At 39.7% G+C, this 139,972-nt stretch overlaps 2 protein-coding genes across 16 annotated transcripts; one reads left to right on the top strand and one right to left on the bottom strand.

Moving 5' to 3' along the window:
- Positions 1–1,598: 1,598 nt before the first annotated feature.
- Positions 1,599–24,906, top strand: LYSMD4 (LysM domain containing 4). Of its 5 annotated transcripts, XM_042803723.1 has the most exons (7): positions 1,599–3,625; positions 4,287–4,446; positions 4,516–4,689; positions 5,269–5,375; positions 6,345–6,544; positions 18,199–18,486; positions 22,474–24,906. In XM_042803723.1, exons 6-7 carry the CDS (start codon positions 18,214–18,216, stop codon positions 23,023–23,025), a joined length of 825 nt encoding a protein of 274 aa, XP_042659657.1. In that variant the 5' UTR covers positions 1,599–3,625; positions 4,287–4,446; positions 4,516–4,689; positions 5,269–5,375; positions 6,345–6,544; positions 18,199–18,213; the 3' UTR covers positions 23,026–24,906. The 5 variants fall into 5 exon arrangements, with proteins under 5 accessions (XP_042659657.1, XP_042659653.1, XP_042659656.1 ...); XM_042803719.1 differs by lacking the exons at positions 1,599–3,625; positions 4,287–4,446; positions 4,516–4,689; positions 5,269–5,375; positions 6,345–6,544 and adding exons at positions 16,501–16,558; positions 21,793–21,873; XM_042803722.1 differs by lacking the exons at positions 1,599–3,625; positions 4,287–4,446; positions 4,516–4,689; positions 5,269–5,375; positions 6,345–6,544 and adding exons at positions 16,503–16,527; positions 21,793–21,873.
- Positions 24,907–25,379: 473 nt separating this feature from the next.
- On the bottom strand, positions 25,380–82,220 carry MEF2A (myocyte enhancer factor 2A). Of its 11 annotated transcripts, none has more exons than XM_032994376.2 (11): positions 82,030–82,220; positions 75,998–76,201; positions 55,053–55,184; positions 54,850–54,987; positions 51,637–51,856; positions 51,375–51,434; positions 40,919–41,109; positions 39,234–39,257; positions 35,411–35,537; positions 29,800–29,926; positions 25,380–29,303 (listed from the first exon to the last, which is right to left on the bottom strand). In XM_032994376.2, exons 1-11 carry the CDS (start codon positions 82,081–82,083, stop codon positions 28,955–28,957), a joined length of 1,626 nt encoding a protein of 541 aa, XP_032850267.1. In that variant the 5' UTR covers positions 82,084–82,220; the 3' UTR covers positions 25,380–28,954. The 11 variants fall into 11 exon arrangements, with proteins under 11 accessions (XP_032850267.1, XP_032850266.1, XP_032850270.1 ...); XM_032994375.2 differs by having other exon boundaries at positions 54,838–54,987; XM_032994379.2 differs by lacking the exon at positions 55,053–55,184.
- Positions 82,221–139,972: the final 57,752 nt, after the last annotated feature.

The following is a 139,972-nucleotide window of genomic DNA, read 5'->3' on the forward strand; positions in this document are numbered from 1 at the left end:
GCCCTAAGCCTTGGATACTGCTCAAAATGTGGGCTGGCAGAGAGGGAAATGCTCATTTGTTCAGCAGGAGGAGATTGCTGGTAGCACTCCAGTCTGGGCGGCTGGCTCCGCTACCCCAAAAAGCATCAGCTGTTGAAAGATCACTGACAGTTTTCTGTAAGGTCACTGCCTACTACAACATCATTGTGCAGCCATCCTGGAGACAGGCAGTGAAACTATTCAGACTGTTGATGAATTGATGAAAAAGGGGTATCCTCTAACAGGATCTTTAGGTTGCACAAAGATCAGTGCAACCACGGCCTAGCCAGCAAAGCCAGACAAGCCATTCTGGGGTGGGTTTGTTTTTTTTTTTATTTTCTTGGAAAATACATTATTTGAACATTTTTCAGCTTCCATTTATTTTCCCAGCTCTGTATTTTTCCCCTTGATTTTGTCTCTAATGGCAAAAAGACCCAACCAGACTGCAGCTTTGTTTGGCACCAAACTTTCCTCCTGAGATGATCGCACAAGAAGTCTTTTATCACTTCGGCGGCTCCGAGCCAGAGCTGCTTGTGGTGGAAGTTGCTGGGACTGTAACCCGGGGCTGTCGTGGGACAAGAGTCAAGCTCTGGCTGTCAGCAAGGCGAGTTGCAGCGGTCGGAGCCCCTGCCAGGACACGTCAGTACTTCTGAGCGTGCTTCCCCCGGTGTCGTTCTCATTAAGGAAAAGGTATGAAATCCACATCTAGATTGAATTAATCCTTTAAAAAAATTAAGTGTTGTTTAAAATACAAATCCTGTCCAGAATCATGGTCTAATTCCTCAGGAAATCACTATAAATCGAACCTCCCCTGCTCCCCACTGCCTAATAACAACATGTCACATCTTGCTTTTCTCACAGAGCTGATTCACCTTCAGTGCCGCTTGCTCTGTGTTGGCTCCAGCGCCATCACCTCTGCTTTATGCCCAGGTTTGTGTTGAGGAAGGAGGGTCCTGCTGAACTACCAGTCTGCTTGTCTCTTCAGCCGCTCTTGCTCACAGCTTCTTCCCCCACCGTTTCACAACACCAGCCAACAATACCTTGAGGAGGGGGCTGTGACACTGAGCCCAAGAAATACTGTTAGTCACATTTCCCAGAGGGTAAAGAAGATTTCAGCTGTTTTTTTTTTTTTCCCAACCATGTTTTGCTGAAGAAACAATTTTAAAGGGGAAAAAGAAAAACCACATTATTGTGTAAGCAAGATGGAAAACAGCTTTCTGTGGGTTCCCAGGTATTTATACGCCATTCTCTCTGCAATGCTTTTAGCAACAACATTGCCTGTGGCTGGCTGGCTATTAAGTACGGATGGTTTTGCAACAGCTGTATGCACAGTACCTTTCTTCGCAAGCAGTGCCTTTTCCCTGGCTGTCCCCATGGCTTGGTTTATTTGTACGCAAGGCAACTGTGAGGTTATCGAGGCTTTCCATCAGCTGTACAAACTCACAGCAGAATCAGCTGTGTGTGTGTCCCTTTCTGAGAATTACAGCTTTCGGGTAGTAGGCTTTTAGGCAGCTCCTATGAGAGATCTCATCTTTCTTATGTATCTCTCTAGAGGAATTGCTGACTATGCTGATGCTACAAGCCGTGGAGTATCTATAGCCATATGTATAAGAAAGAAAAAGCGTATTTGCTTGTTTGTTTTCCAGCCTTCCCATAGAATAGTTCTAAAAGCAGAAGTATCTTTCACAATGGAAAAAAAAATGACAAAAACATCCTCATATTTATCAAAATTTTCTTAGATGTTTTTCAGGGTATCGTTAAGGCCTGCCAGGCTCCTCCCCTTTCTCCCCCTGTCTTACCCCAAATGCTTCCATTTTTGGCTAAAAAATCTCAAGTTTAGGATTTTTTTGACCAACAACGTCAGCCAAAACCCAAGCTCTTTTCTCTAATTTTTCCACTTAATTTTTAAACTGTCTTCTGGCAAAACAGAAATATTGTTTTGATGGAAAATTTTCAACCAGCTCTGCTTATTACTTTCTGCCAACAGTCATACAGGCAAAACAGTGCATCTTCCAAGAGACGAGACTGTCCGAAGGGCCGAACGCAAGGCAGGTGATGACTAACGCTTCTCTCCCCAGTATGTGTCCCAGCCAGCACTGTGCTCTTTTGCAGGCTTCAGCCCTTAATGAGAGCCATCTTTCTAGAGATGTTTCCAGCCTAAATGTCTCTTGGCAAGTCAGCTCAGTAATTCAGGTACTTTGCCAGGTTAAAGGAAGATGTGGGTGGCACAGAAGGATCTCTGACCGAAGAACCGTGAGACTCAGAGGAGCCATGTTGTGCATCTCTTATCAGCGTTGACTAATACTTGGAGCCCTCCAGGCAAGGACCAGTTGGCAGGGAAGGATGGGGAGATGGGGCTAGTCCAGCTCACTTCCAAAGCAAGCTTCAGTGTGCTGTTGTTTAGTGGAGATGTTTAGATATGCCAGCAGCTGAGCCCTGCACAGCCATGAGTAGTCTCCATGTAACCCTGAGGACCTCCAGGGACAAGATCTTAAAGCGGCTGACAGTCTGAAATGAGACCGGTCACATCACTGCTGTGTATCTCTTACCCATCCGTCCATGGGGAAGGGGCTTCTCACACTGAATCTGGAGTGCGAATTCAAGGGGAGCCCAACTCCTCTCGCTTCCTGGTTTCCTGTGAAGAATGGGGAGACAAAGAAGGACTATGTTCTTGCAGAGCAGGGCAGAAGCCGAATTTCAGTTTTTGGCCGCTGCAGCCAAAGGAGCATCTGCCTGTTGGCTACATGGGCGGTGTCCTCAGGGGATAGCCATCCCTCAGCAGTCCCTAATATTTGCAGAGTGCTCCGAGATCTTTCAGTGAAAGACCTTTTAGATGTGCAAAAGTTTATAGCCCTTCTCTGACCATTGCTGATTTTAGAAGGTTAAGTTAGGAACAGGAAATACAGTGACTAAAGGAAAGCCATTAATATTAAATTCTACCCTTTGCCAGATAGTCCTGTGTTATCTTTGCTCTTTCATGAAATATTTTCTAGTTTTCCTTGCAGGGCATTCTTCATGGGGGTAGCAACTGAGGAGCTGTAACTTGGCACATCTCCACCTGCTTTTCTGTAGCAGTCCACATTTGTGCTCTGGGATTTGAAGAATTTCCTTTGCCTCTAGAATTGATATGCAAACAGTCAGCTGTACAGACATCAATCTGTCCAGTAGACATGCTGTGTGACCCAAGAAATAATACAGGTGGTCAGCACCATGCTGGTGACTCCTGAATTTCTGGAGCAAACAGACTCATTTTACTATGTCTAGAAGACAGGAGGTCCTGTATACACCCTCCAGTAATGTAATCTACTGTGCTTGACTGATCACAAAACACCCACCAAGACATCCCTAACAAAATTCTTTATTTTTGCCAAGAAAAGCAAAGATTTGCAGGAAATGAGAGCCGTGACCTTGCCACCTCACAAATAGCTTGGAGATCTCAAGATGCTCATCTCAGCAGAGAGATGCTCATGCCAGAGCAAACGCAGAGCCCTGTGTGGTCACTGCACAGCTCTTCCAGCGTCCCTTTCTTTATCTCCTCGTCAACTGTGTTGTGAAAAAAGCAGAAATGGGCCAACTCAGTCTTCTTCTGCCTGTTTGCTGTGTTGCTGTAAGTCACACTATGTATAAGTACTGCTATATGGGCAGGTATGGAATGAGGGATGTTAAAACTGGGCGAGATGAGTGTTGCGGGCTGCATAACCCAGATCATACCATTTCTCCCACTAGTGTTCTCATCACACCCAAAAGCTGTGTGCTCGAGCTGCTGTGCAACCTGTGGGCAGCTAAAGCCTGAGGGGAAAATTTCAGAGAGAAAGAAATGGGGTTCCAGAGACCCCCATAACTCTAAGCAAGTTGTTGTCTAGGACAATCGGCGTTTCTGTTAAAAAGGTCTTTCATTTCCCATTGATACTTCCCAGGTTGCAAGGAGAACCATTCTTCTGTTCCTGAAGGCCCTAGCTGCAGACACAGCTTTGGAAGGGAAGCTTGCTCTCATGGCTACGGCAAAGGAATGGGAAGCACGAGATCTGGCATGAAGTCCTGCTCCCACTGAAGCCAGTGGGATGTTTGCCATTGGCTTCAGGGGAAGCCAAGATTTCAGTCTGCAGCCAGATTTGCTGGTGTGTTGAGCTATGCTGAGAGCAGGACCAGAAACGGTTCTTGGTTTCCTGATAAAGCTGTTGCTGCCTCAGCTCCTCTGCTGCAGATAGCTGAGTTCTCACCCCACATTGCCCCCTGTTTGCTTTCATGTTTTCAAATCTTATTCTCAGGCCAGAAACACTTTGAGGAAAAGACTGGCTGCATGGTTTATGCCTGCCATATTGTTCCATCACTGGAGCTCCTGGACATCTGCACTCACAAAATCATCCCCTCTATTGTGGATCCTGGACAGTGCAAGCAAATGGCATAAAGAAATAGCACAGGGCTGGGGTAAGTGGCTTAAATGAAGTAAAACATATGGGATTTGCTCCAGGTAAATAACTGTGCTTTTTCCTTCAGACAGTGGTTTGAATCAGCTCTGAAATTAACTCTGAGTGGTACAAGAGTGCCTGAAGAAATTGTAAAGATGGTCCAGGGATGGGCTTCCCTGCTTCACACCTTCACACCAACATGAACTATTGGGAATCTTGATATTTTAAGCACCCCTTTTTCTCTCATCTCCTCTCTTTCAAGGTTAGTTGGAAGCCAAAGTTTGTTAGTGATGAGCTGTGGTGTAGGTATTCATGAACCTGATAGTAAACCTTTCCCAAATTATTATTGTTCCCCCTTCTAATAAGCCAACTCAAAGCTTGCTATGCTGCTATAGTGACATAAGCGTTAAGTAGTGCATTATATAGTGCTCCCCACTATAAGAGCTACACAGCTCTTGCAACCCACACAGCATCTGCATTTGGGCAGGGTTAGTGCCCTCCTCTGAAAAGGAGGTGAAGGAAGTGATCTCAGGGTGGATTGGGATCATTGGGTTATACCAAGCAGCCCCATTTTGGCCTACACAGGTCCTGTTTTTTTTATTTGAATGGACACATGGTGGAGCCTCTGTATGCCAAGGGAAAGAAATACTGTAAATATTTCTCGTTCTTCATTTATATTTCTCCCCGATCAGGACACTTCTTTCTATTCGTTGCGTGGGTTTGGTCTCTACTGCCCCTTTCTGGGAACATCTGTAAATGCATCACATCTGTTAAAAAAGGCATGAAGGTTTATCTCCTGGACCAAGAAGCTGCCCTGATTTTCCTCGCCTCTCTTTAACAGCACTTTCTCCTCCTGGCTAGCCATAGCTTGTGTTCTCTGGCCACCTGGGACTTCATCTTGCTCCTTATACATTTCCACAAAGAGTACCTGGTGGGAGCGGCTTTCTGGTAAGTTGAAACCGTTGTGATATATTTTTTCCCCACAAGCAAGGAGTTTGAAAGTGTAGATGCTTAAAGTCAAGATAACATTGATCATGTGGAGAACCACAGCTAATAGCTTTACTATGATTTTCTGCAGCAACTTGAAGCAAAGCTACCCAGAAGTTCAGTGCTGGTGCAGGAGCGCACCCCAGTGTTACCTCTTTAAGCACAGAGATTTTTACAGGCAAAAATACTTTTTCTTCTAGTAATAAATGGGGAAGAATGGGGAGGAAAGCAAAGAAAAAACCCAAATGATGCACTATTCTCTCCTGATTGCTTAGCTTATCTCTGCAGCACCATTTCCCATCTGTATTTCACATCATTCTGAGATTGTTCCCCAAGAGTATCTTATCAATAGATCCTTTCTCAACTTAGTGACTGCCTCTGAGCCAACTTTTTTTTTCTGGTTCAGTGACTGGCACAATGTTTTCATGAACTCTAAACTATCAACTTGTTGCTCTTCTATTTTCTTTGCTAATATGATCTCCACCAGCTCTCATGTTTCCTAGGGCAAGCACAATCAAACAAAATGAATCAGAACAAGCAGAGAGAATTAGCGCTCATTCTTTCTTAACAGCATGCTTGTGAATTTTTTTCTCCATTAGCAAAGTCAGTCCAGCTGCTTTTGCTCATGTTAATTCAGTGTAGCTGCTATCCGCAGGCTCTGAGTTACACGTAACAATGAGATGAGGGGACGGTGCTTTGCTTTCAGCAAGACCTCAGTATTTGTGTGGTTTTAATTTTAAGGAATGAGGTGATGGGGATTTTAAGGAATAATCTGATCCACTGCCACCTGGTTCTCTGTGGTATTCATTCTGTTGCTGGTAAAGTCTCATCTGAGACACTTTGTACTGTTCATCTGCTCATTTGTCTCTTTACTTCTAAAAGTTCCTCTTCCCCCTTCTTTTCTTTCCCTTGTACTTGCTCTGATTTTAGCACTCCAGGAGGCAGCACAGGGTCCTGGCACGGCTTCCCCAGGATCCTGGTAAAGACCAAGCATCATGGCCAACATTCTCCTGTGCACCCACGTGCCATGCTGACAATCTCCTCACAGGCATGAGGAGCCAACTTCTCATGGAGGAGACCCTGGTGAATCTCCCTTCTTGCATCCAGGCCTTCAAAGTTTTCCCTGCAAGGTTAGTGTCTACATGGTGAGACTGAACTGTGACCCTGGCCCCCACCTTGTGTCTTTTTTTGTGTCTTTTTTTTCTCCTATCATCTGAGAAGGTCCCTGGCCCTATGATAGAAGCCCCCACTGCCCACTGGGACCCCTCTCCTCATGGTGAACATGGTCCAGAGGGAAGGCAAAGGTTTCCCCAGAAGCACATACCCATTCCACAGCTCCAATTCGGGAAGATTTGTCTGTGTTTATTGCTAACAATGTTCTTCCTTGCATTCAGCTCAGCTGGGAACCCAATTAGTGACTTCACAGTGGCCTTGAAGCCTAAGACCACGTTTCTTTAATTTTGTCCAATCTGTTGGATACTTAGGGAAACGGTTGGGAATATTGTAAAGTAGCTTCTGGCAGTGAAAAGTCCCAGCAAAAGATTGCATAGACTCCTGGTAATTATTCTCAGCCTGTCCATCTAAGGCCTGGCTGTGGAGGGAGCTGCAGCGTTAACCAGCAGGGACACAGCCCACATAGTAAAAGACATTGTTCTGCTCTTCTTCCTTTTCGTTACATGAAACCAATTTGGCTAGTTGTGCTTGCTTTGGTACCTGGTGATCATGCTGCTAGTGTCTGTGTCACTTTGCTACCGTTCACAGTTTGCAATTGCAGCTTTTCTAAGTCTTTCTCGACAGCCAGACACATCATTCATTCCTTAATGCATGCTCACCCCAGCTTCCCAGAAAGCTGGGATCTGGGCTGTGCTGACACGCCAACATGTTGTGCAGCCTTGGGTGAATCAGTTCGCTTCTCCGTAACTCAGGGGACTGCTGTGCAAGAGCAGAGGAACCACTATAGCATTGCTTGGCTGCGGCTTTGGAAAGCATTTCGAGCTTCTTGGAAGAACAAGAGTAAGGGCAAACCTGTGCTGTTACTCCGTGGTTAAATGTTGCTTGAGATCATGGTTTGAAGTGACTAGAAAACAACAGCCAGTAGAGCGGCTCATGTGTCCTCAGGGGGTCTGTTAGTGGTTTGGGGCATTTTCAGGGGCTGCTTCACAGCCCAGTTACTGAAAGGGCAGAGCCAGCTTGGGGATGGGACCCTTCTGTTGCGCTGTGTGCAGGACACAGGAGTTGTCTCAGGGCCATGCTTAGCCTTAGCTTTTGCTGTAACAATTACAAGTGATAAAATGTCAGTTTTCTCAATTTTCCTCCCCACAAGTTGGTTTAAAGGGAATGAAGGCAGATCCTGCTATAGCTTAGTACATTACTAGCCAACTCAAATGACTCCCCACTGTCTTTTCATCTACATGAGACTCTTAATGCCCTAAGTCTTTGCATGTCCTGGCACATAGCCCAATTGAAGCATGAGCTCCAACAGAAGTTTTAAATTTAAAGCTGTTCTTTTGGCTTCAGAAATTTGCAGATTGAAGCTGAGAGATGCAATTCAGCTGTTTACTTGCAGATTTGCAACAGCCCTGCTGTGCTATTGCACTCGCCTCAGTCAGGCAGTTGTGTTAACAGCACTTTCCAATTAAAGTAGCAGCCTCAGTTACAGAAAATGCTTTTCCTATCTGGTCATTTATCTGACTTTTTTTTTTTTTTAATTACTCATGGAGCACAGGACTGTTCTGTTTCCCATCCCTTTTTATAATTAATCCATCATTATTTCTGGTAACTGAGATGGCTCTTGCTGGCTTTTTTATTTCTCGCCTTTTCCAGCTTCAACCTGGGCCAATACCACTCAGATGCCACATTACTCCCACAATGGGGAGCACTGATGTGAGTGATCAGGCAAATATCAGGTGCAGAAGCAACTCCTGAACTTCTCACCCAGAGCAGGGAAAGACACCCTGTTCTGGAAATAGCCCTGCCAGAAAATCCCAGAGCCTTGCTATGTAAATTATGGCCACTTCCCTGACTAAAATGTTCCTACCCTGAAAACGTGGCTTTTAAAACCTTCAGAGTCAAGATCAAGGCTTTTTCCCATTACCTGAACATTCAGAGTGTCCGAGAGAATAAATGATGTCAGGTGAGACCTGTGTCTTTCTTCAGGGTGCAGTCAGATAAGAACATCTTTTTTTAATTTCACCTTACTGAAAGGGACATGCTGGGATCCATCCTGCCCGTAGTGCAACAAGCTCAGCAAGGCTTGTCTGATGGGATGCAGAGGGATCTGATCTGAGACCTGGGATTTTCACTCCAGCCATATTTGCCATCGCAGACAATGCTGTAACTGTCTGCCACTTCAGTGTGCTTTGTAACATGAGCACAGAACTGCTTAGGCTGGGACTGCAGGAACTGGAGAAGGACCAGATGCAGTGACAAAAGCACAGGTTTCAGTGCTGACATCCTGTCCCATGAGGCTACAAAGCCCCTCTCTCCTACAACATGCTTTTCTCATAGTTTGATCAGCTGTAGCTGTCACTCTGGACTTGTGCCCAGCACAGTGACCCTCAAATTTTGAAGCACCTCAGTTCTGCAAGACCCTTGCAAGGATGCTACAAGCACAGACTCAAGGACTGACAAGAAAGCAAAGCCTGCTGCTGCCCCCATGTGTTACTTGTTCATTATTGTTGCCGCACACCAGTAAAGACGTGGGAACCCTATTGGGAAGCATGAAGGAGAGCCAGGCTAAGCACAGCCTCTCACCTACTGAGGGCAAAGATACTGCTTTGGAAGACTCTTCTGTTTCTCCTATTCCGCCCAGAAGCTCAGGGCCTTCCCTGGGGCACCTTCTATTCAAAAAATTGCAAAATCAGATGGGACATGTTTGGAAGTGAGACGAGCCAGCATGGAGGCACACGGTGCGCAGCAAAGCACAGAGGTGTCATCGTCCCGTTCTGAAAGGATGCATGTGCAATGCTCAGAGACTGCCATGCAATGCCGAACGATATCAGATATCAGCACAGCATGTTCAGGCTTGTTGGCTCAGACCACGAGGAGCACAGAATGAGAGACAGCTCTTGGCTGGCTCAGCTCACATGATAAGGTCATTGGAAAGACAAGTGATGTTTTCATCAACCTGCCTTCCCCCAGTATCAGCATCAGCTTTGAGCAAGGACTCACTTTCTGCTCCTGTAATGTACTGTGCTCCGCATGGTGCCAAGGACAAAAGCTTCCTCACAAATCCATTGAAGATGTGTTTTTCCAACCAGTGTCTCAGCCCCCAACTCCCATCCTTCTTGGCCCTGTGAGGTTCCAGTTTTGAACCATTAAATGGCACCTCTTGGAAGAGCTGCATTCCCTCTGGAGCAGTGGCACCTCTCAAGCAGGAGGGAGAGCAGGCTGTAGTTACTGGCTGTCTATCTGCTGCTTCCCAACAGTTATAATTTACCTTTTGGACATCCATTAGGGATCTCATCGCTTTGTCCTTCTCTGTTGAGCATTACCTTGTCAGGGCGGCACATGCTAATTATTCTGGAGAGCATCAGTCCCAGAAGCTGCCCGAAGCCTGGGGTGATAGGGTGGTAGCAGCAGCCAAACTCTCACGGGTCCAAATGGGACCAGTTTGTGGCTCAGGCAGGTCATACAGACCAATGGTTCTGACTCTCACTAACACAGCTTCTTGGAAAGGTAGGGTTGGCTCTTTGCCATCCTTTTGCCAAGAGCCTTTTTGGCCCTGGCACCATTAGCAGACAGACCAAGAAGCAATGCTTCAGCTAAATACTGTCCACAGACTGCCCTGGACACTGCCTAGAGCTCTCTGAGAACATCTGAAGGGAACAACATGCGCTGGCAGGGCTTACTTGCTCCAGCAATTGGGGATTGCAAACACATGCTTCAGCTATGCAAGAAATCTTTGACTTGTTCTGAATGCGATTCTGCCTGGGTTTCTTCCCAGGAACATTCCTGTTCTTCACAATTTACCAGTTGCAGGAAGGGAGAAGGGAGGGGGGGGAGGGAGTTTAAGAGTAAGGGAGAGGAAAGGGAACAAATCTTACAGTGCTTTCCCTAGCCAAATTTCTCCAGAAGGACAGGGTGTGGAGTACGGACTCCAGAATTTGGCACAATCCCAAGAAAATATGAACTGCAAAATGAAAACCATTTTTAATTAGTCATTTGTTTTTATATAAAGAATATGTCTCTGTTTTTCTGAAGTAATTCAGTGTCTGCTATCGCATAAACCAGGCAGCCCCTGCCAAATGGTGCTGCGTGATAGAAGGCAAGCACAGAACTAGGTCTTTGAGCAAAGACAAGTTATCTCCTCCAGGAGACGGCAGTGCTGTTTAGATCCGCATTCTGGTTCCCAAAATAAAAGTCTCATTCCTAAGAGTCACGGCATACATGAGAGAGTTGCAAATACAGTCCTTGTAGGTGGGAATAATCTGATGCCTGAGCTGGAGATGAATGATTAAGCTAGGGCTTTATTATAACACCTGCTATGTTACAAACAGGAGAAAAAGCTTGTGAGGGTGGAGGCAAGAGCTGTGCTTCTGCCCTGGAAGAAGTCAGAGGTACAGGGAACCCAGCACCTCACACCCTGAGTCAGAGGGATGACAAAATGACAAACCCCTCCTCTTGTTGCCAGCAACAGCGGGGCCCTACCTGGGGAGAGCCACAGGCCAGGGCATCCGCCCCACGGGCTGGGTGGGGGCTGTGGGGCTGGGTGTTGCTGTGCTGCTGGGTGCACCCTAGAGTAAGGAAGGCGTAGGGTGTAACCAGGCTGGGTGGCCTCCGAGCCAGAGATGCCCCCGTGGATAAGGTGTGAAGCTGGCACAGACACGGGCTTTGTGCTTCTTTCCAGATGCGACCACCCAAACCGTCAGCTTGTTCCTGAGTGTTGTTTCAGCCCCAAGACCCTTCCAGGGCAGCCAACAACAGGCGTAGCGCTCCTATGCGGAGTTGCCCGTGGCCAAGTTTGGCACCTGCTGAGCTAGACAAGCGCTTCCAACAGGAGAAACCCTTAAAAGAGGCAAGGTATAACCCAATGCTACCAAACGTGCACTCAGAGTAACCTCCATAGCTCAATTATCAATATTAAATATATACCTATAATTAATTTAATTTAACTGAGGTTTTCTTCCCTGTGTTGTATGCCTACTGTATCAATCTCTACAATTATTGCTGTGTATATAATTCAATCAAATGTACATACAGTACCCACATAAGCTTAGTCACTCCAGACACCAGGGAGAGTATTACTTTGTTGTATTTGGCTCATGCTTCTGCCTTAACACAGGGGGTAACTTCACTGAAACTGGTTATGCTACATTACTTCAAAACCAGAGCAAAGCCCAGCATTTATAAATTATTTGCAATAGAGGCATCATAATTTCTGTAATGCCATGTCCTGAACATGAATGTGGTTTGCTACAGCTGCCTTCCCTGTCTCCCCCTAGGAAACAGCAAAATAAAGATAGAAAGGAATCCTCATATTTTACTCTTTTTTTTTTTTTTTAATAATTCAGTAATATCAGAAATATCAGCAGATTCCTGTTGCCTCACAGTGCTGTACAGGAGCCTTCCCCTGTACATACTAAACTAAACAAGAATAACTGGTTGATAATAACAAGCAGATTCTCAAGAAGTATTTCTTTAACTTGTGCTGTACGTAGTGTCAGGATAGTAGTTCGCTACTTGTGAGGGTCCCCTCCTTCATCTTTTATTGACTGTACATTCTGCATTTTTATTGTTAATAGCCCATATGGTGAAGGAAACGGGTGAATTATTTCACTCTGTCTTGCTTTTATTAATCCCAAGTTATGGATCAAGTCACAATTAACAATGGCCCTGGTGATTTCTGAATTGCAATTTTTACTCCTACTAGTCCTGGACAGTTGGAAACCGTCAGATGCCAGCCTGAGCAACTGTAGCCTGTGCATCAGGTAGCACCGATGAGCAACGTGTGCATGGGTGTGTGAAATGACACATCTCTGGGCAGGCCAGTTAATTAAATGCCAGTGCAAGAGAGACTGGAGCTGCTTTCTGCAAGTTGCACATTGTTTGTTTCCCAAGGGTGGAAAGCAGACTGTCACTGAGTGATCTGAAATCCAAATAATAGATTTTATTGCAGAGCTTAGAAGGCTGCTTACAGAGAAGCAAAGAAAGATACAAGGAAGATGTGTCTACACTTCCGACACTTCTGAAGTGACCCTGAAAAAAGAAGGACAAAACCAAAGTGATGAAGAGAACAGCAATTCTGGAGCAAGAGATTACAGGAATCACAGGGACAAAAGAGGAGAGCCCTATTCTAGATTACTTGGAAAGCCTCAACCAAAACCTTAATTAAAGTTTTGATTCTTTATCACAAAGTGATTAACCCTGATGTTCCCTGGGAAGGAGCTTGCATCATTGTGAATGCTGGCTGGTACCCAGCACCATGGACACACTGCTGCTTTGGATTAAGCAAAAATGAGCAGACTTTCTCAGTTCTGTTGCCCTCTGCATTGACATAAATTGGGGGTAGGAGGATTTCTTCCTGATATTTAGGAGATGTATGACCCTTATGTTGGTTGAATGCGTATAATGACTGAACCATTCAGCTCTCATACAGACTTCACTTGTTTGTGGCTTTGCAGCTCTCACAATCTAGCTGCTACCAACAGAAATATTCCAATTATTTGGAATGGTGACATCATCCACGCAGTTGGCCCAGAGCCAACATCAGCACTCCTACAAATCAGACAGTTATTTCTTGTTAAGAATTATCATATTCTTCATATTGACCACAGTTTGCATCAGTGGAGCTTCAGCACGGAAGGGCCGCGGGGAAGCAGTGACGTCTGCAGTAACAAAGCCGCTGAGCAGATGCACCCCTCCTCTCCCTACTTTGGTTTGAACAAACCTGGCTTACACAAAACACAGTGGGGAACAGTCAAGCTTGGAGGACCAGGAAGGATAAGCTGTTCTGAGGTGCAGAGTTGAAGTCTTCTGCTGTGAACCAAACTGGCTCAGGAAAGGCTAGGGGGTCGACAAAAGCTGCTGGGAAATGTCACAAGGCTGAACTTCAGCTGTCGCAAACGGCAGGATCAGCGGAGGATGCTCATGCTGAAAAAGCCTGGAATAAGCAGATAGGTATCTAAAACATTTTGAAAAACCTCCAGTTGTGGTGCTTTTTTCAGTGTGATAAATCCTTGTTGGATTAATTACCTAATAATGAAATTATCCCACTCTGCTAGAGGCAGATTTCTTGCTGAAGTGAGGTAAAATGTGATAGTTTGAAGGTCCCAGAGGGCAAAAGGGGCAGGGTTGCACTCAGCCAATGGACACCAATTCCCTGTCATTTCCCTAGTCAGGCCTGGCGAAGCATATCACATCTGCTGCTTGAATTTTAGGCCAAGATAAAGGGAATCTTGTAAAGCCCTATAGCTCAAGAACACTACATATTTAAAGCAGTAAATTCTTGCAGGGACCGTGATCCTTTTGCAACTTAGATGAAAGCAGACAGACTGCTGGGAGGGGGAGCAGAGTCATTTCATGGAACCACAACAGCAGCAGGTACCTGGGGTCCAGCTGCGACGGGCGAACAGTGCTGCTGTAGTGCTGGGGTAGTTTATGTCCCTGTAACGCCTGTAGGTCTAGAAACCACTGGAAAATGGACTGGGAGCTTTTCCATGTCCTGCTTGATGTAAATTTGTCAAGATCCATCCAGGTCTTATTTAGCCACCACTAGAGTTGTATGTCAGGTTCCTGGAAGTAAGAAAGGTGAAGGACCTTTCCAAGAACTAGTGCAGAGTTGGTCCCAGCAGAATCTTCCATAGACAGTTAGAAAAAAAAAAATATCCTGAGCTGTTTTAATTTCCCATAAAAGGCAGGAAGCAAATTAGCAGTGTAATTGCCTATAAAGGCAAAAAAGAACTAAAACGGTCCTTTCTTCTGTCCTTTCCACTTGATAATGAAGGCCTGAAAGGCTATAAATTGATGTGGCTTGTTCTAAGGCTTTAATTCTTTCTCCATTAGGACTGCTGGAAGGCATAGTGGACAGGCAGAAAAGAGGTCAGTATGTATCAGAGACAGTAGAGAAACCTGCAGATTTGTCTGTGCAGGGATGTTTAAATCTCCATGATAGATGGACCCATTGCATTGCACATGGTAGTCTGGACACTGCACACGTTTCTTCCAGGACAGGACTGCAAACAAATGTCCAGCTCAGCCTGTACAAATGAGCTTGAATTATTTGCAATCAATTGACGCCAGCCACGTACTCCTATGTTTCCATGTTTATGATTTGTATAGACAAATCCAAGAAAGGAAGTGATTTTGAGTTCGAGTATTAAAAGCTTTTTTGCTTGATTTTCTTAACAGCTGTTTTATCCCAACAGTTGGGAGAAAACCACCTTTTCATAAGGAGTCTGTGAGGAACTTTCAGCTGGAGGATGAAGCAATTTCCCATCTACATTTCCGGGTGTCTTTCCATGAGCTCAATGAATAATTCTTCCTGATATTTTAAAAGTTAGAAAAAATAATAAACAGTAAATGACAGTTAAGGAGAAGTAAGCCAACACAGATTTAGCTCCGTCAGCGAAGTTTAGTTGTTTCCCCTGCATTTCCAGATCTCCTTAGCAGTTGTATTTTCCAGGTTTGAGTAGGTTACCCTGAGTAACTTGTATTTGTTTGACGAAGCCTGATTATTAGCCATAATTTTTGAACCACAGTAGTCACCGAGAGATTATAAGGGGCTCAGGGAAGGCATTTTGGCATGTCTCATCTAGTCCCCACACTTGTAGAGCCCTCTCCAGCACACTAAATCCATTGTCTGTTGGGTCAGAGAAGTATGTAAGCTGGTTGAGCCTCAAGATCATCTGCTCATGAGACAAGCTGGCCTGGAGATGGAGGGAAGGAAATCCTAATACCTGCTCGGAGGTGGCATGCTGGCTCACTGCTCAGAGGAGCCGGGCTCAGCTGCAGTCCTGCCTGCCTCTCTCCCACTTCCCTTCCAGCCCTGCCGAAATCAGCCCCACAAAGATGTGTGGGCAAGCGAGAGCCGTGAGGAAGCAACGGCTGTTGGTTAAAAAAAAAAAATAACATCGATGCTTGGGGAGCCTTCCTTCCTCCCCAGTGTGTGACATTTGCCAACTGACGTTGCATCTAGCCTAGCGGTAGCAAGAGCCAGAGAGGAAATACTCTCCCCTCTTGCCTTCCCTGACGCCAGCACGCGGATTGCACAAGAGAAGGCAAAGGGACGTCTGGCAGCTGTGCTCAGCTTTAAGGTAAAAGAAAGTTTGGTCATCTCCTTTAGGGCAAATAGTATCCAGTAGCCCTTCAGGCTTCTGAGCAAAGCCCCATGGCTGTTCCTCGAAAGAGATCTTCATGCTAGCCCTCGGGGCGAGCAGTGCCTGGTGAATTCCTGCAGCTACCGGGGAATATTTGTCCTCTCCCCTCCCTACCCCAGAAAAGCTTTACATGTGGAACTTGTTAAAGATTTGCCCTGAGCTTGTTTTTTTAAACATAAGCCACGAGTCCGGATGGGCCAAGGAAAACATACCACTGCAGAATACACCTCATCAGCTGCTCAGACGGCACCAGCTTCGCCGCAGCTGCGGCCAAGCGCCTGCGGTGAGCCCGTGGGGTGGCTCGGCTGGGAGGGGACGGCACCCACACGGCCTCGCCAGCCTCGCCGAGCAGGGAAGGGCAGTGTGAGGCCCCGACTGACCAGTGCACCCTCCCAGCAACGCCTCGCCAGTCCCCAGCTGGGGCCGAGTTTACTATAGGTGGGCTATACGTGTGTGTGATCGATACGGTGACAGTGTAATAACCGAAAATTTATTATAGCTGTATGTATAGTCAGCATAATGGATGTTATTACAGCGATGCCATCCGCAGGGCTGTACAGATGTTTATTGCGGCCCCTTTCTTAAGAGCGCTTCGAGCGTGCGTCCCGCCCGGGCTGGGGCGAGGCGCGCGGGCCCTTTAAGAGAAGCCCGCCCTCCCGACAACAGCGCTGACCGCTCAACCAACCTCTCTCCACCGCTCTTCCCCACCAGCCATTGGCCAGTCGGCGCTGAGAGTCCCGCCTTCCGGCACTGCTAGCCAATGGGAGGAGAGCTGGGCCAGAGGCTGGGTTAAGTCGGTGCGTGTGGCCGATGGCCGGCGAGCGGCGGGTCAGTGCAGGGGGCTAGGGACGGGGTTCGCCATGGGGGACGGGCCCGGCCGCCCCTCGGTGCGCGGGGGCTGAGGGGAGAGGGGCAGCGGCCGGCGTGAGGCGGGGACCCGGGCCCCGCCGGCGCTGAGGGGAGCGGGGCCCTGCGGGGATCGGTCCTCCCTGAGGCGCTGAGGGGATCGGCACGCGCTGAGGGGATCGGTCCTCCCTGAGGCGCTGAGGGGATCGGCACGCGCTGAGGGGATCGGCACGCGCTGAGGCGCTGAGGGGAGAGGGGCCCCATGGGGCGCTGAGGGGAGGGGGATCCCCCGAGGCGCTGAGGGGATCGGGTCCCTCCGTGAGGTGATCGGGGTCCCCCCCGAGGCGCTGAGGGATCGGCGCGGGGCCGGGGCGAGCGTCGCGCCGCGCCGGCGAGGGCTGAGGGAGGGCTCGGGGCCGCCTCGCTGTGCCCCGGGCAGGCGGTGCCGGCAGCGGAGCGCCGATCCCGGGGCGAGGGTGCCCCTCTGCCGCAGCGGGAGCGGGAGCGGGGAGGTGGGCTTCTCCCGCCCCGGTGTTGCCGGCAGCCGGTTCGCCGTGTGTGTTGGGTGCGGGGCGGGAGCCAGGCCGGCCCCCGGGGGCTCGGGCGGACGGAGCCCGATTAAAGAAGCGCTTCGGCCCTCCCGGGGTGGGGAAACGAGACGTGAAGTGCGACGGGAGAGCACCCTCTGAGGAGGGCGCTTGCCTTGCAGCTTCTCGAAAGGCAGAGGTGTCCCACAGGAGCGTCCAGGGAGACAGATCGTGGTGTTGGATCTTCAGCTCTTCTAGCAGAGCTGTGACCCAGCCTGCAGCCTGTGGGTGCCATGCTGCGTGCTAATGAAATGCCATAAAACGGTAGGGGTTTCACCATGAGAATCCCTTATGGGTAGATTAAGAGAACGTGGGGTTTTCTTACCTATACCTGACCCTGCTAACAAATTGTGGAACCAAGGACTGAAGGAAAAAAAAAAGTAGCTTCCTAATAACTTGCTGCTGTAGGCCTAGCAGTAATTAAAGTGCTCAGGCAGGTTCTTGTCCTTATACAACAAACTAACCTTGTCATTCAGGTTGCAGTTAAGTGTAGCTTGAGCTGTCCATATTTAAAAAAAAAAAAAAAAGTGCACTTCCATGAAATTAAAATGTGGATTCTTAAAGTGTAGAGAAGTAAGGACTTCTGGAAAGGTGACATGAAGGATAATTTTGATTAGTGTTTAATGTGATTTGGTAGGAGATGTATTGTTATTCCATGGAATTTTTTAAATCATAATTAAAAACTCAAGTGACTCTGCTTTTGTTATGAAATTATAGAAAGTAGTATTTGAGACGTGTAGCAAAGTAGTGTTATGCACTGGTTTGTCCACTGGTAGACAAAAAATGGTTTGAGAATAATCTACCCATTGTTGAAGTTTGTGTACATAACCTTTCTAGTATTTCTGTCAGTGCTGTTAGAATGACATCTTTGGGTTTGCCCCTGAGAAGATCCATGTAGAAGGAAAGCTTTGTCTTTGTGTTCGTGTATGTGCGTGGGTGCAACTACTGTGCTTTTTGTCCATTCTCCCAACTCTTACACGCTAAGAAATAAACACTGGTATTAAGGAAATTCAAAATGTCTGGGTTTTGTTCCAGGTGCTGGTATAAAAGATGAGGCTGAATGAGAACCAGACAAGATCCTTCCAGGCTCCTGTCACCATCCATAACTACCCGGGCAGGCAGGTGTACGTGTTTCCCAACGGCCGATCTGATTCAGAAGAGTCATCAGAGGAGGAGCTCAACGTTACCGAATTGCGACCGAGGGGCAAGGAGCAGCAGCGATGCAGCACTTCTCGGGACAGAGTTGGAGATGTGGTACTTCTGGAACGAGAGATTACAAAGGATGATAATCTTAACAAGCTAGCCCTGCAGTATGGATGTAAAGTAAGAGCTATCTCTGGTTGGTTGGTTTTAATTACTTCAGAGGTATTCCACATGTGGCTTAGTTTCCAGAATTACAGGAAGGTGTGCTGTTGTCTAATAGTTTTGACACTGAAAAGTGTTTGCCCTGTGTATTTCATGAATGGTCAATATCTGGGTAAAACTGATCTGGAGAAAGGCAAAAAAAACCCTAAAACAAACAAAAAAAAAAGAGTTCTTCAGATAACAGCCTAAGAAGATCTTGTCAACCCCATGCACTGTGTGACCTGCTTTCCTGTTTAATTTGGGTGACCTAAGTGCAACATAGCAGTCAAGAGTTGTAAGCAAGGGTAAAAAGTAGGAATCTGAGTACACAAATGAGGGTCAGAGCCCTGCTGTCCAGGTGCATACAGGTTTTGAAGCAAACTGAACAATACAAAGAAATGCTACTCCGATGGTGTCTGGTTTGGGGTGGGGGCGTTTGTTTATTTTTTGAAAGGTATTAGCTGACACATTGCAAGGAAGGTCTAAGTCTAACAGGGGTGGACTTGGAGGAGGCATGCTAAAGTTCAGGTCGCAGAGTCCAGGTGCTGCCTGTGCACATGGGTTTTCATCATTTGCCATCGTGCCCAGAAGCGTGTGCGTTTCAGCGTCTGCAGGGAGCGTGTGTGCACGGTGAATTGCCTCTGGAGTTGGAACATGCTACAAAATAATGTTTTCTTTGTTCCAAAGCAGAGTGCTTTATAGGAAAACTGTTGAAAAGTTCAATTACCTGATCTGAACGTTAGAAGTATTCCATTGTTTAGCAGTTAAAGCTGTATTTTTAGAGCCTCCTTTATCTGCAAGCTAGACTGATTAAAAAGTTCCATGATGCAAACAACTGGACAGTGACCTGGATGGGGATAATGATACAGTACTGGCTCAACTGCTGCAATACTACTGCAGTCTGTCTTGCTTAACCACACAACAGCTGTGTGGTACAGCTGAAGCAAGAGGGCTTAAGAGGAATTGCAACAATTCCTCCCCTCCCATTCCCTTAGAAACAAAAACAAAACAAAAAAGAAACCCTTCTAGGTTCTGATGAGCCTGACACGTGTGAAGAAGGGAGTCTGGTAGGACTTGAATAGGCCTTGATTGGCTCCGGTAGAGCCTGAGAACTGGGAGCTGCAGAGACTTTGTAGTTGTGACTCTGTGCTCCTCTCAAAGCAGTAGCATTTGCGTCGCTCTTGTCACTTACTCAGGATCACAGCAGTTGGGTGAACTCGAAGGAGGAAGATTCTGAACAATTCTTTTGGTTTCTGCCTGCTGTGCTCCCTGTCCTGTAACTCGGGAGGACTCAGTCCTGTCCCTGCCGTGACCGTTCCTCTGCCGCCCCACTCCCGGAGCCTTTCAGCCCCAGCAGCATTGGGTAGATTTACTCTGTGTGCCCTGCTGAAGGCTGCTGGGCTTGTCCAGGGGCGAAAGCAGGCTGATGGGGAGGGACCAGGTAGTCAGTGTTCTCCTCCCACGGGAAAAAAAATTGTCCTGCCTGCCTCCCTTCCAGAAAGGGCACATCTGACTTGTTCCAGTTAAATTGAAGAGGTACAGAAATCCTTATTACTGGAGATTTGTGTATTTGTCTGTTTGCAGACTGGCACTGGTCAGTTTTCATGTATTGCACTTTACTTGCTCAATAAAGCAGCTCCTGAAAGGCTACCAGGACATCAGCAAGGAAGATTTGTAGCCACAAATATATGTGACTGTTTTAAAAAAATCCAGGATGAACTTCTCCTTGAAATTAGTGAGAACTTGTCATTGGTCTCAGAATCGTCAGGGTCTACTTGAGGCTGGGGGTGTTAAGACAGTGTAACAAATAGCTTCGTGTGTGCTACAGATAACAGGGCTGAGATGCAAAACCCTTCAAAATTCTCATTTTTACTCTTGACCATTTATAGCCCTGTCCTGCTTTTGGCATTGTTCTTAGCTGGGACAAGAGGAGCTCACTGCAGCCAAAGAAATGAGTACAGAAAATAAGCCCAAATGGCTTGTGCAGTGAATGCTCTTGCGTGCTTCCCAGCAGCTTTGTTTGTTGTTCTTCCATGAGCACCGCTCCACTTTCTGTTTCTAGAGCCTTAGCACAACACTGCAGTGTTTGATTGCAGACACTGCTGGGGGTATTTACTGTGCCAATAATTTGTTTTCACTGGAACATTGAAGCACCACCTCAGTTAGGAGGCTTGGGGTGAGACTGTTATTTCACAACTAAATAATTTTGCGGGGTTTAAATCCTCATGTTACACTGGGGTAAGATGTGAGGAGTCTGAACCAGCAATTGAGGATTCCTCTTGCCTCAAGGGCACCAGATTAGGATCAGGATTAAACGCCCCCTCTTCAGATTTCTCAAATTTTGCAGAATAAGGTGAGATTCAGGCATGCATCTCATCTCTCCCTTTCAGCAGAGTCTTGCTTTCTGGCCGTGCCATAGCAGACTTGCCACCTTCCAGGGTCCCCAAGAGCCTGTGCGGGCTGGAGGGGAGATGCAGGGTGGAGGCAGAGCCAGTGCAGCTCCTCTCCTGTGGCTCCACGCGTGTCTCCGGCCGTGGGCGTGGCCTGCAGGGAGGGAGGGCTGCTCCTCGGGGGAGCCACCTCCCCGGTCCTGGCGGCAGCACAGCCTGCAAGCAGCCCCCGACGTTTGTTGAAACGGCAAAGGAGATGTTCAGGCTCCCTGCTGGTGTGTTTGTGTATTGTCTTTTAAAAGGAGACCGTTGCCCTGAACTATCAGTGACTTTGGCGCTGCTGGCACTTGCACGTTCGCTTAGGCAGTAAAGTGCTTTCTTGGTTTTCATTCCCCAGATTCATTGGTAGCCTGAAGCTTATGAGGGTGCAGTGAATGCAGTTTGTACAGTTCATTTATGAGATTTCTAAAAGAGCAAATCAACCTTTCTCTGAAAGTGCAGTCCTTGTGCTGTGTCTATTCCACATATCAGAAGTGGTTAACCTGTTCGTGTTGCCTTTCTCTGTGGTTTGGGGTCCTGCTGTTTTCTTTCTTTTGCATCCTTCGGCCTTTCCCTCGAGGTTCTTTCATGTCTCCTTGGCTGTTTTGGAGAGCACCTTATACATGTTGACAGTCCTGTTTGTTTTCTTTGACAGGTTTTAGAGCAACAAGTTCATGTACTTACTTACTAGGTGGTTGTGAGTGGACACTGTATTAAGCTGTCTCCTTTATTTAACATTAAATAAAGAAATGCCTCCTTGCCATTGTCTTTTGTTTAATACCAGCTGTCCTTGTGACTTTGCTGTACGTATGGTTTGTTCTTTCTTGCTCTTCTTACTGCTGTTTGCATCACCGAGCTGGATGGGAAAACTGCTCACAGATGGGAACCCTGCACAGGAACCACCAGAGATGGGCACAGATGCACGGAGACGATTGCTGTAAGCGCTCCTTCGCGGAAGCATCTACCAGCTGTGGAGGAATGAGCTGGGTGGAGCTGCGGTCGGGCAGAGGAGGGGTGCTGCTCGGGAGCACGAGCAAAGGATGGGGGCGAGACCCCGGCCTGCTCTGCCTGGCTGGGGTCTTGCTTTTCAAACAGCCACACGCTCCAAAGGTGGAGCTCCGCTCACTCTGAAACCACCTGCTGAGCAGGGGCAGGGGTTTGCCTGCTCAGACTGGTCGTGCCCTCACCTTCCCCACTTGCGCGTTGTTTAAGGGATGACAACTCTTTTAAGAAGGATCTGTTTATAAAGACTCTTCTTGCCTTGGATTAGAAAGCGAGAGAAGTGTTAAGGAAGCAGAAGGAAGGAAAAAACGCATTAAGCAAAATATAGCTTATGAGAGCTACAGGAGCACTAGAGGAGGTTACAGGCTGGTTTGAGGGGACTCTCTGTGTCCAGCTGGTGCAAAACACTGAGCCACTTGCAGCCAGGGGTTGCTTTTCTTTTCCGACTGCTGCTTACACACTAGCTTTGAGCTGCTTCCTGCTTCACTACTGGGTTGTCCTACACTGATGTTTCTGTCCTTTTTGGCTTCTGTAGGTTGCAGATATCAAACGCGTCAACAACTTCATCCGGGAGCAGGACTTGTACGCCCTGAAGTCCATCAAGATCCCCGTGAAGCCCCACGGGCTGTTAACGGAGAACGGCAGGGAACTAAAGCTGCTCCCGCCTGCGCCCTCCCAGACCGGCCTGACGCTCGTGGACTTACCGGAACCCGAGGAGGGGGCGAGCAGCCCTGCCGACGGCAGGCACCTCAGCGACTACTTCAGGGGGATAGACAAGAACATCCAGGACGCGGTGCAGGCAGAGGTCCAGCTCGACGCGGAGTATTGCCTGGAGGCGCTGGAGAGGCCGCTGCCCGAGTCAGGGAAGCAGGAGACCAGCAACGGTGCGGACTGTGGAATCCAGTGGTGGAACGCCGTTTTTATTATGCTCCTGATAGGAATTGTCCTGCCGGTATTTTATATCATCTATTTTAAAACACAAGGCCTGGTGGCCCATACCTCCAATGCAACGCTCACCTCAAATATTTCAACAGATGGATTGGAAGGGAAATTACCACAAAGCTCAGTTGTAGAAAAAAAGTCCTAAGGGGGTAAAGCCGCCAAATGCAGCCTCTCCTCCCAGCACTGAAGCCCATACGCCAGTGACTGACTCAAGTGTGTTCAGGGGGATAACAATATAGATTATTTTTATTTTTTTAAGTAGCTGCTGTTGTAATCCTGAACTTGACAAAGTGAGGTGATACGATTTTTATGGAAAAATAAGGATGCTTTGTTGCTTACCAGGATTGTCAGGCAGCTGGCTTAACATTTGTGAACGCTGTTGAGGGAGAATATTTTGTAGCAATTTACCCATCTTGGTTCCTTCAGGTATTTCTTAATGCCTTGTAAGAAGGGAATCCTTTGCTGCTGAGATAGAGTACAGTATTAATGTGATCGGAAAGTTGGGGGTTGTTTGCATTTTAAGAAAACACTTTGGCTTAGAATGGAAGCAGGGACTCCTCTTTTTCTCTGAACTGTCATTTTTATCTCTCAGAGACCATGGCACTTTTGGCATACTTAGCCCTAAAGCGATGACTTTGAGTGTGTTAGGTTAGGTGCGCCGCGGCACGAGCCCGCTGACAGCACCTCACCAGTTCAGCTTTCTGAGCACAGGTTTAAGCTGTGTTGCTTAGGCTGCTTCAAGCCCACCACAGGGAAGGGTGAGCCCAGGCCTTCTGGCCCGGGTGAATCCTTTGGAGACTTCCCTCGGCAGCTGGTGTCTCTGCAGGCGCAGCTCCGTGCGCTCGCGGTCAGCGTGGCCCCGGAGCACTGGAGGAGGACACGAGGGTGGCGTTAGGCCTGTGGTACGTGGTGTGCGCTCAGTGCTTGGGGAGAGAGGTCTAGCCAGTATTACTTTAAAAACAAACAGAAAAAAAAAAAAAATCCATAATGGGGCAACTCAAACACCCAGTTTTAGTCATGGACTTGAGTTTCCTTGGGTGTAGTCGCCAAGTGAGAGCATTCATTCCCAAGTTGCATTTAATTTGCAAGGTCCAGGAAAGCCGCCCTGCGTTACCTTGGGCACGTGAAGAAGGCTAAAGCCTTTAAAGGATGGCGACTTGGAAGCTGCTGAGCGTTAAACGTGTCTGTGAGCTGCTGACGCTGGTATTTAAAAGCTTTTGTGTAGGCAAGACCAGCAAAGCTTCGGGGGCTGGTGGTGGCCCGAGCTGCGGGTGAGCCCGAGGTCAGAGCTGTGCGGGACGCGTCAGTACCAGCTGCGTGCTGGACGTGAGCGTAAGATGAGGCATGGGGGAGCTTTGCTGCAGAGAAGGCCATGCCTCAAAAATATAATTCAGCGGCTTCAGACGCTGCGGGCAGAGAGGAAAACGCGCCTCTAGAACTAAACACTAAGGTATTTTGCAGCACCGGTACGTGAAACCCACCGGGGCTGGGGTAGCGTGGGAGAGCAGGAGCAGCCAGGGGCGCGGGGCCGGCTGCGGCCCCGTGAGGGTCCTGCGGGGCTGAAGCCGCTGCCCGGCCTCCCCCTCCGGCTGGGCACGGGCGCAGGGCCGAGCCGCGGTGGCGGGGCAGGGGCCGGGCAGCCCCCCAGCACCCCCGAGGTGGGTGATGCTGGCCCTGCCGCGCATCGACGGGCGAGTTGCTGCTTTGGGTTTTTTTGGAAAGCTGCGGCGGCCCAGCGCTGCAGGCGGGGTGGGGGAGCGGGACCGCGGCCCCCGCCAGGTGAGCGGCACCCTGTGGTGGTGCACCAACCTGTGGTTCCTGCAAGCGTCAGAAAACGTGCTCAGGAAAGCATGAGAGAACCTGGTTTTGTAACAGAGGACTCTAAAGTATCTTATATTGAAAAAAAAACCCCAACCTTGTATTTTCCTTCTGTGAAGGAAATGTATCTCTTTGTTCTATGGGAGGGGGGTTTTAGTACATTTTTAAATAAAGCAAAATGAAATAAAAGCACAAGGGGCACCACCCACCCTGACAGCTTGTGCATTTTTTAATTTTTTTTTGTCTGTCCCCCCAGGGAGCAGATGCTGTGGCACAGCTGAGCACACCTGCCTTGCTGTGGCTCCCCTGACCCGGGAGCGAGCAGGAGCTCTGACCACCTTTCCCTGCCAGGGTTTCTCTCCTGCAGCAGCTGTGTCAGAGCCCCTCCTGCTGCAGCCAGCTTGGGGCAGCTGTTTCCCCCCAGCTGGTGCCCTGCACCTGCCTCAACCCCCCACCAGGGACTTCTGCAAATTTCTGTAAGTGCCATAGAATGGGGTTCTGCGAGAGCGTCCCTTCTTCCTTTGAATGTAGTAACAAAAGTAGGTGTAGCCCGAATAATCCATCTCGATGAAAAGAATCCTCACTGCAGTTTAAAACCAAACTTCAAAACTGCATCTGGAGAGTATTTCGGATGTTGGGGGGCGGGGGGGCAAAGCTCTGCAAATAAGAGAGAGGCCGGAGTACACAGTAAAAGCCAGTATCTTTACTTTAGTGAATGCAGGATACAAATATTTTACAACAACCTCTAGCATTTTCTTAACCATTTGATAAAAAGTTCACTAGAATATTTATTGTATATTGAAGAAAAAACAACACATTCAGGGAAAAAAATTGAGATTAACTTATTTTTTTCTTAAAAGATTCGTCTCAAGGATGGCAACAAAGTCCAGCTTGTGCCGCCAAACGGCTTATCATCATTAAACCGTGAACAGCTTCTTTGTGAACTGTTGACTACAAACATTTACCAAATACATAAATCTCTTTTAAAAAAGCCATTTTAAATATAGCAAAGCAGTGTTCTCTTGCACAGCAAAGTGAAGAAAGTTTCTACTAAGATTTAAACGTTTACATTTGTTAAGTCTTTCTTTCACATTCTAATTTAACTTCTTCCCATGATCAATTGTTAGGAGTTATTTTGTTCCTTATTTACTATGTATTTCTTGTGCGCACAGTAATTCACAAGTTTCTGATGCATTAGTGTCCTTTAAGGGAAAGGAAAGGCTAAAGCATTGTTCTCTGAGGAATCCCTGATAACTTGTATTTTTAAATACTATAGTGAGAGCTCGAAGATGGAGAGAGGTGATTGGTCACAATAGAGATAAAAATCGTGAATCGTTCAGACTCGAATGGGTCCAGGCTGGGATCGGATCCGCTTGCAACTTCATTCAGTCTGGTTAATTAAAAAAAGTATTTTTTTACCTGTTGAAATATCTGTGCTATGTCATCATTTTTTTTTTTTTTATAAAACATTTTTACAATTCCTAAAAAAGTATGTTCCAAAGTCAGTTACTTGTTATTAAAAATCAGGATTCCTGTTTCTGCGCGGGCAGGAGATTCTCCCCTGCCAGGGGCTGGCTGGGGCCACTTGTTCTGCTGAGCTGGGGGAGGGGGCAACATGGAACAGGCCCCTCGGCAGCTCTTAAGAACAGATTTTTTATTTTTTTTTTAATTCATTGGTGCAATTTCAATACAAACTCTAACCCTTATGTAGCTTTTTTCTTTAAGAAAACAGTAATTGTACTGTTTAAAAACCTGCATAGAAATAAAGACTATTGAGATACAGTCAGCAAAGCCATCTTATAAGGCACACAAGAAAATAGACAGTAAATGTGAATGCAGAACTCCCACTCAGATGTACAGCAAAGTTCATATATGTGCATAAATAATGAAAAAAATCACATAACTTTCCAGAGCATTAAAAGGTTCTCTGAAGTGGTAAGTGAATTCAGTCGCTTTGGAAAAAGACTTGCCATTAGAATGAGTCTCGTTTTCCTCTACGCTGCCGTCAACCGGTAACTAACTACAGTAAATGGAGAGTAATTTCCAAAGGTAAGTGGCTGAAACGAATTGAAACCTGTATGTTTTTTACAAGTTACCATGACGACAGGAGATGGGTTTTTGGAAGCTGTAGGTACTGGCTTTGTTCTTCAGTCACACGTTAAAGCAGAGGACATGCTGTCCCCCTTGGGTTTCCATTTCTCACACTTCTTAGTTCCAGCATCAGGTGATTTTTTTTTTTAAATTACAAAGAAGAAAAAAATTAAAGAGTTTTGATAGATTATTTAACAGCTATCAGGGATAGCTTTAGAGGAGTTGAGATAATCAACCAGCACTGTAGTTTCTTCCCCAGGAGCAGCAGGAGCGGGGCCAGGTTTAGGGGCAGGTCCTGGCTGTGGTTCCCCGCCCAGGGGGGCGCAGGGAAGGGCCGAGCCCCCGGCCCCGGCAGCTCCCAGCCCCCAGCCCCAGGTTTTGGCTCCTGAGACTTCAGCGGCTTCAGCCCGGCTCTCCCCGGCCACAGGCCGGGGCTCGGCCACGATGGGCCTCGGGCTTCCTCGCTCTGTTCCGTGGAAGCAGCAAAGAGGAACAGCAAATTTATTTCGAAGGCTGAGACTTTATCCCAAACCACTTACCGACTCAAAAAACCTTTTGTGCTCATCTGATATGTGTTATCTCCCTATCATGAGAAATTAGGTCAAGTTTTTCCACTGTTTTTTTTTTTCTCCTCAGAAGAGGCAGCTTTAAAATGATGCCTTAAAATGTGTTGTAACAGATTTTTTATATTTATGCAGGATGAACTTAACACCAGAATTTTTTTTTGCCACTTTGCTATTTATATACATATATATAAAATGTATAATGAAGCTTAACCATACAGCACAGAGATTACAATTTAACGGCACACATTCACCACCAGTGAGGGGGACAACCCCTTTATACACCCTCTGAAAAATCTGGATAATAATATTAATAATAATTAAAATCCAAAGAAAGTACAGTATATTTAACAAAATAGTAAATATTAAACAGTGAATACTCTACTTAATAAGGACCTCGCCTTTTTTCAAGTTGGCGTCAATCCACAAAAATATACTTTTTAATCTGGTGAACGTACAATACATAGGTACTTACACCAAAGGTGATAATATATTTAGGATGCTATATACACAAAGAGTTTGGCTCAAATTTAAATTTACATATAAGTGTTCATGGCTTATTTTTCCCCCAAGGTTCCGCCTGCAAGTTTTTCCTTTTCATCTTTGAAAGCAAAAACTAGAAAGTCAAAATAAGATAAAACTATACTCTACAAAAAAGCTACAACATACAGCTTTGGCTTATATAAATAATTCATAGCAGAATGTGTTCAAAAGTACTGTATATAACTTTATATATAGTCTTCAATTCATTAGGGTATTGTTTTCTTTAATATAAAATATACATGAGCTAAAATCCGTTTCTATATTTTTCAAAGGTATGAACGTAAAAACAAATTTGTCAAACATATTCCAATTATAACTTAATATATTAATTTTATTTTGTTAATGTTCTATTTTCTAGGCTAGTATTTTCTGAATATTTCATGCGAGTTCTCTATGTCTCTCTTTCACTCATTAAAAAAATCACTTCTTTGACCCAATACACTATTTTTTTTTTTTTTCGCACGTGCAAAACAGGGTTTTTGTTTATTTATTTATTTATTATAGCATCAGCCCTTCTCCATGCACCCTCTGCAATAGAGACCCATGCCAGGTTGGGTAATATAAAGGTCATTTTATGTACAGTATTGCTTTCTTCTTCCTGCTTTTCTACTGCTCTGCTGCTACAAAGCATTATTTCTTAACTACAAGTAACCATACAGCTTGAATAAAACACACAGGGACATTACTACAGGCGAGCCCTCTTGGTTTCTGCAATCTAGTGTGGTAGGATTATAATGCGGGTACAATGTTTCCTTGCAAAACAGGTTATATTATTAAAACAACAAGTCCAGGTAAGTGCCAGACTAGATCAATACCTACAGGATTGTTCTGTTACGTTTTACCATGGGACATCTGCAGCTATACAAGAAGTTTGTCGTAAGTGCCTGATGATTTTGTGTATGCTACACACACTAGCACATATATATGCATGTGAAGATATATATATGCATGTATGTATATACATATAAATATACTCATTTCACGTCCTTATTTATAAATTTAGATATGTCAGGACAGTTCATTTTGAGAACACAAAACTGAAGAGGCAACACTGCACGTTTATGTCACCCACGTGTCCATCCTCATTCGTTTTACCGATGGACTCTCTCTATCTTCTGAATTCGGTGGCCGCCCCAGCACGACGGGCGAATGGAAATCGCTCCTCGGGTCCTCCCGGTCGCTGCCGTCGTAGGAGCTGCTGGAGCTGCTGAGGCTGTCGACGGGAGAGCGACCCAGTTCCTGTCGCGACGGCGGCGGCGGCGGCTGCTGCTGGGGCTGCTGGGGCTGCTGCGGGAACCCAGAGGGAGTTACGCGGTCCCGGGGAGGTGAAATTGGTTCGGATTTTATGTTGATGTTTTGGTTGGTATTAATGGATAAATTTGAACCCTGAGATAGCTGGCTGCCAGTACTGGGGAGAAGAAAACCAAAAGGCAGAAATAAGAAAAACACGAAAAAGGAAAAGGAAGTGACAATTCATGTGTGACGGTGTGACAGTCTTGCGGTTCAACACCCTCAACAAATGCAACTTACTGAAGCGAAGCGGCAAAGCTGAAAAAAGCATTACCGGAAGGTCTGAACGCATTTATAGAAGTTAAAACCAAACAGAAAACTATTCCCTATTTCAAACATTGAAGTTGCTCACGCAGGTGACTCTGCGGTAAGCAGCTGCGCCAGCAGGGACACAGCCTGGCACCTCGAGCCCCGAACTGACAGAAGGGACAAACGACATGAAACGCGAATGCTTCTGCAGCCAAGGAGCAAACTCGACTGGCAACGCCCCGTCACCAGCAGACCAGGAATTCAAATGGCCTGGTGCTAAATATTCCCCAGCGAGGGTTACTCAGCTTGAGGGGGCAGAAGTCCCCGACGGGGCGCAGCTCGGTAACGTCGTCGGACGTACTTACACGAGAGAGCTGAGGGCTGCCGGACCGAGGTGGTGCTGCTGCCAGGCAGAGACCTGCCCCAAGGACAGCATTCCCGGGGAGTTAAACCCCTGCAAGGCAGACAGGTCTGCACTAGTCAAGGAGTAATCTAAGAGGGAAAAACAAATAAACAAGAAAGTAGTTTATTGATTTTATACACATACGTATATATATATATATACATATACATATATATATATATATAAAAACACAGGAAAATATATGTGATATGTACACACACGCATGCATGCACACACACACAAATATAAAGGCTTTCTGCCCAAAACAAATGAGGGCAAGTGACCCAAAGGAGTCCAAACATGGAAACTTGGGGGGCTGGAGCAGTCCTCCTACATTCGCAAAGAGCTTAACAGGACACAAGCATCCGAATGACAAGGGTTTTTTTTCCATTCTGCTTTCAATTCCTACATGTTGCTGTCTCATATAGCTTCTAAATACACAGGTACAACATATTTATGCTTTTCTTTTTATATGTGTGTATGTATGTATATATATATATATGCATCTTATACTAAGACAAGTATTTGCATTTGTGAAGACTTTTGTCTGCATGGAAATTTCAAAATTAAACAAAAAGGGAAGAATTCCTACAAGTCATTAGAGAGGACTGGTGTTCCTTGCACTGGATTTACTAAAGACATCCCGCTGTGGTTCGGTTCCCAGGCAAGAGGCAGCAGACAAGACACAGAGGCCGTGTGGCCGGCTCACGTCACCCTGCAGCTCAGAGTCCTTGAGCCTCTGTCCAAAACCGCGCCGGGGAGCAGCGCCGGCCGCTGCTGAGGCAGGCACAGGGGCTGCTGCGGGCAGCGGGGCGGGCAGGGCAGGGGGTAGGGGCAGGGGGAGTGGGCAGGGGGAAGGGGCAGGGGGAGCGGGCAGGGGCAGGGCAGGGGCAGGAGCAGGGGGAGCGGGCAGGGGCAGGGCAGGGGGAAGGGGCAGGGGGAGCGGGTAGGGGCAGGGCAGGGGGAAGGGGCAGGGCAGGGGCAGGGGCCGGGTGCCCGAGGGGTGGCACCACCCGAGTCACTGCAGCCTCAGCGCCCCTCTGTTCCCTCCGGTTGTGTCTACCGTGAGGCATCATATTCTCCCTCTCCCTACAACAGTTTCACTCGTTACTTTGTGTCTGATTAAACTGTCACTTCTGGATCAAATAAACAAAAGAAACCTCCTTATTTAGAACAAAACTAGAATTATTTAGAAATACAACTTAAATGGATAATAGAAAATACAATATATTCTGAATCAGCAGTCAGCGACCAGCTGTTAGCTTTGGCTATAATGCAGACAGTTCTCACTCCATTCACAGAGGTGGTTATTTTCACTTTATCACTCATGCTTTTCTTTCAGGTTTTAAAACAAAGCCACAAACAACACTTCTCTGCTTTTAATTATTTTGCAATATAGCTTCCTTAGAATAATTTCTAGTCTCTTGAGAATGCTACAAAATGCTAGCAGCCAAACTTACTTTATACCGCCAGCAGATGGACCAAAAATTCTGCTTAAGTAGGGTTTGTCTTTTGCTTTGGTTTGTGTTTAGGTGTTTTGGTGGGGTGGGTTTGCTTTTTTGGGGTGTTTGGTTTGTGGTTTTATTTTTTAGTATTGTCCTAAAATGACACCACCAATATGCTTTATCTCTCTTGAGATAAGCTTTCTTGAACAATTTCCCTATCCCCATCCACCAGCTTGTTTGCTGGGGACACCTTCTAGGTTTCCCTCTTACCAGCCCGCCGTGCAGGCGAGCCCGGGGCCACGGGGCACTGTGCTTTTCAGAGATGCACCGCAGCATGTGGAGCTACTTAAACTGCCTTTTTGTTTCTTCTCAGTTGAATTTTCTTGGAACTCTGAAAAACCTTCCCGAGTATTTCTAAACAGATTCAGAAAGATTTTTACCAAGCTGATTGATCCAAAGCTCTTTTGCAAAATAAAACTAAGAGGGGAGAAAAAAAATACACAGCCCTTCAATGACTGGGACATGCACTCAACCTTCAAAGCAGCCAGACCTATGACAACCTGCAAGCATAGGAAATGTAAACACGAGATGGATGTGCTATCCTGTGCCAGTGGGATTTCTGTAAGAGCAAATCTGGAGAAAATGTTTATAGGAATGCAGTTACCATGTATTTTTTTCTTTGCAATTATAGCTTTTATGATAATGGACAATTCACTTCTGGTACTTTAGAGAGTACATGTCTGGTGATGGGGGTTTGAGGAGATACTTTTCCAAAGAATACATACACCACCACACAATTAGCTGCGCTGTCATTTCCCCAAATAATCATATATCTGCTGGCAGTAAAAGCTGGACACCCAATTTCACCGACGAGTGACTCGATGGAAGATGGAAAAGTCGTATAGACAAGAGTGCCTTCTGTATGATGGAAACCATCGCTGCTGTGACCCTAACAACAAGACAGCTTTGAAGTCTGTGCCTCTGCAAAATAACTGACCTAAAGCAGTAGTATAATTTATGGCTAGATACGCTCTGCTCAAGTGTAAGTTACTATTTAACTGATCTCTGTGGTTTCTGAATATTTTTTTAAAATGCCTCGACTGTTTTAGAACAAGTAACTCGGTTTGTTCTGGCACTTTCTCCAGTAATCTGTAGGAAGAATGCTTCTCCAGCAAAACAAATTACATAAAACAGTGTATTTGTGAAAAACTGATATCCGACATTTTAATTAAGGATCTAAGAGCTGAATCTATCCCTTCCAGCCCTGAAAAAAACCCTATCAATCCAGAAAAACAATTTAGGTATCTAAATTTTATTTTAGTCCTTGAACTGCAAAACTGAAATAGCTACCTAAGTGGTGACTACCTTGAGAAAACCCAGATGACAATTTGGTTTCATCATCAAATTTCTTTTTGCAAATCCCCTGAAAGGCTTAATCTAATAGAAACAATTTTGAAGTGTCTGAAAAACACTAAAGGCTAAAAGCTTTTCACAAATTATTGCATTACCAAAGGAAATGAGCTGTTTTTTAAAATTATATCCCAGTGATAACAGCACGTGTCCACTGCGTAGGACACCAGTTGCAATTGTCTTTGCTGCTTCCTGAGATTCAGACTGCGGCCCATCGCGTCTTTTTGATTTTTTTAGCCTGTTTTAGCCATCAGCTTACAGGTTATTCTGGATGAGGGATACACGCTACACTGCTTCCTGAAACAACGTCAGGCTGCATGAGAGAATGAAGGGATTGGTTAGGTGACAGGTAAAACTCAATGTGGGTCTTCTGAGCAGGGCCCAGAACTACTTATTTATTTGCAACAGTCATTAAATGCAATATATAAATAATCTTAGTGGCAAGTATCAAACCAAGATCTGTATGTCCAGCAAATTCGTGCTTAAGCTTCTAATCCAAAGCAAGTCACCAGGCACAACTCTTCACTCTGCTCATTCTACTGTTACTGCAACCCCAACTTCTTCATTCATTTCTTTAGACTTTAACCCCCCCCCTCAGGGTGGCGATTACTTGCATAAATGTTCAACAATTTAGTTGGGTGCTACCGCAGAATAAGTATTTACTGTTGCTGATGACTAAACAGTCCCTCTCAAAATGCAAGTCTGATGCTGCCAGTGCCAGCCTGGGGCAGCACCTCTGAGGGAAACCAATGCAGAAAGTGGCTGAAGGGCAGTAAATACTCGTTAATGAGCACAGTAATACAAAGATACAAATGCAAAAAGGTGTGAGCTGATTGGTTGGGAGATGGCTACAAGTCTACACTAAAAACTGTAGTGAAGATTTTCAAAGCAAAAAAGAAGTAGAAGAAAATGTATAAAATCCCATCTTTAGGGGGGGGAAATGATCATGACTGGGTGGCTGCTCTATCTGTTCCATCTTCCAACATCACCGACACCTGACGGTGCCACTCCTTGCAGAAAATGAAGAAGATTGCAAAACCTCTGTATCATTCAGATTCTGTTTTCTACAAACCTTGAAGGTTTTTTTCGATTTGTCCTGACCTTTGCACAAGAGCAAGAGCACTGGGTCACTGACAATAGACCAGTGCAGCTTTTTTTTCCCTTCCTTAAATACATTACAGCAGAGGCACCACCAGCGTCGCTGTCGGCTCCAGGCAGCAGCAGGTACCTTTTGAAGGCGGCTGATGACTGCTGTCTGACACGGGGGCAGCTCCTGACCTGCTCTCCAGGAAGCCACCCCCGCAGCACACGTGTGTCCCCTTCTCCCCCGCCACTACCAAAACTTTGCCCCATAAACCCAACATGGTGGCTCCTTAAGGAAAAGAGATTTATTCCTTCCTAGTACAGCCCCCGCTGCCTCCCGGGTTCCCGAGCATCTCACGCCTGCCAGCTGCTCATGTACACAGACACCACAGGTCGAGGGGAGAGACGCTACTGGGGAACCTCTACTGGAGGTGTGGATCTTCCTGGATTCACAGAAAGAAAAGAATAATCCTCTCAGGCCCTTCTGCCTAGCCAGAGTTGATTGCTGTACATGGAAGCTGTCTAGCGTAGCTCTGTTCCTAAGAGCTATGACTGCAGAAGAGAAGGACGATTTTTCCTTTTAATTTTTTTAGAATTTGAAAGCCTACCAAAGAAGACTTAAACATTGCCAATACAGTGGTCCCCAGTTCAGAAATTCATGTTTTAACAAATTATAGCACTTACATTTGAATGTCTTAACTAGACTTCATCTAAAAAGAACAGTGAGCTGGGGAATTATTTCGTTTGTTTTCCTTTTTAGTTTTGACCAGCAGCTATTTTAACTGTACTTGCAAAATTTATTGACACTTATCTGCAATGTAGTTTCTCTGCAGGTGCGTTTGAAAATTAAACTATGCATCACAGATCACTGGTAATCAACCTGACACCATCAAAGCTGCAGCCTTTCAAGGAAGTGATTACAAAAATTCCTTCACTGATTACACGCAGGGTCTGTAACAAATAAAGAACCTTGAGATTCAAGTCAAAACTATCTCTATGGGTATGGAGGTACCACATCATGAACTACTTTCCAAACTGGCACACCAATTATCACTTGTATTACTGAATTCCTTTCATCACACTCATCTTGGATAAAAAGTAGTTTTAAGGTCCTTCAGATAATAGAGACTTGCAGTGGAGAAATGCTGACCCTGCCTTCCCGTGTGTCCCCACCTCAGTCTCGATAAAACTACTGAAGAGGAGGAGGCCCTATCCGGGCTTTTTTGAAAGTCGAAAGCCCCGGTAGAATTCGATTCCCTCCTGCTGCTGGAACTGAGCAGAGCAGAACAAAAGGGACAGCATGCTCTGAAGTATCAACTATCGCTTAAACGTGCGGCATTTCGGTTCTCAGATGGATAGCCTGAGGACTGCTGCTAGAAGCAATGCATTTCATTGTCTGTCTCTCTGCACTCAGCTGTGTGCAACCTGACTGACTGAAAGCTTCTTCCTTATCTCAGTCTCAACATTTACACATTTCACAAGCTAAAGGCTCATTTTTGATGAATAAGAGCCTTCATTTGAACTGAATAGGAAAATAAAGTGAAGTGTCACAGATATGCAGATTTATTGGGCCTATGAATCACAAAAGCCTTGTACATCTGACAAATCAAGCCACTGATTAAAAACAGTGCTTACCAGTGTTGTAGGCAGTAGGCATGGCCGAATACACCAATCCCTGCGGAGGCAAGCTTGGAGTTGTCACAGACACCACAGGGGTAGCAAGAGGCTGTGTAGACTGAGAACTACTTATCCTTTGGGTATTCTACAAATGATTAAAAATAACGTGTCTTGTGATATCAGCTAGAACAATGGAAAATTAAGTGCTAATATAAAAATAGCATTCGATTCAAATGTGTTTCTCTGTTTTGCTTTTTACTTACAAATACATACTTTTTGTCAGGACAGATTTTCTAAACAAGCCAAAACATTTCAAGACCACCAAAATGATCTTGGCAAACTGAAATGACAAATTAATTAAGACTCACTGGTTCGCTTCCCGTGCATGCAGATTTCAATAGTGTTAGAGTTGTAGGACATAAAAACATATGCAATTTCTCAGGGATATGCACAACAATTCTCAGAAGTTCTTAAGTGATTTAAGAGTTTTTCATCTTATTTTTTAAAGGAGTTTTAGTGCAGATGGTGAGGTGCAGTTCCACCAGAAAAGTCTCCCACTTCCCAGTTGTTTATCCAATTTTCAAAATTTTAGCTGCCAGTTTTGACACTCTGCTGACTACACCTGTCCTGAAAGGAACACAGAGATCTTCTAAATTTGTGTTGATAAGACTTCAGTGATAAAATAATCTTGCTGTTCCCATGGTTCCTGAGAAACTGAGAGAGTACTTGTTATAATGCAGATATGTTTCAAAGCAAATGACATTTGAGTTCACACAGAGCAACTGTGCTTTTTGACAAGAAAAATAGCTGAACTAGATTGTCTCAGATTATCTAACTGTAGGCACAATGTGGCTTTTTAATAACAGTCTTTCTTTCCCATATACCACAATGAACATCTGCAGCAAACATATCACTCACATTAAACTCTTTAACCAAATTTGCTGTTTAGAAAACCTTGTATTAAACACTGTGGTGAATACCACCAGACAGCAAAGCTGCTCTGTCACAGAACATACTACTCTTCATGGAGGCAACTTTAAATCTGTCTTCAAAATATGCAGTTCAGCACCATTTAGCCATGACAGATACTGTCAAAAACAGGAAATGCTACATTTTTTTTTATTTATTTTTAAACAACAGGTACTTAGTTTTACCTACAGAAGTCTTAGAAATACTAAAAGTAGTAGAAGTCTCCACACCCGATATTTCTACATTCTTACAGAACCACTCCCCATTAAGGGAGCTAGATTTCAAACCTACGAAAATATGTTTTTAAAGCAAGTCTGTATCTCTGAAATAAATACTTGCTACAAACGTAGCAGTTCCTCATCTCCCTAGTAGAGTTCCAATTCCTACCTTTAAAAAATTGAAACTACTACTACTTTTTTTCTTATTTTGGACAGGTATTACAAGTATTTCAGTATCTGCAGCACTACTCTGACCTTGAGAGAGAGAGCAGTATTAAAAATGCATGATTCCCTTTATAATAGCGGAATGAACAGGTACAGAAACAGGGCTGTGTTCAATTTTAAGCTAAACTTGCAAAGATGAATGGAGGGTTATCAATCCTTGGCTTGTATCTTTCCAATTTAAAGAAAAAAGTATATCACAGCCACTTCATTAAAATTAGCTACAACCTTCTCCTGGCTACCAGCTTCTGGCCCCTCTTCTGTGGGGCTGCTGTTGAAAGCCCACCTCTGAGCCTCCCAAGAATTTGGAGGCTCGTTGGCATTTGTTCTGCAGATGTACCCATACTGCTTCAGAGCTCCCAGATTTCAAAGCTTTAAGTCACAGAGAAATTCCCATTGATTTTCTATGTAATTTATTACTTTAAATCACTTATGTACTTCTGAAAATCTCTGCTGGACCAAGTTTATCTGCCATAAAGATATGTTATTAGAGCAGATTTTTGTGTCTGTCAGGAATTGACCTTTTTCCAAAGCTTTCTTGGATGGCAGCCTATAAAGTTGGGATTACTGTATAATGGAAAAGTTAAGAGAAGTATACTGGGAAACAATCCAGACCAAAGGATTTCCCCATGGGATTTTTTTTTTTTTTTCCGAGTGGCTAATAAAGGTGGCTTTTTGAGGTAATTTCTGCCTATAATTCCTGAACACTCAGTCATACAAAGACACCAAGAAATATTTAGGTGTGTCTAATATTTGTTGTACTTGGAGATTCAAAGATTCAGGAAAAATTTCAGGAATCTTTAAATTATTTTTTAAACCGGTGCAAACGATAGCAGTAACAGGAAGAATTCCGTATCTTTCTTTCATGCTACACTATCGTTTGTATCTAGTTTTCATGTTCAGTGCTGAGATCCAACCATACAGACTGAATGTTCAGAGAGATGGTTTGGAACAGCCTTCCAGCACTGGAATTAGCGTAATAAGAGACATAACACTGCAGGTGTACCTCATGTTTCTTTACCACCTCTGAGGAAGACACTACTACATTTTCTTTGTGTGAGCTTTCTTCCCCCAGCAGCTGAGCCCGGTTTTTAACACCACTAGAGGGCCCCCGCTCCATACAGTACCCATACAGACCCCATATAGACCCCATACCGTACCCATACCCCAACCCACCTTCCGCAAGCCGCGCTATTTCACACTGCAAAGAGCACAGCAATTTTTCAGCAGGTAGGAATACCTTAATTCAGGGGCTTTTGCATTAATTCCAATTGCAATGACATTTTGATTAAGTGTTTTTAAGTTGAATTAGAGCTTTATTTCTTGCACTGGGAACCAGTCCCTTCTCTATAAAGGTGAGAAGAACATGCATGATAGCTGTTGAACTGCTCAATTAGCAAGTCATTCCAATAAACCTTAAAAACTTCAATGCTGACTCAAAAATCATTTCCCCTTCCTTCTGTAAATCTGTTGCTCATGTTTAAGGTAAAAATCAACCAACAGCATGCAGTCATCAAGAAATTTATCTAAATCACTACATTTTCCATGCTTTCATGCAATTAGAGCCTCATATTAGCAACAGGTCCATGTTCAAAACCAAATCAAGGTATGCAATAGGCAGACTTCTTTGTGCATCTTTACAATTGTACTCGGATGCAGCATCTTCTGCATGGTTTGTGCTACAGCAGCTCACCAATTTGCAAATTGCTCTAAAAATAAGTTACAAGTTATTTTAGCCTTACGTTATTTTCCAGACAGAATGCCAAATGTTAAAATCTTCTGGCAAAAATAGAAAGAAAAAAAAAAAAAAAAAAACAAATCCCAAGAGTTCCCCTTCAAAAGCAGAGTATCTTTCCACTGGAAAAAGGTAGAATTATTCATTTGCAATTCTCTATTCCTTTTGGTAAACAGGGAACACCCCTGTGGTTTGATAATCTCACGCAGGATGAAATAATTCTAAACTCCAAAAAGGTGACCTCACCAGCAATGATGTAATCTCCTTGAAAATAAGAGAAGTAATACAGGGCTTGTGTTACAATCTGAAGAACTTCATGAGTGAAGCCACTTGCTAAAAATATTCCAGTAATTTAGGAGATGATAAGTGGTTATTTATATTTTACATAGAAGACAAAGTATCCTATACACATGGACAGTTACTCTGTAAGGCTCTTTTCCAATGTTCCCTCCAAGAAAAACAGATATATTTTCAGGAAGAAAAATAGAAGTTTACAAATGGAAAGCTCTAGACTTTGGATGCATTTTAAACTTGAATTGGTCAGGTTTTGAGTTTGATAAAACAAATGTATTTTTGTCTGCTACCAAGGGAACACTGGAATTATTTAAAATATGTAATGAAACTACAGTTAGAAAGCTGTAGTAAAAGACATTTTCAGCATCTCGCTATCTCTCATCAAACAGTAGCCCAAACTCACCAACTCCAATTCATCCTCCTCCGACTGTACTCGGCAAACAAGAGGGATAACACAGTTACTAAAAATAGCATTGCTTTCAAAAATGAAAGAAAAAGTCACATTTGTGCTTCAGGATTTTTACTTATTTTAATTAATAATGTGAATTTGCCACCTGATTCTGTAAATAATACTACTAGAAAGTATACTTACAAGTCATTCGGGATGATTAAAAAAATACTGTACTGAAAGAACACATGCTTTGGCAAAATTAGTGTGGAAAGAGCTTAGTAGAAACAAGGACACAGCTACACATTGCCGACACGTGTAGATACAGAGCACAGCAGTTTCTGGCTGGACTGATCCAATACATATCCAGCTCAGTAACAAAGTATTTTTCACATACAACCATCCTACCATCCCAGTATCTTTACTCTGAAATCTCCTTCCAGCTTAATCGAAAAGACAAATACAACCTAAATTGAATATTCTGTTGTTCTTAACACCACAACAGTAAATCGGTACCGTACACTACTAACATTAGAACAACCTCATTAACAAGATCATCTTCTTCTATCTATTCCTAATTACATTTAAAGTATAATTTTCACTTTAATAGTCAACCATCATATTTACTGTGTCTTCTACACTTCAGTATTCCTAGAAAAAACTAAAACTTCAAGAATCATGACTCTGAGGATAATTATAGCTTTTGTTACTTAGATTAATTTTGTATCATTCATCATGAATACCAGTAACAAATGTAAGCACTTATCTTAAAAATAAAATAATTATATAGAGAATACTTGTATTCTTTATATCCTGCTTCTCTTGGTTATGGTTCATTCTTTCATATACAGAAAACAGAAAATGTACACATAGATGTTTAAAACTTCTACATAACAGTGAAAGACTAAGACCAAAGGATCTGGCCAACCAAATTAAAGGAAAACCAGAGTAACTCTTCCTGAAAGACCTGTTCTGGTCTCAGTGCTGTGGTTGCCTCATGTCTGACACGAAACTTGTATGCTATTTGAAATCTAGGCTGAACAAACATTACTACCAGCATGCCAAACTGCACAGTAGTATTGAAAAGTACACAAATAGGGACTGAGCCTGATCCTCATTACTCTTTTATGCCTTCATTGAAGGCATGACATCCACCAAAGGACACACAAGGTTGCATTCCAGCACACCACATTAAACAAGAGTTTCTCTCAAACCATCATTACCGCTGAAGCTACATTTTACATCCCACAACCATTCTGACTGAGGAAAAACAAGTACAAAGTGTGCTTTAGGGTATGTTAATACACTTCACATCACCAATAAGATCAGCCATTCTTCCACAGAATAATGCATAACCCTTTTTAAAACCCACATCCCCCAAACCAACAAAGTTCTCAGTACCAAGTCAGTGAGACGTCAAATCAAAACAACAAAATGCCAATCTATGTCTCTAGGATTGCACTCTAACCAGACTTAGGTCAGAATGCTACTTTACCCTTCTTAAAAAAAATTCCTTACAAATTGAACTTCTCCCAAGGCAACAACTTATAACTTAGATTTTCATTAGTGAAATTTCAGAATATAAAGACCTTTCTGTTACTGTAACCTATGGTAAGCAGATGAGATAGCTTCTCCCTGTGCATGTGGACAGAACACTTTATGTTTACAAAGCCAGTCATAGAACAAATGTTTTAACTTACCAATGGTGGCATCATACCCTTGCTGGAGGGTGGGATGACAACACGGAGGTCAGGTTTACGATTGTTCATTCCAAGATTACCTCCTCCAGGTGGAGGTGGAGACTTTGTAGGCATGACTTTGCCTAAGCCATTCCCACCACCAGTAGTTCCAAGTAGACTTGGTGAAGCTCGAGAATTCACAAACCCATTTCCTGAAAGAGGAAAAACAAATGTACTGGAAGACTAAAGAGAAGTAGCAACACAAAAATTTGGTGCACATGTACAAATTACAAAATATTTCTTTTGTAAAACTTGCAATAACAAACTTCTCACAAGAGGTGCAGTATTGAATAATCGAACAAACAAAAACCACTTTCACCAGAAGATCAATATGTAAAGGTAATATCACCTCAAGGGCACACTGTGGCAGCTTAAATGCTGAGAAGAGCATATTGCCAAAGAACTATTTCTAATAACATCTGTTGTTTCTATTTTGTCCTTTGAAGTTCCTCCAGGCTGAGCTTGCAAAAAAGTGTGAGCTTTTGTACAACCCCACTTCATCCCCACCCCCACAGAACATGAGCTATACCGAATTGTTGCTTGTGAGAATACAGAAAAACAGCTCTTAAAGTCTCCATTTCTAAAATGTATTCTTGAAATATCTTCAAGATCTGCAGGATTCCAGTATCTATTCTCTAATTAAATTAATTTCAGTCTCAAAACTATATACTGCCTGATTAGTATATTTAGCAACAATGATACCTTCCCTTCAAATTCATTCCAAGGTCTGGACACAGTTATACACCTCATTTACGCCCATCGACTTTCCACAGGTCTTTCTCTACTTTACTCATGATACTCATTCTAAGTAGAATCAGACAAGCCAAAGCCTACAGGTCCTGGCTTAAGCACCGAAATCCCCAAAAGCTGAATACCCTCAAGATGCAGGCCTTTGCTTACACTCAAAACAGATCAGAAAAAAATAACAAGAAAGTAAAATACTTAAGTGCCTAGTATTCTGTTTTCCTGTGCTGACAAAAGCACCAATCACATTAATCAAAATACACTTGTCAGAAAAAAATCTGAAGGCACATTCCAACTATTTTGTCATTTATAGCAATAATTCCCAATACACACACCTTATTCAGCTGCAAATGAAAAAAAAGAGTTGTTAAGCGAGTGGAATTTCACAACAGGGAACCCTATAGTTCGCACTACAGAACTTGTGTATGTGTGTGTATAAATAAATACAATTCATAGTAAGATTATGTTTATACTAACATTGCAGTTCTGAAAGCAGCCTTTATAGTCACAATTCAGGGAAAAGTCTATTACACAAAGTTCACTGTGTGGGAAATTCTCTTCTAATAGCCTGTAGCGCCATACTGGCATGAATTTTGTATTATTATTCTAATTTGAATAGGCCCCTATGCCCAATCCAATTTTATTACATTAAATACATATTAATCTAAAAGCAATTAAAATAAGAAAGTTGTCAGTGTCACATTCTACCTTCTTTAGAGAACTTTTTAATGCCTTTAAAATCTTAGGAAGAATGAAGAACAGTAACACATATCAGTAACAGCACAACACTTCATGAAGGTGACTGATACTGCTGAGATACTCAGCTAGTGTATGTTGAGAAGCCAGACGTGAATTCACCAGGATACTAATGAGGGATCCTCATTACTCCTCCATTACTACTGATCCTTGTTACATGCTGGAGGAACTGCCAGATGCAATCCTCAGCTCTTTCCTGTCCATTGTAAATGGAACCCTATATATTGTTTTATCAATCTAGAAATGGAAAAGGCAAAGATTAATGTAAAAATTCTTACACAGCTCTTGTGTCAATCTGAAGATATTCTACTGAGCTTTACAAAGGTCTTTTGGAAATAAAGTAATTCCTGGAATTTGCAACCACAGTATTCTTGTTCAGATATGGATGAGAAGTAAATTCTGAACTTTAAAACCAGGATTTCAAATTCTGGATTTACTTTCTTTGTGGATTTTCTACTGTGCCAAAAGCCTGACCATACATGGATGATCTGATATGTCCCTTAAGTTTTTCAAGGTTAACAGAGTAAGGAGGAGTTATTCTAATTTAGTACTTTCCTGAAGCATTTGTATGGGAGGTATGGGAATACGTTTTCTGAGAATTCTACCATTTAACTTGGAAGTTATGGGGGAAAGAAGGAACAGAGACAATAGGGGCGGGGGGGGGGGAAGGTTTTTATGTCAGCATTCTTCCTTCTGTATTAAAAAACAAAGCAAAAACTCATTTCATGATTAAAGCATCTACATTCCTCAGCAGAAAACAGCAGAATTTACTGGGATGCTTCTAGGTTAGTGGCAAAATTTAGTTGAAGTGGCTGAAAAGTTGGGCTGGAGCTGAGAATACATACTGGAGCTAAATATACTCTCGACTGCTAGGAGAAAACTGGCCACAGCTAGGTCACACAGAAAAACCTACTAGTCAAAGAAGAGAAATTAAGTTCTGTGCTACCCGTAAGGTTCCTGAAACTGTGAGACAGTTTTCACAGAATCATCCTTTTGTTAAACACAGTTATTCATCAATACCTATACATTATAAATGAGTGTAAAGATTAGTTATAGACAGTCTATATAGCATCAGATGGAAAGAGTTATCCTGAACAATGGACAAAGTAAAAATTAAGTGGATTTGGAAACAGCGGGAGGAAAAATTATTAGAAAATAGCATATTTTCCATCAAATTATATCTAATATATTGTTACAGTATCTTCTATTTTCAGCAAAAATGTCAGAACTTTTAAAGAACTTACTGTTATAAAAAAGTAAAATCTGGAGTTTAATCTAATAATAAATAGCATTTTATTACTCACTAGACTGTCAGTGCTACCTTTTATATGCCAAAGCTGAGGTGTTCTGAGTTGAATTTAAACTTCAGAACAATAACACTTTGTATAAACAATGGGAGTTCTGTACAGCATTTTAGTCTATCCTATGATACCATTTCCTGTCCTGTTTTCAAGTATTTCGGTAGCTTGTGTGTTAAATCTGAACAGTGTCTTTCTTCCACACCCAATACAGTCATTTCCTGCAGCCCTTATTACAAGGCTCTGCCAATCTTCAGAAACATTTCATGCTTTTAGTGGTGCTGTCAAAAACAACAAACTCCTTGCCATTCCCTTCTCTGCTCAATATCATTCAGCAGCAGGGCAGAGTCAAAGCATTTTTTCTGACAAAAGGCTGAGCATTGCTTAAAATGAGTATTTTAAAAAATGTATTAAGAATGGGAGAAACAAAAATGTTGTAAGTGTGCGATACTATGGGTATTACTCCAATAGCAGCCCTTTGTTATAAATAGTAAGCACTGAACATTTAGCAAACACTGGAGTATCTATATTGACTATTTGAAAAACCATATGCGGGGGCTGCAGTAAGACTGTAGAATATTAATTTTTAATAGGAAATTTAAAGCTTTTTTTCCTGTTAATAATCAAATAAGAAAATCACATTACAAGCTAAGAGTGAAGGGATAACTAAAAGCATGGTATTTCTTAGAGTAAGGTCAGGAGCCAGAAAAAGATAATGATTACAGGATGATGCAACTATACGGCAGCTTGCCAAACTGAGGCTTTAATAACCCCATAAATTCTACTTACTATTTTGTATAATACAGAAATTGTATCTACCCCACCCACTATAGATCTTCCCCAAAGACAATTACTTTATGTTTAAAAACACTATCAAACTGAAAAAAGGAAACAGAATATAAAATCCTGCATAAATGTAAAACAAGACTACTGTTTTTACGTCCATGGGAAGAGTTTTATTTAACTCTAATTCTTTAAAACAGACTATGAAAGCATGTTTGAAACAGTTCTTTGGAAAACAGACACCAATGCCAAGATGATAAACTCCCAATTATATGAATCATAATCTAATTAGATTTTATAACAAACATTGCCAATGTACATGAGCCTACTACTTGTTTAGTCAGAAAAGGGTTACTTTTGAAGTAACTTTTCTGAAGCTAAATGTTAAAACCCACCCATGTTAACAACTGTATACTCTGCCTTCAGAAACGTAATACAGCTTAATCTCATTTATTGTTCTGCAGCCCAAGACGGAGCATTCAATTACATGAGCCAGACTCATATTTCACTACACAAATCACATCAGCTGAAACAATGAACACACGTGGCTGGAAAGTACTGCATGTACTTATTACTACTCAAGGAATAAATTATAGTCATTGATGCCATTAATCTTTTTTTGTGGTTCACCTTCAGAGAAATTGAACAGTTATACAGAGTTTTGGAAAATAATTGTGGGCAAGCAGCTAAGCAATATAAGATTAAGCAAAAATAAGAACAGTAGTAAATAAATATTTCTGCCTCAGATGACGTCATACAACCCAACAAATGTCACTTAATTAGAAGTAAGCTGAAAATTCTGTTTGCAATAAGCCACTGATTCACTATGCATCTAGAAGGCCAGAAAAAAAAAAAAAAAACTATTGAAGACAAACATTTACATGTTGAACTTTTGAGGGAAATGGGATGGACATGGAAATGACACAGAACACATTGCAAGTAAATACAACAATAGCATTTCTACATGCATTAGTTGCTCAATTTATTCACTTCTTTTTTTTAGTATGACAGCTTTAAGTGGAAATGAAACAAAAAAAACCCAAAGAAAACAAAACAAAACAGCATATGCCATTCATACCATTTTCAGCTTTCCACAGAAATCACTGCTGATACTAACATCATTTCAAAAAGCCTAAGTTCTCTGCTAGCTTTGGAAAGAATTTACTGTAACATCTCAGGAAACCCGAAATAAATATATTTCCACTGATCTTTACAAATTGGCACTTCAGATAATACTATGATTAGAATTAAAATATAGCTTTGATAGTAATACAGGAATTTAAACCATGTCTAACAGAATTTATACTTGTAATACAGTACTTTAGATACTAAAACACAGCAAAAAAAAAAATACACATGACTAAGTGTCAAGAGAATGCGTACTCGTGTTACAAAACTAAAATAACCCCTCATTTCCCATGTTGCTAGAAATTATTTTTTTTGCTTAAAGCAAGAGACAATTTTCAAGGATATTTAGAATTTAAATAGGCTTTCTTCAAGACCAGGGTTATTATTCAGATTGCAGCAGCAAACCTAAAACAAAGGCATACTGCTTTTGTATCTAAATGTTATTTAACTTTGTGTGAAACTTCAGCAGTGGCAATTGGATGTCTTTTAGGTCTTCTATCAACTAAACAGTCTACAGTTAATGAAATCAGAGTTCTACTTTCCCAACTTGTTGATTTCTACATATCTACACAAAGCCAATGTAAAGAATGGACAGAAATTACATCTTTAGAACATCCAACAACGTGTGGTGGGGTATCATGGGCAAGGTGACATTATATAAATGTTGAGACTTCACACAAACAGATACACTGTATTATTTTAATCCAGCTCGGAGATTAATACTTTGTTATACATGTGGCAAATTCTTAACAGAATTGTCTTCTACATCTTAGTAAATCAGAAATTATGGTAAAATAGTGAACACACATAACAATATATGAAATTTCAACTAAAATCTAAAGGTAGTTCAGGGGCTGAACCGACCACATGCGACTGGGTGATTTCCAAGGAGAAATTGCTACAGTTTAAAACAACTAAACAAAAAAAGAGAAAGACAACAACAAAAAAAAACCCACACCAAAAAAACCCACCTCCAATGCTTTCTTCTACCAGCATGCTTTTCCTGCTGATTTCAGCCAGTCACTTCTTGTGAGCTGATCTAATCAGAGGATGATGGATGGATCAAACTTTGTTATCCACTAACAAGGTCTAGCCAAGGAAACGGGTTCAGCTTGCACCCTGTGGAACAGCTGGGCTGCAGCCCACTTTCAGTACCCCCTTGCCTGGAGGAGAGTTTGGAAGCTATTGAGAATAAATAGGCTGCTCTCAGCACTCTTCAAGGATCCTTCAACTTGGAGAAGGGTGAAACACTGACTGCTGTACTTATCTGCATAATCTTAAAAATCAGAGCAAAGCAAAACATTATGCCAACACTACTGACATTGCCGAGGAAGAACCTTTGTGCTCTGCATTTAGCATCAGCTGAACGTACACTCTTAAGTGAAACCTCTTTCAAGACAAGCTAGGATGTGAGGAGCTCTGTCCAGTGAAAGACTACTGCTGACAGATACAACCTGTCACACTGAAGAGAAGATTAGAAATACCATCAGTAATGCATAACCTTAAGTAGGAACATGCTCAAGGTTTACAGCTGCTTTCCTGAGGTGGTCATCTACAACAGCAGTGCCCAGATTTTCAGATGATGCAGATGACACAGGCTGGTAAGTTTGAGAAGGGGGGTGGAGGGAGAAGAAAGTCTGTTTTCTTAAGAAAGAGGCTGAGAACATCAATCCAGTTTCAAGCAAAATTCCTGCAAGAGGTATGTTGTTCCAGAGTTAGTTGGATACTTCTCACTAGGGTGTTTCTCATTTAATAAACAAAACGACATGAATAGAAAGGTATGCACAGAAAGCTGTTTTGTTATTGAAGCCTTCTGGTATACTCTTAAAAATTACAGCATATTAGCCACTTGACTCAGACTTGTGAAAGACAAAGCTGAAAGATTCTTTTATCCTCAGACATGCAGAAAAAGCTCTCCTAATCAGCCAAGCCCTCAAGACAAAGGGAACCATTTACAGATGTGGCCTTTCCCACTTCTCTGTCTTGATCCCTTTCTGGCAACATCCAAGTAGTTCACAGGTGCATGCAAGCTGTCAGTGGCACCTCTGCATAATCCCTCCTGAGGCCAGGATTAAAAAAAATCAAACAAGATCTAGACTGGCTCTTAATAGAGACCAAATAGGTCACAAGACAGTTTTTCAAGCAGGTATATCCTTCAACTGAATTCCTAAGAAATTCAATATTCCTAAAGTTACTTCACATTCTCAGAATCTGAAGATTAGAGAGGATACTAGAGGACAATTTGAACTCTGGAACAAAGAGGAGAAATTCAGTACTCAAGAATACTAGATCTTTCTTATCCATTCTCCTGATGATAAAATTCTAAGAGGAAGGATAATTTCCCAGAAGATTAACTGGGTCCATAATCTGCATTACTGACCAGAAGGGCTACTTCACTGATAAAGAAGTGTATAAACAGATAATATTGTGTCGTTCCAGGACCATATAGAGCCTCTACATCCAACAAACTCCTTCAAAATCACCTAAGATTGTGAAGAATTTAGGGAACTCCTCTTAGTCCAGGGTTACAGTTTTCATGCACCCTCAGCAATGAAAACCAGCTCACACTCTTTGCATGGTTCTATCTCAGTGCCATACATAAAAGGCATGGAAGAAAAAGCAGAGATTGGGTAAGAGTGGTGGTACTTTTGAGCCTTTCTGATTCTCTGGAGTCCCCAAGGATGGCACAACTTCACTACAAGTGCCCTTCACTGGCAGACTCTGGTTGATTCAAGGTCTAATACTGCTGAATCTGCTGGAACATAGTGAAGCAGATCTCCTCATGACACATTTCAAGATGATCCATCCATCAAGTCCTATCAGTTCAAAGTCAAACTCTCCCCCATATTTGGGTACTCGGAGCAAGTGAGGCTATACTTTGCCTAATGAGAATCCACAGACTTTTGAGAGAAATACTACAGCCATGCAGTGCATCTTCAAGCCACGATGATGTTGACAACAAATAGCAAGTTGTACACCCCCCGGTAACACAAGATTCTTGAAGCACATTAGATGCCCATCACAAACTGAACAGGGTTTAACACTGACCAGGAGCAACAGTATTGTGAAAATTCTAGCTCCAAAGCATTTGATCTAATTTACAGAAAAAATAAATTAGCTCAAAAGCAAACACTGTCATAATGCCGGACATATTTCCCCCTCTCAGAACTGATATACTTGCCAAGTAAAAATTTTTATGAAATGTTTTTTATGTGGTGGGTAAAGTTTTAAAAATATTAAGAATAAAAATTCTTTTTCAGAGTTATGACAGCTGCATGTGAAGTAAGCTCTCAGTATTATAAAATGATCGCAAAATCTTCTGTTCTAGACATAAAAAAACACCTACCAATCTTTGCTACAACACGTAGATATTTTTACTCAAAGTTATTTTCCACAGAAAAACTGTTAAATTGGCAGATTGACTGCTAAAGCAAATCATATCTATTCCAATAAAGTCACACAGGACTTGAGAAAAAGACTCATGTGAACTAAATATGAGCCATTTTATGCAACAACTTTGTTTGAACTGGGTCCCAACCACACAAGATAACCTTTACTTGCTTCTTAATCTGATAAAGTCATGTAAGTATTCTCTTTCAATCAAACAACAACAAAATCTCAAATGCTGAAAACTTCATAATGTTGAGTAAGACTTGAGTTTTTACTTTGACTACAAGAGAATATCTGGGATTACAGGTATGCCGGTACTCCATCTTCATCTTTGACATCTCTGCTATAAATTGTGATCTGCAAATCTGACACATGACCTTTTACAACTATATCCATAGGAGAATTCTCCATTCCTGAGAAATTCAAAAGATTGAAAGCCAAAAGAAGAAAATATATATTTTTTTAAAGTGAATTCTACAATAAATGTAGCAAGAAACTAAATTAATTGTTGTCTGCAGACATAATTAACTTAATATATGCACTTCAAATGCAGCTGTCAAACTCAAATTGACAAGTTAGCAGATTTCCTCAATCTGGTTATGTATGATTTCTTGATTTTGGTTGCAATTGAAAAGGTTACTGTGTACCTGACAGTATTTAAAAGAATCCATGCCATATCCTAGTAGAAAGCGGAGCTCTGACAACTTAAGGTACTCTGTCACTTAGCATCCCAGTGTTAACTAGCTATTTGAATTTTGCTAGAAGTACTTCTTATAGATGTTCCACTGTTCTTGTATAGCCACAACTCTTACTTGTATGAAAAAAATCTTTCTAGAAATGAGTGGGTATATGTATAACATTTTGGGTGCAATGTTCTGGAAAGTAAGAGATAAGTGATGCATTTTGACTTTTCACATAAACTATTAATAAATGCAAGAAGGAAAACATTTTACTGCATTAAATATGTTCACCAAGCTGCTGTAACTGGGTATTTCTACAGTTCAATATTCTATAGCAAGTGCTGTAAACAACTGTTTTATTTGCTTATTGAAAGGAGTCATCTTAAATCCGAGGCTGCTGTTACTAAAGCCTGATTTTGGAAAAGAGGCCTGAAATGGCCTGATAATAAACTTATTTAGCCTGACTTGAGAAATACTATGGAAATCAACATCTGACCTCCACAGTTTCTAAAAATAGTCATTTTTTTTCAGCTGAGGAAATTTCCTCCATTTAAAATCCTGCTTACCTGATGGAAACCACACTTCAATATTTCATATCTTTGCTGCGTAGCCAAAGAATGGATGAAGAGTGGAAAGTCTCTCCTGTGCTTTCAGCACTTTTTATTCATAAATTCAATTGTCTGACTTGATCTTCAAAGAACTTCTTCCCAGTTGCCACACTAAGTAGCCAGTGGGCAAATACTGAAAGGTCAACAGTTGCTACTCTAATTCCTTGCTATGAATACATATCAAGGAGTTATGTGTATTTCCAAAATTGACCTTCACTCACCAAGACATCTCAAGGAACAGAAGAAACACGAGGGAACTGGGCGAACTGTCGTGTATTTTGTCCTTCTGTGGCCATGATAAATTTCAATGGCTGCCTGCCCTCTATCAGAGTACTGAATTTTCTTTAGGGGAGACAAAATATTATTTAAATGGAAAAGTGCTATCGTATCTTTTTATTGAAGACAAAAAAAATACCATGAATTTGATCTCTAATTTGTTTTTGAAAGAAATTCTGATCATCTTCCAAAATTAAGGCAGAACCTAGCTATCAGCTTCCAAGATTTATTGCTTTCTTTGTATAACCACTAGAAAACAATTAGCAAGATACACATGGCAATACAAACAATACAGTCTGTATTTTCTTCATTTTGATTGGCACCACAACCAGTATCAAACATCCAGGTTTTGTGAATACTAAACTAGAACACATCTGAGTTGTTTTTAGTGTAATAGTTTAGTAAGCATAGTTAATTTCATACAAAATAAGAAATTTGGCGAATGTAAGATCTCTTAAGAATGCTATAATTTCACCTGTAAAGAAACACATAAGCAAGAGCAGCACGCTACTACTGAAAGGCACTAAAATAAAAAATGCAAATATTACTGAAGTAGAAAGGGCACAGCAGTAAAAAAGTGTAAATCATTCTCAGGCATTTAAAGACTTGACAATTACAAGGCAACTAAAAAAATTATGACCTTTGTTCTTCCACAAACACTTTTTCAAGAGTCAAAATTAAAAATTGCTTTTGAGTAATTGTGAAACTAAAACCACAATACTATTTCTCAACAAAGGCATGATACTGCACTTACCAACTGGACTGGTACCAGCTCCATTTGGCACTGTGAGGTCAGTTGTCCCCAGCATTCCACCTAATAAAAATAAGCCAGAGCATTAAACTAACTTGCTCTCATCACAGTATCCTGTAATTTTTTACTTCAAAACTTAAGCTGTTAAAAAAAGAAAATGCACTGATGCTATTAATCAGTTGTTACTTGCATATGTATGTGTGTGTGTAATAAAAAAAATAAAAAGAGGGCATAAAAGGAAAGCACAACAGTACTAAAATCTTACCTGTGTTGCCAGTACTCGGTGGTCTCTGAGGGGCTCCAGGTGATACGTTCCGATGCAGGGTGCTCTGGGGAGGGGAGAGCATGGTTGTGTCCGTTAACGATGAACTGGCTGCCAGTGATGGGGATACGAGGGAACTCCCTGGGTTACTGTAGGTTAAAGTGTTGGGATTGGACACTGGAACTGTAACCGACATCGAGAAGTTCTGAGCAGGCAAGCCAGGCTGGAGGAAAGAAGATGAGGAACACACACAAGACAACAACATTAGCATTAACTATGTTTGCAGAAATAATACAGCGTAAAAATACACATTAAAGTATGCCAAGAATTACTCGTTTTTTGGTTTGGTTTGTTTTTTTTTTTTTTTAAAGTTAATTATGTTAGTTTTTAAACTCTATTAAGCATACAATTTTAAAACATCCATTTATTGTAGAGCATGGTTTTAAACTCTTATACATCATATAAATACAGTTCCAAGACAATTATTCATAAACTTCTAAAATATTGAGAGCTCAGATACAAAAAACCTGAAGATATTCATATGAATTCGCAAGCTCAGAAATACAACAAATTTACCAGTTAATTTGGATTATTACAAAGCAATGACAAGCTAAACATGTCTACAAAACAATGAACTGTTGCACCTTCAAAATGTAAGCATAAACATGCACATTATAAAATCGTCAGTTATTACACAAAAAAAAGGAAAAAGTTAGTAATAACATTATCTATTAATAACCTTGCCAAAATATTGCTACTTAGCTCTACAACTTCCTCTTTTTCAGACTAAAAAAAGTAAACAGGTCTTTAGAAAGTCACTAAGTGCAGTAGTTTGAATTTAAACATTTAAATTGCCATTATTCTGAGCCCTCTTCTACAAACCCCTACTTGAATAATCACTCCATCTTTCCTTTTTTTTTTTTGCAAATCTCGTTTTTAAAATTCTAATTTCTACAGTGTCATTTAAAAGGCAACTATTTTTCTGAAGTACATATGTTTGTTATTCAACAACTATTTGAATCAAAAGCTTAGATGCCTGTCCTTCTATGGTACTCATTTGGTTATGACTAACTTCTTTGGCGTTTGTCTCATTCCTATCCTTTGACAGTGATGAGTTTCTGAAACAAAAGGGACTATTTTCTTTCACAACTCTTGCAATTACTGGAAACAAAACCATGACAGGTACAATTTAAGGGTAAGAATTCAGCAGTATTTATTGACAGCATAGAGAGATAATAGTTTTGATTTAGAGGTCAAATGCAGATGACAAACATTCATCACCTATCGTGTATACTCAAAAAAATACTCTTATCATATACAGCTTAAAGTTTATTTAGAATAATACTTCTGTATGACAATTTCGATAATATTAGAAATATAACAGTAACTATACTAATTGAAGAGCAGAATACATTTTCTACAAGAAACAAAATCTCTTACTAGTGAGAGCCAACAACAGTGTCCCTACTGAAGCATTCTAAGAATAATTATCAATTTTTGGCACAGAAGGAAGGAAAAAGTAATGAAGCATAGCAACGTAATGCTAGTAAATCATTCTCAGTATCTAACTAATGACAAGTTGTACTGGCATTTGTTTTCACGGGAAACTACTTGAAGAAAATACTCAATATCTACAAAAAAAAGGGTTTTTTTTAAACAGCATGCTGCCAAGTAACTCAAATTAAATTTGAAATACCTGAAGTATACTTAAAACAGTGCTAGATGCTAACAGTTGGAACATATTTTCTCTAAGTTTCTCAGTATATAACTAATAAATGACAACATTCTCCCACACCTTACAATAAAGGCTGCCTCTGCCCATCTATGGCACTCATTTGGTTATGACTGAATTCTTCACACTTTGCCTCATTCCTATCCTTTGACAGTAATGAGTGCACTAGAACAAAAGAAACTATGTTTTCACACAGACCCAAAAGTACTGGAAATAGAACCATAAGAGGTCCAATTTAAGCTATAAATACAGCACTACCCAGCTGAAAAATAATGTTGCCGTTTTTATTTATAGTGATGTTCACACAGACAATATTGGCTGTTCATGAAGACCACAGAAAATCAAGGGAGAGTAATTTAGCTGTAACATACTGAGAGATGAGGCCTGAAGATGTCTCAACACAGAAATACTGGATATGAAAAGCTTCAAAACAAAGCAAGAACAAAAGATATTGGCTTCATTCAAGTACAAAGAACTTGATAAAAGAAATGATGCTGGGTGTCATGACCGTCAGTTTGCTTTGAAGTCCCCAAAAATGGCCTTATTGTTCTGAACAATTAAATAATTTCTAGTATCAGCAAGTCATTTGGGGACACACTATTGAATTGCCCCAGGGTCTGTGCTGATTAACCTAGCCAGTCAGTCCATTTACTTTAATTGCTACAAGATTTGCAATGTTAAAAAATTCAAAGGCTGTGGCAGAGCCCTGTACTAATATTCTTAGAAATTACTTCCCTTGTAGTACTCAACACTAATTGGTCTTTGTAAAAGGAAATTAAATGTCATCATGTACACCTCCATGAAAAATATGCAAAATTTATGCTACTGTTATCCCCAAACTTTTTAAGTTTTGAAGTCAAGTGACTTATGGCTGCAAATACGTTAGGTACTTGGGACAAAACTTTCAAAGACCTTTCAGTATCCAAGGAAGTATCTGTTAGAATTTCAACAGAAGACACCGATCTTATGAGGCTCCCACTGCGCATCAGTCTTTATCTTTAAACATCTAAATACCTTTCCACATTCAGTCTTCAGTAAAATAAATTCTTCTGATTTGATGACAAAATAAATCCAACTCTATTTGCCTACTTGTGACATACTGTAAAATCTCGATCAACAGACAGATAAAGAGCTACAAAATGTAAATAAACTATTCTACATCCCACGACAAAATCTATCTTTATAAAAATATTTTAGGTAGGATTAGGCAATGTAGCTAGGCACTTGAAATTCAGAAATGTTACCTCCCATCTACAAGGCATAAAAAGCTGAGTGCAAAAGCTAGAGATAAATCTTCTTATCTTTTAATATAAAATGTATTTTAACAAGATCAAGTATCTGCATGTCATTTTCCCTCAAAAATATTTATTCCCTTCTCAAACCATTACATCCTCTTGTCTTTGCAAGCGGTTTTCAGTGGTAAGCAAACACCATGAAAATTTTCATGCATGTAATAGAAGCACAAACCATACTTTAGTACTCACTGCGATTTTATGATTCCGCATCATATTATCAAACTCTTCATTAATTTTTTTATATTTTTCTTCTGTATGTGGCGTGAGCACATATGAAGTGTCAGGGTCCGGGCTGTCGCACCCTCTGTGTTCCTTCTTGTTCAGAGCCTAAATAATGAAGTTAATAAAAAGGATCAACAAATAAAAAGTAGAGATAAAATAAAAGTACTTACAGGGCCTCGCTTGAAAATAAAATCACTATCTTCATTTAGTTTGCTGAATCTGTCCTCCGATAGTGGACTGTGCTCAAAGTAATCGTCAGCATCAGGGCTCTCACAACCATTAAGGCCTTTCTTTCTTAAGGTCTGAAATACAATTGGAAAATTCACATACAAATCATACTAACTCGCCAAGAAGTTTTGTATACTACTGAATCATTCAGAGCCACTGAAACTACATGAAACTTTCACAGACAAAATTCACTGTTCAACAGACAGGCTCAGTCTTTCAAAACAGTAGCATACTACACAAAGAAAAAAGGTTCATTCAGAGGCACAGACTCTCCCAGGTGCCACCTCATGGGTAACTTTAACCTACAACCACTTCATCTCTCCAGCGTTCCATGCAAAACCATTTTTAGATACTGGCTGATGGAGTAGAGTTGCCTGACATACAAGGAACATTCAAGCCTATGGCAAAGGAGTTAATGTCATCACTGGTAATTAACAGCCAGTTTACTGGATCTTTAATAAATTGATTTTAGCATCCCAATTTTAATATTCACATTTTAAAGGGCATACAGTCAAACTCTGAGAAACACATTGGCTAAAATTTTCAATCAAATTCAACAACTGCAATACATTAAATATATGTAACACGGTCTCAGTAGTCTATAAAGACAGGATTTTCCTGCACTTTTGTCATCCTGCATGATAACAGGAACTGCAAAAAAGTATAAAAAGAAATTACATAATTCCTCTCTAAAATGACTTAGTTAGCTAAATACAAGTTTTTTCATAGATGCTTTATTGGGCTATTTCCTGTTTTCTGATGGAGAACTCACATCAACATCCCCTGGGAAAAAAACCTAACTTGTCTACGATCTAGCCATTCCAAATAAGCTACTGAAAGAATGGATGTGAAACTACAGGTCTCATGACCAAATTTTAAAAGATACTTGTATTCCTTGTTGTTTTTCACCCTATTACACAATCAGAAATCTTTCTTTGCAAGTTCTAGTTTATAACAAAGCAAGATTTAAAATATTACCTACGGAAAAATCTTTAATGTTTTAAAAAAGTTTCAAAAGGAAAGCAATGTAAGTTTTTAAACAGGTACACATCAGCAGTACATAAGGCAGCAGTAGGACTATACAGGCATGAGGGGGGCTGTGTGTTTTCTTTTTTGTGAGAAATTATATATATTTTATGAATTTTACACTAAAAGACTCTAAAGATAAGAAATCTCCAAGCTGACCTTCCCAGCACCATAAAGAAATTGCATTTGTTTTCCCATAGAAGCTGCATTTCCATAACACACGGAATTTTTGATTAAAAAAAAAACCAAACTATGTTTTAGTTTAAACTATAGCATTCATCAGCATTTTTTTCTTGAAGTACTGTCTACTAATTTTTAGCACAATAAAAAGTACAAATGACTTTCTCACTATTCCTATATATGCAAAATACTGCCTGTTTCTACTTCAGTTTTAACACAGTGCTTGAAAATTCAATTACGCTGTCTGAAATTCTTGAATATCACAGGTCACCATAAGCTATAATTCCTTCTCAAGTTTCTTGGCTTGCTTCGTGTATCCCACACAGTATCTGGAACTCCCACAAAAATGTAATCACTAAATCAGCATATGGGGAAAACAGGTGTAGGTTCCTCCGACACCTGTCACAGCACATATCCTGCTCCCCCAACCAATCAGCTGGGCACGTATATGGACTTGGCCATACAAGGGCTGGCTCTTCGGCCTCTCAAGGTCAGAGCCTGTTCTCCCTCCCTCTCCCAGCCCTTCCTAACAAGTCAGCCTGCCAGTCTTCTACACTTTGATATCAGTAGGGAAAATGTTAACACAGTATAATCTGGATTACACTTAACCCCTGCAACCCACAGAATTCTGTAAATAGAATCCAAGTATGTCTTTACATGGTGCTCAGCGTCAACAAGCATATGCAGTGCCCAAGACACAATCAGAAGCTGTATTTGGATACTATAAAGAGAGATCTGACAAGAAATACACATACTGTCTAGTTTACCTCCTTTGATAAACACATTAGAGCAACTTTAAGTATTGCAGCATGGGAGTTTCATTAGTGCTTTCAATATTCTAAAACAATCAAGCGAAAGCTTTTAAGCGTAATGCTGCCAATTCATGCTGCCAGATCTGTCGGAAAATTATACTGACAGTTCTAATATAAAGGAATAGATTTAGTTAAATATAAAAATGCAGTGTTCTTGGTGACTGTTTTTGGTTGGTTGTTTTTTTTTTTTTTAAAAGCTTTTGATAACAACGGGGTTAACTTTGCTTCAACTCATGAGGAAGGAAAATGCCTCAGTATCTCCTGTTTAAGATTCTGGAAACCTTCACTCCAGATGGGGTTCCTGTCATTGTGGAAGGATTTAAGCCACGGTTCACTGTTACAGATAATAAGTCTGGGTCTGATACCCAAAGCTCTGTCTCCTTATCACTCAAACACGAACTGCCACTTTGAGGACCTAACCATAAAAAGACTGCCAACTTTATCATTGCCCAGTAACATAATAGTAAAACATTTCTGCTCCATGGCTCGTACCAACAAGCGGAATGCTGTAATCTGTTCACACGGCCAGGCGAAGCCTACGCGAGACAGCCCTGCCTCGGCTTTCTCACAGGCCACAGAGTGAGACATGATAACAGGCTCTTGCTGAAGAGAAAACAAGGCAGGCCAGGACTACTGGGAATCGCTCTGTGGGGACACAGGAAAGCCAAACTCCATAAACAAGTGCTGCCGACTCCACCCTCGAGACTTTCTATAGCTAAAATGTGTTATTTCTCCAATTAACGTAAATAACTTGTGTGTGTGTAGCTTGTGTGTGTGTGTGTCCAGCTATTTCCAAAATATTATCACGGAGACTGAAATTTTATTAACTCTGGAGATGAGGAGTGGGAAGGGAGGGGGGAGAAAAAAAAATTAAAACCTGCCAGTTAGTGAGAGCAAACAGTATTTGTGTAACATGAAGAGAGTTTTATTTCTCTGCTGTGATAGACAAGCTTGTTTAGAATAAAAAGCAGAGTTTTTGCAGTTGAGGCTAATAAATATAGAACACAAATTTTCTTATTACAAGAGGGAAAAAGACATTAAATTTCAGGTTTTGCTCTTGAGTGCTCACTGCTGGTGTCAAATCTTGTTTTCCAGATCATCTAAGGGAATGTGTAGCCTTTTGAGTTAATCTGTATTACTTTCCACTTCCTCTAAGACTTATCCACAATTACTGGAATTTGTTCCAACATGTTTGCCAACGCACTTTATTGTGCCTTCAGTAACTGAGATTGTGCAGCTTTGATATTAGACTAGATTAACTAATTGATGTGAGAAAAGTAATGATTTTTGTCAGAAAATAATGCAAAGTATTTACCAGCAACCAAGGAAGGTATGAAATCTATTTTTTAAAGAATGAAGCAAGCACAATAATATAGTTTTGTGACGTACAAAATCACTATACAACTGTTCCAGACATCTGGGTCATTCTGCAATATCAAGATGACCACAGCTGTTTTAACCTGCTTTTGTTCCACTGGGCAAGACTGACACATGCAAGTATTATAATTATCAGTATAATATTGATTTATTGCTTTTTTTTTTTAATGGCACAGCTTAGAGAACATTGTAAGAGAATAACTGTACTAGCTATTACAAGCTTAAATATTACATTCAAGCAAACAGTACAATATTTTCCTGAACTTCCCCAAACATACATGAAGTACTTGAATTGCACTGCATTTTGCTAATTTAAGAGAAGAACCACAACTAGGCAAGAAGCATCTAAGGAACACAAGAAGGGCTTCTTGCAAAAAAAGTCAACAAAATAATTAGCTTCTCTCTACAATTCAACATAAATTTTACTGAAACTGACAATACAGATACCAAAGAGTACAAAAATACAACGAAGTGATTTATTGTATGATCCATGAGGAAGCAAAGTTCATATTCAATTGTCATAGTGTAATTATCTTTGCATAAGCTTCCTTCCACAAAATCCAACAGAGAAACATGAAATGCAGGAGCTTTAAGCCTGCTGGGTCTCCACAGCATGAAATCCAGTCACCACCTTCTCCAAGGCTTGTTCCAGCCCAGCCGCACGCAGGTCTCACACAGACTTGCACTGCCTCAATATTCCAGTCATCAGCAGTTCTGAAAACCAGAAACTCTCAACTAATAAACACAGATTACTGCTACCAGCAATGAAGTTGACAACCCCCAAGTGTCCTCCTCCCCATGAAAGATCCTGTTTGTTATATCCGATCTGCAATGACATGTTGCTAACGGTTAGAAGAGCACAATCAGCATGTTTTGTGCTTCAATTCAGTGAGTGTGGTTAAAAAAGCCAAGAATTCTCGTATTAGTGATCTGGGCTCCTTACCAGCTCTGGCAAAACTGTAGAGAACTTGATTATGTTCCCTGTCACCTCAGGAAATCATATTTTTCCTCCTTAAAGCAAAAAAGTAGGATGACCTCAAATGTTAGTAGTCTTATGAAGTGCAAAAAAGTGTCCATTCAAAAGATTTTCAGTGTTTGGTTTCTTGTAATATTACACAAAAAGGAAATGGTTGTTGCTATCAATGCTACTATGTATCATGTTAGCAGCTCTATTTTTGCACTTACTACTGGAGCTGGCCAAACAGGATTTTTGTTGATGTTTCATCTGAAATCATGAGGAAAAACATTTCCAAAATCTGACTAAGATTGAAATGAAAAGTTATTTTCCTTGGAAAAGGCAAACCTTTCACTTAAAACCTGTGGCTAGTTCTGTTTCTGCTGTTACAGTCAAAGCACAAAAAAAGCTGTAAAGCAGCACAGATTTGGAGTAAATAGCTTTTTAAAAATTGTAATTTAAAAAAATTTAAATATTCCTCAGGCCTGAAGTAATGGAAAGGCTCCACTAGTACTGCCAAATATTACTGCTGCTTGAGTAGGCACGTACACCACAGTTATCAAAAGGATAACCAATTAAACAGTTTCCTGATGCTCTAGAGAGCTGCCATGCGATAGTGGAGAGGCAGAGGACACTGCTGCCACTTGCATCAAATTCCAAAGGCTCCTCACCCACAAACGGAGTTTCCAAGTGCTCACACAGCTCTCTGCAGGAAGGACAGGATCACCCTGCCATCCGAGATGAGCATGACAATAAGATCATGTACAGCAAAAGACTATGAAGTTGCAGTCACACCAATAAAATGCAAAAGCCAGTACCGTTAGCCCAGGTTGCAATAGTGCCTTTCCTAGCAACGTTCAGGAACAAAGAAAAATAATTCCTAAAATAGAGAACCAGGGATACCAAGAGCTATTTAGCCATACTGCAGCGTTCAGGTTGAGTCTCACATTCCATCTCTGCAGATGATTATAGACATCCATGCTTTAAGGTTACTTCCCCATGCTTTAAGGGAATTGCTGAAATCTCTGTGGGAGCAGTTTGACAAGCTGACTGACATTAAAAACTTACTGCCACAGAAAGTGCAGGATATCTGAGACCACCCTTACACCAACTCTGGTGTTTGCTCCAGCCTGCAATAAGTCATTTTTTCTTCATTAAAAGACAGAAAATTCTCCTTGGCCATTCTTTATTTAACTTATTTTTGCTGGATTTATTTTCAATTGTAGCAAGTATAAGGTGGTTTTCCAACGTATGTGCTGAGCATCATAAATACAGAACAGGCAGAAGGAATGGCCTGTCCATTGCCTCCGCCACCACTGTTAATCCCATTCTACTTAAAATGCTGCACCTTTTTTCTCATATATTCACAAAACTATGGACAAATACAGCAGTCACAGCACCAGACTCCCACCTAGTTTTCATTCTTTTTATGTGAAACCATCAGTGAGAGAAAACAGGGCATATTCCTTTAATGCAGTTCAGCTCCCTCCCCACAACGGAGACAGACTTCAGCTGGGAAGAGCTACAGGTATCATGCCAGACTTTACATATAGTAACAAGTCACCTTGAAAGCATGACAGTTGCTTTATTATTGCCTTTCTGTTACATACTATTGCCAAGAAGTTGAGCCTAAAACTAGGCTGGATTTTTATTCTTCCATGACACAAAATTTTTCACTTTTATCACTGTGAACAATACTACAGTGTATCATCCTTTACATAGTCATTTCTCCCCTATTATGTATAAAACATACTCAAGTATCCAAGGAGTATTCGTAGTCACTAAAAGTTATTTATAGTTTTTAAACTTCCTGCAGGTCAGTATGGCTTCAGAAGTATCACCATTTCTGTTTCTTTTTTCTGAAGTAACAATATGGTTCTGCAAAGTCGAAGCTTGACCCTGCAGTGCTGGGTACACGAATTTCACCACTGTCTAAAATACAAACAGGAGTGAATCCTAAGTGCAGTGTATGCAACAAAAGAGAACAGTCAGACAGAAACCACATAATTCTACTCAATAACAGTGGTTTCTGTTTGAAGCCCATCGACGTTATTTCTGCAAGCTTCAATTTCTTTTTCATAGTTAGATGTATCAGATTGTTTTAGGTAATGTTTAAACATTTTGTTAATTTTCCTCACTATTAGTATTCTCAACTTCCACTATGAAGCATCTGCAACTTTCATTATGAAGCTGTTTGCCTTTCCATGGAGTTAGGAGGCTACTTAAGTTTAGCCCTACTACTATTCCTTTCAGTAGCCCCAACACATTTTCAATTACATTCTGCTATCAGTTAGAATTTCAGAGTCTCTTTGTAACCACAAATATATACATCCCAAAACAGAGTAGTAAAGCAGAGTGGTATCCAGCTTTCAAAACTTCAGTGCAGTACATAGGTCAAATTAGATTGTGACAGACATTTCCACAAGCTAAGCAACTTGGAGAGCTTAACTTTTTAAAGCACAAGGCCTCACCAATCTGTCCCCAACCAAAATAATGTATACTAAGTAAAATCTGAAAATTTGACACACTCTACGTATAGCTTACCTAAATAATATTTTCCATACTTATGCTCAATTAGCTGTGGTATTTCAAAAGTAAATAATTTATATTACGCAAAAATATCTATACATCAAAAATTCAGAGTACAGTACTTTAACGAAGTTTGCTGCAAGGATTATATTTCTTGGCCAACTATTATAGTATGTTCGGGAAAAAGGAGGTTTAGAATTAATTACTTATTCCAGCATTTTACAAAAAAAAAAAAATTCTAAGCCTGCCTTGCAGTAGGCCATAAAATACAAGAGCCCTTTAATCAATGCTCTGCTATGTTCAGTTTTAGGCAAAGGTACTCATCATTTACAGATTAAAAATGTTCATGATTTGAAATTTTATCAGTGTCCCTGTTATATACCACTCTAAGAAAAGACACAGTCTTGTTTCAAATGTTGGAGCACTTCCAGTATCTGGCAAATTTTAACATGTATCCCTCGCTTGCCAAACATGAAAGCTAGCTGTCAAATTCCTCCAAGATATGATAAAGATGGCACTCAGGATTCAAACTCTCATTTATATAAAATAACACATACAAAAGGTTTTTAGACATGATATGGTATAAAACTTAAATTCTTGCTTGAAGCATCTTTGCTGTGAAACATTATTTTAAAAAAAATACAAGTAATTATTACAGAATAATAATTTTATGGGCTATAAAATCTACTCTTCTCCCCCAGAATATTACACAATGCACTGGACTAGAAGGTATAGGAAGGGAAGTTGCTTATTTTTATTTGTGATTTTGGAGAAACACTATGTGTGGACTTTATAATGCAGTTGCTGACCTACAAACAAGCCAGATTGCTCATTCCTGAATGAGCTTCTCGAGACTTAAAACAATTAGTAATCTATTAGCACTAATAATACTGTTTCCACAGTGAAAGCTAAGCCAAGCTCTTAAAGTCTGCTATTTGATGCGTTCGTCTTTGTTTTACTTTCTATACAACTTATGATATTATTAAATTTTATATCACTGAGTAGGTTTTCAGGTTTACCTGTTTTACAGAAAGTACCATGAACTAGATTTTTCCACTAAAGAGTACTAAATTGCCAGTCTAAATCGGTCTTATTCAATCTTTTTATTAAAAACAAACCACACAGTAGATTAATGTTCATCTTCAGGAAGCAGAAACTATTGCTTAGCATATATTTTATAGTCCTTTCAGGGAATGCAGTCTGCAACAAACAAAATTAATGGTAAAACCAAGTAAAACACAGTTTTGTGTTAGAATGTTGAAAGAGACGTTTTATGGTACATAAATGCTTTTTTCAATCATTACTCAAGTGACAACATATATACATACAGACCCATCCTCCCATATATACCTCTTCACATACTTGCAATAGTTAAAAATATAAATCAGCAACAGCAGTAGCTGAGTGAATGCCTCCTTTCAGCAACAGTATATTGCAGATAAGCCATATGGAACATGAAAAGTTTCCAAGTGTAGCAACCCATCTGCATAATATCCTTCATAATCTTTTAGAAGTTCTTTAGTAAAAATATTATCTCCTACTCAAAGTTTGCCAAGAACAATTTTCTAAACTCTGATTACAATTCAATGATATAAAAATAATGGGTTCCTTTTCGTCTACCTGCCTATGCAGTCTTGTTCTTTCAAACGTTTCTTGTCCTGAATTTCTCCTTAATGCTTGAAAATTAGAAAGAATGACAGAAACTATTTCAAAGTCTTGGTACTCAAGATAACTCAGTATTATCAAGACAGTAATTACAACACAAATAGCAGCTATTACCAAAGAAAATGTTTAGTGGATTCTACGGATTTACACAATTTTTAAACTACCATTCACATGTAAGGTTACAGGAACTGGCTACAGTAGTATCTACCAGAACAAGCTTTACCTTTAATATTGGTATGGAATTGCCATTTTGCTTAACCTAAAAAGGTGCCCAACTGTACAGACAAATAGCTACAAGTACGTGTGGGCACATGTGTGCACTCTAAATAGGTGTGGTGTGTGTGTGTGCACACATATAGAAGCATTATCCCAGCTCATAACATTACTGCAGAATATTTACAAAAAAATTTTAAAAAGCAAGTTTAGTAAGACAGGTTGTCTTAATTTTTACCAAAAGCAGGTACGTGAAAAACCCAACTAAAATAATTATGTACAGCAGGAAGCAGTGAGCCTCTCCAGCAATAAAATAATATGGCACAAGCAGATACATCTCTATTTTTACTGAATTAAAATAATTAGAATGTAGGACTTGAAGACACAAAGCTGTAATAAGTATGTCACAACTCATGTTTTGAATACTGAACTTCTCAGTTGTGTCAAAGGAATATACTTAATATGCTTTCCCTTGCATAACCTTCACTTAGAGTGAATTATGTAAAAGCCAAAGCACCTCTTTGAAGACTGTCCTTACCTAACCTGAGAAGAGGGTGGGAAATCAAAGGTGGGACCTAGAGAGGTAGAGAGAAAACTGTACAGGAATCAGGGACAGTGAAATATGAGTAAGCTTTATCCTAATCATTTGTAATTCATGTCAACATTGTGTAAAGACTGGCTATGGCATGCTTGATTTTTTTCTTAACAAGTCACTATACTCAGCAAGTACTGAATTGGAAGTTAATGCAAAAGTGAGCAGGGCTTTAAATGGCATCGGCCTGTTACAGTCAAAGGAGCTTTCAGTAGCATAACATGTAAGAGCTTTGAACTAAAAACTCTTCACAATATTCCCAATGAAATTGGGAATTTTTAATTAATAATATATTATTCACTTCCTATTGAAAATAACTGATAAATAATTCCAGTAAAACTTCATTTACATGTTACAATATACAATACTGCCAATTTAACTTAACTAGCATTCCATAGTCTATATTATAAATTACAGACATGTAAGCTCCCACATGAAATATTACATAACTGATATGACATTAACAAGATGCAATTACTATCACCCACAATTCAGAGACATTAACACTGTCTGTGTACGGATTTGAAAGTATTATGAAGAACAAGAATGATATGATAGAGTAAGGGCTGTTAGGAGATTCATAGGTCTGTACCACAAGAGCTACCACCATAAATACTTTATTCATGTGATAGAACAGATATTATGCAAAATATACCAGGTGAAAGGATCAACATAAAGTCCTTTGTTCAGATAAGTGTTGAGAATATTACAGCCTAGACAGCTTGCTTGCAGTAAAACACCAACAATGAACAAATCGCAATCTCCATCATATGATCAGAAGTATCTCATTACACCCACATGCTGGTTATATGCTTGGGAGATTTTGTAACAATATGAAGATCTAGGGCATTTTTTCTTGGAGGCTAGAGATTCCCCCAGCCGTCTTCTGCAGAAGCCCCATCAGTTTAAGGCCCAAACATTAAGATCACTCAAAAGCAAACTATTAGAAACTTCTCAACAGAAACACAGCATGTAAACATCCTGAGGTCCTAAAAGGCAACTAGGAATGAAGCATCCTACAGAAAATGCTCTCCCTCCTTTTTGACAGTTTATGCTAAAATACTGGTTGATGAACAGCCATGACCAAGAAGCTAGCACTTCTGCTGTTCCTTCTGCAAGGCAGTTAATCCCTGTCAGATTGGCTGGGCTGACAGCTGAAAAGACTACCAAACCCATGAGCTTGGAAGTCAAAATCTGGAGTTACATAAACTCTCCACTGAAATCAAGAGTATCATCAGAAAGAACTGTTATTTATCTTGCTGTAGTTCTAGGAGATGCATTGTTCTGGGGTCTATTCTCTCCATGCACAGCTTGTGTAAAGTCAGTCACTCTTGATTAACAGATGTCATGGTACTCGCTTGGAAATTGCAAAGTAAAAATATACTCTTTAACTGTCAATACAGAATTTCAAAAGCACCAAATTCTGCAGCAACACAAGGGCTGCAGAACACGAGACCAGCACAGCTTGAAGAACTTGCTAATACAAGTGAATAATTATGTCTTTGTGTGACTGCCTGCATGAACTCACACATTAACAAGCAGTGAGCTGTTACAGATTTTCTTGGAGTCAATTTTCAACCCTGCTTAACACAACATCTCCAGAACAGCTTAATCCAGAACCAGATCTTTGATATGCATTTCCGAGCAGTAGGTGTGAGAACTGGACTTTGTGTGTCTGCCCTATAAATTTCAAAACTAAAAACGTTCTCCGAACACACTGCAGAATCAGTTGGAAAAACATCACTTGCACAGCTGGGAAATAAATACAGGACTTCATAACAGAGGAGAATCACTGTTTTTATGTAGTGCCTATTTAAATAAATACTAAAAACAGTCTAAAAAGAGAATGAGAGGTATGTGTTATTCACCAAGAATAAAAGCTATATGCAATATTAAAAAAAAAAAATCTGCTTTCATTAAGTTCCAATGTGTTATTCAAGTCTGTACTACAAACAAATATATAAATATGGAGCCTTGATAGCCCTTTTCTTCTAAACAAGGATGGTAAGTAAGAGGTATAGGATGTAGGAATCACTCCAACAAACCTTCATGGGCCAGAGAATCCCAGATGCAAGATGGACCCTTAACAAATCTCTCAAAACACTCTGCTACTCCACTTGAGAATGTCTTAGACGTTTGTAAAATCAAGATACATTTGACACATTTTAGCTTCTATAGTTCAGAACTCAAAATCTGTGAGGAAGGGTAGAGTAAATATGATATTACTATCTGCTAATTTGCAATATAAACCAAAGTCAAGTGTAGTTTTCCTAGGAAACGTTGAGAAATGCTTACAATAGCCATAAGCTCAAAAAATTAAGACAGATTCCACCTAATGACAAGTTTTACATCACAAGGCCTCATTCAAAAACACAACAACCTAAGTTTTCTGCAGTAAAATGAGAAAAAGCAAAAGTTCTCTTCATTCATAACTCATCTTGGTAAGTTACATGAATACAGTGAAAACAAGTTCTGCTCTTACTGCTTTGGGCTGTTGAATATTTTGATTTATTCTAATTACATCTAGATACTGCACACTGCAAAGGAAAGCACAAAAATCACACAAACCAAAAGTAGTTAATATTATGCAATTAGAATCCAAAATATTCATTAGTACTGTTAGCTATTTCTATCTTTAATGGTAAATATTTCTGGAGTTCAGTGAGACATTTATAAAATTTTTACATCATCTAAACTGAAATATTAACAACTCATGTTACCACTAGAAACTGAGGAAAGAACCTTTAAATAGTACTACTTTCTGTTTAGATACAGTCTACATTTTAGGATTACAATGACAGGCTTATACCACTGACTGGCAGGACAGGACGCCGAACAGTCATGCCCACAGTCATGCCTGTCACTTTCAGAGCTGTTCTTAGAACTAAAGCACATCTCTGGGAATTTTACTGATCATGAGTAGCTCATTCCTACATATGCGGGTAGGGATGGGAACTGAATCAAGCCATGCTTTAAATTGTTTTAAAGAAAATGGTTATCTATGCTTAGAGTAATTGCTACCTAAATGCCCCAATAAACACTACTCCAGCTCTGCTTAGAACCTGCTTCTTCCAAACCATGACTTATAACAATGCATTCACTGTATCTATTAAGCTACATCTATTTATTGTTATTCTGGGTTTCATGTGAAATTCAGGAAAAAAGTTAACAGCATTTGATGGAGGCAGGAAGGAGAAGGGAGAAAGTTTAGTATATTAGCTGTTTTCTCAAGAGGAGGTGGAAAAGGAGGGGAAGAAATGGTCTTTGATATACAAACACAATTTAAAACAATGGCCAAGCATCTAGCTCCCAGGACAATTAACCATTAAGACAACCAGGTCAAAATACTGATAGCTTTTAATGAGGACAGGAAAGATTTACGTGTTTTCTTTTGACTAATGATATTTGGACCTATGAAATCAATCCCTCTTTACAGGGGAATGAACAACATAAATGGGGTGGGGGGTGGAAATTCTCCAAGACAAAAACATGCTCTTACAACCAACTCAAACTCTTGGTGTGTCTTCTAGATGAAATACAAAGTTATCTTGGTTCTTAAAATACATCCACATCACCTATTTCAAAGTTACTTCTGTGGAGTTTTTGGTAGACAGTAGCCCTCTACTAATATTTGATAGAGATTTAATATTCTGGTCCTCACAGCAGGACAGCCTCCTGAAGAACTATCTGATTCAATTTGAGATTCTACTGATGTACAGTCAAGTAAGCTGTCATTCATCAGTTAAATTATTATCTTTTTCTGTTAGTTTATTAAAAAATAAGGAGAATATCACAGCAAATTTCCTTTCACAGCTTTAAAACAATCTCATTAGTATGACTGTTATAGGACTATAGGATAGTTGTTACAGGACAACTCTGTTGTAGGACAGAGAGCAACCTGAACTGAAACTACACAGAATTACTAGTGGTAATAGAACAGCTAAGCACAACCATTATTAACAAGAGGCTTCAGAAACATATATATGAAGATGCATTCTGAACAAACTTCATATATAGTGACTAAAGCTGGAATTCATCAAAATTCAGAATACCAGTACAATATGGTAAGTTTAGAACATCAGCACTGTTTTAAGAAGCAGAAGTTGTCTAGCATTCTTAACCCTAAAACACTGAATTTAATCACTGGTTTAGACATCAGTAAAGTGTAGCTTTAGATTCTTTGCAGGCAAGCCAAAGCTGCTTTTAAAAAAAATTAAGTCTAACCTACTTCCGGCAATTGTTTAAATATCAGAAATGAAGGAAAACAAAATGACATGAACTAGGAACAAAAACTTTTTTCTACCACTGTCAGCTTTCGTAAAGTCACCAACAATCTGTTGTTTAAAAAAAGGCACATCAACATTAGTCACCAGTACGCCCAAAGCAATTTCAGCATAGCCAAAGAATATTTTTAAGTAGAACAATATTACCAAATGCAAAGTTTGAAAAATTAGAGTAAATCGCTCAAGTAAAACAACTTTAAGTGTTGAACCTAATCTCCCAAATTTTAAGGGGAAAAAAGAAAAAAAAGGAGAAAGAAGAGACAGAGAGAGACACCATTATAAGTAGTAATTGTTTTGCTCAGCACAAAACAAAGGTGTCTTCTGTCACTATATTCAAAATAGATATTTGCTACATTGACCAGATTATTAAATTTTCAAGGAAGCTGTTTCTTCCTGAACCCTGAGTGGGAAATAAAGCCCCCACGCATAACCTGTTTACAAGACAGGTTTATATCAAACAAATTCAAGCTATTATACATACATATACACATATATTTTTATATATCTAAGTTTCTGATTAATCATATTTCAGACCACTTCAGTTTTCATGCATTTTTCTCTTTTTAAGGTAAAGTAAACGTGAGATTTTAGTCCTTAACCATACATAAATCCTCCTCAATCACCTCCTTAAAATGTCTCAAAAGCACTTGTGTGCAGTCTCAAATTATTTGAAATGTTACATGCAGTATAATTACATTTACATAATCATTGAGCAAATCAAGTCCAATAATGCCTACATTTTCTCAGCATCACGAGCAGATTACAAAGTCATTTCCTTACTTCACTGAAACCATTTTTAAGCTTCTTCCGTCTTTTAAATGCATACCACTTATTTCCAGTGTGGTCCATGCTATTTGGAGACCAAAGCAAGATGTCCAAACAACAAGAACACATGATAATACTATTCACAGTATTCATATGTATTCCTTTATCAGCCCAAAGATTTTTGCTTTTTTGCTTTTTTTCCTCCTAAGTCTAGCCCACTTTTAGTAATTATCCAGCTATCAAATATGAAGGAATGCAAAACAACGTTAACTAATCAGCATTGTCAGTCTTCCTACAGTCTCTAGTGTGTGTCTATCCATCAACATCCATGGCATCGCTTCTCAGCACTATCTGGGTATCTATAAAGTTGTGTTGATATTTCATGTAAATTTGGAGATTTTTAGTCACTTACACTAAGCATTAGTTTTCATTTTCATCTGAAGCTGGTTGTAGAGCACTCTCTTCCTTTTAAAAAATATGTTTAAAGACTTACCATGTAACTTCTCTTATGAAACATTTCAAAAAAAATATATTTTTCAAGGATGTGATCCAGTTTCCTCCCTCTTACTTTTTAGCTTTGAACAGAAAAATATGGAAACCCAAACTGCTTGCCAAATGCATATCTAGTTGCATACACCAGGTATCGTCTAAAGAAAGAAACAGGATCAATTACCTAAATGTCTTTCTCATCTAGTTCTGTATGTATTCACCTATGCATATTGAGATACAATTCCCAGATCTTTAATTTCCTATGAAGTTCACCCAAATTTTTTTTAAAAAAGCTATAAACGAATTCAAGTGCTACCAAACTACCATAACATCCCATGGTTAACAAACTACTACACCGTATGACACACCAGTAACAGTTCAAAACACATGTTGGTAATCCAAAGCCTGGAAAAGCAGCAATGATGGGGAGGTGGACAAAACTGGATTTTTTTAAAAAAAAAAAAAAAAAAAACACACACAACAAAACCAAAAAGCTTTTGGTTTATAAAAATAGTGTTTCAACACCAACTTTTCTGTTTATGCTCCCCACACTGTTACGCTTGTCTCTTGGCATATGCTCCATCTGGCTGTGGAGATGCATCTGCTTCTTTATGCTGCAGGCTCTACATGCGCAGATGAGCTCTACATGCTTACTCAAAGCTATGATCTGACAATCACATCTCTGATACTATATATGTCTATGACTAAAGAACATGCATTGCTCCTGCAACAGCTCTTCATTACAATTTTGTGAAAAGGCAGAGAAATAGAATGCCCAGTTTGTATTTTAATGCAAGATGATGCACTGAATATAGCTTCTATAAGATTAAACTGGCTTATTTACGCCACTGTAAACAGTAGCAGGTACATTTACCTGCTTTATGTCTTGTTTCTGTCAAAACTCTGACATGACCACTATCACACCAAGCCATCACAAACGTTGCTTCCTATTAGAGTCAGCATTTTCTATGTTGAGATTTAATACAAACATCCAAATCACTTGTTGTAACTTACACCAAGAAACAATTATGATTATTCCAATACAGTAGTCTTTTCACAGGGATGAGTATGTTTACAGTAATTACATTATATAGTTTAGGACAGATTTCTTTTTATACTTTTTAGTTATTATTTTTATTATGAATTACTGCATATTTCAAGGACAGCTGTCAAAATTTGGGGTATAACCTAAGCCTTATACAGCACATAATACTATATTGAAAACACCATTAAACTATACAGCACAGAAGAGGCTCATTAGCTGACACCTATACAAAATTCCCATGGGCACAGACGCCAACCAGCAAAGTAGGTCACATTTTAGGCTCCTAAAAATCAAATCACCTCAATTTGATGATATGATGGAATGTGCACACCCACCCACAGCCAAGAATAGGTGAAATAAACCCTGTTTTGCTATACCACTCAAGGAACATCAAAATATGGAAAAGAGATTAAAAAATTGAGCTAAATAGGCAAAAAAAATCCTGTCTTCAGCCTCTGACTCCCACAAAAAACAAGGCTGGAAGAGAGGGAACAACTTAACAACTGTTGCTTTTTGAGGCCCTCATGAGGGACAGAAAGATCCAACATGGAAATGTTACTTTATAGATAATCTGTAATAATCTTAACATGCCCTACACTAAAGAAGACTGAGTATGAGTGCCTGTTCATTTTCCCTTTTTCCTTTAAACCTGATAAAATCTGAAATTCTTCACATTTTACTCTGTGGAAGTATTCTACTTCTTTCTTTAGGAAAAGTAATTACTTGCCAAGAATAATGTGTTACAGAAAAAAAGTCCATGAACATTAAAGCATCAAATGCTGTAACACTTGCAGCAAGTCCTTCAAATCACAGATAGTACTTCAGTGTAAAAACCTTCAAGTGTGTCATTATGGCTTTGTAAAACTAAATACATGATCCTAGTATTTCAAGAATTCAGAACACACACTGAATGAAAATGTTACTTTTTTCAATATCCCTATATGGTCCATCTAACCTGTGCAAGAGCACTAGCTTTCACTCAAGCAACTATAAAAAAAAAAAAAAGACAAATAAAACCTTATTGTACAACAGAACAAAATCTCTCTCATCTGATGTGAAAAGGACCATATTGTCCAAGAGCAAGAAACATCAAAGATTTTTTTTTTGAATGACAATTTATATTTCTGAAATCGTATGAAAAGGTTATTTTGGAATTTCAACACAAGATATATTTTTTTCCTTTTCATAAGGCTTAAAGGAAACCATATACTCACCACCTCTTGAGTAACTGCCTTTTACTAAAAAGTCAGGAGATCAGCAATCACAAGTGAAGTTTCACTGTCCTCACATCACCTGCTGTGTTTACCTTCCATATTTCAGAAGGATGCAGAAATTAATCTAAAAAACCCATTAGACCAATTGTTCCTGATCTGCTAATCAAGGAAGTTATTTCACAGACCCCTGTATGTTCTGAAGATTTTGAGTGTCTCAAACAATCCTGTTTTCCTTATTCACTTCTTTTTTTCCAATGGTGTAAACCAGATTTAAACAGCAAAAAAGTCAAAGCTCACAAAGGTTGACTTCCAACTCTAAAATGCCACACAGATTATCCTTTAAAACTGGTTATAGGCCATCTGTTACAATATATTCTCCCTTAATTTTAAGAGTACGAAATGGCAGGGAATGGACCATCCCCAGGTAGACTACTGATAGTTAGAATACTAAGCTTACATTAAAATTAAATTCTTTAACTTCTAATTCCAACTCTTCATAAATCTATGATTATGGCTGAAATGACTGAAAAAACATATTCCTTACAAACCAGTATCAGTTACTAGTTACCAAGTAGCTACAAAAGAAAAGACATTATGATGACAAAAACCCAATGGCAAGAAACAGGTAAAGACAACAACAATTTACTGATAAACTGTTTAGAAATTAAATGGTGAAAAAAAAAAGGGAGGGGAAGAAGAACAAGGAAATATCAACAGAAATTAAAAAGAAAAATGGGACCAACAAGAACACATAGAAGGGACAAAAAAGTTAGAAAAGAACAGGGACAGGACAGCAACAGAGCTTTCACATCTGCAGTAACATGTACAGTGACAGACATAAGGGCATGCATCAAAAAAAATTCTAGTATTCATTTAAGATGCCTGTGCTCTCCCTCCCACTATGTTTTCATACAAGTGTTCCAGCAGCAACAGAAGACACCAAGCTCTGGGCATAAAAAAGCAATTCCTCTGCCAGAATTGAACAGGAGGCAACTATAGGGGGAAGACGTCTCATCAATCTCACTTAATCATTTACAGCATTGCCATCTCTCCAGTACTGAAAGTAACAGTAGACTTGTTTCTTCCCTTATACAGCTTCTGAACTGCATAGAATTATCTTTCCTTCTAGCACAGCAAAACCAAAAAACAACCAACCAATCAAAAAAAAAAGACAAAAAACCCCACAACCTGAAATTACTTATTCTAAATTGGCTTAGTGTACATTTGACAGATTTTTAGTTGTTTGGGTGTGGGGGTGTGTGTGTTTATAATTTATGAATGTTAAAATAGTATTTCCACATAGGTACAATAAAGAGAAGCTATTTTACATTGCTCTTTCAGAATGTTTCCAAAATGCTGGTGCTGTAAATTCACCTCTATCATGCCACAAGCATCTGTCAGTGCTGACATTACATGAAGCAGTGAGCTTCTGGCAACTTGCTACTGCTTAAATACAGGAGTCTTATTCTCTCCTATCTCACCTCTTCTCCCATGTTGCTCCCTACCTATGCTGTACCTGTCAGTCTATCTGCTCCAAAGCACATCATATCCTCCACTGAACTCATTCAGTTCTGTTGTAATGCAAAAAAGTAGATAATTTTCCACTGAAAAGAAATATTTTTCTAAATTCAAGACATTATGTACTTACAGTGGGAAGCAAACCATCCAAACCCAACCATGAATGACCTCTCTTAATTGCCTAAAAACAATAGCTAGTAGACTACAAAGTTACCACACAGATGGAGCAAATCTGAAATGCAATCAGTTGCAAAAAACGAAACTGCACAGTATCTCTCTGAAATACAATTTTTCTTCCTGGAATCCAACCGAGAGAAAACACCACTCTACCATACATACATTGAACCTGTAAATATTTCATCCTACTGATTTAACCTTCCCAGCCAAAAACTTGACATAAACTTAAACAAAGTATTTTCCCTGAAAAAAGGTGTACACTCCCCTCTCTGGCTAAGTAACTTTTTCCGAAGAAAGCGAAAGAAGAAGCCCAAAACATTTCAAGCAGACTAAAGAGTGCAGAGGGCTAATCTAAAGAGACTGGGAGATGCACTCCTAAATTGTATTATATTTGAAAAATAAGAGTGAAGTCCCAAATCCCACACTAGTATAACACAGCAAACTTATGGAGGAAAATTAGAAAGAATTGGCAGATGAGTCCTTGCATGTTCTCCCAGAAGAGAAACCATACATGCACTTGGGTACTAAATGCACCTTTTTATGTGGCTGTCAGGGGTCAAACACTTGACACTGGGGGAAAAAAAAAGAAAAAACAACACACACACACACAAAAAAAAAAAAAAAGACGACAAAAAACTACAGGCAGCCCTGTGTAGAAATTATTTTGGAAGAGTTTCTTAGTCCTTGTGCAGAAGCACTATAACCACAAGTCATAATACAAAGAGGCCTCAGATGCAGAACAAAAATTGGTCTGGCTAACTGACTTGCTTCCATCCCTATCTCAAGTTCATGTCTGTCACAATCAAAAGCTCATCTTGAAAGAATTAGGTTTTCCCTTCCTCTGCAGCGGCTATTCCCTTATTTATACTAATCAGTGACTAAGCAATACTCCTTCAACTGTTCAAAGCTTGTATTATCTCTCTCATTAGTACTCAATGCTGAAGACAGAGGTTGGGAAGATTTTCTTTCTAATCATAAAAGGCAGCTGACAAATTAGCAGACAGTCTTCTCAAAAAGAAATAAGGCATTTGTCTGTTTCTCAGTTTTGTCAACCTGATTTTTTCTTGAAAGTTTCTTTACAAGATCAGCTAGTATCCTCCCTGTATTCCATGATCCCCTTGGCGATAACACTCTTCAGCTATACAAGGCTAATCACTATTCCTAAATCATTCCTAAAAAGCAAGGCATTTGTTCAGGAGACAACTTCAGAATTTAAATTAAACGCCACCTGTTCTGGTCTATTTACAGGACTACTGGAGACATGACTTATCTGAAATGCAGTTACAGTACATAAAGGCTTGAGTTGCCAAGAAAATCCTTGATTTCTACTGCACCTACTTTAGAAATTATGTACTGGAAGAATATCTATTTAAAGCACAAGCATAATAAAAGTAGACGAAACCAATACCTTTGAGAAAATATATTCACGCTATACTATTACTGCAGAAACTGCAGTCAATCTACTGCTGTGTTTTATCTGAGAGTGACTGGACAGCAAATTTAATTAAGTTCATTTGCTCCATAGATTCACTTTTTTGTTGTGTTTTTTTTTGGCTGAACAAGGGGCAGCACAGGCTGTGGCTGATTCAATCTGTGTGCAGCCTTTGACTGGTAAAATGTCTATGTCTATTACCTCAGAAGAGAAAAGGGACCAACCGTAACTGTTTGTCAGGCTGAGGGCACTCTGGACCTCATTCTCCATCCAATTAATTTTTTCTCCACATAAACCTTGAACACTTCCCCCCTCCCTAACCCCCAAGAAGAAAAACCATCTTTCACACCTCTATTTCCATTGCCAAACATGGTTGAAATCAAACATGTTTCCCAGAAACTGGCAGGGGGTAGAGGGCAGATGGGAAAACAACATGGCTGTAAAGTCAACTTAGTGCCTTAGAGAAACCAGACTAAAAGCAGTAGTTTACATTTTATGACAAGGTTTTCAAGCTATTAAATACATTTGGTTAAAATATCTTAAAATACTCTGTATTGTTCTATATTTGAAGTATTAAGGAGATAAGAAAACTGATGTGTCTTTTCAAATTGTTACCTCAACAATATCTGAGTTGGTTCTGCTTTCATGGGGCTCGTTGTATTCTGTGTATTTAAGTAGAACTTTGTCCATATCAGTGCTGGCATACTGAAAGAGTTTGTTAGAGCTGTTAAAAATGATGAGTGCTATTTCACAGTCACAGAGTACACTCAACTCATATGCCTTCTTCATTAATCCAAACTTCCTCTTTGTAAAGGTGACCTAGAGAAGAAAGAATAATGATTTATTAAAAAAAAAAAAAAAAAAAAAACACACATGACAAGGGTTTGAAGGACTATCATCAAGCATTCAATGAATATACCAATTGAGCCTACATCATTCCTACTAACAAGCAACATAAGCTTGTACAAGTGTTCAGTTAACAGAAGAATTGTCTATCATATTTGGGTGTCATTTTTAGGGCCAATGCTCTATATCAGACTAAGCTAAACAATTATACTCCCCCAACTCTTCCACTGGTATGTAACCTCCAATGAGAGTTAAAGCTTGTAAGATCCTCTACCCATAATTCCTCTTCAACCAACACTGACTTTCAAAGTATCACAAAATTTTCTTCTGTGATGATTAGTTATTCTGTAAGTAGTTTACAAGTTACTCACAACTTTAATCCTAATAAAATTGAATAAAACAGCAATATCAATGGAAGTAACACTGTCACTACATAAAATGACTTCTAATTATGCAATGCTAAGAAATATTCTTATTTTGTTGCTATTAAAAGTATAAGTGAGCCTGACTAGATGGTTTAAGTTGTTTTCTGCCACTTGGAAACATCATGAAGCGATCATTCTGTCCAATCAGAACTGCTGTGGGGAAATAAATCCATTATAGACCATCACAAAGGAGCATTTGCCCATCAGTGAAGACAGACAGACAGTTATAAAAATCACCACTAAGTAGGAAAAAAAAAGTTTTAAAAAATTATTCCTTTCACAAGATTTCAGTTAGTTAAGGATACAAGAGTATCAATGTCTCCAATGTCAAGTTGAATCAAACACAGGTGTGATGCTAAGGCCAATTTTTCTTAAAGGACAGTATTTTCACTAAATGTCCTAAGTGTCTCAAAAACGCACTTCATCCACTACTATGAAGTTCATGTCCTAAGATCTTTTAAATGAAGATGCTATTTTTTTAATCTGAGCTTCAGTGTTCAATGGAAGACCTCTGTCTATGGCCATATTCATACCCCTATATTACAATTCAAAGTATATGCCTCTGTGACAAGCAAGTGACCTACAGGCCCTACACGTTTAACAGACAACAGACACTACACTTTTTCGAGATAGGAACAAAGTAAAACACAAGAAACAATCATACCTGTTTTATGGGTTTCTAGAGTTTCGTATGTTAATTACCAAGGTGTTCATCAAGTTTTTGGAAAATGGATGGGAAAATTCTGTGTATACACACCTCAAGGCTTTTTTCCAGAGATGAATCTCTCATGCATATTACATTTTTAATACTATCCATAAGACAAAATATATACTATCCTTCCCACCACATAGTCTCAGAGGGATGTAGACAGATATACTAACAACACTGTGCACATAGCATGCTGAAAATAAAACATGAGTAAAACAGTATATGCATACTTTGCTCTTCCACCACAAATGTTTGCAAAGGTACTGCGGACCCGAGATTCCTCTCCAGCTATAAAACAGTATCTGTGTCCAACAAAAAAAAAAAAAAAAAAAAAACCACAACCAAACCAACCTGTTTTAACTTGTGTCCCCTACCCCAAAAACACACTGTGCCTCTGATTTTTGAAAACCTGGATTGTTAACACTTAGCCACAGTAGGAACGGAGGTAATAAACAGAGACCTAGAAAGATGAGAATATGGAATGCCTGGCATTTTATGATAACCACAGTTCCATCTAAATTCCTGTGCAGTGTTTATAACTAAGTAACTTCTTAGGTTTAAAGACCCCTAATCACAGAGCCTTTTGCGAGGCTTGAATAATCTGTGTTCAGATGAAAAGTGAGTACTTACCATAATCTTTTTATTCAACCCTTTCAAAGCACGTTTGGTGAGAAGCTCCATTAAGGTTCAGCACTATCTCAAACAATTTTATATAAGAGTGCTGTAACACATTCAAGGTTCAACTAGGGTAACAAGATCTTTTTGCCTACTTACTGTTTAACAATTACAGTACATTAGTAGGACAAGACTTTAGCTTAATGCATCTTCTGTTAGTATTTTATTTTCAGTTATCAATTCAACGAGTTGACCAAGTAAAAATGTAGGTTTTACTAGTCTGTACTTTTTTCCAAACGTAGGTGGAAATTTTACTATCCACATATAACACAATACAGCTGCTTTTTAAAAACAGATGTGTAAAGTCTCCTAGCAGTCGTGTCACTTTACCCATGCCTTCTTTCAGAACACTTGGGATTTATTTATCCTGTCTTGGACGGGACATTAAGAATTACTTTGTCTGGGTTCCTCTGGGGATCTGGGGAAACTGTGGTTTTCTTAAATCATGTTTTAAATAGTTGTTATTGTTCTTATACTTCAATTACAAGATATTTAAGAGATTATTACCTGAGTATGAGCAGGTATAAACAGGTACTACTGTTCAGTTTTTGTCAGGAAACAGGCATCATTAACAAGCTGTGTGTGTACTCTGTTACTTTAAGAAGTCATTAAATGAAGAGACTGAAGTCTTAATTCCACTGAGGAACCACATGATGATCCTGGAAAGAGGATCTTAACTTCTCTACTGAAATGGTATCTCTCTCGCCTATTGTAAGGCTACTTGTGAGATTTTTTTTTACTTGTGAGATTTCCAGCTAGCATCAATTTCCCACTTTGTGTTTGGACAGTGCTTAGCACAAATCCCCATACCACTGGACTCCAAGCCTTCCTTCAATGCAAATAGGTTATTATAAACTCAGTTTTCATTTAATAACACAGAAAGCAGAATATTAGTTCTTCAAATTACTCTTTTCTTTTTCATTGCCATTTAGGACCACACTAAAAACAAAAATATGTATCTTTATTGCAGGCCAATGGCTTCCTCAGCACTATTCTAACATTGCTTAGCAAAAAATGGGTGAGGAGGAGAAAGCAAAGGCAGCAAGATTGAACTCCTTTGATATCTAATTTACTGTACTTTATTCTCCTCAGCTTAATGAAGATAAATGTCCTGCAGCTCATTCAAGCAGATAAGACTGCTTAATTAATAATACAATGACAGTCTCATGACAATTGTAATCCCCCAGAGCAATGGTCTATATATTCTGTTTTGAGCTCACATACAATCCCATCAGAAATAAGATGCTTCTGATAAAACAATAGCTTTTCTTCCCACATAAATTATATGAATTTGCTCTGCAGGCAAGGCTCTATCCCATTCTACTCATTCTTCCAATCAAAAAAACCTAAACATCACACTAAACATCTAAACAGGACATCATATGCATGTTCCTGAGTGACCTACTAACCAGCTATGTATGCCACAGAAAAACTGAGGGAACAGAACTGAACTATGGTTTCTATTCAAAAAAACAAACCCTACATGCCCTCCTTATCTGGGTCAGTGAAAAAAATTCTCAAAAGTAAATTAATACCTAATAATATCCAGTGCATCAGGCCATTTCAGTAAGTTAAAACTCTATACTAGCTACCAAAACCACAGAACACCAGTGGGACTAAAGAACACCATAAATACCTCTACACATAACAAAATTTGGCTTCACTAACAAAAGCTATTTAATCTCTTTAAAACCCTTTTGAAAAAACAAGAATCAATATGTTATCATCTCTAAGTTTTCACAGAAAAAGGATAAGGCAAGCCTAATTCCATTTCTGAGTTAGAGCTTAAAGCCTCTTCCTAGTCACTAAAAAGCCCAAGAAAGTAATAGTCAAAAAACAGCCAGAAACAAAGCTTAGAATTTAATCTCCATATTTCGCTTCACTCGCAGAAATGGTACAAATGGGGTAAAATTTGATACAAATGTACTAATTCTCCTCCTCTCCACTGTTGCAACATGAACAATGAGATGGAGATCCAAAAAAAGCAATTCCCACTGAAAGAAAACCCACTACACCAGATTCAGGGTATACTATAACTATGTTTGTATTTCAAACAGAACAAAAACAAGGTTGTCCAACTTACTCCAAGTAAGTTCAAAAAAGGCGGGAAGAGGAATCAATTTCCACCTCGTCAACATGCCTGAAATTCTAGTGCAAGCTCTGAAAGAGCTGAAGTTATTATATTCATCTACTTTTACTACGGATACTTAAAACATTTATCTACATCAAACATACAGTCACTATGTGATTAAAGCTATTCAAACACAATACTTGGCTTTCTCCCAAACTCCAATAATACTTTTCTTGCTATATATAGTCTTCTCAGAGTTTCCATTGCTTTAAAGTGAAGCAGGGAGAAAAACAATCCTGATTTCGCAAACAAAACAATAGGCTCTGAGCTGATGTGTCAGCAGCAGGACAGTCCCATGGAATTCTGACACTACATCAAGCTGGTGCTCAAGAGAAGTTAAAACAGCAAATCAAATACTAGGAAGAGAACAAAGAACAAACGTCAGTACACCACTATGTAAGTCCATGTTTTGCAAGCATCCTGAACATTGTGCAGTTCTGGATCCCTTTGCCACCACAAATAACATATCAATACTCAAGAAAGTTTAGGGAGAAGTAGCAAGAATGGTCAAAAGTGTGGAATAAATTCTGTGTTAAAACAACTAAGTAAGCTAGGGTGCTCCAGCCTGAAAAAGTTATTTTAAGAAAAAATAAGAAAACATGGCAGAGGTCCACAGAATAACAAGCAAGATGGACAGATTAGATAGTGAGTGACTGCTGTTCCTTCCATACGGAAGCTAAATAAATAGCAAAACCACGACAAAGTGTAAATGAAAAGGTATTTCTTGAAACAAGTAATGAGAACTATAGGAAATCCTATCCAAAAGATGTTGTAAATGCTGCAACTTTGTAAGGGCTCAAAGGGTAACTGAACAAACTCACTGATGGGGGAGGGGAAAACAACAAAAAAAATCCATTAATGGTTACTAAATATACGGAAACCACATCCAGCTCAGGAAATCCCTGAGCTAAGAATAGTTAGAAGCTGGAAGAGGATTACAGAGTAGTGTAACATGTGCATATCCATCCTACACTTGCTTGTTTATGATCATCACTGGAGAAAAGATACTGGACTAGTGACCTCTTTGGTCTGACCCACTAAGACTATTCTTAAAGACCCTAAGTCACTCCTACAATACTTTTCCATAAAAATGGTAGCATCCAAATACACCACTATACATTTCAATATATAATTAAAATTTTATTTTATATCTCATGTAGTAATTTAGAAATTAAAAGGAAACACTATTTCTACAGACTCATCAACTTTTGGTACTTTTCAAGTTCACAGGACACCTCTTCATTAGGGCAAGAGCAGCCAAGTAAGCAGCTTTCCCTAAAACAGTGCACTTCTGAGTACTCTCCCCATTTGACTGGCAGTTTTTAAAGACTGCTGTAGCAAACAGTTCTTACAATGAACATAAATGAATGCTTTTAAAAAGAATGATGTTAACAAAAGTCATTACTATATGCAAACTTCCACAGATCACTGTCCACAGCTATGTCAAACTTCTCTGTCAAAGAGGCTGTAGCAAATGCTTTTACTACATCCTTAGTGAATTTCTCATCCTTTATCTTCATTACTAAGTGTTCCTACTAGCTATCAGATCAAGGTGTCTGTTTCAACACAACCCTCCAGTCTACTGGAAGTACACACTAGGGTACCATTTAAATAGGAATGGTAGTTTTACAGTGAATTTGATTTAAAGTAGTAATTGATATTACTGATAAATAACAATTTTCCCTCAAACAGTAGTAAAACCATTGAGACATATTTCTTATTTGTATTCTGGCAGTGCCATCTGTAGATATATGAAGACAAAGCTCAGCTTCAGAAGAGTGAATTAAGATGAATGTATTGCAAATTGCCATTAATTTTTAGGATTACTGATGAAATTGTTTATGCAGACTCCATTTCTCACCTGTCTGTTCCGTTCATCCATTATTCTTGTGATCTGTATTTTCTTTCTCCCCATTTTCAGCGTCCTTCTTTTGCTTTGCAATCCAGAAATATACTAATCCAAGAAATGTCACTCTTCAGTATTCTAACACATGATACAGTTTTCTTTTGCTTTATTTTCAGCTTGAGAAAAGGTTCCTATTTCTTCTTCTCAGTGCCTAAAAAATAAAATTTTGAAAAAAAAAATTTTAAAAATTGCTAAAGATAAGGCATCGTTAAACACCTGTATAGCCATAAAACATGTGCATGCATAAAATAATTTCAATGAACAAGCAAGTTTTTTCATTAGTAAACTATTACATTACTACGTTGTTCCAAATAAATAATCTCCAACTAGCTTGCCAGATTCTACCTACAAACCACAGATTTAAAATGACCAATAACTTCATACATTTTCAGCTGGATGGCTTAAAAATTTAGTTTTCAAATGGGGTGGTGCTCACCACCTGAGGTTTCAAAAATTTACCCACAAAGTTTTGGTAAACTCCATTCATTACTTTAGGAAACCTTACAAAGAAACCACTTTGTGTTTCCTGTTTCTCTTGTAAAATTATCATCATGATAACGAAACAAAGCCATGAGAATATCAAGTTCCTGCTCCTGAACTAAACTACATCTCATTTCGTAAGACAATATTTGGGGTTCCAGTGGGAAGCATGAGGGAGAAGACGGAATATCTTTACTTTACAAAGATGAAGACCAGAGACAGTATTTTCGCAACAGAGCTATTTCACAGCTACCAAAACACCAATGAATAATTAAGGCATTCACAGAACTCCCTTTTCAATAACCTTTAAGTTACACATTTGCCAATAACTAACTATCAGTCCAGCACTTGTTTCATTTTGTAATATTGTTTAGAAAGATAAAAGTGCATGCAATTTGAAAAGCCAGTGCGCCATCACAATATTCTAATCTAGTACTAATGTACCAAATTGACTTGTAAAACACCAATATTTAACAAACTTTAAATGAATTTTTGGTGAAAAAAATTGCTAAGCCACATTCCAAACACACTGCTTTAACTGTAGGTTAACATTAATTCAACAAAACTGGTGAACAATTGAAAATAAATAGCCTCTAGAATATCAACTGTATACTAGAATGCATGAACATGAAATCGATACACCTTATTCTATTACCACCTAATATTCATTAAAATAAAAGGGCTAAAAGGCAGCCACAATATCAGCATATAACCTCTCTATCTTTCCAACCCAAAACGTCTCTTGAAATCAAGCCTTGCATATTTTAATATGAGTGTCACAATGGCATATCCTTGAGGCCATGTGTAGAAAGTGGTGCAACCACATCACTATCAGACAGTTAATAAGTAGAGACAGCAAGAGGCTATTAGTCACAGGCTACACTTCACAATACATTCACTTTATATTAAGGCAACAACCATGACATTCTGATGCAGCTTGGGAGAAAAAAAAAATGAGGTGGAAGAACATCACAAAATGAAAGGATGTCATTTTATATTTACCTGATATAAACAAACGACTGCTTTGGTAAAACAGCATAAAATGCCCAATAAAATTTAGAAATACTATTCCACAGAATTTAAGATCAAATCAACACTAAGACTATGTGATGCCCATTGGTCAAAAAGATATTCATTAGACTGTTTATACAGCAAAACACTTGAAAGAATGCATCAGCATTGCATTCCTTTAAGTTTCTTCAAGAAAAAAAAATTATTCCAAGGTATTGATAAAAAAGTATTAACAGCTAGCTAAGGCCAGATGAACTAGCCTCTACACAACCAACAGCACACAGAAAATATTTTATATGGAAAGCAACAGCTGGCATATAAATTTATACCTTTTTTTGTTACCAAAAAAAAAAAAAAAATCAAACCCCAAAAAACCCCACAACGCTATAAGCTTCAACTCATAAAACATTCAGTCTTAAGTCAGCTGCCCCACTCCTAAAAAAAAAAAAAATCTCGGCTCATGCTATGATCACGTTAAATTTGGTTCCATGAAAATCTGGTTACATTCCCTGAACATACCTAGTAAAAAGGTCTCTATAAGCAGTTCTTAAAATTTGTTTTCTCCTTCAGGTGTGGCTTTGTTTTTTTAACCACACCATACATAATTTAAACAGTTCTCTGAATACAGAATTACTAGATGCCTTCCTCTGCTTTTTAAAAGCACTCACCACCATAACTAGTACATGCTAATAGCCCCCACATGTAAGACCAAAGATCCATCTGGTCCAGCATTTTATCCACGGCTATTAGCAGCTATCACTAGGATAGTAAAGGAAGAACACAGAAATAGAATAAGCATATATCACTTTAAAGCAATATTTATAAACCATTTTCTCCACATATTCAGTGACATTTGCATCAGAAACTTCTGAAGTCCTATATGGAATCAGATTTAAAGCTGTTTATTGATTGTTCTCCCATTAATAGTACTTTTGAATCTGCGTAAAATTTTAGCACTTAGAAGCAAGGAGTTCCACAGCTTAGTTATGCAGAGTAGAAGATATATCCTTCCATTTAAGCCTGTTCCTACTAATTATATTTAGTATCCACAGATTTTTGATTATATGAGGCAGTAAACAAAGTCATCTCTACCTTTCCCTTAGTCCTGATTTTGATGCCTATATTGTATCTTCCTTCAGGTACCTTCACTCCAAACTAAATAATCATACTCCAAGTCAACCACTTCTTACAGAAAAGCCATCCTCCAGCCAGCCATCCTGTCCTCCTCTCTACCCGTTTCCAGTTACACACTATTCTTTCTGAAATAGAAGGACAGACAGTGCACACCATATACGAGATAAAAGGTATATAAAATGTTATTATAATCTACCATAAATTTATACAGAGGAATAACAATATTTTATGTTGGAATGCATTAGACGTACACCTAGGCAAACTCACTAGTTCTCAAAACTTCCCTAAGGAAACAGACCTATGCTCCAGAACACAATTTTAAATCCCCTGTGTGGGACCACACACTTTCTTTGTAGTTCTCTCTCAGCTCTTTCACCTTCTGCAACAATTACTCAAAAGCAAGTCTATGCAGTGAATAAAATAAAAAGCACATGGGAGAACAAGGTAGAGAGGAAGATAAATATGACATGAGATTATGCAATATATATACTTAAAGATACAAAATAAAGAGATGCACAGATGGCTTCCATGAGCTAATGGAAGAAACAACAGAAGAGAAAGACTCTTATCTGCTCCATGTACCATCACACAAAGGGGAATGGGAAAACTGACAGTCCCTTTCACCAACATTTTGTTACCACTTTGGGGTGTTATTTCAGGTCCTTTAAAATTAGTACGCCCTATTAGACATAAATGCATCAGCCCACTTCCCATTTACAACCTCTGCTTCACCCTCTTTAATTAGTCCACTGTCACCTCTCATCTCAGGTCTGCAGCTTTCTTCAACCTCAAGTGCTTTTCTCACCTAGCAAATTCCAAATTCCTATCTGTATGTCTGTCCCCATCTGGGTCTAGCCTCTCCTCCCTCTCCACAGGTTGCTATGGTCACCAGAAACCTGGCTTTGAAACACATTTGCCAAAAGCAACTCAGCTCTGAAATACAGCATCCCTTTCATTTCAGAGTCACAGACAAAATGATTTTCAAAGGTAAGAATTGAAACCTAAGTCTGGCATGAGCTTAGGGTAGAAAGAATCCTGACACTAACTGCAAAACCAGAGTGAATTGTACAATAAAAAGCCACTTTTCACACATGCTCAGAAAATCCAAATGGGAAGTTACCACCAATGACAAATGTACATTACAGTTCTCAGGGGAGCAATGACTTGTTCGTTTTCTAATCCTTGATCAAGTCAGAGTTGCAGTTTTATTTTCCATCCTGACTAGCAACAAAACTATGGAAGATGTCCCAGTATATGGTTACATCAAAAGCGTAACCAGCAAAGTTTAATTTTGCTAAATCACAGTTGCATGGCAAACATACTTGGGTAGAATTCTTCAGTCACAAAGCCATTTCATCTAGATTACCAACTTTTGCCCCAATAAAAGAAAACTAGCAGACATATATGAAGATCAACACACATTTATTTCTGAAAGTAAACATGAAGCTAATGTGAAGTAACCTTGACGAAGGTAAAGTTCTACTTCCTTAAGTGACAGAATCAGATTACAGCCACAAAAACTACTTTACATTATTTGCATAAACACAAGGAAGCAAAATAGTTTTGTTTAGTTGGGTTTTAAACAAAAAAAAAAAAAGAAATCATTTCAGGCACCTATTAAACAAAACCATAAGAGTAAGCAGAGAAAAAGGAAAAAAAACACACGTGCTTCATGATGAGCTTCAAACAGAAAATAATGTCAGCTTGCAATAACAGCAAGAAAAATTATTTGTGGCTGTCCAAGTAAAAGTCTCTATTATTGTAGAAAAGTAAACTTTATTCCATATTTTCTGGATTTATTCCCTTACCCAACACATGTGAAAACACCATACCAGACACTGAAAGACAACAGAACCACATTTAAAAATATACCCTCATAACTGAATATTTTCAGGAACTCAGATGAGTTCATTTGTTGTCAAGGTTGCTTATGGTTTCATAAATAGCGAGAGATATATAACTTTGAAGCAAGGAAACTGTATTTGACCTATTTAAAAAAAGTCTTTCAAGGGTTCAGTGGAAACAAGTTATATTTGTGCAGAACTCCACAAGGTCTTAAAGCCTTCTGGCAGAACAGGTTAGGAAAAACTGTGTCAGAACTATACTCCTTCCATTTATTTTCCTCTGCCTCTTTGTTTTCTTGGAACTTCCATGTCACGATCATGGATACAGGTTACATTTGACAATAACCATCTGATCACAGCTCTTTTTACTGCAGTGCACACAAAGAAATTAATGACATCAGATAATTTGCATGGTAACTCTCAAAAGCCACAGCTGCATGAAAACACGGATCTGTACAGATGCATCTTACACTGGTAAGCCTTGGGTAAGGCTTACTAAAGAGCAGACAATATTTTTTACTAAAAGGTTCACAAATCTTTCACAAGTCTTAAAGGAGACTGTGCAGGTATTTTTGTAGATTTGGCCTCTAAGCATGAGCTGATTGTCAGACTGCACAACCAAATCATGGCTGAACCGCACACTCACTGGTAATGCTTACCAAGGATGTGACCAGAATATAAATATTCCCATACATATCAAGATGGAGGCCCATCACCACATGTTGACTGTTTTACATTAACAAGGCAGGTAACACTGAGTAGCTCATTTTTCCATAGTGCCTGTAAACATGTAAGTGTCCTTCCTCCCTACCCCATAGTGACGTGGAAACAGCTAGGAAAAAATTAAGAGTCAAATAATGTCTTCACCAAATTAATTAATCAAAAGTTTAAAGTGCTATATGGAGCTGGGTCAAACATGATTCTCAGACTCCATTTCACTGCCCAGGAGTGAGAGATAGGAACATGTTCTTCTTCATAACCTCCAAGAGAATGCAAACCCATATAAAGCAAGTATACAATTCCAGACAGTTTTTTCTAAATCCCCAACTAATTATACAAAAACATTCACTCAGATTTGGATCTGCACCGAAACATGTTGAGAGCCATGGGATGTTATGACTGTGCTCTAGACATGCTACCAACCCTGTTCCAAAATTTGTTGCTACCACTTTGAAGCTAGATTTTAAAATTAACATTTCAAGCAAAGGGACTCTATCTATCTATACCTTTGCACTTAAGACAGATCATTCTCAGATTCTTGCTGGTTTTGCAGAGGTGTGCAAACACAGTAATAAAAATGTTTTCTACAGCCACATTTCTATAGCCCTGTCATCATACATTTCTGTAAGTAATGTCAAATGTAAGGGTAAAACAATAGCATGGCCTTCCCCTTCAAAACAAGACTACATATTGTCATTTATCTCACACTTCTTGCTGTACCGCAATATTCAGAAATAAATCTTTTTTCCATCCTCAGTTTAGAAGCCATTTTTCTACATCCAAGTAGAGCCTTACAATAAATGAGACTGGCTTCAGCTAGCGAGTGATACACAAGTATTGTTATAAAACAATAATAAAACCCTTAGCCAAAGTAACTTTTTTTAAGAAGTGGGACAACATAAAAAACAGGAAGCCATAAACAATTCTTTATTGATATTCTTTTTTTATGCATCATAAAACACTTGTTTCTTTCAGCTGGGAAGAACAACACACAACTTCAATGCTACATCATTTAAGTAAACTGTACTTCTAAGGGTAAAATTATGGAGTTTTGCAACTAAATGGGGTCCTTTGGTTTTCACATTAAAATCAAATATAGTTTTGAGCTTCTAAGTTACACAGCATTTCAAACTAAGTTTTGAAGGCATATCAGAAAAGATCTTGAAGTACTTTCAAAAAAATATGGTCTTACTGAAGAACTGCAACTTCTGAATACTATTTAAATATGCTGTTGCCCAAAATGGCATTTCCTGCCATTCTTTTCCATGCAGAAAGCCCTAAAATGAAGTCAAATTACTAAATTTTCTTGCAAACAGAACTACAAAAATCTAAGCTGTATGAAACATGAGCTAAGATTTAGATATCTGTTTTTTAAAACAAGTTTTATTATTCCTAGAATGTACATTTTTTTTTAACAGTTGATTTTCCCAAGCTGATGAACCAAACAGCTTTCGAGAACTATCAGCATCACCTATGACAGTACATGAACTGCTAGATAATATGACAAATGGGACCCTGTCCAGTATTAGAGACAGTCAGAAATTCTGTTCTAGTTAGCTATTTAAAAAAAAAAAAAAAAAAACAGGTTCACATTTCAATTAATTTAAATACCTAAATATTTTTCATACTTACATTACCATAAACTTTTTTCTTGGACTGTTACTCAAGTCCAAAAAATAGGTATCATCCTATTCTGAGCATTTATACTCTTTAGAAGCAAAACAGCCATTATCAAGCTAACTGTAAAAGCATACATCTTCACCACATATTTTCAAGGGACAATAAATTCGATTTTATTACTCCCATCCATGAATTTGGTCTTGGTATTTTCTAAAATAATTCATCTTTGCATTCCAAAACCACATCAGAATGCAGTTTGAAAACAGGGTCTGGAAACCAATAAGCTAACAGTGGAGGAAGAAGACCACAGAAAGAGAACTAAACTTTCAATAATGGATTAAAATCCAATTTTAGATAGAAGCAAAACTTAAAATATTAGGTAATCACAACACTGTTGCCAGACTTCTACAAACAGATTAAGAAAATAACTGCATGACTGAATATCAGTCTGGAAAACATGCTCTGGAGAGTTTCTCAAGAAACTTATTCCTAATTTATCATATAATTTGTCGAAAGATGTGACTTTTCCACGGCATACAAAAATAGCAACAAAGAAAGATGATTCTGGACACTGTTAACAAAACAAAACCCTATATTTAAAAGCTATGGCCAGAAAGACTGATCTTCCAGTGAATGAACCATAGCTTTTAGAACAACCATGTCATTTTGATCACAGTTTTAAATCTTTTGATCAGATAATACTTTTTTTTCCATTTACAGCTCTTGGTAAAACAATAAACTAGATGCAGAAATCTAAACACCTAGATATGAACTATTCCATAACAAAGTAGAAGAGAATTTACAGATATTTAATTAGTTTAAAGCTCATTACATGTTTCTTAACTTTCACGACAAGTTCAAAGTGCAACTAAAAGCATTTAAACACAGGTTTTAAACTCATAAACCTGTGAGCAATGTAAGTCATAGAAGAAAGGCTTCTTTCCTGAAGTAAAATATACATATAAAATATATTAAATGTTTTTCAAGATCTAAAACATCTGCCTTGAAGTTATTCTGAATCTATAACGGCTGTGGAACTTAACTACCATGTGGCCAAAAAAAGAGGTAGAGGCAGAGCGCCACGTCTCCTTATCAAAACTCCATTCTGCCCCAACAGAAGGAAGACAGCAGGAGGTACGTTCCAAAATGCTGGTACAAACATGTCTGCTAGAGATGACTTTAAATTATACATCATTTCACCCACAACAAAAAGCTGGTACAAAAGAGCTCTCCTCTGGTACAGAAAACAAAACAGAATCCTGTGAAATTAGCTTCTTACATTCACCTGGGGTTGGAAATCACCAAAACCATGCTACTATTCTCAACTTGGAAAATTTCCTTTCTTTAAAGCTAGCCTAATGATTCAATAAGAATCAGATGAAAAGATACTTTCACAAACACTGGTAATGAACTAAACAACAAACACCTAACAGCGTGGACAATTAAAAGCTTCATTTTAATGTATTTCTTCATCTTATAATGAGAGAACAAAATATCTACACAGGACTGTTCAGTTTCCAATTAATATGTTTACCAACCAAAATGGAGCTTTCTTCTGGTTTTGCAACTTCTTAACACTTCATCAGTCTGCTTCAAGCTTATTGATGCATCTGTAGATAACACTTAAAACATGTTACATACCACTAAGTTAAGTCATGGCTTTAAGAAAAAGTACTATCATTGGGAAATCTATTTCCAGAAGTCTTCACATTTCATCAAGTTACCACAGTGACACTAAAGCTTTAATTACTGCTACCTTGGCTCATTACTTTTCCCACCTCAACTTAAGTTTATCAATAGATCAGAAAATATAGATAATCTTATTTTGCATAACAACATGCATTTGGCAAAGGTACAGCTCCCTATCTCAGAGTTCTCACAATACCTCTGCCCCACCTGTCACATCTATATTTATCTCTACAGAAATCAGGAGAGCAAATCAGAGTACGCACAGTGAGTAAGGCTGGGGACTGCAAGTGGACAGAAGATGTTTCTACAGTTACAACAGCTGAATACTGTTCTAAAGTACTAAACTCATTTGGTCAGATTTCTATGAAATTCTAGACAAGCTGCATCATCTGGGGTTTTTTTTGTATATGTGGTCACTCACAGTTTTAATCATTTCACAGATAATTAAACTAAAAGCTTTGCTTCGATTTTTTTAACACAGCCATGCCAGGCTGAATTCAGAGGGAGCAGCACTTCAAACATAAGCAGCAAGAAGACACCGTAACCTTAAAAACTCACGTTCCTGGCATTTCTGTTTGGACATCCTTACCCATAAGGAGTATTGTCTGGGCGGAGCTAATTTTATAATCATTTAGAACCTCAACAAATAACCTACAAATGAAGAACTGAACCAAAAACTAGACAAAAATATACCTCTATATAAGTTCTGATGTATCGTACATCTCACAGGTAGACTATTCAGCAGAAAAATAAACACCTGAAAGCAACATCAGAGAAATACAAATACAGTGTACTGCTTTTACACATAGTTCAAAATTAAACAAGTGCCAACTGAGCTAATTCAAACAGCATCCTGACATAAGATTTAAAATTTATACAAATGAAGATGGGCAGAAAAAAAATATTCAGAACACAGCGCACATTATAGGGCAACGTTATGAGATTTATTACTCTTATCCTTTAAATACTCTCTTTAAAAATGCATTCAAATTTTGCAGGCTGCACTTCAGTTTCCTAGTTGCAAATGCCAAATAAGCAATTCTCCAGTTAAGTAAAACAGTGTCTGTTCTCAGTATATTAAAACTGACTGGTGTATAGCTGGCACAGTTTCCCAAGGCAAGAGTACAAACTGTTGCAGATTTTTCCCTAGGAAGTAAGTATATAAAAGGCATTTGATAGCCTCTGGTTTTTCATTTCTTCTACTGGAAGAAAAACAAAGAACATAAATTATGAGGTAATCTTATTTAACACAGAGTTTACCTAATGTAGAAAACTGTATGAGCTCAGTACTTCAGCAAACTGATTTTGTGATTTGCAACAAGACTTCTAACTCAGTGAAGTTCTGAACTCTTATCAGTGACTAAACTTCAAGTAATTCATTGCTGCTTTTTATGAAGAGAAAAATTGTCCACTCTGCCTACAAAGTACAAACTGTTGAGGTAATGCAACAGCCACATGACAGCAACTTCAACATATGTTACTGAACAAACATTACGACAATCAAAAACATTTACAGCTGACTTCAGGAATGTAATGGGATACAAAGGCAGCCATAGTTTTCACATGTTTCTGCTTATACCTTGTCCTATAGAGAGCTTCCTCAAACCAGACTTCAAACTAAAAAATGCCAGATTTTATTAAAGTTCTTAGCAAGAGACAGATGTGAGTAGATGAGAGAGTAGAAACACAGCAGAATTATAAACAAGATTCTTCCTTGCACATTGTGCCCTTGCAAGACACGTCTTCACTTCCAACTCTGGCTTCAGTGAACAGTGGCTTTGTGACACAGAGCACTGTACACTCCCATTTTGTACTTGGGATACTTCTTCCCAAGATTTAGTTCATTCTTAACTATATGCTTCTTCCTGGTCCTATATTCTGATCCTTTTATTCATGCTCTGCACAAGCTGCAGGCTCCAAGCTTCTTGCCCAGATCCCATTTGTGGTGGTTTTTGTTTGGGTTTTGTTTTGTTTTCTTTATCTGATATGGGAGGTAGTCTCCGCAACCATTTCGCTCCTGAGCATATTCTCTTTCTTACCACATACATATTTCCAGCCTTCCAGAGGACTCCACTTGATACAGGCACCCATCCACCCCCTTGTAAAGTGAGCAGGACAGGAAAACTGAGAACAAATACAAGAGACATCACACATCACAGAATCTATAAGAAGCTTTAAATCACTGAACAATTATCCAGAAAGCTTTCTTGATAATTTATTTGATGTCTGATTAAATGACAGCATGCAGTCATATTGTTGAAGTGTAACAATTATAAACCAGACAGACACGACAACATAATGCTTCAAACAGCCTGCATGCCTCAGTAAGACATTCAGTAAACCATAAAAACGCCTACATGTTTTTAACAAAGATGAGTGGTAAGATTCTTTTTCTGTGGATGCCATACCCTTTGTTCAAAACTCAATCTCTTCTTTTAAAATTCAGATACACCACCAGTTCAAACTTCTAAATAAAATTTTTTTTTAAAAAGTTACACTGTATTTCCAAGAGATTAAAACCATATTTCAGTCAGTTATTCCATTCCCTGCATCCTTTTAAACAAACAGTCATTTTATATTTAAGTAAAGTAAAACACCAGTACTGTTGGTGGGGGAGCTACAGCAGATCCTAGGGCAGGTCCTTTCCAAACATGCATGGAGACTGTTTCTTTATAATCTAAAGGTTTCGGAATCTGTAGCAGACAGGTGGCAAATAGTACAATAGTGTGTAAGTGAGATGAATCCATTCAGCTACATCTCTAGAATGCTATATTGGAAAAAGATTATCTACAAGCATAATATAGGCAACATCAGTGAACTCAGGAAGATGCTGCGAGGCACCCACAGTCAAGAAACAGTCCAATTCCCACGAACTAACTTCAGCAGCCACTTTTAAAAGCAACCTAGAATTAAATTCCTTATGACCTAAAACAGTTTAGTGATCTAAGTACTTCATAACCCTCTATCTCCCCTCCTTTCCTCCCCACTCCCCCCCGCCAAGACTAGTGTTACTGTCCTCCATTTGGATATCTATATTCTTAAAAGCAAGCACAAGCTAAGACTGTCCAAATCAAGTACAGATCAGGCCATTAAAAACAAAAGTTAACTACATTAAGATACATACCCCAATACCTATACAAACTGTGGTAAACTCAGTTGCTACTAAGAAAAACAGTGAGAAGATTATTCAGAATATTTTCTGCTCCTGCACATAAATCTTTTCCTTTATTGGCAGATGATATCTGGTAGTCTGGGTATATGTCATTAACCTAGCCACTTCGATTCACTTGCGAAAGTGTTACCTAAACCACAACGATTATAGTACACTGAATCTTCAGATAAGAACTGTTCTCTGAATAGAAAACTAATGCTAAAACTAACTTTGAAACTATTTTTTCCTTAGCAATGGCAACAAACCAGTATACACAGTCAATTAATACAGTTTAGTTGATAAGTGGAAATTCATAATGCTACAGTAACTCTACTACTTGCTATACCTGCAAGGTAGAGCAAATTATAAAATCTAATTATTTCATCTTTCTTGCAGATCGTTGCTGATAGAAAACTTAAGCAATATGACCCTAACTAACATTACTGCTTCACAGCAAAGCTACATAATCCAAATGGCAGATAGCAAGATGTAGTCAAGTATCTGTTTCAATAGCTTCTGGAATGAAATACTCAATGACTATAAAAAAAAAAAAAAAAAAGAGAGCAGTCTGACCCATGTTTCCATTATTGTATTAAAACCAGAAATCTTCAGAAATACAAAAATATCTCAATTTCTCTTCTCAACAAATCCTGACAAACATCTTATATGAATAGAGCCACTAAAAAGATCTGAATGAGAAGATAGAAGTGACAGAGGTTTAAGCAAAGGCCCAAAAAATTTCATCAAGGTCCCAATCAAGATTCAATGTAGTGATCCATACATAAATATACAAAGCCCTTGTGATGAACTACTACATTACTGAAGAGTTAAACAAGAGCAAGGAATATTGAGAAAAGCAAGGTATCACAAAAGCTGGATCTTAATGTATTTGAAAAGCAGCTGGCCTATTTTCAATTACATTAAGTAGCCAGGAATCTGAAGCAGAAGCTCAGACAGGCTCAGATTATTGTAGACTTCCCTTACTGAAAACCTCTTCCATTTAAACAAGTATATTCATTTAACTTTGACATGAAACATTAGATGCAAATGCAAGCTTTTTGAAACTTTAAGGTAGACATTTCCATCTTTACCATTCAGTAAGCCAAGTACTATCTGATGCAATGACTGCCTAGACCTGACAATAACCAGGATCAGTCAAGGAATCAGACTATAAATATAACTGGCCATCCAGAACTGCAATTATGAATTAAGGGGGGGAAAAAAATAAATAAATAAAAACAAACAAACAAAAAAAAAAAACCACACACACACAAACACCAAACAAACATACACACAAACAAACAAAACAAAACAAAAAAATTTAAAAAAAAAAGCCAAACCCACACAATTAGTCACACACACAGCTTACTATCCTGATTTTGGAAAAGGAAAAAATAATTATCCTCACTATAAAAGAAACTGCCAGAAACTCCAAGAAGCAGCCCTGTAACCACTTCCAGAGGTGAGACTGCATGATCAGCCTCAGTCTCTTGCACTATTAGATGGCCAAAGTGGACATCTCAGCATTTAGTTATGGCATCAGTGAGTTAAACCTGCTAGGAAAATTACACAAAACAGTGCCCATTTCACACACACTGTTGGATCTCTGATCCATACTGTCTTCTTGTTCATCTCTGACAAAAACCTAGCTAAGACACCTAGGAACCATATTTCAGTTGTAAAGAAAATATGTAGCAGACCAACATGAATGACTTCTTGAAGGTGCTAGTTCTAATTGCTGCACATAATGTTTACAGCAGCATCTTATTTTGATGACAAAAGTCACATCCCACCATAAAACTCTGATGCTGCCTGTAGCCTCGGTAGATGAGAGTGCGCCATGTGCAAGTTCAAACACCTCCATCAATCTTTGCACTTGGAGAAGTGAAATGGTTAAAGCTACTGCTAAATTTCTGCATGTGAAGTGATAGATTTATTTAGACATAAAAATTATTTTTTATCACTAGACTACACGAGGAAGAATCTGCAATATTTTCCATTCCTTTCTGGTATGACAATAAAGCATTTTGTCTTTGTGAAAAACCCTATATACTTATTTCCTTAAGCAAAACCTAAAAAACAAGCAAAAAAAAAACCAAACAAAAAACCTCACAAATTAAATGTATTCATGAAAGCAGATTCTGTATACTAGAATCAGATGCTAGCTTAATTATTTCACAGCATCTCATTTTATTCGAGTAAATAGTCTGCAAACATCATTATATGGAGTTATATGAACAAAAAAGTGAACCACAGCAAACTGGCTTTCAAGAACACAACTTTCAAGAACATACTTAGAAGCACTCTTGCACGTGTAAGAAATCTTAACTCCTCTTAAAAAAAGTTATTGTTGAGTACTCCAGGCCTTCAGGACATTAAAACTGTCTTTCTTTTACATGCTGACTGGAAACCTTGCAGCAGCTGAAGCAATAAATATTGACAGCTACCTGGCAAACGGCAGAGATACCAGTGCTCATAGTCTCCAATTTCACCTGCATCAGCAAGACAGAGCCTAGAAGGGGCAGTGTAACTAAGGTCTAATATGTTCATCTGTATAACTGCTGCTTTTGCCTGTATTAAAAGCATATTTTCTTCTCAACAAGACTGCTAAACCTTTGAACATACCTGCTTTTGTATAGGACTCTGAAAACTTCAATTATCTACTAAATCTCATTTCAACATATAGATATATAGTAACAAAGGTCTAACTCTGGCTACAAATTGTACTGCAAGAATCTTCCAGAATCCAGTTTCACCCTTTCATAACCTCTCATAGCTCAGAGCTCCTTCTCCCCTAACTGATGCTTTGCAAGTTCTGCATATGAGGCCACACATTGCTTAACAAAACTGAACAGTCAACTTACAGCAAACACAGAAAAAGCTGTATGCCAAACTACAAGATACTCCTGATAGCACATAAGAATTAGTAAAGTGGATTTTAGTTAAGAGATTGTATTGTTGATTAGTTCTACTTTTTTCTCAGTTCTCATCGCATATCCTCTACTTTGAGGCAGAATTACAAAAGCTGTAAGGAAATGCATTCAGACTTGCTTAAAGGAAAGAAAATTAATACCAAAATAAAACACAAAGACTACAAAATTCTTCCTATCTTCCCACTGGAAATAGGGTATCTTTCCAGTAATTCACTCTGCAGTTCAAACAGACTGCAGATTGGTAGCTGCTCTTTAGCAGATTTCATCCTGCTGCCAAGCTAACAGATTTTCAAACAGAGACTTGAAACAAAGACTTCTTAGGATAAACCTAGCTGACTACTGAGTCAGACCTAGTTCTCTAAACTTCAGTTTATGATTTCTTATGAAACTAATAGATTTTTGTCCCTGCAGACACACCTATGATTATGGTCTATGTTTAGATTTGTAATGGTTTACCAACATATAGTGTCATCATTTTCTCCAGCACACAGCTTCACTAGGGGAAGGGGTGGGGACATCCTCCACACTATAAACATTCACCTGCTTTCAAAAGGAAGATATGAATCGAAACAAGCTTACCCTGTACTTCTAGCAAACACTACTCTTAACATGTTACGTCAACCAATACTTCTGGAGATTCTTCCTTCTAGCAGCTTTTTCCTTCCTCTTTGTCTACCACTGAATATATTTAATTTTGATGGTAATATCTGATTAACAACATTAAAAAGCCTTCACAGATGGCAGGCACTCCCCTTTATGCATCACAAAAAAAAAAGCAAACCCTTTAGTATTTTGAATCAGTACCACATAAAATCTTCAGGCTACCACAAATGCACAGTTCAGTAATAGACAAGCACGAGCCAGGTCTACTGCATAGGTATACAGCATCTAGAAAGCACCAATGCACTGAGCTTTGCTTTAGACAGAGCAAACTAAGACTTCTGCTCTTCTGTTTTAATGCTGCCAAGTGAGTCCGTTTGCATTATTCGCAAGATGTCAGTTTGGGCACAGAAAGGAAGAAATACTTAATCTATATAGTGAATCCTCAGACTCAAAAATCTCATTTTACTCAAACGGGTGTCCTTGCTTAACTCTTTAAGTAGGTGGAACTGAAGCCAAAATGTTCCTGAACAGGATGGTAATATTCCCTATAATCTTCCCATATAGAGGAGAGATCGCTCTCAAGTCTATCTGTTCTTTTTTGGAATGAGTCCAAGTTGACTTCAGTGAAGATGCTTACCCCATGCAACTGGAAGAAAGGCATTAAAGAGAAAAGGAAGTGCCCAAAAGCAAAGGGAAAAGAAGTGTGGAGGACGACAGCAGAAAGGGTTAAAAATAAGTTTATTTGTAGTGAGTTTTATCCGTGGCAGTTTATCCAATTTGATGCCATGAAGCATAGAAAAAAGACACAGACATGTCTTTTTAAATTTAATAGATTCAAACAGAAATTAAAAAGAAACTGGTTCTCATTCACTTTTAAAGATTTCACCTTAAGGGAAGGTCCTTCAAGGGTGCACATGGTCTTCTTTGGCCTTCTGAAAGAAAAATCAATGAAGCACAAGACTTGGTTCTTGTAACAAAAATCTATTTAGAAGAGCCATGAGGAAAAGCAAGCTAAAGCATGAAACAAAATAATCAATATTTGTCAATAGCACTGACAAATTCACAAACAAGTCACAGCTTATGCTAGATAACTGAGTTCTCACTGGTGGTTCTGCAGTATCTCAAATCCAGGCTGCTGTGGAAAAACGAAAGGGGAACTCTAAAAGGGACCTTGTTGTTTCCATATGCTATTAATTCAGGAGCTTGGGCAAGAGGATTATTGATATTTTGAAACACTTAAAAAGACCAACTACAGCTTGCAACACAATTATATTCTGCAGAGCTAGGAAGCAGTATTTCTGCTAAGATATGTAACTCTGAGCACAAGATATTGTTATGCTTTACGGAATAATTCCTGTTCTCTATTTTGGTTAAGACAATTTAATGCTGCTTTACTATGTATGTCCTTAAAGTACTCAAAAGAAAATCCACTGGGCTTCCTTTTAATTTTTCTGCAAATACAGCATGTATCAAAACTAAATATCTTCAGTCTTTGAAGAAGCTTCCTAGCCCATACTGACAGTGCATCTAGAGAAATACCATCAGAAAACAAAATCCAAAGCCCCATTTTCTGAAAGAAAGTGCCTACATACTCTTCTCAACAGGAACAGGTGGAAAAAGTTCACAGCTGGAAGATGGACAATTTAAATCACAGGTGCAGGAGGTGGAACCCTTCATTCCTCTGCTTTTAGCCAAGCTTCACTGGCATAACACATAACCACTGGCACTGAAGAACCACGTACTCCAAAAGCTTTCAGAACCCACTTGAATCTTCAAGCTTAAGTCAGAAATCATGCAAGTCTGAGACAAAGTAAATGCCCCAGCAATGGATCCATAGAAATATGTTGTCCCGTACTCAGTATTGAAGCTGCACTCTGGTGCTTAGATCCAGCCTAGGACAATTTTATTCATTTGGGCCCACAGCTGCAGCACAAGAAGAACCCAGCTATTGAATGCTAGATAGGATCATGCAACAAACAGGAGACTGAGCAAGCCATCTCACTCTTTCTGCCCAGCACAAGACATCAAAAACCCTTAAGCAGTAAACCAACATCATACTTTCAGCAACAAATTAGAAGAGAAAATGGTATTGAACTTTATTAGGATTTTGCATAAGAGAGATTATATTCCATTAAAGAGATTATCCAATTTGTAATGTTGTCTTCACGGAAGACTTATGTATGCCAATCTTCCCTGCACACCATCTCCCAAATGGTGACCTGTTAAACCTGCAGAAGGCCCGTAGCTGACACAGTAGCTTTTAAGCACAGATGACACCAAGAAAATCTGACAATATCACAGCATTGCCAAAATTTACATTTGTAGCTTCTCTTAAAGATTAAGTACCTGAGATTCAGATTATTTTCAGATTTCATTTTTAAATTAATCTTTAGTCATCATAGCAGCAGAAAACTGAATTATAACAGCCTAAAAATCAAACAAAATACTCAAAAAATTATGGAGGATTAAAGAAATTCAACTACTTTTGAATTCTTAGTCCTCTCTTACACTGATATGCAGACACAATGCTGCAGCATTCCAAATTCTGCAGTTGGTTACATCTTAGTTACAAACTGAGGCTCTTCAAATAGTTTGATAACATTTTATTTAATTAACAGAACTATGAAAACATTCAGAGGAATTATAACTTTTGAGAGTTTCAGTGTTTTATTCGCTTGCATAAGATCACATGGTTACAAGACACATGCATGCTAAATATATTACATGCTATCATGGCAGCAGGTCAGTTCTGTACAAGCTGCTTGTATTAAATTTCTCCTGTAAGTGACATTAGAGTTTAGCTCTGCTACAGCAAATATAGGAAGAGGCCTCACATTCCAAACAACCATCTGAAGGGAAAAACTATGCCAACAGAGTACTAAGCATGCCAGTGCTACTTTAACCCATTTACTATTTTAAAACAATCATGTAAGCCTTGCATTTATGTTATCTATACTATGAATTTTTAAGATTCAAAACTCCAAAGCTAATTGGCTTGTCTTACTCTTTTGCTATGAAAACTTAAGGAAAAGGTCACAAAGATTAGAGTCTATAATGTGTGACATGTAAGACTGATGAAATTCAAAACAGTACGTGTTACTGACTGGGTTGGATATTCAACTGCATTTGAAATATTTTACTGGTTTATTAAACCAACTGGGTACACAGTAACTACTAAAACACATTTTAAGTAAGTATCATTGCATACTGTTCTAACAATTTCATAGCAGATGTTCTCTATAAAAGATACTGACATAAAAAAACCCACACATTGTCTCTACATATATTAACATATATAGAAATACATACACTGGAATATAAAAAGTACAAACAAATCTGAGTTGTCAAAATTAATGGAGCACACACTAGAAATATTTTATCAATCTCTGTCACAGTGCTTTCCTATGTCATACTACAAGAGAGGATACCACTACAGAGAATGCCAGGCTAAGGGGGAAAGGAAGGCAATCTCTTCTAAAAGCTGCCTGTTGGCCAACACAGGGGGACATTTCAGATAACATGTTTCACAGCTTCAGACTGCTGCCTTGGAGAATGCTAAAATAAAAGGGGAATAGACTTGGTCACAGAGGTCAAGAGCGATTAGAAAAGCTCCTGTATTCTGCTGGAAGAATGAATACACATTAATCCTCTTCTTTTCATAAGCACAGAGGAAAGCCTAACACCAATTCAAATGCTTATCAGTAAGAGTAGAATCCCAGTAAGCTTCAGAACTGAAGTTGGAGGCAGGGGGAATCATACAGATATCCAGTAAATATTTAGGCACCTAGCCCACATAAAAATCTCAGACTGTTGCTACTCTAGTGAAACCATATCCACACTGGCTAGCTAAAAGTTATCTCATATAACTACTTAAGCTGCAATTGCTTGTTTGCTGCACACTATAAGCACATCCTGACACTGTTGTTCTTAAGTACAAACTTTGCAGGATTGTTCATGCATCACTGGTTCTCCCTTTCCACTGGATGGAGGACACCTGGAAACCAGAGAGAACTATCAACAGCAGTTATCCCCAATAAAGACGTGGCATGGGCATATCAAGAGAACAAAGAGGCAAAGGCACAGATATGTTGTAATAAATGGTTAGATTTTGAGTACATGATACTTTAAACTAGCTCATTATTCAGAGTCATTCCTTAACTAGTCTGCAGAAAACACTAGCATTTATCAAATAATACACTGAGAGAAAGATGCAGAATACCACATTTTTACAGAATAAAAGTATCATAACACTTGCAATTTTAGCCACTCATTAAGCAACAAGCTAGCTAAAGTCTACAGTACAGTCCTGATATACTGACCAGGTTTCATTTTGACATTAGAACTTCTGCATTAAGGGACCATGTTGGAGGCACCAAACCATCTCTATTATAGGAGAGATTTTTTTTTAATGAACCAGGAGAAACATTTCTATTAGCTACATACAGAATATGTATTCATAGTGTCACACATAAGCACACAATTGAGATATGATGCTGCGTGACCAGATAATGTATCAACCAAGTGCTAATACACAGCAGCGTTCTGCCCGATAGCTTTAACATCAAATCTGGGCCATCTCCTCACTTCCAGGTTTATGCAGCTGCTGGTAAGAGTGCCCCACTCCCCAACCCAGGGGAGCACAGAAGCTGTCACTGCAAAGAAAAAAAAAATAAACCCAAAAAACCCTCAAGAACCATGCTTTACCTCTGCATAACTGTCAAAAATGTGAGTCTAGCTGAATTATTATGTTCCAATTGTTTACTTCTGCTAAACTTTGCATTTGACTTGTTACTGCTCAAATATTTAAGCCATCATTTCCTTATCTGCAGAGTTGAACCCATTTTTTTGTTATATCTTATTTTAAACCTTTTTCCATCTTGATGACTTGAGTTACATATCATTCTGACCTGCCATTAACAAAGTTACAGCATTGAAGAACAACACACACACAGAAAAAAAGTACTAGCACATTACAAGTACACAACAGTTAACATAGACTAGCCTTATACCAGATTCCTTCGCAAAGAAAAAAACACGTAAAAACAGGAGCTACACTGATAAAAACCACAGAAACGTAATAACTGAACCAGTAAACTTCATATTGAAGACAAAACTAGAAAACAAGATCAACAAATACAATTTGTCTACACAAACACGTTTTTCATCCTTCTAATTAGCACATTTCTGACTGTACCATTAAAAATGTAGCTTCAAAATTTCATCAATATAGTAAAAACTAAAGGAACAGTGTTTCTACTGCAATCTAATAATATTAAGGTCCTACAGAGAAAAGTTACACCCTTACAGATCATATGAAACATGTTTTGACTAAGAACAGTAAACGCTCAAGATTATACAAAGCATTCAAGAAAAAAAAAACACTGACCTTGGTGGAGGACTTGGAATTAAATTATCTGCAACTGTTCAATGCATTACAGGTTACTCTTATTTCAGAAGCAAACAGAAACCCAACAACAACACAAATCAAAGCCTACCAAACATGATTATCAATAAAAGCATAGCTTGCATAATGTAAAACTATGCAGATGCTCTGCTTTTAAGATCAAATAGTAATTGTTCTGTTTCTCCAAAAGGGTTGGTACATAATTGGTCAGTTGTGGAGCATCTACTTTTCCAGATCCCAGGTGGAAAACAAAAATCTGATCGCATGACATACCCAGCTGACTGATCCGGGACTTTCCTCACGAGAACATCAGAAGACAAACCAAAAATGTAAGGGAAGATACTAAGGTAAGTAAAAAGATATACTTACTGAGAGTAGAATTCACAAGACTTTCTCTTTCTTCCTCAGGAGAAAAACACTAGCACTTGAATAGATAAACCTGACAGAAAACTCATCATCTACCCACTAGGAAATGAAATGACTGAAAGCTCCAAAAACCAGCAGAGACAGAAGGGAGGGCCGGAGAAGGGGGACAGCCAGTGGACATGGTATGTCATGCAGAAATACTTCTGGTTTACTTGCAACTATATTCCCCAAAAAATTCTAAACAGCTCAAGTCGGACATAGTGACTCTTCCAGACCCTCACACCAAAAATCATACACAACATAGCTTCAATTGTTTATATCACTTCATTTTAGCCAAGTCACATGGCATGCCATACCTTCTCTTCAAAATACTGCTCTGCCCTGTCACACTGACAAAGAGCAGGACAAGAGATTGTTAAATTGCATTTAGGCAGGGAGACAAGGATTAAGGCATTTGCACCAGGGTCAGAAAGTAATCAACCATCTTTAAAGGCAAGGCAAGGCACCAATCTTCCATTTCCTCAACAGCAAAACACTCAAGGCAAGGTTTGCCAATAAAAGTAACATTTGCTGCTAAAGCAACTGATTAGCAGACAAGCTTTGAGGCACAGAAGTCCTCCAGAACAATTTAAACTTATAATTTAACCTACAGGTATCAACTGGAGAGCTGAAAACGAATGAAAAAATGCAGCACTCTCACTAGAAAATGATTTCTAATTTTATCTTCCATATCTGTAAGGAGCAAGAGCTGATGAAAGTTATCCTTGACAGAATAAAGTCCTTAAAGCTAAGGCTTCTCAGAGTTAGGCATCCATCCGATCAGGTCAAATTACAACATAGTAGAAGCTACCACCATCACCATCTAACCATTATCAACACCCCCATGATGTGTGTGCTGGACAGTTCAGAAGCCTCTGTCATATATACAAACCAAAAGAAAACAAAATTTTTTACCTCCCTAATTTTCCTGATTTGATAAAGGAAATCTGAGCCAAAACTTTCTTCTTAAAACAGAAGAATCAATCTAGACCACAGACAAATTTTGGAGCTACAAATGTTACTGAAAGCCACAAACTTCATTGTAGTCTAATCATCTAAATGAAATACAAACAAGATGGATTTCTTTTTTTTTTAAAGATGACCAATTTAAATTTGTCACACAATAATTATGAAGAATTTCAATCTTACTCGTGAAGGCATTTCACACAGCAAGGCTTGCTAAATCAAAAAATCTTAATGTGTTCTCACAAAATATAAAAAATGACCAAATTACATTAAATAAACAAATGGAAAAAGAATACAAGTTGGTAGGTGCTGACTGTCATTTGTTTTACTGGAACATATGAATAGTTCAGTACTCTTCTGCTAAAGATATGAAGAAAAGCTGAAACAGGAATTCACAGCTACAAACCACATGAGACCATGTGATAAGACATACCTACCTCAAAACGCAGGTGCATTGCCATCCACATCTTGCTAGTGAAGAGTCATAACTGAACATATTAACCCAGTTTCCCAAACACTTAATAGATGACAAATATGACTCTTAAGACATGTTCTCCATTAAGAATCAGGTTTGCCCCATTTAAGTACTACAACTAAAGAGCATTTCATGACACCATGGATTTTCAAGTGGTAGGGATAAAAAAATAAGTGCTTTCTCTGTGTATCCTAACATGCCATTGACTTACACGGCTACATTAAACTAGTTTAAAGGTAGCCTACCTTCATCTATCTATACCTATCACAATACAGCTTTACTTCTGATCCAAGAGGGGCTCTGAGGAATTCTGACTAAACAGACTAAAAGACTGATTCTCTGAATTTGATCTCTAACCTGAATGACAGATCTAATTTGTAGCATTTTTCCCATCTTGTGTTGATTGGTATAGTACCTTACCAAGTCTTTCAAATGACGGTGTTACTAAAAAAAGTCAAGGAAGTTGCTGCATAGGAAGAATAGGTAAGGTCTATAACCTCGTAACAAATCTAAGCATATTGCACAGACCTAAGGCCTGGGCAAAAAACCTGGGTTTAAGATATTTCATACATAAATTGCCTGACACTAGCAAAACAGCACTACAACACAGAAACACCTTTTAAAAAAAGATTATGAAAACAATACAGATGTTATCTTCCCTCATTATCCAAATGACTCTGAGCATCTCTAGATCCAGAGGATCTTCCTGTGGGCAGAGTATGAAGTCTGGGTAGTGAGAGGGCTGAAACATCCTCTGACAGACACAGCAGATGTAGCAGGGGAGAAGGGCTGGCTGAGCGAAGTGTGTGCCTTGTGTGTGCCTTTCTCTACCACTAAACCACAGCCAGAGTACCCTTCACCTAGGTCCTGGAATTCTAGAAGACCATCTCAACCCCCTGGTACATTCTGGAAATTTGAAGTGGCAATGAAAGTGCAGATCTAGAGCTACATTCATTAGATTGAACAGTGAGACTTCAATATTTATTGTAGCTCTCCAACAGAAACGTGCAGTTTCGCAATAAATGATTGCAGGCATGTTCTCTAAACAATGATAATCCAATTCAGTATCACTCATTTAGACAGATATATTACTTTAATTATGCTCAAATTGTCTCCTATTGCTAAAATAAAAGTTAAATAATTTAATTTGGTACAGGACTACAGAAAAGGAGAAGACGACAAAGACTTGGATTTAAAAGCTTATGTGAATGCCAAAAAGAGAAAAATATGGTTCCTTACACACTCAGGAACCATTAAAACTTTTGAGCACTTTTTGCCAAACATGGTTTCACATATTTTTTTATAGTGTTTTAGAAAGTTTTGCTAAGGCAACTTGTTTATTGACTACAATACAGCCGACATGCTGTATTATAAAGACAACAATAGCTAGATCTGACTAATGTGTATTAAACACATTCACTACCATGGGAACCCTGTCAGAATTCACCACTATTTCAAGTAGTCTACAGGAAGCTTTTCTGTGCTAAACTTCCTTTTCTAATAATCTCTCTACTAACGCTTCTAAGACATAAACATTAATACTGTAACAGGGAACAAGCACCCAGGCAATGTCATCAGCTTATAGCATTTTCATCTCAGTAGGTCTAATAGACATAAGGAAACATGGTAGAAGGAATACCAGAACAAGATCTCCACCACTTACGCCATCACTACAGCCAAGGATTTAGCTGGAACATTGAAACTAATTCACTGAAAGTACACTGTAAGCATAGTTAATAAGTGTGGGAGAAACAAGAAAAAAAGCAAAAAAACCCACAATAGAACAAACAAAAAAACCACACACATAAAACAAACAAACAAACAAACAAGCATTACAAGAATCATACCAAATTCAGTTGAAAGTTGACTTCATCTAATCTGGTTGAGAAATTACACCAGAATAATTTTGTTGTAAGAAACTGAACCATACTAAAACAATGCCTATACCAAGCTTTTGTGAAGCATAGCTCTAACAGGAAGAGAAGCAAGTTCCACCTCCCAATCTTCAGTTATATTGCAACTCTATCTGTATACGTAAGAGCACCAGCAATACCAGCAAAGTAAAACCAGAGGTAGTTTAAATATTAAACTACACATAGGACTTGCCAAGTTACTGCCATTTACTGGAAAAGCTCAAGAAATCTTGCAGCATATACAAGACATTAATGTATAGTTAAAGCTACTTTTCTCACTTCCTGCATGAAGGTAGTATATAAAATCCACGTGGAAGTAGAACTCAAACATTATCAAGAGAATTTGTCTTTAACAGTGTCTTAGAGAGTCTGAGTTAGTCTTTCAGTGATGGTCTCCAAATTCAGAAACTACATAATAAAAGCATTTCTTACAAGTTGGTGTTTTTTGCAGGGTTTGAGAGATCAAAATACAGGACCTAAAAATGTTGATGTAGAAGTTATGAGATTCCAAAATTAACAAGAGTTATCAATCCAAAAATAGAACAAACTTTCCCTAAAACCCATTTTACACATTGAAATGAGAGGTACATTTTCTGCTTGGAGTCAAGAGCAGCCAGTATCTGTAGACCTAGCATTAGCTACTGAGAATCTGAACACTTGACCAAATGTCTACTTGTATCACACTGAACACTGAAATCCATTTTCAGTCACAAATCATGGCATCTTGGCACATAATTCTGAAGGGTTTATGTACTTCAGAAAAAGAAGTACTCTTCTACAGAAATCAAAGAAAAAGAAAAAGATGTCTTGAGGAAAATATGGAATAAATTACATCCTATGCAGCATCCTGAATGTATTGTATATTAAGTTTTCTCCTGCATAGCAACAAGAGACAAAAAGTATCCTAATCCCTTGTTCAGTATTGTAGCAACTAGAATAACAACTGCAGCACAAGCTCTTCCAAAAATACACATTTTAAATACAGAGCTTACCCTTCAGAATGAATACACCTACAACAATCTTCTTCATTAATATATGCAATTGTCTCCTTGCCCAAATTTGTGGTTGTGTCTAAGGAAATGGAAATGAAAAAAGGAAGACAAGGCCATTATAGAAAATAGTCAAACCCAGATACAGAATCTCAAGTAAGTAGATACACTAATGACACTTCAAAGTATAAAGGTTTGAGACCAGAAATACTCCTAAATTTGAAACAAGGAGTTTGAGGTAAGACGAGGCTCACTCTCCCTCAAGCGTAAAAGCTGATAAACCAAGCCAGACTCACTCAAACTACAAATAGAAAAAAACAACTTACGCAAAGGAACACCCCTGGGACTGAATTCTCTATCTTCATTCCAGTTTACTTGTATCTTGGTTTAAACAAAACAAAAGCTGCTTTCCAGTTACTTTAATTGGCTGTTGTCAAAATGCCGATTCCAGAAAAACATGTAAATCCTAACACAGGTGGGCTGAAGTATTTGTGTTCATGATCCAGTTATACCTTTGAAAAAATCTCACCTACTCTTTCCTTCTTCCCCTGTGGCCCAAACACTGACACATCTATGGGTGCACTACATCAAACCTAATGATTGGGCTGGCTGTCCCTTCACTGTTCCGATATTGCTAACAGGTCACTCTATTTTAAGATAAGCTAATTATGCCAGTGAAGTATCATATAAGACATTAAGATTAAGCAGAAGAGACCACGAAGAATTAAAAGCAGTGAACTACAGATAAGACAGAAGCAAGAATTGTCATCTCAACTATTCAAGATAAGAAGCTTGGAGGATTCCTCTTCAGATTGCAACTCTGAATTTTAGTCTGTACTTACTTTCTCCTGCTTCTAACAGTTGTTAACAAGCACAAAAGAAACTTTGCACGAAGGGCTGTTGTTCCTTACACCTTCAGAAAATTAGTCATTCAAGCCTTAGAAGAACAACACACCAAAATTTTTGTGGCTTGCTTGTAGGCGTTATCGACATGCATGCAAGACAGACAGCTACAGAAACAAACATAGATGCCTTAAAAGAATTAGATCTGAAGAAAAATCCTTAAGATTATAAGGGAATTTGTTGCACAGAAAGTTTTGCAAGTTTATCAGATCATCTTCTTCATTAACATTTCATTTAAGGAATGAATTAATGAAAAACAAGTTGAAAACTCTTGAGAACTAGTCAGACAGTTATCTTCAAAAATATTGTAGGTTTTATTACTGAACAATTCAGTCTTACAAAATACCATGTTTAAAAACAATAGGATCCAGAAAGTCCTCAATAAAACACATATGAGCCTCACATGGCAGGGGGGAGGAGGGGTTTTAAATACATTTATTATCATCTCTTAAGAACAACACAAGATATTTCCTCCACTCTTATTCCTTTTTTGGAGGGGAGGGTGGGAGGTGCAAGAGAGATTAGACACAAGGTGTTAAAACAGGTCTTCTGATTTAGTTTCATGCAAGTAAGCTTTTGTTGCCTGACCTCCAGAACACACGCATAAAGGAAGCAAACTGCTGTCCGAAATGATATACAATTATGGTCCAAAGTCTGGCAAGGGAAAAGCAGAGGACAGGCAGATGGAGTGACAAACCACTGAGCTTCTCTATGCTAGATCACAAGAATCAAATCCTGAGTACAAATGCAGCAGAGTCAATTCCCTGCACAAAATCCCCAAACCATTACAGAATTTGGCAAACAGCATCCTGACCAGACTCTCTGGCTAGGAAAAAGTCACAAATGTTCTACACAAGTATCTTCCCATACTCTTACCAACAGGCATCTGCAAAATGAAAATCCATTTAAGATCTAACTTTATTCTGCTGAATGAATCACACCCTAATATGACATTTAGATAAAATCATATACATTAGAAGCACAGCAAATTAAGAAACTGAATGCAGAGTTTTATTTAATTTTATGAAAATAAACTTAAAAACATTTAAGAAAATAACACTGTTGACTGATATCAGATTAGGGCATCATCAATGATAGAACTAGAATCTTGAAGACAGGTCTATTACCCACAGCTTTCTAAACCTACTTTTCTAATAAAACAAGGTTTACATCATCATAGTCTGTTCTTCCTCATTAACAGCTTCTGATTTAGTTGGCCAGTTTCAACTAAGTCCAACAGTAAAAGTATCAATTATTTTTAAGACTTTATAAGAAGTGCTGCAGAATTTTTGACCTGGCAGTTGCACATAGCCTCCGGGAAAAGAACCTGACCTGCAGTAACCAGAGATGCAGCAGCTTCCCTTGGGCAGTCAGTAGGCACCTGTACGCAGAGCTGCCACAGCTAGCAGGTCATTTAAGATATTTAAAGAACTTGAGATAAATACACTATATAGAGGGGATAACCTAAAAGATCAGGGAATAACAGAAGAGCCAAGAAATAAATGAAACGGAAGTTCTGTAAGTTTTATTACTTGCAAAAACACTGCTTTATTACTACTGTTCAGACTATCTTTTAAGTTTACTTCTACAGTTCCTCCAAGTCATATTTTAATATCATAAATAACATGGTACACAGAAATTTTCATATGCACGTTGTCTTTGTTCTTCCATCTTCCCCATACCATGCTTCATCTACTACTCAGCAACCCAACCATAAAGCTGGAATTCTTTTATTTCATGCAGTCATGCTGGTTACACTTGCCAATAGTCAATATTAACAGGACAGGCTACAGATCCTTTAAAAACTTCTATCTCCTCTTAAACAAAAATTAGAAAGTGAAAAGAAAAAAAAAATGGCAGCAAACCCCAACAGCACCCATTAGTAACATCGAGTTGGTTGCAGCCAAGGCTTGTTCTAAAGTATTTGTTCAGTCCTATAGCAAGACCTGATGGTTACGCTCATTCAGAAGCTCAGCCAAGACCCCAACTGCTGCACGAGCAGGTCTGGATCACCAGAGGGTGCTGCAGGGGCTCAGAACATGACTACACAGTATATCTGGGCTTGGACCATAACCTTCGAACTCGGGCAAGTCCTTTTCTCAGCTTTAAAAAAAAAAAAAAAAACAAAAAACAAACACAAAAAACCCACAACAATTTTTTTACTTGGGTCTCTTAGTAGTCATAACATTTTTATCCCCTCTTCAATCACCTCTTCTGAAGTGTATGGCTCCATTATTTTCTGATCAGATCTGGTGCAAGGTTTATATAAGCACCTTGTGCTAACATGGTATTCATCGTAAATATGCATGTCGTTGACAACAGCAGGGTTCATGGACTAATTCTAGGGCATCTTCAGAAGATAACTATAAAAACAAGCATGTCACCACTAGGCTTAACTTGACAGTACAGAAGTCCATCTCCTCAGGAAAACCATATGGGGAATCTACAAATAGAGAAAAAAAGACTGCAACCCACTGAACTAGAGAAGTCTCATATATAGGGCATGCTAAAAGTATCTGCAGCAAGATTTACTGAAAAGCAGTTAGTGGGATAACTGTGGGCTATCAGGTTACATTTCATCTTACTGTGAATCCAAGTCTCCTATGTAGATAAGACTGCAAAAAACAGTTCAACTAGCAGTCAGTAGGAGCATGCTTCAAAATGCTCACAGTAATAGCAGTCTAAATTTTCAGCTCTCCCATAACCCTGTTTCATCTCCTGAACATATTATTAGGCTTTTAAAGCCCTTTCCTCCTATTTTGCATAAAGCATCTAAATTACTTCAGTAATCAGAAACATTAATAACTCACGTTTAAAATACATAACTTTAAATCATTTGAACACATTTTACTAGTTCCTTGAAGCTAGTGAATTAACAGTGATAAACATGAACACTGACCGATAGCTCTTTTTTTATTTTAAAGGTAAAAAACATTTGACAATTATGATAAACTCTTGGTGTTTCTCCCCTCCCATCAATTTTCAACTCATATTAAACCCATAAGAAAGTCTGGGGGACTCCCTGATTTTCTCTGTGTCCTTCACTGAGAACAAGTGATCTGTATTTCTGTCTGATTTTGTGATATAGCTTTTATAAAATATTTTTTATATTTCAGTTAATCCAACTGATAGTTTCCCATTACTTTTTTGGCAGCTATCTATTTTTCATATTTACGACAAAGAAAAGCAGTTATGTAATATTCAATATTGTTCTTTGACATTCAACAGTGCTATTACATGCTCTACATACCCCTTGTGAATTTTCTGAGTATTTGTGTTAATTAATAACTAGAACTTCTGAAAACAGATTCCATATCTCCAATATCCAGTGAATACCTGCCTCCACCTACTGACCACATTTCTCTTCAGCTGTCCATGATTTTGTCTCCTTCCCTTGAAGGAAGAGTTTTAATTTAGTGCTTCCTAATGGAAACCGTTAATACTTTCACCACTGGCATTTTTTTCATAGTCGAGCCCAACATCTCTCAAAGCAAAGATCTTCATATATGTTTCAGCAACAAAAAAAGTTAAGACACCATCATTTGGAATACTTCAAAGATAAGTAGAACAACAAGAGGACAAAACTAAAAAAAAAAAACCAACCAACAATAACAACAAACACACAAAAAAAAAAAAAACACACCAAAAAAAAGAAGAAAAAACAACAAAACACACAAGCCACAAAAAACCTAACTTTCCAAAAGAAACACAGGAGGACATTAAGGAAGTCTCTTACAGGAAATCTTTCTTCTGCAATCAAAAATTTGAAATCCCAAAAGCCAACTAGCCAAGTGAATGCGTATTTTCAAACTCTAACAAACATAATTAGAAAGCCTATAGGCTCAAAAATCTTAGCAGAAAGTGCTTTCCCTTTCTCTACACATTAAGTGAAAGTGTACCTCTTGCCATACCTTTTACTTTCCCCTCTTTTACCCTGAAACCAACATGCTTCTGAGCATGTATTTAAGACACCTGAATTGCAATTAAAACCTCATTTCATTACATAATAATTTTAACAGCTTCAAGGAATGACAATATTTAGTTACTGAAAAGTTTAGTTTATTACCCTCCTGCATGACAATGTAATACAAGCACAGGGATGACAGAATATCCCATTTTCTCCAATATTCTCAAAAAACTCAGTTCTCTAAAAGCTCACACTGCAAAAAGCAACATTTTTCAATTGCTATGTACACCAACTTATTAGCAGTCATTCTTGTCAGCTTGCAGTTTTTAAAACAGGATGCATGCAGTCATATCAGGAAGAGGGCAGTTGCTGTGAAAGAATGATACCAAAAGCAAGACATCCTTAATGTTGATAACCTCACACAATGTTTCTAAGTCATACTATACAAGTTTTCCACAACAGTAAGACAGTCAATTAAATACAGCTCAAAACATCTGGAGAAAGATGCCCACTTAAAAACACCGTCCTTTTTTTTATATATCTGTGGAAGAAAAAAAAAAAAAAAAAAAAATTAATTGCAACTTTTCTCAGTCTCCTGGACTCAAGTATTGCAGATTTTGCATGGCAAGGGGCACGTCACCTTATCATGACACCTTTCAATGGTTTCTTTAAACCATTAAACGGACACTGCCAAGGCAAGTCTGTTCCACCCTTTATGGCCCCTCATCTTTTTGTACACGTGTGTATATTTGTGACTGTCTCAAAGTTCAACTACTTGCTTACTCTCCTCTCATACAACTGTTCATAAGTCTTCCATACCACATCTTTTTACACTTACAATACCATCTTATGTATCATAAGGGATACTGAAATGATCACTAAATTCTTTCTCTCAACTCTGTATGCCAGTATTTTCAAGAAATACATGTTTAACAGCACAGCCACATCACAGCTCAGTTATAGACGTGCGTACATAATTATATATCTAAAAGTTTAATAAATCATCCCCCTTGACCTTCCAAACTTTGTAAGTGATCCCAGAAAATTACAATATCAGGCCTGTGTATATTGGTACAGCACTCAATACTGATACTGACCACAGCTTGCAAGTATTGCTGCAGGTATCAAGATGCATAACCACTTTACATATTCTCACAGGTCTATGGTTAGCTTTCAAACAATAAAAACAACATTAGTCCAATCCATGAAATCCTAAATTACAGTGTTGGAAGCAATCGGGTTTTCAAATAAAGCTGAGTTTCAAAAACACTTGAAGAGATTTGAAGTAAATGGAAAAAAAAAATCCTTCTTCCCTTCCATTATCATCATAAAAGTATCATGAGCACAGACTCGTCCATTCCACGCTCTTTTAGGTGATCTCTGACCACCACAATGAAGGCAAACACATTTTTCTCCTAGTTATTTAGCTCTTTATTAAAAAAAAAAAAAAGTAAAAAAAAAAAAAAAATAAAAGATGCTTTGTCATCAGTGCCTGGTACACAGATATTTAACTCAAAGCAAGCACCTTTCCAAAACTACGCTTGGCTGATAATTCCCAACACTTTTTATCTTAGTATACTTAAAATAGGCATGCAACAATACTTAGTCACTACTAGTGAAACCCAGCTGAGCACAAAGCAATACAGAATGCACTTTTAAGTCTCTAGGTTGGCCTGTAAGGACTTTGGCAGAATTCAAAAGCTCTTCAGGGACAGAGACAAATATAACTGGAAGACCTACCTAATTAAGCATCACTAACATTTTGAATATAAAGTAGTTAATTCCCTGAAAAATAATTCAATTAATCACACTCTTAAGAAGGTTGTATTTTCTTCCCATCATATAGGCACACTTGTACTGTTACAACACATGGGGAACAAAAAGCATAGTGCTTTCTAGAGAAAAGGTTCTATATTCCCCTGCATAAAAATTTTGAAAAACTGGCCACAAAATTCAGCTGTCTTCACCCAACAGTCATTCCTGCCTAATTCTTCACTGCAGTCTCAAATTAAGGAGAGAAAGAGAAAGTAAGATTACCATATATACCATTTAAAATATTCCAACTGTTTTGGGGGGTGGTACTGAAATCTGGGGAACAAAGCTGTCTTGGAAGACATTAATTCATCTTTAGTGTCAAATGGGAGTATACTGTACACAGGTTTATGCTCCTAAAGAAAGAGATCTGAGTTAAAGAAATCTAGAAACATTTTCACAGAACCATTAAACAGAAATCTAAACAATACAGTTTATAAAGAAAAAGGAAGAGTCTCTTAATAGGGAAGAAAAAAATCCCTTCCTTTCAACTCCATAAGCAGTAACTTGAAAGAGCAAGTGTTAAAAAAAAGAATACACCACATGAGGGGGGTGGCAAGAGGTAGAAATCTAGATCAGATGCTCACTTTAAAAGAAACAAAGCAAACTACGCTATTGCAGGCTACAAACTCAACCCTCCATGGCATTATTTATTAGCTGGTACTCTGCCACAGAACACATGCTGGGGGAGGGGAGGGTAATTGTCATATTACACAGCTGAAGTCTGTTTTTAACTCTTAGTAATACTATTTTGTTCATTGACTAAATACCGTATCAATGATCTAAAATGTATTTTGACTAGCTGTCCAAAAAAAATTCTCAAGTCTTTTACTAGAAGGTCAACACAAGTAACTTGGGGAAGAAAAGGCAAAATAATGTCTTGCTATAACCTTACAAACTTCATAAGACTCCAAAACCATGTTGTAAACATTTAGGGAAAAAGCCAGCTATATTTAGCTGTTTCAGGATCTGACCACACCTTTGGAGACTTTATTCATTTCACATGATAGGAGAAAGAGTTAAACTAAACCCACATTCAGTACCACTTCAGTAACACATTGGCAAGTCCATTCAAATAATTATTGCATGAGCCTTTCAGGCTAGCAGCAAAGCATACAAGAAAAAAATAAGGAATGGTGCATTTATTTTCCCTGGTTACTTTACCAGAGCTGAGGGAATCAAACCTAAACACAAGACAACAGGCATCAAAATTCACCCGTATTATCAGGGACAGAGATTTTTACTTTTGTTCCATTTAATCAATTGAAGATGACATTATTACATATGTGAAATTACATCTTTCAAATACAAGTAATGTGGAAACATAAATAAAGCAACTTTGTGTATTAAGTTACACAGCATATATGTCACCAGATGATGTTCAAATTAATTCAAAGTTTTGTTTCAGTGAGAAGGAAAAGTACGGTCCCAGTGTTTTGCACACATTATCAGGCTGCTGTCACAACTGAATAGGCCCAAAGCCAAAGTTCCACACGAAGTATTTAAAATATAAATTAACAATAAAATTAAATACAAATAAACAATTTGGTGAGGTGAATTAAATGCATTACTTTTTAGAAAACACAGTTTTTAAAAATTGAGCTAAAACATGCAGACATCTCTTCCTGCAAGGCGTAACAAACTACAGTTATTACTAATTCATGATATTCCTTATTTCAGCAAAAAATTTAGTTCCCAAACTAATCCAGATTTACACATCACATAGCATTATACTGCATTACTTTTACTACTGTTAGAAAATTAATCAGTTGCGTTTCGTTATGCATGGCCTGACTGAGGGCAGGTAAGGTAGCATGGCATTGTTCACAGACTTGCCGGGTGCTCTAGTCTCCCTGAAGCAGCACTTAGGCCCAGAATACACAGAATGACATCAACAAGTTATCTGAGAAACTTGGCTAACATTCTAAAATAAACCCCGTAAAAGCTTTGCTGCCCACATTAACCAGTTTAAGGTAAACCGCATGCACTTCAGCTCAAATAAGGTTTCTAAATAAGATAAGTCTTCTGCTACAATAACCCATCTTATTCTCTGAAATTATTTCAAGTTTTAATTAGCCAAGTCCTTCTCATCTTACAAAGACTCAATTTTATAGATCAATTTATCTAGCTTCATAAAATTCAATGTTCCTTTATTTTTTCATCCCTTGTTTTGCAAAAGTAGAAACTAATGTTTTGTGAAACTATAGGAATCTAAATCCAAATATTTACACACATGCAAAGAATTCTATGGGTCCCCTCATTTACAGAGCTGAGGTGTAACCACACTGGTTTAAATACACACTGAAACGGAGCAAACATACGATCTACAGGTTATTATATTTCTACCATAGTTTACAATCTGCAAACAACTTTCTCACAAATAAATCACTAGAAATGCTAGAATATTAAAACTGGTTTAGATGAGCTGCACTGGCTGAAAGGGAGGCTGCCATATACACTGAACTTGTTCTGAAGTAGATCCTCTCTCTCTCATTGAAGGATTCTTCTCGTTTACTGATGATACTCCTCTACAACTACTGGGGGACTACGTCAACTACAGATTTAGAAAAGAATTATGGAGGAGAAAAATAACTAACGAGGGCACTGGGTTATTTTACTTCCTAAATTCCAAACTGAATGCCCTCAATCAAAAAAGGCTCATCTCCAACTGCCCAGCACTATTATAAATGCTTAGTATCAAGACAAATTGATCCATTCTCTCGTTTGTGTTTTGCTAGCTAAACAAATAAAGAATTTTAAAACACCACTTTATAATTATGCCCTTTAGTGACTGAAAGTGTTAACATTACATCCTTTATTACAATCCTTCTAAATTATGTAACTGAAAAACATGTCATTTCGCACATATTCTAGCACCTAAAAGAAAAAAATAGTTTAAAAGAGGAACCTCACATTTCTCCCCCAAATGCAAATCACTTGTTAGATAGGAGGAAAAAAACAAAGATTATATTATTACACGTAAGAAGTAGAGACAAACATTTTAAATAACTCTAAAAACAGACAGAAGAGATGATAGGAACATTGCTTTGACATCTTTTGCGCAAGCTGTTTAAACACTAACTAGCAATAACAAGACAACAGAAATACCTATCATAATATAGACACCTAGATCCTAAAACTGAAAAAAGACTTGTTCAAGGAATAATGATGCGTAGACAGTTAACACGATTGAGCTTGAAAGCTTATAGCCTTCCTTATGCTACATATCTACCAGACTGTGAAAAAGGTTTAAAATAAATACTCTCTATATTACCATTTCCATATCAAATGACTTTTTTTTTCTCCTTACTACTGTTTACAAATTACCCATTTTTGTTGCTCCTTTGTACTTCCTGGAACCCCTTTCCCCCACTATTCATAATAAATTTAGTCTTTGCATGACTACAGGACACAATGGTTTCACATTAAGCACTACAAAACCAAAAAAAACAACACCCTTTTCTTAAATTGTCTTTTTCCCCCCCTCTACAAAACTCCAATTTCTCAACTCTGAAATTAATCACCTGTCAAACAAGTCACTACAGCTAAGTTTTTCTAAGCAATTCCACTCTCCTCACCACCTAGCATCTCAAAAGCAGGTAAAAATTTATTGGAAAACATAGCTTCATAACATCAAAAAATTTACTGTCTTCCCAGTCAGAAACAGAATAGTCTCTTTTCTTATCCTCATGACTCCTGCTCAGGGCTGCTGAACACAAAACCCGACTTGCAGTACAACACAGCTGCACCTTCAATCTTTTCCTCCTCTGGACAAAACATCCTCTAGTTTACACATTAGTGAACAGTTTGTCCTCCCATTCGCAACACACCTTTCTGCAGACTACAACTACTTCAACAATTTATACCTTTGCCTCTTCCCTTCCTCGACCATTTTCGCTAACGTATACCACAGACAGACTCCTGGAGGGGGGGGGGAGGGTGGTGGGATGGATTTTTTTGTTTTTAAACGTGATGTTGCTTACCCAACGTGGCTGCCGAGAAGCAGGACAAAAGGTACTTTTCCTCCCCGCCTTTCCAGACGCACACCCCCCGAGCGGAGAAGTTGGCCACCCGGGCGAAGAAGCCGCTCTTACCTCGGTGTTCCCGGATCGCCCGGGCCTCGTACCCCACCCTCCCTCCCCAGCCCCCGGGCACGCTCCGCTGGCCTGCTCCATCAACGTCCATCCTCGCCTCCAGCCAGCGGGGTAAGAAGTTCGGGAGAGGCGCCCCCCCTCTCCTAAAAAAATATCCTCCCCACACACACACACACACACACAAACACACCCTCCACGGGCGCGGGGAACTTGCCCACCCGCGGGACCCCGCCGCCCCCACCCGCGCCCCTCCCCCGCCCGCCCCCCGCACCAACTTCCCCGCCAGCACCCTCCGCTCCGCTCCGCTCGGCACGGCGGGAAGGGGACGGCGGGGCAGAAGCGGGGGGGGGGGGGGAGACGACGACGATCCCCTCCTTCTCCTCAAGCCGCCCCCCTCAGCGGCTGCCCCCGCCCGTCACCCGCTGCCCCCCGACCCCGCTCGCTCGCCTCACCACCCCCCCCACCCCCCGCTCCTCGCCTCCCACCCTCACCACCGTCCGGAACCGCCGGGCTCGGAGAACGCCCTCCCGCTCGCCCCCGAAAGCGGGGACCCCCCTCGCTCGCTCACTCACCGCGTCCCCTCGCTCCCCGCCGCCGCCGCTCCTGCCTCCTCCCCGCTGAGGCTCCTCAGGAGACACTGACACCGGCGCACGGATACCCGCTGGGCGCTATTTTTGGGAAACAAGGCCCAAACGGGGCCGGAACTACTTCCTCTGTCACACTCTCTCCTCAGGCAGCGCAGCGCAGCGCGTTCCCCCAACAATATCCTTCCGCTCTTTTCTCCTAGCAGTTCGCGCGTCGCTGAGGGAGCTCACCCGCGCCGGGCAGGGGCGGGAGGAGAAGGGAAGCGTAAGGAAATACGAGGCGAACCTGCGGTCGGCGGCGGGAGTGGGAGCGTGCGGGTTTGCGCATCTGGCACCGCCGGATTATTTTGTTTTACCATGGGGAGCGGCCGGGTCTACATTCTTCACCGGCGGCCCAATCCCGCGGCGCGGCCAGCCGATAGGCCAGCGCGGCGGAGTGAAGGGGCGGAAGCGCCAATCAGGACGCCCGCCAAAACCCGGGGCGCCCGCCAACCAGAGAGCAGTTGGTGGGCGGGGCGCAACGAAACGTGGAGGCCTTGAGCGACGGGAGAGCGCTCAATCAGAAAAGCGGCGAGGGAAGCGGCAGCCAATCACTGCCAAGCGTGTGCGGGGTTACTGCGAAGGAGGCCCCACCCTCCCTCCCTCCTCCCCAACCTTGGCGGTGGCGCATGCGCACACGCGCTCCGCCGCTCTCCGGGCTGCCCCACCAGTGACGCACGCAGCCAAGGCCCGCCCCCCCAAAGCAGCGCATGCGCAGGGCGGGGCCGCGGGGTTGCCGGGGGCAACGGCTGCGGCGGGGCCTGCGGGCGGGCCCGGCCCGAGGCCTCCCGCCCTGCCCGCTGCTTTCCGACCCCTCAGCGGGGGAAACCTGAGGGGGAAAGCTGCGCTCCCGCCGCGCAGCTGGCAACAGCGCCGCTTCCCTCCGCTCCCATCGCCCCGGCGAGGCAGAGCTTTGCTCTTAGGGTCCAAAGTCAAGTCCTTGAGTTAATTAAAACAAGTCTCAGTAAGTGGTCCCTCATCCACTTCCAAGACCTGAGCACCGGCGGATGTAGCAGGAGACCAACACCAGTTACCATGCACAAACAGACCAGCTACCTCTTGTCACCCGCACAGAAACCACCTCCCCATTATATATATATAAATATATATATATATTCCCCCCCCCGACTGCCCTTCTGTTAAAAATCACTGCTTCATGAGGACATGAGCTCTGTCTTCACTTTCCCACTAAGGTGACAGCCCACCTTGGTTCCTCCTCCATCTGTCTCCACATCATCTTTGTCAGAGTTCCCATTAATTTTGCTTTAAGTAGAAAAGACTAGTTGGGAATACATAATAAAAGACATAAAATTGGCGTCTTTCTCCTTCACAGAAGGCAGCAGCTGAAGAATGACCCAAAAATAAAATTTTGATGATAAAAAGATACTTGCCAAAAAATCATCTGCGCTCTACAGCTTCTCCAGATTTATCCTGCAAGATACCCGCAGACTCAGAGTGAAACAATGGGAGCCATTTCAAAGGACTAAATCACTGATGTAGACTGCACATCTCTGCTTCAGGACATGAGAATCAAAGGTGCTTTCTCTAGAAAATAGAAATCGGAGGGTGTTCTTGGTACTTGGAAGACTATATCCTTAACTGAGCACAAAAAAAAGTAGCTCCACAAATGGTTAGAAAACAGGATGCAAGAAATAATGACAGAAACACCCAACTCACAGTGTGATAGCCACATCATTGGAAGTAAAAAGGTAGATTCTCCAAGATCATTCCCCAGAAATGACTGTGAATTTCTGATGTCTGTTTCCAAACATCTACTTCACATGGAAGCAGTAATTCATAGCTCACAGAAATTCTGAAGTTCAGAATGTATAATATACAATTTAACTATGCAATATTATAAGTAACTTATCATAGTACATGTTTAACAACTTCTGAAACATGCACCTTTAATTCAAAACAAGTGCAAGAGCATGCACTTCTTCCTGTGGATCTAGGAAAAAGCTAATAAGAGGTGTGAAAGACAAAGAAATAACAAAATACAAATAATGCCATCTACTATCGTATCTCCAAGCTGATTGTTACTGACCTATAATAATCAGGAAGAGATTTAAATACATATAGTTTTCTTACAATTCTCAACATGAACAGTCCAAATGTTTTTTTATCTGAATATGGTTTATTCTCTTCTTCCTCACGATACATATCATCCATAGTATCTGTAAGGTCTATTACCAGAATCTAGTCATTAATACCATGAAATCCTCTCATGAGAGCAATCTGCTGAAAAGATGTTAGATAAAACCCTGAATTCTTCAAGTTATAAAAGTCAGTGGGAGCCTGACTACGACACCGAAGCAAGGCCAGAGCAAGGACTTCTGTATATACTCATTATTTCCAGTATATAATCATATTATTCTAAACTGGCAAAAATACAGCAGGAAGTCAAAGAGATAAATAATGGGTTCTAATCTGTCCTTTTCAGTGGCACTAAGAGAATAAGCATAGCCTGTGTTGCTCAAGGGATTTCTATAGATGCCTTGCAAACAATAGTTAAGGGGTATAGAGCAGCATCTTTCCCACTGAAATGCATTCCTCCCTCAATTGAAACACTGACCCGTGTTACAATTAAGAAAAGGAAGTGCAAAATATGGCATCCAATTGAAATTACAGATGTTGTTTTCCATACGCGATGATGTGCTGCTACATCTGCTTCTGCAGACCCCTCTTGGGACTGCTAGTGAAAAAGAATGGGTGGTGGGGAGATCACAGATGTTCTCACATGTCACGATAGCATAAATGAAAAATATCACCCTTTAGAGTGACATGAATAAAATCAGAAAAGAATTTACATATCAAAATGACTAAAATCACTACATCACTTGATGGCCATATTCTGCATTTGGTTTAATCTCCAGGACAACTGCAAAGCCCAAATGCACCCGGATAATCCAAAGGATGCAAAACTGTAGGTGATTAAGAAAAATCCACACTACAGAGAAAAAAATTATCATCTTTATAAGACCATAGAAGCAGCGACATAACAAAGCCCCGGAGAACATCACACTTGAGTGTCAGTATGACAAGCGAAAAATTATCACAAGCATATGCTAGGATCACTCTTGAGGTAGAAGAGAACAACCTCTGAACACATTTCTGCCCATTTTTGTACAACCCAGAGACTAAAAAGAACCACCTGAGATCTCTTCCCTCGGCCAAATAGCAGGCAGTGTAATTTCTATGATATGCAAGGAGAAATAAACCCAGAGAAATAGCAAATATAAAGAAAAGTACGGGGAAAAAAAAAAAAAAAAGACACTAGTATTCTTAATTTTAACTAAATAGCCTCACAGTTGTATAGAGTAATCACCCAGCAGTTGTTATGGCAATAAAGCTTTCCCTTGCATCTCTATTCCAGTGCATTTCCACCCACTCATTCAAGGTATTTTGGAGGCACCAGCATCAAATTCATATCTCCACTAACTTTTAACTTACATTTTAGGACCTTCTTATAAAACACTCCAGAGAAGTACCATGGCTGTTCCTCAGACCTTCTCTCTAATGTTCCTTATATTCCAAGAATCAGCTTTTTCATCTTGTGTCCTTGCGAAAAATTCTTAGTCTCATGCTTCTAAAGGTGAATTTTGTATAAAAACAAAATGCAGGACTTCAAAAATTATAGATAAGAGGAGTAGAGGATGTTATGCAGCTTTTGTGCATTTGCCAAACAATTAACTTATCCTTCATAGGGAAGGAGGGTCTAAGAACAAGCTTTTAAGAACAGGGTTTCTTAAAACCGCAGACCAGATTAATTCCTAACATTGTTTCACTCACAATGGTGGAAATACTCTATGAATGAAGATTTTGTAAAGGACTACTTATTGCAACAAAACCGAATTGTACTCACAGCATTTCAGGATGGGAACTTGCATTAGAAACAAAGGAGAGGAGCAGGGGGGACTCCCACCTAGGGAGCAGGAAATCAGAGAGGGGCAGATAATCGTTCTTTTCCATTAACACTTTGGGTAACCCTGTTAACCCCATAATGACCACTGCAATACAGACACAGACTTTTGCTCTCAGAAAGATGGCTTGGAACAAACTCCCCTGACCTCCCTGTCTGTGGTTGGGAGTATTGCCGTTATGCTACTATTTGGCTCTGGTGTTCCACCAAAGACAGATATAATCAAGTAAATATTTCCTTATTTTAGTTAAGTCCAAATTGCCTGACAATGCATGAATTAAATTCACTCAATCCATTTCATAAACTGCCCTCTGTAAACCACTAATATTTCCACATAGTTATATGGTACATTCAGTAATTTGATTGCCTTGGGAATATTTGTTTTTCCAAAACTTGTGGCCAAGGTACATAAGATTAGATCAGACACAGCTTGTCTAAGAATGCTGTAATGTGGGTATACAGTATATTTGCGAGTTTTGAGTTACAGGTAAAAGTTCTCTTTCAGTCTTTTCCAGCCAGGGGTTCAGTTATCTGAGGTTGTCTGTTGCAGCATTTGGCACTTTTAATCTTGCTTTGCTGTTGGCCTTCTAATACTAGAGGATCAACACAGGAAATATTTGTATTGCCTGCCTCACTGCCTGCACACCCGACCCATACCTCAGCAAAACTTGTGATATTTTATAGGTCCTTACAATGACAGAACGCAAGTCTCTCCGGGATTCGCGCTCTTCTGCTGGGATTTTCTCACCATTCTGCATGTTAACATGAACCAACAGCTGGGTTTAAGAGATCTGATATAAATAGTAACATCATGCTGCGAGCAAGCTTCTTGGAAAGTAAAGAAAATATGTTATTTAATGCACTCTGACATTTGCCTTTCCTCCCCTTATTCCTAAACTGTATTTCTGTAAACACCCATAATGACAAATACAAAGAAGTTGACTTCTTAACATAGACATAACAAGTGCTGCCTTGAGCCCAGGAGATGATATCCAGCACAGCTTACCTCTCCCCTTAGCCAGACAGCCGGCAAATTCTGCACAGTAGGAAAAGGACTCAGAGCGTGGATGGAAATTCCTGCTTCCAAAAGCATTCAAGATTACAACCTTTGGTTTTTTATTTTCATGGTTGCTCTATGTTGCTTCAGAAACTTCCTGATTTTGCCATATCTTTCCATTCATTAAAATTGCAGCTTGCAATTAAACATTCTGACATAACATAGCTGAGATTTTTTGGCAGCAGCCTTAACCAGAGGTTTTCAGAGTTTCCTGCAGACGGCTTTAAATTTTCATATCCTCATGAATGCTTGCCACCTTCTTTTAATAACTTGAAAAAATAAGCCTCTCTTAGGAACTTCATTGTTTCTGTATTTCCCCAGCACTCATTTACTGCTTTTAGAAATGTGTCATGCACATGTATATTTATAGAGAGAGCAAAGTGTACATATGCACAGTATAGTTTGATGTCTTATAGAGAACACACAGATTGCTTAACAGATCTAAAGAAAAATAGTTATGTTCAATATTTTCATTATTAAAATGTACTTTTCCCTTCTGATGGTATTGTATTATTTCAACCCTCTAAAAACCCAATCATATTTACCACATTATTCAAAACTGCAGGCTTTCATCTGTTAATAATTTTGTATCTTTATACATATTATGACTTTCATATATTGCAACACTAAACTATTATTTTTATGCAACAAAGTATTTCTTAGGATAGATCCTGCCCTTTTTTCAAAGAGCTAGAAATCACTTAAAAGGATTTTAAACTTATTTGCATTTTTAAGGTGTAGAACATATTTTATCATTTGGAGACTTGTTCAAACACTGCTTGCCATTATCTCTAATATAGATTTGAAATTGATTTAAAAGGGGGTCTTTTTAATGTTCAAACTGACCTTAAAGTCTTTTTTCTTCTAACATTACCTGGCAAATAAATTCTTAAAGGGATATTATCAATTTAAGAACTATGCCTCAGTCTGGAAAATTTTCCAAGAGATTAAAGAGAACATGTCTCCTTTTTTCTCTAAATTTAATTTCTATATTTGACAGCAGTATGTGTGGTCAGTATCCCATGCTGTTAGGAAACAAAAGGGACAGAAATAGATATAGGAGACCATAATACCTGAAGTGTCTTTGAACTACTTTTTAAAGTAGATTTGAAGTTGTTGGGACCTCTTCAAGTGACAAAAGACTCGGAGAACTTTTAAAACCTGAATAAGTTGCTCCTGACTTGCGCAGAGCACCCTCAGTTCCCACTGCAATCAGCTAGCACTGCTCTTAAAATGTAAGTCTAAGTTATTTTTCCTGCACTTTATGTGCTTCACTGCAAACTCCAGTGACCAAATTGCACATACGAAATGGCACATTTTATTGCCCTGATCTCCTAAGCTTCATACAGAGAGCCCAGAATGGCTCTGCATGATCTCTTATAGCGTACAAGGCATAACAACAAAACTTTTAAAGCTGTTAACTTATGAAATAAAATTTAATTCTTAAACTTGGGCAGTTTACAAGGTTCACTGTCGGTCTTTTATAATGTTGTCCAGACTCCCCAGTACAAATGTGTCGCTGATGTATTTCCCAATGATTTTTTGGGGGGATACTGGTAGGGTGATTGGTCTGTGCGCCACAGGATGAGTAACAGACATCAGCTTCCCTGCTCACTCTGGCCCTTTCAGGTAAAGGCAAAAATGCCATTGATCCTCTGTTGGAGGTTTGCTTTAGTTTGGAAAACAAGCCTTAAAACTTTAAAGCAGAGTGTTAACATAGATCAACTGGTGCACATTTCTGAGTTCTGTATCTGAACAGGCATTTGTTAAGGGGTTTATGGTTTTCTTGGCTGTGATTTAGGATTATTGCATACTTTCTCAACCCTTAACTAAAAATATGCTCTAGTTCTAACCATGAAATGCGGCAGCACATTTGTTGCAATCTCTGAGGATGGCTTCTTATCTGTCAAACAGTTTAGAAGACAAACTGGCACTGAGACAGCTCACCTGTTTCCTATGGTTACTTGCTGTTAAACTACTTCACAGACCCTGCTGTTGCATCTAGGACAAGTGCTTTGAGACAGAGCTCCAACGCGCATGTAAACAGGTCAGCTCACGCTAAAACGCCATTTAATTTCCAAGCCAACCCAGCTGGCTTTGGACAGAAAGTTCTTTTCTACTTGCGTGGGCAAACTTTATCGCCTTCCCATCCTTTTTCTCTCGCTGTCACATTACTGCAGAGGTGGCGATGGCTGATAGCAGAGTGAGAAGCAGTGTTCAAAATGTGTCCATGTTAGCCAAGATAATAATGCCTGGTCCTGCAGCCATGTGTTGAATCAATCCCTGTGATCTCACATAACCTAATCAAATGTCTTTCCTTTCATCATATGGAAATAGAGAAAGATTAACTGAGACTGAGGTCAAGTTATTGAACAAAAAGGAGAAGCATCGAAAGTTTTGGTGTTTGATCATGTGTTTCATTGGCCCCAGTTATGGTTTGAAAGGGTCCAGACTCATCCTGGGTTTGGAACTTGTGCATCCTTAATTTCAGTTTAGCAAATCCTGTTGTGTTCTTTGTTGAAAAGGAGAAAATTTCTTTTTAGCTCGCCCACAAGGTGGACTAAGAAGACTAGTGTTATCTGGAAGAAAAGCTGAAAGTTTGGGACTGTTGGGTTTACTGTTCATCTTGGGCTTTGTTTTTTCAATGGTTTTTAAGAAAGATGCAAGTTCATCTTTAAGTTAGACTCTAAAATAAAGTGTCTTCAAACTTCTCCAGAAAATACTGCTCTATAAAGTCAATGGAAAGTCTCCTATTAATGCATAGATTTGACCTGCAAAACTGCACCACCCAAACAAAGACTAAAATATGCAATAGGTATCGTTTAACTGGTGTAGAAGTGGTTTAAATCTGTTTTATTACACTTTAGTCAAGCTGAACTGTTCTAAACTAGGTTAAAACGATTACTGCAATGGAAGCCAGGCTCTGAATTTACCATGCCTTAGCTATACTTTCCCCCTGGGTAAAAGAGGATAAGGCTACCTCAAATCACCTAGCATTTCATGCAGGTATGCATATGGTAAAAGCTGACACATAAGGACTTGTTATCCCCACACTAATTTGTCCATGTGTCCATATCCGTAGTTACACTTGTTTATGTAACACCAGTTTAAAATTATACTTTCAGGGTCTGAATACATGAATGAGTGATCTCATTCACGTACTGACATGCTTGACAACTTCCCCGGCATCAGCTGAGCCACAGTAATTGACCATGTGTGTTTGCTCTTAGCCTGTGGCCATCTCAGATGGAAGAAACCAGTTTAGACTTTTCTTTTTCTTGGCCCTGAGGTTAAGCTGACACACTGAACCTCACGTTTGCTGCAGGCTAAAGAAAAGCACGCTGCAGTTACCCTGCCTCAACTGATGCGCAGTAACTCGTTAAGTTGCTGGAACCTGACAGCATACCTGAGCTGTTGGTCAAAATGGGATAACTGAAGGCATAAATCAGGTGTTAGTTCAGTTCAGTGCAAGTCAATTAGGAATGGATTTCAGGTAAATTGACACAAATCACTCTTAGTCCAGAATAAAAGTGGCTACCCAGCACTAGCTTAACTAAATCCAGTACAGCTTAATCGAACATAAATGGAAAGACTTTGAACTAGCCCTAAAAAGCCAGAACCCCTCTGCGCATTGCCTAGGGCATGTGCATTCACTTCAAGCAACAAATACAACTGGACACATAAACAAAGTGAGCGAGTCAAATCCACAGCTATCTGCAGATCCACAGCTATCTGCAGATCACGGAGAGAGAGGGACAGAGGTAGCTCCTAAAGCAGCCATACCTTCTCTGTCTCTCCTAGCAGATTTGGTACACTATCATTTTCAGTTGTAAACTGCTGAAGGTAAGAATGGGGATTCTGCACTGTCTCAGAAATGTGCACTCTGCCATCATTTAATAACAAGTATATAACAATGCTAACAAGATCCTTGTAAAAGTTCATTGTGAACAAACATGAAACAGCTGAGTTTGTTTTAATTCCTTGATCTTGATGAAGGGTATTAAGGGTCAGAAGATGATATAGATACTGAAAAGTAAATATAGGTTTCATAAATTTTAATAAACTATGTGTTATTAGTAATTCAATCTAGCAGAAAAATCCCTATTGAATAAAAAGCAAATAAAGCTTTATTTTCTCAAATGGCTTTACCCTTCATCTCTAGAAACTGTTACTGAAATTAGGGAAGCATACTTGGGGTTATTCATATAGGGACAATTTTTAAAATCCTTTACCAATGGGAGATTGACTTGAATGAAGGAATTTGGCCCCCTAGTTCCCATTTCCTGGCTGAGTTATCTCTTCTAAGAAATTCTTTTATGGAGAATGTCCGTGGGAAACTAGTCTGAATTCTTTGTGTTGTGTGAGATTTTAGAAGACTCTGTTATGGATCAGCATCCCACTAGGGAGGATACAAGATGCATATGCACAATAAAACAATAGCCTTGCCCCTACAACATATTAGCAGTCCTAGTAGCAGGCTGTGCTTCACATTTATTCCTATGTGACTGTCCAGAACCAGTAAAGAGTTGTGCTGCAGCCTGTGGGAAGAAATGCAGTCCTTTCTCATGGTGGTTACTTGGCTTCTCCATCGAAGGTAAAAATACGTTGCCCTCCATGCTATGGGACTTGTGCTGTAAGTGCCCTTTGCCATGGCATGAATTTTGTTCACTGTTTCCCCCCCCCCCCCCCCGACTCCAAACAGCACTGTATGCACACTGCACAGTTACAGCAGACCACACATTTTGAACAGAGGAAAAAAATAAGCATATTATTATCAGGATAATTGAGTGTTAGAAAGAAAGTTGCCTCCAGCACTTTGTCCAGATTAAAATCTCAATCAGTACCATTATCTGCGAAGTATCTGCAGTGACACGTGCATGCTATGCATCTCAGTCAGCAATCTGGCCTATAGCAGTTGCAGAAGCTTTAGCAATTTCTTTAATGACCCTTACAAGTCCTCCATTTATTTAAAAGCTGAAATGCTAGTCTATGTGAGACAGAAACTTCTAAAACAGCAGATTGAAGTACTCCATGTAAATTGAGCAATTTCTGTTAACACATGTCGACTAAACTAGAGCTGCCAATCAGCCAAGCTGCTGCTCTGTGACAACAAACATCTGAGGTACTGGAGCTTGAAGTTAATCGAAGGTATTTATTTTATCACGCAGAACTAAGCCATCAGCCATTGCTCTCACAGGCACGGTTTTCATCTTCCCCCTCAACCAGAGCATACATGCTTTCTTCAGAAGAAAATAAATGTTATGCAGTTAGCCTTAATATTAACCTTAAAAATTTTGCTATTACAGTTGATGTTTATTCTGCCCCTAGTACCAAATTATGCATGTACGCATAATTTGGGGATCACTGAAGGAAGAAAGCCTAAACCACAGCTACTGTTAATTCAAAGACCAAGCACTTTTGTTTGTATCAACATGAAGTAACCATGAATATAAGAACTGTAGCTAATACTGTTTTCCTCTCATCATGTTAGTGATCTGACAAGTTCCTTCAGAAGATTATTATTTAAGAAGTGGTTCAATGGAAGAGTAACTACTTTTAGAGTGTATACTACAAAAGTCAGAACTGAGGCAACTAGCAAGTAAAGCAAAGACATTTCCCCAGCACCTTTTCTACCCCCTACCACCAGTTGTTCATCTTTTTCTAGTCCACATTTTTGCTCCCCCATCATCAAGAGTTAAATTATCGTTCAGTCACATTGCTGTAAGTTTGGACCAGTTCCACTGACTGTTGATAGTCATTGCCTCTAAATGCCCCGGGGATGCATGTTAAACTGCATGCTCTGTGTGGCTTCTTCTAAGCAATGTATAGCTGATCCCTTTCTTCATGCCAGCTTGCTCGTGAGCCATGCGGCAGTGTAACAGTTCCAACTTCCTTCTGTGTCCTGAAGATTTTGGCTCCAGTCTTGATTGTTTGCCATGAGAAGGTTCCAAAATAAGAAACACATTCACTCCTGCTCCCTTCTCTTCACATGGTTACATTTAGTCTTTCTTTTAGTGCTTTCCTCTCATCACAAGGCTGGGCATATATGCTGTTTTATTGCTTATGGAAAATATAATCCCAAAGATTTGCTCGTATTTGAGCTTTTCTTGACCGCTCTGACTTCATAGTCTCTAGCTTTAAGTGCATCCGCTGATTCGCTGATTCCCTTTTTTCCCCCTCACTGTTTTGGTTCGTTAGTTTTAGCACTGCTGACACAACAGTGCATTTCAAAAGGCATTTTTCCCGTGGGCTCTGTTTACTTGTTAATGTGGCTAACTGTCATCTGAAGTCCTGGGTGACAGCTCGCTTTGCTTTAGATTGTGGCATTCACATCTGTGATTTATTGTATCTGAAGGGAAGCACAGTTACATCTGTAAGAAAGTGAAGAAGAGTCATGGGAAAAGGGGAGATGTTGGAGTTCTGGCTGTGAAGGGGACTGTGGAACTTGACATTTAGGTTCCTGCACAAGATGTAATTTCCAGCTGAATAGCTCAGGCACTTACACAGCTTCACTTTGGCCCCAGCTGTGCGCTAAGTGCAACCAACATCTCTCTTAAAAGCCACTCACAGCAACCTGACTTGATGGGACTATTTTGTTTTCAGTAAAAGGCAGAGGAAAAAGTTGCTTTTGTGAAGTAGCTGATAGTCCCCATGAACTGGATTGGAGTATTTCATCCAGGCCACTCAGGAGTGAACCAAAGAGGCTAGGAAAATGGCAGATGAATCTGACAGCTTGCAAATAAAGTTTTACTGGAAACATTGCACACTGAGTCAATGTCTGTGTAGCTTCTGGTACTGAATTATTGGTACAATCCCAGTTCTTTCCAATGAATCACATTTTCCTCAGTTCAGGATTAATCAACATATCATTTAGATGTATTCTCAGACAATAAGCACTATGATATGGATGTCAAACTATTTTAGGTCAGACTGTTTTCTATTTTTAGCTTATCTATTCCATTATAATGCCTCAAATTCAGAAAAGGCAAGTGTTACAAGATACAAGCGAAATCCTGTCGTCACAGAGGGTCAAATGAGATTTGTGCCCTTGACCCTAATAGGGCCAGGATTTCACCTGATGGGTCTGTTTTAATCAAGGCTTCTTCCTGTTCAAATTGTAGTTCTGTCATCAGTAACTGAAACAGTTACTCAAATCCTTGCTTTTAAAATGCTTTATGTTCCAGAAATGTCACAGATGGGGGAACATAAGAGCAGGAGAGGGGGGGTACATGTTTTAAGTGAAAGTTGAGAGGTCCCTTATTCGCTACATCATGATGCTGCCTTGTACACAGTATACTGCATTCTTAGCTTTTGCTGTGGATTCCTAATATCTCTATGTATCAATTTAAGATAAGCAAGACCAACTTTTCTGTATGTTCTTACATAAAACATAGTTCTTTCTTGTATTATACATAGCACGTGTACATACACACATATATGTAAACACACAGTGCTTCCTTCAGTAACATTAAATAATAACACATGGTGAAATTTCTTAAGAAAAGCAGTCTTCAAAATTCAGACGATGAAAAATTTCAGGAAGAAAAAAACAGCAAAGATACCCATCCAAAATGCAGACAGCTTTTCTTCTTAGTTAAGAGGTGGACTGCACAAACACATTGTATGTGCAGGTACACCATAACGGCTTAGAATTCAATGTGAATAACCAGGTGTCACATTATACAGAATACTCACATTCTGCAGAAACTCACATCGCCTTTGAAGACTGAATTCAACCCCTCCCTGTCCATAACAAGTCACTGCCATCCAAAACAGAACAGAAACTCTGGGTATGCCTACAACAGGGACAGCCAACTGGAGGACCACAGAATTTGGACCGAGCCCACAAAGCAGTTTTCTTTGGCCACTGAGAAGCTGGCTGGCTCTGAGGCCAGCCATGTGGAGTTGCTCTAGGTGCGTGGGGCAGGATGCACAGTCAGATGTATCTGCCTGATCTTCACGGGGTCAGCTAACCTGCTCTTATTGATGATAAAAACGGCTTTCCAAATCCTATGCAAGTTGTCTGTCCTTGTCTACATGTTCTCCTGCATGCAGACGAAAACTTGCTTTAGTCCTGGTCTGAGCTGGCCAGAACCCTCAGCCCAAGCTAATATCCTGTCTCTCAGCAGGCCACAGTAATTTGGGCATGTAACACATTAGCTGCAGCTACATGGCTTCTGATTCTCTTGGACAGCAGCCAGAGTAAGCTCGTATCTGCCTTCAAAAGAACATGTAGACATGCTTCTGTAGCTGAAGACCTGTGACAGGAATGGAAAAATACTGCTTCTGCACAGTGGAAAGCAGGAGTGTAGCTTGTGCTTTACAATCTCTCAGTGCCTTTCCCAAGTCCTGGGGATCTTTAGTTCTGACCAAGATTGCACAGCCTGACTAGTTTGGCCTAAACATCAGCAAGTTTTGCCTTTGCCAGTGTATGCCAAACACACAAATGCCCACACAGCAGATCACAAAATACCTGCCTACTTGAGATTCAATCACTCTCAAAACCCTGCCTAATTTCTCATATTAAGTTTCCTAATCTCCAGGCTATCATTCCTTTTTAAACCGCCCCATTGATTTAGTAGCATCTTTAAAATGAGCATTAAAATTATTCCCCCTCTGCAGCACTGCTCTGGTTCATTAATTACTTCACATTACCAACATAAAACTTGTAAAGCGGAAGAAAATTGCAGCACTGACTTGCAATTGCTATCACATTTCCTGATCCCAGAGTCAGGGACTGGCTATATTCTGCAGTTACAACCCCTGCCCTCAACACTCGCTGCACAAACACACTCTGAGGCATTCACCGCTTTGAAAATAATTATAACACCACATTGTGTATTAGGTCTCTTTATACTCAGCTCGTAAGAAATCTCTTTCAAGCTGTAACAATTTGAGTGCGAATCAGCTTTTAGGGTCATTTTGGGTTCTTCTCAGACATTTTCTTTCCTCCTTTCTCAGAGGAAGAAGAAACCACGTGGCCTTCCGGTCCTTTTCCCAAACCATGCAGAATTACTCTCCTGTGTACACAAGTAATAAAAATATATATTTTCTTTTGGAAATCTGCAGATACTGCAGATTAAGTGATGGCTCTCCTCATCTGTTAAGCATTACAAGCTAGACAGGAGATAACAAACACCAGAACTACATCCCCATCAATTATACTTAAATTTAATCCACAGTGTAGGTGAGTGGCACCTCTCCCAGGTAGCATGCTATGAAGTCTGGCTCCACGGAGTTTGTGTGCCCTGTTGGGAGCAGCAGTGCTGAAAGCACCTGGGCCTTGACCCTGGGGTGGAGGGAACACCAACAGGTATTAACGACTGACCCCCGTGCACGGCCTGGCTGTAGGAGCTGAACCGCTGTTGCGCATCCAGCCCATGCACCAGGGGATTCTCCCCCCGAGCTGCTGCAGGGATCCTCTGCAGAAACAAACACCAGCCGCCCTGGCTGCGCCTGCCAGGGTTCACCTTTGCCTCTCGCTGTGGTTTTCCATGGTCTCCAGCTTCTTCCCTTTTACATCTCACTCTTAACTGGGGAGCTTGCCGAGTGAAGTTGAGCATCAATTGACTATTCCTCAGTCTTAGCAGGAAGGGAACAGCAGTGTGATCATCTTCTCAATGAGTCAGTGCTTCTTGCTGGAGGATGCGTGACTCACTCGTCCCCACATGGGCTGCCTCCCTCCCCCATTGCTGCGCCTCACCTCCAGCCTCTCCTATTCCAATCCCACCTTTACAAAACACATCCTTATTTGTTAGTCCTTCCTGCCATTACTTACTTTGCTATAATAAGCTTGGAGACAAGGAAAACCTCACAGTACTCCTGTTTTCATATTAGAACCAAGTGCTGTTTGCTTTCACAACTCAGGTACATGTCTCCTGGCCCCTATGGACACGCACGCAAGCTGTGCAGACACAAACCTCTCTGCAGAGTGACTTTCAAGTGAGGCCTATTAGAAACAGCAACTCCCTGCTCTAACACATTTGTTCTGGGATACGGGTAAGATCCCAATGTTCTTCAGCTTCCCCTCCACCCCGCTGTTACAAATTCTCAGGGGTTTTTCTGTTAAGAACCCACTCTACTAAGTTGTTACGAACCTGGATTAAGGAGAAGCAGTAACTGCTGATTGAGCCAAAAGAAGAATCAATGAGCCAGTGTTAGAAATCAAGGAACAGAGTACTCTTCCCCCCATCAGTTCCAGTGCAATAGTGCTCACTTTTTGCTTCCTGACTTTTAGAGGCCTAGTTATTCTCATTTTACCCCACTGGGCTAATTTTCTTCCCAGAAACAAAGTACTGGCTGCTCAGGATCACACCAGGAAGCAGCCAGGAAGCAAAAAAGTGCCTGGGTTTTATGCCATAGGAAGGACAACTGCCTGTAATGCAGAAATGGTGACACAAGAAGCTAGTGGCCTTACAAAAGGAAGTGTTTTGTTTTGTTTTGTTTTTTACCTTTTGGGACCTCCAGAAAATAACAGGATACAACTTTTGGAAATACAAGCTCGTGGATCAGTGCTGGATGCCAGCTTTGCAACACAAACATACTGACCAAGGACTTCAACCCAAGCAGATCTACAGTTAGCAGCCACCAGCAGCAAGGGCCATTTCCATCTGCTGGCTGGAGTGGGAGGAAGAGCCCTCACTCCTTTGTGGTGGAGTCTTTAATGGATGTGCTTATCTGGAAAGAGGTCCAGCAAGAGTTCAAGCTCTGCTTGGGGCGTCTAGGTGTGACTGCCATGCAGACAGGAACTGCAGCATTTGCTCAGTAAGGAAGGTGATCTCTCCACGGAGAGGGACTTGCCCTGCCTCAGCCCACACTGTGTTCTCCCAGGAAATGAAGCAGCTCAGCATCCCGTGCTCTTCGGAACATAATACCTTTTGCTGGCAATAATCACACGTTGCCATCATTAAGAGCAAAACATTACATTAGCCAGCCAGGCCTGCTTTCTCTAAAAAATCATCAGAGAGCAGCTAAAAATCCAAAACCCCTGCACATTTGTGCGATTTTGCAGTGAGACTTTGCGACAGCCTGAGCTGGACTGCCCGTGCCAGTTCCAGCGCGTACCCCAACACCAGACAGGACAAACCCTGCTGGTGGGGAATCCGTAAAAGGACAAAAGCCACAAGATCAGCTCATCCAACCCCAAAGCTGGACAAGGAGAGGGCATGGCCAAGGCATCTGGTAGACAGAGTGATTCAGATAAAATTCCTCAGCTTTTTAAAACTATCCCTGCCCAATGGAAATGCCGAATTGGTAGCAATTCTGCTTGCTTCTGTCTTGCAGTGAAATCTTTTGCCTGGAGCTGATTGGGATTAGCTAGTTACAGGGCAGCATGCATGACACATCTTTGCCAGAGCTTGAGTGAACAGAGTGCACTCCTTGGGGCAATCCCTGCCTCTCCCTCAATTTTGTACAACACCACGCACACTGAATAAGGCACGGTATAAATAAAAACTCTGTCTCCCTCCTGCTTTAAACTGAAGCAATTTAAAACAGAAGCCTTTCTTACAGGGAAGAGCAGAAAGCCAGTGTTTTGAAGCCACTTCTCACTTGTTAACATTAAGCCCAGCCTTCTGCTCATAAATAATGCATATGGCCTCTTTTTCCTCAATTACACAGTAGTGTCAGATTCCACACACTGCCTTCCCAGAGTCACTTTCTGTCTCTTCTGGAGACAGCAAGGCCCACTTGGATGTCTGCAACAGCCACAGACTCATTAGACTTGAAGAGGATCCTTTCCATACACCAGTTAAAAGATATACAACACCTTTGTCTTGAAGCTTTGGTAATTATCCCTTGGCTGGACTGAAATGCTGGGTGGCAATGTATTTACAGTAAATAGGTTTTGCCTTATCCCAGCATTTGTGGCACAGATTCTAAATACGCTCCAGGATGCAAAGATGAGCTGGGCAGGAGGGTTTCTGCATAGCTCATGAGCTGGAGTGCACACAGCTGAGAAAAGAGGAATTAAGACAATGCCCCTGCGGGCCTGGCAAGGAGACAGAAAAATCATGGGGAATTCAATTTGTCAGGTGAGTCAAAGATGTGAAAACAAAAGAAAACAACCCCTCTTCCTCTCCTGCCCACCATCTTTTTTGATTAATTTAAACTTCACTTGTTGAAATGAGAAGCCAAGATTTCTGCTTTGCTACCAACAGCTTGCTGTCTATAGATACCAACTCATTATAGAGAGGCTGCCTGCTTTTATCCCTTAAACTAGGCAGCCAGAAAATGTTAGACTGAAGTACTGCTTGTTATAGATTGACAGCATTTAAAAACTAGATGGCCAAGCTACTGATATAATTTCCATACTCATTAACCATGAAATCTCCAGTTCTCCCCCACAGCATTCTGTCAGATTCAGCCGGACCAAGAACCTGTCTTAGCTGCCAGAAAGCATTTCTTTACTCCTCCACGGATTGGCATTGCCTGAATGTACTCTTACCCCTCAGAGCAGAAGTTTATAGAAATCTCTCTCACATTTCCCAGCTGTGCATCTTGCCTTCCCTACACACACACACACACACACAGAGTCTATTAGCTGTCCACAGCTATGCCTGTCTCACTGGCAAGCTGCCTGTTCTCAAGCTGCTCCAACAATTGCCCTTGAGCATAAGCCGGTGCCAAGTCCCCTCTCAGGAGTTCATGCTCCGTGCTAGCACTAACACGATTGTACTGGGTGGCTTTCCTCCGCACCCTGCCGACAGCGACGATGGACCCCAGGTTTGCTGATGGTAACAAGCTCCTGAGTATTTTCCAGGCTAATATTTGCCAGGTTGTATTGTCACAGCCGTCTCACAGACCAGCAGTCTGTCAATAGCAGAGTTGGGCTTACAAATGCAGTGTGACACAGGAATCTAGGACTCTTGTAGTTCTTGGTATGAAAGACCGTTTCACACATTATGTGGCACTGAAGAACAAGCACAGCCACAGAGGCAAAAGGTGCGGGCTGGGGTGGGCCAGGAAACCTTATGTGGGCATTTTGGAAGGGAAGAAGTTTAACTGGTAGATGTTAAAAGTGTGAGCGACAGCATTTCCAAATAACTTTTCTTACAAGAGGAGTAACTTTACCCACTAACAAATCCCGTCTGTGAACGGGAAGCAGCTTCCCAGGCTCTTGCACGCAGCCAGGGCGAATGCCGAAACGTCAGAGGGTGGGTCACCCCCAGTGCTTCATGGCTGAAGTACCATTTGCTTTGTAAGAAAAAAAAAAAAAACAAAAACAAAAACCAAAAAAAACAAATTGACCGAGAAAGGAAAAAAAAGGAAGAAAAATAACTCTGTACTGGCAGCCTAGAGTATTCACCTGTAAAAGGGCACAGCTAAATTCTTGTCCTGACACTGCAAGTGTATGATTATTGCTACCAAGCGTAACAGTGTCAACAGGGAAAAAAGTGTTCTCACCCACCTTGTATCTCTCAGGAGAACAAATCATGTCAGCCTGTACAGTCAGCATCGCCACAATGCATACGCCAAGCTATCAGGATGCCTGAGGTGAAGCTCTCGCTAGTGCTGTGTTGCCTCACAAGGCATGTTCCCTGGCATAAGAGAAACAATATATTACTGGCACATATCACGTACCATTGATAACTGCTGGCCATCCCACATACAGGCTCATCGTAGGTCAAATTACTTTTGCCGGTGTCAACGTACTCTGCTCATGTTTAACAGGAAATAGTAAAAAGATGCTTTGGTTTACATTTTAAAGCTGGAAGAGTGAAAAGACATGTACATCTTAAAAATTTAGCTTAAAATATGAAACTGGTCCAAATGCTTCAGATTGAAGCTGCTCAAAGGAACAAAGAAGCTGTCTTTCTGACAGACTCAGAACCCAGTCAGGAACAATGGGGCTTAGATTTAAAACACAACCCAGAACTGAGTTCTTGCAGTTCCTGGAAAATATGAGTACTGGACTGGTGCATTTTTTTATTCACTATTATTATCTCCCATAGACATTCATCCTGATCTTAACATCTTTATTGTCCACATAGAGCAAGTTTCCTCTCAAACAGAAATGAATGTTCCAGTAAATTTCCTTAGACAAAAACATAAAAATCAAACAAAAAAGACCCCTTCATAACTTTTTAAAAAACATACACTTCATGTTGTGATTCAAAGTGCTCTTTGTTTCAGTAAGTATAAATACTGAATTTTACAAAGAAAAAAAGCAAAAGTGAGAGAAAGAAAACTTCTGTCATACACAAGCTAAATAACAATTGCAGTCTTAGTTCCAGACTGATTACACTGCGAGGCAAATACTAGGTAAAGTCAGGGTGGTTATTTTGCCTCAAGGACAACAGATCTTTGTCCTGAATCCTGCAGTCAATACCTATAAATATTCTGAATGCTGTCATAAAACTTTGAAAAACCTCTTCATAAGGGACACAAATATAAGACCTTCTGCTTTAAAATTATAGCAGAGTTAAGTTAGAGCTACAATGCACTTCTTTGAAATGTCAGACAATCGTTTTGCATGCTATTCATCTGATGTAAAAGATCTTTTTGCCTGCATTAGTCTTAAATCCTTTTACCTGAACTTGTTGGCAACAGGGACAGGGAGACCGGTAGTATCTTAAAGTCCTCTGCATGCCACCCTCTACAAGGAAAGTTAGACCCTCTCCCAGAAAGACAGCGATGGCCAGAGCACGCATCAGGGCAAGGGCTACTGCCCCTGGCAGAGCAGGGAGCTCGGGCACCTCTGAGCCCTCCATGCCTCATCTCTAAATGAGGCTTAATAAATCAGCCCTCCTGCAAAAATGTTGTGTGACCTCTGGTGAGAGATGCAGTATAAATCCACATGAACATTTCCTTTTATTATCAGTAAATTCTCTTGGATTGGTTGAAATTGTTCCTGCCACTGATATCACTGATCTCTGAAGAGATAAACACAAGCTGATTGATGACTTGTCTGCAGGATCTATTTCAACCACCCCCAGGCAGGATATTTTCCATGTGGGTAATAATAAATCTTACTATTGAATGTCAAATGAAAGCAAATTATGGTAAAAATAGGCACAGTTATGTATTTCTTACTGTATAATATTAAGGAAGATTTTTCAAAGATTGGATGAGCTTTCATTTGCATGCATGACTTTTTTGTAATGTAATCCTTTTTCTTATTTTTAATATATATTTTTTTAAAGCCTTGTATAGTCGACCAATGTAAAGAGACTATCTCCTCAAAATAGCCTGTTGTAGAGTCAGGTCTGGAAGGTTTCTCATCACAACTGAGACTGAATAAGAACTACATCCATTCTCAACAGATACCAGGGCTCCCTTTTACTACCACATTTTACATGATATTTTCAGGTATCACTAGTACTATTTTATCCATTTTATTTGCAAAGGAAGCAAATGGCATCCTTTCTTGTCAGTTAATAGAAAAGGTTTGAGGGGAGAGCTGTCACTCACTCTTATTGCTCCCAATTCTTTTCTAAAAATGATTGTAGAGTTCCAGGGAAAAGTTCTACCTTCATAATGAGAACAGCATTGAAAATGCTCATGCCACATTATTTGTGCCAAGCTCAGAAATAAAGATCTAAGCAACTTTCTAGGACCTGTTACATACAGTAAAGACAATGATTTGCACCAGGGTGGCTGTACTGCAGAGGAAGGAAAATGTGTAAATCCAAATCTCACATTTAAGATGTAAGCATAAGAAAAAGAGCTGTGAAGACAAGATTACAGGTGGTCCACTTACCAAATGTTGTATTTCACGGTTGTATTATCTGCACAGTATCAAAAAAATCTTTGTCCTCAAATGCAATAAACCAGACAGACAAAATGTGGAGAAACGAGAAAAGGACTGGAGAGAAAAACTAATCTGAGGCAGCATTTTCCTGCTATCTCTGTCCTCAGTCTATGGAGGCCAGGGAGAATTTGGACTATAGAGCCTGGGGAGAAAAGTGACAGTTAAAGCAGCAACTTGTGGGAGAAGCAACAGCTTGGTAGATAGGCCCTGTGCAATCTCTTCTCTGGGCAAAATCTACTGCTCCATTCTGAGTGTAATTCGTGCAGAGCAAAGATGGGGAAAAGAGGAGAATAGAACAGAGGTGGGAGAGCTATGTAACTTGAAGGGAACTTACCAACTCCCTTAGGGACCAGATAAACTGTGGGATATGGCCAGCAGGACAAGTGGTTGTTTTTCAGAAAGACTGGGGAAAGTCCATGGAAGAAGAGACTGGTACTTCCAAAATGTGACACGACCGTGGATCTCATGAATGGAACAGCAATTCATTACATA

The sequence above is a fragment of the Tyto alba genome, unplaced genomic scaffold (genome assembly GCF_018691265.1).
Source record: "Tyto alba isolate M040663 unplaced genomic scaffold, T.alba_DEE_v4.0 Super-Scaffold_41, whole genome shotgun sequence".
In the NCBI taxonomy this organism is placed as follows: Eukaryota; Metazoa; Chordata; class Aves; order Strigiformes; family Tytonidae; genus Tyto; species Tyto alba.

Bases quoted from the DNA above. Each gene is read 5' to 3' on its own strand.
- LYSMD4 (XM_042803719.1), top strand. From the start codon at position 18,214: ATGAGGCTGAATGAGAACCAGACAAGATCCTTCCAGGCTCCTGTCACC. The intron at 18,487-21,792 runs GTAAGAGCTATC...TGCATCACCGAG, and splicing joins CCCTGCAGTATGGATGTAAA to CTGGATGGGAAAACTGCTCA. The intron at 21,874-22,473 runs GTAAGCGCTCCT...TGGCTTCTGTAG, and splicing joins GATGCACGGAGACGATTGCT to GTTGCAGATATCAAACGCGT.
- MEF2A (XM_032994375.2), bottom strand. From the start codon at position 82,083: ATGGGGAGAAAGAAAATACAGATCACAAGAATAATGGATGAACGGAAC. The intron at 41,110-51,374 runs GTAAGTGCAGTA...TTCCTCTTTCAG, and splicing joins AGCTGGTACCAGTCCAGTTG to GAAATGGGTTTGTGAATTCT. The intron at 35,538-39,233 runs GTGAGTTTGGGC...AATCATTTGTAG, and splicing joins AGGAGGATGAATTGGAGTTG to AATACCCAAAGGATAAGTAG.